The 119,426-nt window shown below is 44.3% G+C and overlaps 3 protein-coding genes across 3 annotated transcripts; 2 read left to right on the forward strand and 1 right to left on the reverse strand.

Moving 5' to 3' along the window:
- The first annotated feature begins 1,627 nt into the window (after window positions 1–1,627).
- Window positions 1,628–77,790, forward strand: ppp2r5d (protein phosphatase 2, regulatory subunit B', delta). The gene is made up of 16 exons (XM_055636252.1): window positions 1,628–1,770; window positions 1,886–1,951; window positions 25,963–26,140; window positions 36,350–36,549; window positions 44,055–44,165; window positions 45,912–46,004; window positions 48,546–48,676; window positions 52,736–52,795; window positions 58,085–58,193; window positions 58,946–58,999; window positions 59,485–59,655; window positions 60,763–60,890; window positions 62,311–62,412; window positions 68,253–68,325; window positions 70,966–71,097; window positions 75,603–77,790. Exons 1-16 carry the CDS (start codon window positions 1,744–1,746, stop codon window positions 75,738–75,740), a joined length of 1,773 nt encoding a protein of 590 aa, XP_055492227.1. The 5' UTR covers window positions 1,628–1,743; the 3' UTR covers window positions 75,741–77,790.
- A 3,999-nt stretch (window positions 77,791–81,789) lies between these two features.
- Window positions 81,790–90,701, reverse strand: mea1 (male-enhanced antigen 1). The gene is made up of 3 exons (XM_055636253.1): window positions 90,363–90,701; window positions 87,808–87,904; window positions 81,790–82,607 (listed from the first exon to the last, which is right to left on the reverse strand). Exons 1-3 carry the CDS (start codon window positions 90,636–90,638, stop codon window positions 82,453–82,455), a joined length of 528 nt encoding a protein of 175 aa, XP_055492228.1. The 5' UTR covers window positions 90,639–90,701; the 3' UTR covers window positions 81,790–82,452.
- Window positions 90,702–92,415: 1,714 nt separating this feature from the next.
- On the forward strand, window positions 92,416–106,844 carry fbxo28 (F-box protein 28). The gene is made up of 5 exons (XM_055636254.1): window positions 92,416–92,634; window positions 95,094–95,203; window positions 96,005–96,143; window positions 100,121–100,316; window positions 101,843–106,844. Exons 1-5 carry the CDS (start codon window positions 92,443–92,445, stop codon window positions 102,274–102,276), a joined length of 1,071 nt encoding a protein of 356 aa, XP_055492229.1. The 5' UTR covers window positions 92,416–92,442; the 3' UTR covers window positions 102,277–106,844.
- Window positions 106,845–119,426: the final 12,582 nt, after the last annotated feature.

Raw genomic sequence — 119,426 nt, forward strand, 5'->3', positions numbered from 1 at the left:
TCTAGATTGACGATGAGAGCAATTGATAGCAGAGCAGTGAGATGAAGATTTAGATCTTCTCTCGGTAGGCGGCGCGGCTCTGGCCAGCAGCGGCCTCTGCAGCCTGTCCGCGTTTTTATTATTTTTGTCTGTGTTTTTATGTAGTGTTTGTTATTTTATGTTGGGGTGTGTGTGTGGGGGTGGGTTTGGGGGGTGGGGTGTGATTGGGGGGGGAAACGTTTTGAGCCTCTCCCGTTCCTGGACTCGACCTGAGCTTTTCTCGTCGGGCCTAATGTCGTCGTTGAGGCCGTAACGAGGAGCCCCGCCTTAACAGGAAGAGACCAAAATGTCAGGTGTCGACTCACCTCACGTCGCGGAGCTGGCCGGGTCCGGAGCTATTGGAGGAGCGCTGCTGCTGCTTGCTGATGTGCTGTTGCTGCTGCTGCTGCTGCTGCTGCTGCTGCCGGAGAGTCGGAGGCTCTCTACAGGTCACTGACGACGGCGCCCACGGCTCCCTGGGGGGAGACCGCTTTTCGGGGCTTCTGGAACCGGCGACTTCTCTCCCGCCCGAGTTGCTAGGGGACGAAGAGCTCCTGGAGCGGGGCCTGACACCGCTGCCCCGCGCGGCTTGGAATGGCCGCGGACTTTGCGAGCGCACACCAGGGGCTCTAACACCAAGACCCGGTGTGCGACCTCGCACCACCCGGCGTGGCTTTAATGGCCGCGGGACAATCGCCATCGCCAGCCGGGGGCTATGACTTTGACTCTGACATCGGGGGGGGGTGGGGGAGAGTGCAGTGGAGAGATACGTTTATTTGGCCTCCATCACAGTTATGTGATGGATGTTTATGTTAAATGTAATTATGTTGTGTCTGGGGTCTATTTGTGTGTTATGTATGGCTGCAGAAACGGCATTTCGTTTGGACCTCCAGGGGTCCAAATGACAAATAAATTGATTCTGATTCTGATTCTGAGATGTAGACGCCATGACGGTAGTCGAGGCTGCCCGATAAAATAGGCGCCAACAATCACGCATGTCATACCAGGTTTGTCTCGCTGGGTGGCGCTCTCTAATCTTTGGTGTGAACCAGACCAGCGCCTGCAGTTCCTTCCCACCCACTCCGCCCGGGGCGGCCCCCAGCCAATGGGACCGCGACACCCACCAACGTCAGCGGCCGGGTCACCCGCTGCCAGCGGCCAATGGGAACCGGAATCTCGCACCGGATGTGACGTTCACACGGGGATTTAGCCAATAGCGTGCCCGGCCTTGCAGCGCCGCCGCCATTTTGGCCAATCGCAGCGGAGGAGAGGTGGCGGGCCTTACTCCGCCAATGGAAGAGCGGCTGGGCGCCGTGCTCGGCCAATGGCAGTGGAGGAGAGGAGCAGAGGGGAGGGCGGGGGAAGAGAGAGGGAGGCGAGACTCTCTGCGTACGTACGTACGTACGTCACTTCGTACCTCAGCCATTGACGGGTACGTATGTACGTACGTGCGTGCGCGCCTCTGCTCTCCCTCAGCTAGTCAAACGCAAAGATCCTAGAGGATCTTTGGTCAAACGTACGCACGTACGTACGTATGTGCTGGCGTGCGTCCATCCCTTCCTTCCTCAGCCGGTACGTGCGCGCAGCCGTCCCTCCGCCAATACGTGAACGTGCGCGCGGCCGGCCCGCAGTGGGCGAGCGAGCGAGCGCGGGCGGCGGGAGGGGGAGCAACGGCCGCGGCGCGAGCGGATCGGGATCGGGATCGGGATCAGGATCAGGATCAGGATGCCGAACAAGAGCAAGAAGGAGAAGGTACCGGCGACCGACCCATTCAATACATCACTCAATTAACCACCGATCAAAAGTGTCAGTCTGATAATAACGCGCGTCTAATGGTTTTTCCCCCTTCTCTCTCTGTGCCCCGCAGGAGCCCAACAAGCCCGGCAAGAGTCCCAAGAGCAGCGGCAAGGATGGCGGGGATAACGCGGAGGAGGTAAAAGGAAGGCGGGCGGGCTGGCTGGTTGCTGCTGTCTCTGGCGCTGGGCGCCCAATGCACTCTCCCTCTCCCCCCCCCTTTGTTTCCTGGCGGCGGCGGCGAGGCCCCGGCCCCAGGCCCGGCGGGTGGACAAGCGGGGACAGGGGACAAGATGGGGCGAGGGTGGGGCGGGCGGGGGAGGGAAGGAAGGGCAGCTCCCTAACCTCTCTTCCCCTGGAGAGAGAGCAACGGCAGCGTTAAAGGTGCACCGGTGGCTTTGACAAAGAACTTCCTCTGCAAAAGGATTTCATATCGAAATCCAGCTCCCAACCTGTGTGTGTGTGTGCACACACGGATTTCTGCAGTGGTTGTGGTGGAGAAGGAGGGGAAGGGGATTAAGGTTCACAGCGTTGTGTTTTGGTTGGATAACATTGACCACCATTCATAATGTTTACAACAACGATGTTTTGCACCTATGGATTGTTCCTTAAAGACGCGAGTAGACGGGGCTTCAGCAGCTCATGGCATACAATTCTTAGACATTTTAAGAATCTATTCGTTAGATTGCTTTGCATTGATATGGATACCCTTTGTACTTTCTTTAAACTATCTGAGCGGGCCCGGGGAAACAGGAGGCAGGGTGTTTTGATTTTGTGTTTAGAACTTTTTTTGCACAAACTCAACAGTAATCGTTGAAGTTCGCAGTCTATAAACTACCTCTGTATAATATGTTCTGCTAATTGCCCTCTAATTATTCGTTAATGTTAATCAGTGAATAGGTGGGATCCAAGGATTTTAATGCTCGATTTTTAATTATCTGATTTGGTTAAAAATCATCACAAAGTCCTAAGTACAGAAAAAAACCCATTTTGGCATCCAATCCCTTCTCTTTCCCCTCCTTCCAATCCACTGTATTTTCTAAAAAGTCAAGTTACTCTGCTTTATCAAAAGCATGGTGAAGTATTTGCTCATGGTCACCAAATTTGTAAGTGCTATTCAAGAAGAATTGGCGCAGAGTCCATTTATATGAATGATTTGGTCATACTGTTTTATTTGTGAATTAAATTTGGACATCACTGCAATGTTAGATTTATCGGATGCTCCTATTCTTGAGAATTTGATGACACTTTGACTTGCCCATCTTGTTAACTTTGTCCCCAAAGTATTGTGACAGGACTTTGTACAATAAAAATAAAAGAGCCGCAAAATATTTCTGTTGGAATGGGGTGTGACCTCAGAGATCAGCTGAAAATTCTGTTTAAGATTCAGAAAATCCAAGTAAGTAATTTGGATTTTAATTGCAGTAGTATTAAGTGGAACAGAATATTTGTAAAAATTGGGAGGTTACAGATTTCTTAATGTGTTCCAAGGAATTCACAATCTGTTAGCACAAGGGAAGAATTTAAGGAATTAATTTGGGTAACAGGAGGCATAATGTGGTTTGGAGGAGCAGCATATGAGGTCGAGTGAGAAGATAGACACAGAAAGCACTGAAGTGTTGTAAAAAGAGTATGGAAGGGTGAAATTAAATGAACAATAGACAATAGGTGCAGGAGTAGGCCATTCGGCCCTTCAAACCAGCACCGCCATTCAATGTGATCATGGCTGATCATCTCCAATCAGTACTCCGTTCCTGCCTTCTCCCCATATCCCCTGACTCTGCTACCTTTATGAGCCCTATCAAGCTCTCTTGAAAGTATCCAGAGAACCGGCCTCCACCGCCCTCACCGAGGCAGAGAATTCCACAGATTCACAATTCTCCTTTCTAAATGGCTTACCCCTTATTCTTAAACTGTGGCCCCTGGTTCTGGACTCCCCCAACATCGGTAACATGTTTTCTGTCTCTAGCGTGTTCAAACCCTAAATGGAAGTTAAGAAAGCCAAAAATGTGCATGTTAAGTGCATGCAAAAAAATGTTAAGAAACCATCTTTTTGAGGGAAAGTGAATTTGAAGGAAAAAAGATTTATTACAAATGAATAAAAACAAGTTTGTGTGGGGTTAGAAGACATGGATATGGTTTAAAATAATTATTTTGTTTCTATTATTCAAAAAGATAATTCATGTTCAAAAAGGGTAAATGTCAAGACCAGGATAATGTCATCTTGGGTTTCAGAAAATGCAATGAAGGTTATAACTATTTTGGTATGCCTCACGACTGGATGACATTAAAAGATGAGCCTAGCAATTAGAGACAGGTTAATGTTTGATGGTGGGCATATCTTTATTATTGGATAAAATTGAAGGATATTTCAGCGTAGGCCATTTGACAGCTCATGCCTGATATGTCTTTGAGATGCCTTTGTCAAAGGTATAGAAATAAAAGTACACTGCCAATTAATTCAGAACTGTCAGAATGGATTTCTTGTATGTTTGATGTAATCTTCCCTAAACTACATATATGTATAGATACACACTGAACTTTTTTTTTCCTCGTTTATCATATTGTTTACTGTACAAAGTTTACATATTTTGTTCTGCTGCAGCAAGTAAGAATTTCATTGTTCTATCTGGAACATATGACAATAAAACACTCTTGACTCTTGTATTGGCTGAGGCAATACGAGAGTCAAGAGTGTTTTATTGTCATATGTTCCAGATAGAACAATGAAATGGGATTTTTTTTAAGGGTCCGCCTATTGAGTGGGTAAGTGCTGAGGATTTGGCTCGAGGAGGCTGAGCAGAGGGTAATGGTAGGTCTATTGTTTTTCTGTGTGATTTTCTTTTTTTTCCTGTTGATCTTGGTGCAGTAGAGATGGCAGGTGGGATAGTGAAATGCTCCTCTTGCAGGATGTAGAAAGTCAGGGAAACGTCCAGTGTCCATGAGGAGTACACCTGCAGAAAGTGCCTTTAGTTGCTGCTGCTTACAGAGTTTGTTATTAACTGGAGCTCCAACCTGATGACTTTGGGCTCATCTGGGAGTGTGAGTGTCATTGCTAGAAGTCATCGTAAGGTGATCATGACTAAGTTACAGCCAGAGAAGAGATGGGCAGTCACCAGAGCTGGGAGGTCAATGGCCATGGGCCTGACTCTGAGGCACAGTGGGATAGGATAAAGTCAGGCAGAGCCATAGTGATAAGAGACTCGGTCTGAAGAAGGGTCTTAACTCCAAACGTCATTTTCTCCAGAGATGCTGTCTGACCCGTTGAGCTACTCCAGCTTTTTGTGTCTATTGTGATAGGAGACTTGTTAGTTAGGGGAACAGATTCAGTGGCAGCAAACAAGACTCGCCAGTGGTGAGTTCCAGCGTTCAGGGTGACTCGGAGGGGTTGCAAAATATTCTCAAGGAGGAGGTAGAGCAGCACAACATCCTTGTGCACGATGGGACAAATTATATGGGTATGGAAAGGGATGAAGTCCTATGGGGTGAATATACGGGAATTAGGCAATCGTTTAAAAAGTAGGGCATTGGGAATTATCTCCAGATTACTTGTGAATGGGAATTTGGAACTCATGAATGTGTGGATTGGGTGTTGGTGCAGGGGGCAGGGTTTCAGTTTTTTTAATTAATTGGGATCTCTTCTGGGGGCTGACGTATCTGTACAAGAGGATGGGGTTGCACCTGAACTGGAGGTTTTTACTATTGTGGGGTGGGGGTGAGAACCAGTGTAGATTGTCAACAAATGGAAGGACGGATGGTAGAGGTTAGGGCTGGTAATTCTCAAAGGACAGATGGGCATAGAGAGGTTATGGAATATGGTCAAACTGATGAGCTCATGTCTGTTCATTTCAACGCAGGGAATATAGTAGATAAAATAGATTAACAAGTACTGGTTGTCTGAAGATGTGAAGGCTTTGGAGAGGGTGCAGAAGAGGTTTATGAGAATGCGTGGTTTAGAGGGTATTAGCTATGACGAGAGGTTTGGCAAAGCTAATGGTTTCCTCTTGAATGTCAGAGGTTGCGGAGACACCTGATGGATGTATATAAAATAATGAGATGCATAGAGAAGTTTAGACAACTCAATGATTAGAGGGCAGAGCGTTAAGGTAAGAAGGGCAAAGTTTGAAAGAGTTGTGCGGGCAGGTTTTTTTTAAAAATATGCTGGAGGATGCCTGGAACCACTGCTGGGTAATCTGATGACTCTGGATACTGTCTCAGTGCATTGCTGCTATTCACGGAATGTGTCTGAGATACTTATCTAAGAGGTATCTACGTGCTTGTGTATAGCTATACTTTTGTACAAAAATGAATTTCATTGTACCTCTGTACATATGAATATAAAGTGCCATTGAATTGTGGGCAGATCCGAGAGTGGTGTTTTTTTTTTTTTTTTTTTTTTTGTTTTTTTTATTAGAAGTTAATACAGCACAAAACAGTACAGTGGCACCTAATTTTAGGTGCCAACTATGTAATACCGTAATCCATTCTATGTACAACCTCTAGTTTTATGTTATAAGAAGGAAGTAAGCAGGACAAGAAAAAGAAAACAATAGAAAGGGGAAAAAGTGGAAAAATAGATGGTAGAGAGTAGAAAAACGTGAAGTGTGTATATAAAAAATAAAAAAAGGAAGAGAGAAAGTGGAAAGTAGAAATAGAAGAGAAGGCCCCTTAAAAGAGAATTTTACAAATCTGTATTCGGAGATGTAGATCTATCCGCGTCATGAACTGAAATCAGCAATCCTTACGGTACCGCTGCATCACATGATTCCAAAAAGTCGATGAAAGGAGACCAACTCCTTAAGAATTGGTCATATTAGAGAGTGGTGTTTTACGAGGCTTTTAGATGGGTACATGGATCTGGGGGGAATTTGATCATGTGCAGGCAGAGATTATGTTTATCTTGGCATCAGGTTCAGCACAGACATTGTGGGCCGAAGTGCCTGTTCCTGAGCTGTACTGTTCAATATTCTTTGAAAGCGCTTGTCATAAACTGCTCTCTGTCCCTGTGCCTCTGGGCTACTCGCTTTGAAAACAGTATATAATATGAAAACAATTAAACTGTCCAGTTTAATACTTGCATTCTTACCATTAGTTTATGAATGTCAGTGGAATAGACAGATGTCATGATGGCGATGACTTGGAGATCATAAAATAATTGACACTGGTAGAAAGTTATATGCTATTGGAAGTTAGCAATGAATGGTCTTGTTGTAATTGGGTCCAGATAAATATGTGGTAACCTATCTGGTTAATGTATATAATGCAAATGAATGAACATTTTTGTTTAGAGTAAAGGTCTTTTCACAATGTGTTCAAAGATAATTCTCCATGTATTTCAGGGATGTGAAGTGCTTTTGAAGATAGCAGGATGGGTAGATTAAAGCTGTTTTCAGTTGTTAGATAAATTACAAAATGGTTGCAGCTTTCAAGGAGGCCATTCAGTCTATTGAGTCACATCTAGCTCTGTAAAAACAAACCAATAAACCTTTGTGTTACCCTGTAAATTCTTTCTTTTGAGCTACTTATCCAGCTCCCTTTCAGAACATTGCAACTGAATTTGCCTCAATTACTTCCCTTGCTGATATATTCCAAACCATATGCTCTACCAAAGAATTATCGTTCTGTATTCTAGTCTTTGACTCTTCTATTTCTCAGAAGAGTTTCTACCTTTCTACTTTGCCCAGAACTTGAATAGTTCTGTTAGATATGCTGGTAATCTCTTCTAGTCCTCGGAGATCGAACAGCTGCTTTTATTTCCCTCAGGACTTGAATCATTTTACTAACATACTTTTAATATCCTCTGGCTTCTCTCTCTTCCTAAAGCGTGGTGTCCAGGATTGAACACAATAATTCAGTTGTGACCAAACCAATGTTTACGATTAGGGGGGGGGGGGTAGCTTAGCCCTTAGCCCTTAGCCCTCAATGGCATTGCAATCACAGTCACCAAGCCCAGCGTCAGAAGATCTTTCAGGTGTGTGTACCCTCAGATTAACTGGACCTGATAGCGTACCTCATCGCGTTCTCAAAATTGTGTGTGGACCAATCGGCTGGAATTGTTCCTGACATCTTCAGCTTCTCGTTAGTGAGATCTGACTTTCGTACCTACTTTAAAGGGGTCAACAAAAGAGCGTTCACTTCGCGGCCCTGTTTCCACCAATCTTTCCACCACCACACACAAGAAGCGACAAGACAGACGCCATGGTATGCAGATGTGGAGAAATTGTTCAGCTCTGGCTTTTAATCTTGTGTGTGGATTTGATAAGAAGAAGAACCTACTTTAAAAAGGCTTCAATAATATGGGTGCCCAAGAGGAGTAAGGTGACATGCCTAGTTGACTACTGTCTGGAGGCTCTTACAATTGCGGTGATGAAGTGCTTTGAGAGATTGTCTATAGCGCATAGCATCTCCTACCTCACCTGAACACACCACATTACCGCCACAATAGATCAACAAGGGGAGATGCAATCATGCAGGCTCTCCATTCTGCATTGGACAGTACTTGGATTACTTGGACAATAAAAACACATATGTTAGGCTGTTGTTCATAGACTTTTGCTTAATGTTCCAACACTGCCACCCCCTTCAAATATGTTACCAAGTTCTGGGAACTGGGTCTCTGCCCATCCATTCGCATCTGTATCCTCTACTTCCTCATCAACAGAACACAATTGGTATGAATTGGCAACAATACTTCATCCATGACCATCTGCATAGGGGCACCTCAAGGGTGTGTGCTCAGTCCTCTGCACTACTCACTGTAGTATGACTGTTGTAAGACACCGTTTTAACTCCATAATTAACTTTGCAGATGACACCACTTTTGTTGGATGAAATATGGATCATAATGTCGAAGTATAGGAGGGAGGACAATTGTCTGATTGAATGTTGTCAGGCCCTTGCTCTCAACTTCAGTGAAACCAATAAACTTTAGAAGGGATGGATCCACAGACCTGTCGCCTTAAATAGGTTGCTGATGGAGAGTGTCAACAACTTCAAGTTCATGGGTGTGCCAATCTCTAAACTCAGCATATTTATGCAAGCATAAAGAAAAATCATCACTGCTTTATTTGGAGATTCAGTTTGTCGACGAATATTCTCTGGGTGTACGTTGAGAACATATTGACTGATTGCATTGCGGCCTGGTTTAGCAACTCGAACACCCAGGAACAAAGGAGATTGCAAAAAGTGAACATTCCCTGGTCCGTCATAGGTATCAAACTCTTCACCATTGAAGGAATCTACAGGAAAGTTTCTCTCAAGAAGACAGATAGCTTCATCAAGGACTCACACTATCCTGGTCACATTCTCATGTCACTGCCATTGGAACGAAGATATAAGGAGTCTGAAAACTAACGTCCAGATACTGGAACAGCTTCTTTCCAACTACCATAGGATATTGAACACTACGAACTCCAAGCTATGGTCTACCTTAGTTGCACTAGGAACTAAGACATTGTTTTGTTTTTGCACTATATGCTTTTCTAATTATTGTACTTTTTTGTTTATTGTAGTATTGTGTATTATATATTGTGTTGTAAAACCTGTTTTGCTCCTGAAAGTAAGAATTTAATTGTTCTGTTTCGATGCATATGAAAATGAACACTCTTGACAACATGTAAGAATTGACATTTGTCTGCATTAAATCTAATCTGCCACTAATTTGCCCATTTCCCATCTATCTGTTTCCTTGACGACTATAACTATCCTCACAATTCACTTTGCCGCAATCTCTTGTGTCAATAACCAGTTTGGTTCTGCCTGTGTTTTATAATAGCATCGATCAGCTGATCTGACTAGATGGGTGTTAATGTCTACATTTTTTATTCTACATTGGAAAGAATGGGTCACAATAAATCATCATGTAAAACTGTTTCATGCTCGTCGACATACAGCGCAAGTTTTCTGGTAAACCAAATTCACCAAGTATATTGTGCTAATTCAATATCCTGTCCTGGGACCCAGCCTTGGTACATGTCAGTAGTATTTGACCTCATTGGTACTGGCACCTCCACCGTTTTATTCTGCATTGAGGCCTGATCGCCTCTGTTTCTGCAGATCTGAGCTAGTGGCTTTGAAGTACTTTAATTTTCATTGTTGTGTCTCTCGCTACTGTTGGTTGGACTGCTGACTTCTTCCTAAAATGGCAAGTTTCAGTGGAGGAAGAGGATTAAGAAGTCATGCTGTCGTCTACAGCTTGTGGAAGAGATTGTGCTGGGCTCTAAATTAGCGGTTGCCCGGTTGCAAATGGCAACCTACAGCCCCGCCGGGCAACCTAAAAGCCGTGCCATTTTGCCAGGCTTGGTAAGCACCCGGGACACCTATCGTTTAATTCTGAGCGGGCCATCTCTCTATCTATCTCTCTCTCTCTCTCTCTCTCTCTCTCTGTCACTCTCCGTATCCGTGTCCGGGTCTCTGCTCTCCGTTCTCTCCTCAACTGCCGGCACGGCAGGCCGCCTTATACATGCACACCTCCACGGCCTGCACATCTTCTTCCTCCACATGCGCACAACCACGGCCAGCACTATAGCGAGGATCTTTGGCCAGCACATCATCGGCCGTGGTTGTGCGCATGTGCCGCCCTGCACATGCGCACTGCCACTGCAACTGGTCGGCGTTGGCCACTTTCTCCTTCCCTTTGCATTGTGGGAGATCTGGCCGCCATTACTGTCCGGTCGCCGCCTCGCTGCGACCGCTGAAAACCAACGCAGAATCACTCGCTGGAGCTGGAGTAACTCTTGCTTCTTGGTTTCCTGGTCCTCTTGGTCAGTGTTTTTAGTTTAATTTAAAGATACAGCGTGGAAACAGGCCCTTCGGCCCACCAAGTCCACTTGTTCTATCCCACACATTAGCGACGTAAGTCAAGAGTGTTTTATTCTCTCACGTCCCAGTCAGAACAATGAAATCCTTACTTGCAGCAGCACAGAATATGTAAACTTAGTACTCTAAACACTGTTATAAACGAGAAAACAAAACAGTATTATATATGAATATATAACTATACATACACACAATTTCCTTCCTGGAATTAATAAAGTTCTATTACATAGTATTGTGTGTGTAGGAAGGAACTGCAGATGCTGGTTTACTGAAGATAGACACAAAAAGCTAGAGTAACTCAACAGGTCAGACAGAATCTCTGGACAAAAGGAAAATATTACGTTTTGGGTTGTGTCTGAAAAAGTTCCTGCAGACCTTTGGACTGTGGAAGGAAACAAGAGCACCCGGAGAAAACCCATATGATCAAAGGGAAAAGGAGCAAACTCCATACAGACAGCACCCATATTCAGGATCAATTCTGGGTCTCTGGCAATTTTAGGAGATGGGAAGATGTGCCCAGTGGTGGTCATTTGTTCCTTGCGCCCACGGAAATCCCCGCTCCCATCCATCCCAACCACGGTGCAAAAATAATGTGCAGGAAGTCTGAAGGAGGATCTTCCATCCAGAGGTACGCGGATGGGAGTGTCGGCCCAGGCCCGCAGCCAGTGCGGAGGGGAGGCGCCGGCCCCAGCTTGACTGCCTGTCCCGCCGGCGGGACAGGTGGGGTTGAGCTGGAGTTGCTACTTCTTTTCCGCGCCACCTGCAGGCCTGTGCCGCCGCTCCCGCCGACCCTGGGCCATCCCCGGACGAGACACACTAGGTAGGACGAGGACGGCCCAGCGGCGGGTGGTTAGGGACGAGACGCAGGTCTGCACCCATGCAGCCGCACGGCCGCCGAGAGTGTTTATCTCGAGCGGCTCATGACCTGTGCGTGCGCAGTCGGAATACCAAATTCGCTTATTGAGCAGAGTGCAACGTGAGTTTGATAGGTTATATATTTCAGCACTGGGAAGATCATTTGGCCTATTGGGTCCATGTTGGCTCCGATCGGAACAGTGCCATCAGTCCCATTTCCACTAATTTCCTCATAGTACTGCAATTTGTGCCGTCTTTAATACTCATTAACTTTTGATTCATTTGCAATTTAATGTACAATAGTCTATTAATCTACCAGCGCATCTGGGATGTGGGAGGAAATTGAAAACCCACATATTCACTGGAAGAATGTGCAAACTCTACACAGTTCTCAAGGCAGGAATAAACCAAGGGTTCTTGTATTTGTGAGGCAGCAGCATTAAATGAATATATGTATATATATTTTTAACCTGCGACACAGAAAATGCTAGAAAAACAGGCAAATCTAGCAACATCTCCGGAAAGAGGAAAAAAATCATAGTTTTGGGTCTGCATCCTTTTATCAGAACAAGAAAAAGATCGCATCGCAAATCACAAAGACAGTGACAGAAGGACGGTGTATTGTTACAGTCAGAATTTGTTTAGATGGCCTTAGAAAAAATGATCAAATGGGATAATAAAAATATGGCAATAAGTAGGAAATGGGGGTGACAGGTGTGGAGAGTTGAAATTGATTAAAGGGGCAGAAAGATCACAAGGAATTCAAGAACTGTTCGAGCTTGCAATGTTTGAAGTGAAATAATTTATTTTGAAACGTTGAATGTGATAAAGCTTAAAGTGGAATTGTGCATTAGGATAGATTTGAAATGGTGATTGCTCTTGCAGAGAGCTCAAGAGCATGGCATGAATTGTGGGTCTTGGATTGCAATAAGAACAGTGACATGAAACACTAGATAGTTTGAACATATAGATTATGATTTGTGGCATTGAGCTTTCCATGTCTGATTTAGATTTTAAGTTGAAATCCACATGGGATTAGGTTTAGGTCAGGTAATATGAATACAATCGAGCCAAATACAAAATATAGGGTGAAGAGAAGAGAAAGATACCTTAAACGCCGCATGCTGTATGTACAGGCAAATATCCTCTTGCGTAAATTTGGTGCGTGTGCAGATGTGGTGAAGATGTCGCTATTTAGAGCATACTGCACACCCCTCTACACTGCGCACCTGTGGTCGAACTATTTAAAGACAAGTATGCAGAGACTAAAGGTGGCATATAACGATGCCATGAGAACACTGCTAAGGCAACCTAGATGGTGTAGTGCCAGTAATATGTTTGTGGCTGCAGGAGTCAGTACTTTAGAAGCTATCCTAAGACACCACATGTATAAATTCATTTGCAGGATAAATGACTCTAAAAATGTGCTTATTGTGACCTTGACAAACATAAGGGTTAGCACTACACTCTACGAATCCCAGTTGTGGAGACACTGGTATCGTTGTCTAGTTGTAGGACATTGATCATCTTTTAATCTGGATTTTTAACTTGAGTATTGTGGGTTTTTGTTAAATATAAGTTATGATGTTTTTATGTGATATACAGGTGCACAACCTTTTATCCGAAAGCCTTGGGACCAGACACTTGTCGGATTTCGGACTTTTTCGGATTTCAGAATGGAAGATTTTTAGCGTAGATTAGGTAGGTAGCGCGGGCGGTTTGAAAAGTCTGGAGCAGCTGCCTCCTCCCCAGAGACCGGGAGAATCATTGCATAAATGTTAGTCAGTTAGTTTGGAGGGATTTTATGTGGTGGTGGTGGTGTAGGGGTGAAGGGGGAAACTTTAATTCTTAGTCCCCTACCTACCTGGTCGGCGACTCCCAACCTCGCGGAGCTGGGGGCTCCGTCCGGCCGCGGGCGGCGCCGGTTGGAGCTCCGACCCCGGCAACTCTACCCCTGGCTGCGAGGCGCTCCAAATCCAGCGCGGCCCGCGGCCGGACGTCCCAGCTCCGCACCAGCGGGGAGCGGGCAATGCCTTACCGGGTCGGCGTGCGGCAAGCTCCGGAGCGCTGTGGCCGCCTTCTTCCAACATTCGCGGAGCGTCGCTGGATTTGGAGCCGCGGAGCTGGGGGCTCCGTCCGGCCGCGGGCGGCGCCGGTTGTAGCTCCGACCCCGGCAACTTTACCCCTGGCTGCGCGGCTCCAAATCCAGCGACGCTCCGCGATGTTTGTGTGTCGGCGGCCACAGCGCTCCGGAGCTTGCCGCACGGCGACCCGGTAAGGCATTGCGCTGCGACGCCGCCGACTCCCGACATTCGCGGAGCTGGGGCGTCCGGCCGCGGGCCGCGCTGGATTTGGAGCGCCTCGCAGCCAGGGGTAGAGTTGCCGGGGTCGGAGCTACAACCGGCGCCACCCGCTGCCCCACCGGCCACAGCGCTGCGGAGCTTACTGCACGGCGACCCGGTAAGGCATTGACCGCTCCCCGCCTCTCTGACCAGGTAGGGGACTAAGAATTAAAGTTTACCCCTTCACCCCCCTTCACATAAAAGCCCTCCAAACTAACTGACTAACATTTAAGCAATGATTTACAGATGTTTAAGCGTCTCCCGGTCTCCGGGGAGGAGGCAGCCGCTACAGTAGTACAGACCTGGGTTGACCGTGGGTCGTTTTGGGTCAGGTTTGGCGCCAAACGCGAGCTTTGGTGCGCAGACGACATCTGGAAAAAATGGCCGGTTTTCGGAGCTTTTCGGTTTCTGGAACACCGGATAAAAGGTTGTGCACCTGTACCATGATTTTATATATATTTATGATATTTGATATGCAATGCATTTTTAATGTAATGTTGCCCCTTGTCTGGACCTTGAGTCCGTAATAAAGTTTATTAATATTATTATACCAAAGTTCAGAATCTGTGTTGTAGCATAACAATTTCAGATAAAAGGTCCAATGTCTGCTTTGAGGTAGTGTGGAGAATTGAGACTGTATCCTAGTTTGTGGAAGAATCGTTAAAATGCCCGTTAACAGAGGTAGCAGCAGTTCCTATGTCTGGTGGTACATGTTTTCAACCTTATGTATAGAGACATATGTCATGGTAACTGGCCCTTCTGCCTAACTTGTCCATTCCAACAAAGATGCCCCATCTACATTAGCCTCAACTGCCTGTGTTTGGCTTATGTCCCTTTATTTAAACCTTTCATATCCATGTACACGTCCAGGCTGTTTTAAGTGATATTGTGCCAGCATCAGCTACCACCTCTGGCAGCTCGTTCCGTATACCTAAAAAGTTGCCCCTCGTGTTCCTGTTAAATATTTTCCCTCATTTTAAACAGATGTGCTCTGTTTCTTGATTTCCCCAACTCTGAGTAAAAGATGCTATGCAGTCACACTACCCCTTCCCCTCATTACTTTGTACATCTCTTATCAGATCACCCCTTGGCTACCTGTGCTCCAATTAATATAGTCCTAACCTACCTAACCTCTCCCTATATTTTGCTCAGCCTTTTAAAGTCCTGGCGGCATCCTCAAATTTCTTCTGCACTGTTTCCAGCTTGATGACATCCTTCCTATAACAGGGTGACTAAAACTGAGCACACTACTCCAAATGCAGCCTCATCAACGTGTTGTACAAATTTATCATAGCACTCCAACTTCTATGCTCAATACCATAACTACTGAAGGCCAATTACCGAAAACCGCCTTCACCACCCTATTTACCTATGATGCCATGTTCAGGGAACTATGTAAACTGATACATCTGAAAATACCTCTGCTCGACCATACTCCCCATGGCCCTGCCATTCACTGAAGATCCTGCCCTGATTTGACTTCCCAAAATTCAACACTACACATTAATCTGCATTAAATGCCATTAGCCATTCCTCAGCCCACTTGTTCTGCTGTAGTTTTTGATGGGAGCAGGGTAAAGATTAATGACCAGGGTGGCAAAGGTCTTTGTTTGTTATCGGCGTCCCCAAGGCAGAGTGAACTGCAGATGGAGTCGATGGTTGAGAGTCTGGCCTGTGTGATGAACTGGACTACATCCCCAACCTCAGTTTCTTGTGATCTTGAGCAGAGGAGTTCCCAAATCAAGCCGTGATGCAACCCAACAGTGTGCTTGCTACTGTGCATACATAGAGGTTTGTAAGAGTTATTGGAAATCTGTTCAATTTCCTTGCTCTCCTGAGGAAGTAGAGGCATTGGTGTCTTGGCTTTTGCTGGAAACGGAGTCAGTGTTTAGACCCAGCTCGAATGAATGAAAGGTCAATGCAGTCCACCCCTGGATAATGCCTGACTTTGAAGCAAATTTGTAGCTGATAGTGTTCCTCTGTACCTACTATGTCATCCAATCGTATTTGATATGGATATTCAGCTGATTGTACTCTATTGAGCTGCTCTCCAGTTTCATTGACTATATTGGTGATGCTTGGGTAGCAGCAATTTTATTTGCTATTTAACAACCCATCCCAAAATGTTTCAGTCGATCTACGTGCTGACGGGGTGTTTCACGTGTGGAAATGGAAAGAGAATTGAAAGTTGCACAGTCATCAATAAGCATTCCTAATTCAAATCATGCGAGAGGGGAGATCCTTGTAAAGCAGCTGAAAATGGTTCTGCATGTGACATATTGTACAGCTAGGATGATTTAATCTTCAGCAACCGCAGGCATTCGCTGTTGTGGAAGAGTAATTGCAACTCGTGGCTCAATTTGACCTTGTTTGTTGAACAACTTTCCATTGATTCTTTGATGCTATATTCCACTAAATGTCTCTTGATGTCAAAGGCAGTTACTTTCAACTGACCCAATTGCTTTCCTCGTGATAGCAATATTTGGTGTCCATTGAGATCCACAAATGTCTATAAATTGCTTGATTTTTAATGTCCTTATCAATTCACTCTTCATTTTCCTGGAGGAGGGGAATTCCTGGTCGAGGATGCGTCTAGTCCTCCAAGCTGCATCTTCGCTCCCTCCTCGTGGCCTACCATCTGGATTTGCGCGGCCTTTCCTGCCCGAGACCGGCCAGAGCTTCAGCTTCAACAGCGACGCAGCACTGAAGTACCATCACGGAGTGGACGATGCCCTACCGGGGTCGCCGTGTTGGAGCTCCAGAGTGCTGGGACTGGCGACTTTGACACCGCGGAGCTGTGGTCTGCGGAGTTTCCAACCGCAGGCGGTGCTAACTCTGACATAGCAGAGCCTGGGATTCTTGCCAGCGTTGAATCTTCACTCAGCTCGGCCTGTGGACTTCGGGAGCCACGGCCTCTGGTAGGAAGCGGCCGATTCGGAGCTCCAAGCCGCTGAGAGTGTTCTTCCGACGCCGGAATTCCATCATTTGGCTAGAGGGCCTAAACATCGGGTTGCCTTGCGGTGACTGCGGAGGCCTCAATAGGCCCCGACCACAGGTGAACATTGAGGCAGATGACTGAACTTTTATTGCTTTCCCTCACAGTGCGAAACGTTGATTCCGCTGTGTGTGGATGTTCATGTTAAATTCTATCGTGTGTTGTCTTTTTATTTGTATGGCTGTGTGGCAACCCAGTGACAATAAATGTAAACTTGAACTTTATTATTTTGATAAGTTTGTATGCTAAACACTTCTATGTTGACAAGGCTATTCTTGACGATCATGCCACAAAAGCAGATAAATTGTCCATGACTTTGACTTGTCCCCAAGAATGGACCTGCACATTCAAAAGCACCCAGTAATTTTAAAATTATCTTTCTCCTTGTGGAATGCAAATTTTAGTTACATTTTATAAGCTTGATTTGTTGTAGTTTCACTGGATATTTTAAGTGTACTCTTGATTGTAGATTTAGCTGCAAGACTTGTTTTGTGATCCCATGAAATTCTTAAAGTGTTTTGTCAAAGTTGTGGCTGGTAATGTTCCCATTTGTCCAGAGAGTTATTGTCTCAGGCTAAGTTGTTAATTTATACAAAGGCAATTCACTATCTTATCTTGAGCACTGGTTACCTTTGGGACAAAGGAAGATACTGGGAGGTAGACGCAAAATGCTGGAGTAACACAGGCAGCATCTCTGGAGAGAAGATGTCAGGGAAGTGGGCGGGACAAGGATAGAATGTAGTCGGAGACAGTAAGACTGCTATTTGAAGTTAGAGAAGTCAATGTTCATACCGCTGGGGTGTAAACTACCCAAGTGAAATATGAGGTGCTGTTCCTCCAATTTGTGCTGGGCCTCACTGTGACAATGGAGTAGGCCCAGGACAGAAAGGTCAGATTGGGAATGGGAGGGGAAGATACTGGGAGGTGGGCTCTTAAGTATCAATCACGGTTGTCCAGAAAGGAGGAAAAGGCTCTAGGTTGTTAGGGGGAGGGGGGGGGGGGGGGGGGGGGGGGGGGGGGGGGGGGGGGGGGGGGGGGGGGGGGAGGGGGGGGGGGGGGGGGGGAGGGGGGGGGGGGGGGGGGGGGGGGGGGGGGGGGGGGGGGGGGGGGGAGGGGGGGGGGGGGGAGGGGGATTGTGGATCAGCATTCTCTTGTTTTATGTAATAACATTTCTTCCCGCTATTCATAGGAGTATTCTAATCTGACAGGCTGGGAATTATTCATGCTATACTCACCAGCAATATTACATAGCTAGTTCTCCTTTGATAAGATATTTTCCATGTTCTAATCTTTTTGAGCTGAACTTTGTCTTTTGGCTATGCTCCACACACACTGGTCCAAAAAATCCACGTGAAAAAATATTTGACAGTCCACACTTATGTACTTTTGAAATTACCTTCATGTGTACGTTTCAAATGCTGGCCCATATTTTGCTATTGTAAAGGCTTTGCAGATTTTTCTGCAGGCAGTCCCAGTTTATAGAGAAATGCGTGAAACAGACCCCGAGGGTGTACTCTGTTTCTATTCTTGAATGGTACTTAGACTTTAGCTCATTGCCTGCAGAATTCATGCAAATAAACACAATCGAATGGTGAAAGTTTTAATTTCTGACTTCTTTCAGGCAAAACACTGAAGTTTAAAAAAAAATCTCTGAAGTGAAGCTAGTTGCACCTGAATGTCATTTGAAAGACGGAGCAAGGTTACTGCCTACAAAAAGTTTGATAATGCAATCATTGTGCTGTGTTTCTTTCAGAGTGGGGAGGGGCAAAATGTTCTCTTAAACTGCACCGAGAAAAGACAGTGAATCATGATTAGCTTCACAATACCCTGGTTCTCTTTCTTTTTCATTGATCAATTCAACTAGAAGTGGGACTGCATTGCTTGAACCAGGGTTTCGGCCCGAAACGTTGCCTATTTCCTTCGCTCCATAGATGCTGCTGCACCCACTGAGTTTCTCCAGCCTTTTTGTGTACCTTCAGTTCATTTCAAGTGATCTAGTTTTCTCTTGAATGCTGATAATAGGTTGCACAGATTAAAAAATGTACTTTTACCTACAGTGAGATTTTTTAAGTCAGTTTATCAAAAAATATTATGATATTCAGGAGGACATTTAGCTCCACAGTTTGCCAGTTGTTTGTAATCTTCTTTACCCCCCTGATTTTCTGTGTAATCTATCCTGTTCATATTCACACCAACACCCTTCTCCCCCACATCGCCAGATTCTGCCATTCACACGGGATTATTTACAGAGGCCAGTTAACTTTCCAATCTTTAGGGCTTCAAGATGTAGGAAATATTTGGAGCAGACACAAAATGCTGGAGTAACTCAGCGGGATGTTTCGGATCGAAACCCTTCAAACTCCAAGATTCTAAATAACTTAAATAACTAACATTTATTTAAAATATAACTATTTTATACAATTTTACAAATTGGTGGTACTTTAATTTTCAAACTGAAGACGGGTCTCAACCCGAAACGCCACCTATTCCTTCTCTGCAGAGATGCTGCCTGTCCCGCTGAGTTACTCCAGCATTTTGTGTCTACCTTTGATTTAAACCAGCATCTGCACTTCTTTCCCACACACTAAGAATTTGGAGCATACTGGTGAATGTGATCACAGGGACACTACAAACTTCACATGGACTGCACGGCAGGTTGGGATTGAAAGCATGACAGCTGTGTGGTAGCTGCTCTTTTGTTGAGCCACAGTGTAGTCAGCCCAATATTCCTTGCATAACCATTGAAATAGAAACATAGAAAATAGGTGCAGGAAGAGGCCATTCGGCCCCTCGAGCCAGCACCGCCATTCATTGTGATCATGGCTGATTGTCCCCTATCAATAACCCGTGCCTGCCTTCTCCCCATATCCCTTGACTCCACTAGCCCCTAGAGCTCTACCTATAGAATATGTGGATTCCTTGAGCTATTTGGCCTTGAAGTCTTTGGTATTCAGAAGAATTTTGTTGAAAATACAAGAAACTGAGAGGGATCAACGAGATGGACGTTGAGGATGTTTTCCCTCATTCATCAATCGTGAACTGCAGGGCTTGATTTCAGAATGGCGGGCCAACCCTTTTGTATCGAAATAGCTTCTCTCAGATGAGCATTTTCTACCCGAGAACTGAAGATTGTTGTTGAAGAATTGAGGCAGGGACTTAAACTACAAGCGAGTTGAAACATCTGGAGAGAGTTCAGCTTGAGGGCCTGTCCAACTTGGCGATTTTTTTCGCCGACTGCCAGCCTCATTGACTGACCTATCATGTCACCGAAAAATACGCAGTGTGACATGGCGTGATGATGCATGACGCGCGGTATTTTTTCAAGTGTCGCAACCATTTATTTGTCGCTTCTGGATTTTGAAATGTTCAAAATCTTTTGGCGACACTGATATGACGCTGGCAAAAGCGCCTGGTGGGACAGGCCCTTAAGTGTAAGACTAAGATTGGATCAGCAGTGACATTTTTCAGTAGTGAGGCATACGTAGGGTAAAAAAGAGACCGTGCTGGTGTTTTCAGTGGGTCAGGCAACATCTCTGGAGAGCATAAGTAGGTGGCGATTCTTCCTTGTGTCTATGCTTATTGTGCAGTCTGGTATGGTCTCACACAAACTAGCTTTCTCGGCCCACTTTGCCCATGCTGACCAGGATGCCTGCCTACGCTAATCCCACTTTCAAGCATTAGTCCCAAATTCCTCTATACCTTTCCTATCCAAGTACCTGTCCAAATGTTTTAAACGTTGTAATTGTATCTGTCTTCACTAGCTCCAATTTTAATCGGGAACCAGACAACCATTTAAAAATTAAACTGGAAATTGACAAGCGGAAGAAACTAGCTGTCTTGGATTTAAGCAGTATAGGTGGGGAAGAAAATCCTGTTTCCATGCAACCTTCTTGCAGTAATTGGACACCATTCTCTCTTTAGTGCAAAGGCTTCTATTAACACTTGTGCGGAGAAGTGGTGAACTGATCCTGACGCTGGATGTACGGAATGTTTACCTTCTCCCTGTGACCGTACTAACGGTAAAAGTTTTACATAAAATTATGTAGATTTGGATTGGATTGAGACCCTTCTTCAGACTTTAGAGCTACAGTTGATGAGCACTAACATGACACAGGTTGCTTAGACCTCAAACATTTTAGCTTGGCTTAGAGATACAGCACAGGAACAGGCCCTTTTTGCCCACTGAGTCCACGCCGATCATTGAGCGGCCGTTCACACTATTTCTGTTATTCCACTGTACACATTTAGGGCCATTTTTACAAGGGCTAATTAACTGACAACCTTGCACATCTTTTTGGATGTGGGAGGAAAGCAGAGCACCTGGACAAAACCCACGTGGTCACAGGGAGAATGTGCAAAATCCACACAGACAGTCACCTGCGATCAGGATTGAACCTGTGTCTCTGGTGCTGTGAGGCAGCAACACTAACAGTTGTGCCACTGCGGCCCTAAAAGGTTTATTACATTTTTGGATTTGCATTTGGGTATCTCTGCCGTGTGGGGCTAAGAATTTTCATTTGTCTGCACTAAGTTAAAAGGCTGCCCAAAGATTGCCTTTGGCTTTACTACATGAGAATGAAGATGGGATCAATTTGGACGTACTACCATCTTTAAATCGCTACAAATTTGTTATAACCTGTTGTTGGCGTCACATGATTTGGAGGAGACAAATGGGCATGCTACGTGATGAGCAAAACATGAAGAAAATAAATGAAATTCATTGTTAATTGCTCGATTGCACCTTTCCACTTCTCTACATGAAATATTTAATGTAATTTGCCATCTGCTTTGCCAACTCGACTCTTCCTGAATCAAGTTTCAACCAAAGTAGAACATTGAGCAGTATTGCAGAGAAATGGGCCCTTTTACCCTCAATGTCTGTACCAAACTTGATGCTAAACTAATCTCCACCTGCGCATGATCCATATGCCTCTATTCCTTGCATACCCATATCCCTATCTAAAATTGTGCATTAATAATTGGCAAAACCTTGCTTATACCTATATATTATCATTCTGTTTTGTTTTCAATTGGGACCATGTCCTTTCTTAACAAAAAGGAAAATAGAAAGGCAATTAGTGAAAATTTGACTGGAAGTTTTTTTGATAGCATTTGAGCCTGTCTCAGTCTCCTGAACCTCAAGAAGATACAGAAAAGGTTTATTGGAATAGCTTCGGAGATGAAAGACGTGTTACAGGGAAGCGTTTGAAAATATGGGCTTTTTCTGATGAGGGTATTTGTGTGGAGGAGGAGTATGTTTCCCCATTGGTGAAAGAATGAAGGACACAGATTTAAGGTGACTTTCAAAATGAATAGCGCTTGAAAGGAAAATGTTGCGTCCACAAGGAAAGGACAAAAATATGCAACAAACTGCATTGTTCTTTTCGAGAACTGACAGATTTGAAAGATCAAACGAGTGCTCATGAACCTGTTGCATTTCATTCTGTGGGAATTTTTCTCAACTTTCAGTGCTATTCAGTGCTCTGCTTAAAGGGTGTTCAAAAGTAATTGAAAAGTCCCAACCCAAACGTCAGAGATGCCCCATGACCTGCTTTCATCTAACAGATCTCATCTGACGACTCACTTTTTTTTCAATAGGCTACCCTCTTACTCCTGTCATGGTGATAGAAGGTCTTCGCACCTGATATATTGTAGTATGTCTTGCATAAATTGGTTTTTCTCCACAGTTGGGTTGGGTGATAACTGACAGAATCCTCTGCCTCTTTCATCATGCATTGATTATTTAAATTCTCCAATTTGTCTGGGGAAATGGGAACAAGATGCTTTTGTGTGGTCATTAGAGCTTTGGATGTCAATTCGTTAACATGACAAAACGACCACCTACTTATGAACAAACATGATTACATACGGCTAATCTTTTTAAAATTGTGCAATAAATTGGGTGATAGCTGTAGTTGTTCTAAGTACTTTGAGAACAAAAGTTGGCATTGAGATGAACAAAATAGAAGCGATTAACAGTTCATGGATGTGGTCCGCATTTTATTTCCTCGTGGATCTGCAGTTTGCTTCATCTTTGATTTGTTTTACAATAGTCGGAGGTTTAGGGATCACAAATTATTTTGTCAACTCGCATTGCATCAACAAACTTCTTGCTGTTGCCAAATTCTTCATCGAAAAAATAGCCAAAGTTTTTTTCCTTAAGATCAGTGCTTGTTCTAATCTTGTCTGCTGACGAGTCCAATTTCTACACAAAGCGATGTTTTACCTGAGAAAGATGGAACAAATGTTTGTAATAGTGCACAATCAAAAATTGACACCAGATCGTCAAAGAGAGGACTTGGGTGACCAAAGATTAGTTTAATTTACACTGCAAGATCTACCAGCTCTGGAGAACACATTTGAATGTGAATATAGGAGATATATAATGAGCAAGTTGGTGGAAAACAAGAACATTAGTGGTATGGATAGTGAGAGCTTTTCTGAGGTTACAGCAGGTTATAGATCAGTTGGAAAGTTGGGTGGAATGATGGCACATGGAATTTTAAACTCACAGCAGCAAGGTAATGTTTTGGGTCGAAACCTGAAGAGACTGCCAATCTAGTTGCAATTTTTTTTCACATCTATTATATTCTTTGGTCTTTTGGTCTCTTTCATCATCAAATCAAAAAACATAACTGCCTGTATAAATGCCACCTGTGCAGCATAATGCTAACGTGATAAACTCAAGTCTTGTGCAACCAGTAGGCGGTACCAGCACAGTGCTAAAGAACTGAGTCAATCATGTGCATTGACAGCTATTGACTGCCTAAGATAACTCTGAACTAATTTTGCAAGCGACGATTAATGTTGTGTGTAAGAAAGAAGTGCAGATGCTGGAGTAACTCAGCGGGTGAGGCAGCATCTCTGGAGAGAAGGAATGGGTGACGTTTCTTCAGACTGATGTCTGGGGAGGGGACTGGACAAAGATAGAATGTAGTCGGAGGAAAGGAGGAATCGCAAAGGGAAGCAGTGAGAGATGATGTTGCTGAACTCTCGTCGGAGAGATGAGGAGAACTTATTTTTGGGGATATGCCAGCAAATTATTTTCCGGTAAGTCCAATATCAGTAGAGAAATAGTTATTGGGAGGGATTCTGAAGGTCTTGAATTTATTAACATTGGGAAAGGTAAGAACTGGTTAGTCAACGTGGCATTTTGCATGGGCAGTCACATCTCGCCAATTGGATTGAGCTTTTTGAAGAGATGACCAATAGTATTGAAGAGGGCAACAGATTATCTCTTCTTGGACCTTAACAATGATTATGTCAAGGCCACGTGAGATTGGTGCGCCCAGAATAGTTAGAACACAGATGAAGGGTGAGTTAGCAAGTTGGTTACAAAATTTGCTTCATGGAAGAAAGTAGATGGTGGTAGTGGAAAGTTGTCTTTCAGATTGGAGGCCTGTGTCCAACGATGTGCCACAGGGATTGGTTCTGGGTTCACTGTTTGTTGCACTTATTAATGATTTGGATGAGAATATAGGTGGGGTGGTTAGTAAGGTTGCAGATGACACCAAAATTATTGGCATAGTGCAGGAGTGTCAAAATCATTTAAACTAATTTTAGGCCACGGGCAAAATGCGACTTTATGGGCGCCGGATCGCGCCACGCACGTGTGAATGCAGTCCGATCTGGCACCAGGGACAGCTGCAGCCCGCTCTAGCATCGGGGAAATCATCCCGCGGGCCGGATCGGACCTCTTCGCGGGCCGCGTGTTTGACACCCCTGGCATAGTGGGACAGTGAGGGGGCGGCCTGTGGCGTCTCTCACGCACACACTCGCACTCACACTCCCTATCACACTCTCGACCACTATCCCCCTCGGCCACTATCCCCCTCCCCCCCACACACACACACACACACAGTTTTATAGTTCTACGGATAATAACTGATGTATTAATTATCTCTATGAAAACAGAGATTTTTGGAATCATATGGTGCAACACAATTGTAAAAACTAACCGTTTCAGGACTGGATGAGGGTTGGTCAAGATTATAAACAATGATCTCCTTACCCTTTTAAAAAAAAATGTTTTAATGTCTTATTCTTTTTTTTTCTTAACTTTCTTCACTCATTCGTTTTTCTTCCTTTTCTTCACACACTATATCTCACGCTTTTCTATCCTTTACTATCTAATTTCTTTTTCTTATTCTAATCTTTCTTTAATATAACAAAAAAAAAAATAAGAAGCTGTACATAAAATGTATTATGAAAATATATATTGGGCACTTTGGGGCCATATGATTGTACTTCTAATAAAATAAAATATTTTAAAAAAAAAAAAACAAAAAAAACAGATCTCGGCAGCACAAAATGTGTAATTCCTCCACTGCATGTTCTTCATAATTGGAAGAAAATTTCATGTCAATGCATCTCACTCCAATGTTTGGTTCACAAGTGAGTTACTTTCCCTTCAAGCCTGTAGTTCCTAGAGTTGGAAGCAATAAAAATCTATAATGAAGACGACACCCTTTTTATTGCTAACAAGATACATATGTACTGACAAGTTTATAATTTCTTGTTCATGTTTAATTGTGCTCAGAACTGAAATATCTGGGCTATTTCAGAGGATAGTTGAGTTGATCACCACTCTGGTGTCACATGTCCAGTGAAGAGGGTGAATATTTTTTCTTAAGTATGTTTGTGAATCAGATGGATTTGTATTTGTTTGCTGATGCATACCACATTGCAGTTATCAATGTTAGACAAAACTCTTTATAAAGTAGAGAAAATCATGGGGAAATCTTTGTAGCGGTCAGTGAGGTTGCTTCAACATGACTGAAACACAAGTCCATCGCTACTAGCAGTTCGAGGTTCAAACGTCCTCTGCAAAAAATTGCTTTGCTTAATTGGATGGGGGTGGGGGAGGGTGGTGGTTGGCAGGTTTGGGGAGGATTTGTGGGGGTTGTGCGTGGTTAACTAAAATTGGAGAATTCTATGTTCGTACAGTTGGGTTGTAAGCTACCCAAGTGGAATATGAGGTGTCATTATTAACGTTTGCGTGTGGCCTTGCTCTTGCTCGGCGCTCGTAAAGCATTCTTTGACATATGCTAGTTGGAAGTGTTCTGATTGGGAGTGAGTGGAAGTTTTTTTTTAACGTTTTTTGGTGTAGTTTGACATGGATGTTTTTGCATTTTGGTATAGGCCCAACAGCAGCCGACTGCAAACAAGAGGCCCAGTAACAGTGCTCCTCCTCAAACTCAACTTAACAAAATCAAGTATTCTGGAGGACCACAGATTGTAAAGAAAGAGAGACGCCAGAGTTCATCCCGCTTCAACCTGGCAAAGAACAGGGAGTTGCAGAAACTGCCAGCACTTAAAGGTAAGTCATGCCCCTATCAAGACATGTTAGGGTAACATTTGTTTTTTCTTTTTCTTCCTGAATGGCAGGTATTCATTTGGCTTGTAATGGCATCCATCAACATTGTTTTTGGAATTCTCTGTCTGAGTTGTGGAGGACAGAGCAGTGGTTGCATTTAAGGAGGAAGTAGATGGATTTTTTAATTGAGGTCCCTGGGGATCAGGTAAAGGGGAAATGATGCCTGGGACATGGGCTATGATTGTGAATGGCAACGTATGCTTATGGGTGGAGAGACCTATTCCTGCTTTGCAATGCTGCTCTCCTCCATTTGTTTGCTGCAATGCTCTTTCTCCCAATTATATCATCTGACCCAATAATTCAGTGCAGAACACTCATTACCAATTGCTTCTGAACGCATTTGCATGTAATCCAATTTGGAAAATTAATGGCTGGATCTCAGTAACACCAGACCGGAACTTCCCATGCAGAGGCTGGATTGTTAAATTATCAAAGCCAGATCTCATTCCAAAAGCAGCTCTTTCAAATGGACCTGATTTGTAATTGTTCTCTGGCCTATTCATAATTTTCCAATTTGACAAAATGGATAATGTAATTGCTTCAATAATTGATTTAAACAGAACATATCAGCTCTGATTAGTAGAAAAATAATCATTGGCATAAAAAAAATATTTGTGACTAATTTCTGTTTTGTGCTATACAAGTAGTAATCTGAGATGTGATGCTAAATCTAAAATTATTCCACATCATAGATGCTAGACAGTTGGGAGTGTATGAAATTACGGATTCCACCTGGCATGGTGTTAGACACGCACCAATTCCTCCTACCTTTAATCACCACCACTCCTCCAAAATAAAAAGCTTTCTAATCATATGGTTTTTTTCCCACTGTGATCTACACTGTCATACAGTGTCTTCCATAATGTTTGGGAGAAAGACCCATCATTTATTTATTTGCTTATGTACTCCACAATTTGACATTTGTAATAGAACAAAAATCACGTGGTTAAAGTGCACATTTTTTTAAAAGGCCGTTTTTATACATTTTGGTTTCACCATGTAGAAATTACAGCAGTTTTCATTTCAAATGGGAGAGAACTTCATCGCATGGATAAAATTATTATATAACAAACCCACGGCTAGAATATTAACTAATAATATATTATCTACGAAATTCCAATTATCAAGGGGCAATAGACAAGGATGTTCATTATCACCACTGTTATTTGCTCTGGTAATTGAACCTTTAGCTGAAAAAATCAGAACACACCCGGATATTTACAGTTATAATACAAAATACTCAAATAACAAAATATCCTTATACGCAGACGATGTACTACTGTATATCACAAAACCCCAAATCAGTATACCAAACATATTAAATCTAATTGAGGACTTTGGATCTTTCTCAGGATACAGAATAAACTGGAACAAAAGTGAAATTACGTCGATAAAACCGAAAGACTCTCTTGAAATTCCCCTTTAAAATAGTCACAGAAAAATTTAAATATTTAGGAATTGAAATCACTAGAAATTATCACGCTATGTTTAATGCCAATTATAGCTCTTTACTTAAGAAACTAAATAACCTAATCAAATTCTGGAAAACGCTCCCGATGTCTTTAATAGGTCGAATAAATTCTATAAAAATGATCTTTTTACCACAAATACTATATTAATTTCAATCAATACCTAAATATCTTCCAAAAAAGTTTTTCAAAAAACTAGACTCGGACATTACAAATTTTATATGGGATTATAAATCCCACAGAATACAAAGAGCACACCTTAGTAAACCAAAAGAGATGGGTGGTCTAGCGCTCCCTAACTTTATGTACTATAATTGGGCAGTAAATATTAAAAATATGATTCACCTGCTGGACAATTCTGCCCAGCAGGTGGACTGGATTGTAATGGAGAGAGAGAACTGCTCCCCGTGTAATACAGGAGCGACTCTCCTCGCACCAATGAATCTGAATAACAAAAATTATAATAAAAATCCAATGATACATAGCACAATTAGAACTTGGAAACAAATGAAACTGAATCTAAAATTAAGAAATTATCTATTTTAATGCCAATAGTCAATAACCCGTCGTTTTAACCTTCAATTATAGATAAATCATTTACACAATGGGAAAGAATGGGAATCAAAATACTCGGACACTCGGAATTAGGAAAATTATTATCATTTCAACAATTACAACTGAAATATAATTTGAAAAATAATCAATATTTTAAATATCTTCAAATCTGTGACTATCTGAAAAAAGACTATCATAACATGCCCCCAGACTTATTGGATGAAGCCACGAAGACAAAGGCTGAATCAGCAAATCTAATATCATACTTATACAACATTACTTTAAATATAGAAATACCTACAACCGATGGTATTAGAAGAGACTGGGAACAAGAACTAGCTATAAAAATTTCAAAAGCGAGCTGGGATAAAGACTTACTATATGTGCATAAATGCTCGATCAACGTATGACATGCTCTAATCCAATATAAAACATTACATAGACTATATTATTCAAAAACTAAAATAAATAAACATTTCCCCAATGTCCCACCCATTTGTGATAAATGTCAGTCACAAGAAGCTACCATAGTGCACTCTTTTGTTTTTTGTATAAAAATCCAAAAATTCTGGAACGAAATATTTGAAATCTTCACAAAATTAATTAAAATAAAACTTGTACCAAAAGCAGAATGGATCATTTTTGGAATATCGGAAGGTAACCCCGAACTAAACGTGTTTCAAAAGAACTTACTTAATTACGGGCTAATAATGGGAAAAAAGCATACTCAAATTATGGAAAAATGCTCCAATACCAACAATAAAAATGTGGATTTCAAACATGTTCGAAACACTACACCTGGAAGAGATGAGACTCCTCCTAGCAGGCAAAACAGGCCACTTCGAAAAGACGTGGTCTACATTTATGGAACTATTACAAGCATAAGGTGCAATAGTAATTTAAAATATAAATGGTACCAGGATCTGGTAATGGGGGGTATAAAATTTAAAAAAAAAAAAAAACACGGTTGGCATATCCTTTTTTTGCGGAGTTTTGTGTTATAATAGAGCGATTGTTTTTCCTTTTTTTTCTTTTCTTTCTAGGGTCTTTCTTTACTTCCTTCTCTAACTTCTTCCCCAAGGGGCTTTCTTCTCCCAACACTTTCCTGCATCTTCACGATTCTTGCTCACTTTCCTTACTTCTTTTATTTCTACCTTTTTTTTAAAGCTCGAAAAACGAAGTGGTACAACAAATGTAATAAGATATATGTGATGTGTATTACTGTAATTTACTGTACTTCTAATGAAAATAAAATATTTTAAAAAAATTAATTACAGCAGTTTATACATAGTTCTCCCCCCCCCCCCCATTTCCAGGCACCATAATGTTTGGGACACATGGCTTCACTGGTGTTTGTAATTGCTCAGGTGTGTTTCATTGCCTTCTTCATGCAGATATAAGAGAACTCTCAGCACCTCGTCTTTCCTCCAGTCTTTCCATCACCATTGGAAACTTTTATTGCTATTTATCAACATGAGGACCAAAGTTGTCCTAATGACGCCATAATGAGACTGAGAAACAAGAATAAAACTGTTCGAGACATCAGCCAAACCTTAGGCCTACCAAAACGAACTGTTTGGAACATCATTAAGAAGAAAGAGAGTTCTGGTGAGCTTACTAATCGCAGGTCAAGGAAGACCGCCACAACTGATAACAGAAGAATACACTCTATAATAAAGAAAAATCCCCAAACACCTGTCCGACAAATCAGAAACACTCTTCAGTAGTCAGGTGTGGATTTGTTAATGACCACTGTCCGCAGAAGACTTAATGAACTGAAATAGAGGCTACACTGCAAGATGAAAACCACTGCAAAAATAGGATGGCCGTGTTACAGTTTTTTCAAGAAGTACTTAAAAGAGCAACCACAGTTCTAGAAAAAGGTCTTGTGGACAGATGAGATGAAGATTAACTTATGTCAGAGTGATGGCAAGAGCAAAGTATGGAGGAGAGAAGGAACTGCCCAAGATCCAAAACATACCACCTCATCTGTGAAACACGGTGGTGGGGGTGTTATGGCCTGGGCATGTATGGCTGCTGAAGGTACCGGCTCACTTATCTTCATTGATGATACAACTGCTGATGGTAGTAGCATAATGAATTCTGAAGTGTATAGACACATCCTATCTGCTCAAGTTCAAACAAATGCCACAACTCATTGGCTGGCGGTTCATTCTACAGCAAAACAATGATCCCAGATATACTGCCAAAGCAACAAAGGAGTTTTTCCAAGCTAAAAAATGGTCAATTCTAGAGTGGCCAAGTCAATCACCCAATTGGAACCCAATTGAGCATGTATTTTATATGCTGAAGAGAAAACTGAAGGGGACTAGCCCCCCAAACAAGTATAAGCTAAAGATGGCTGCAATACAGGCCTGGCAGAGCATCACCAAAGAAGACACCCAGCAATGGTGAGGTCCATGAATCACAGACTTCAAGCAGTCATTGCATGTAAAGGATATGGAACAAAATACTAAATATGACTACTTTCATTTACATGACATTGCTGTGTCCCAAACATTATGGTGCCCTGAAATGGGGGGGACTATGAATAAACACTGCTGTGAAATCAACATGGTGAAACCAAAAGGTATAAAAATGACCTTTATTTAAAATCTGACAATGTGCACTTTAACCACAAGTGATTTTTTTTTTTCTATTACAAATCTCACATTGTGGAGTAGAGGCAAATAAATAAATGATGGGTCTTTGTCCCAAACATTATGGAGGACACTGTATGTTTGCTTAGTGCAAGCAGCCTGGAATTAGTTGGAGTTAAAAGTCACCTTTCAGCCAAGGCACTGAACAGGACTGCTCCAAATGCTTTCCTGCAAGAGACGAGCACTGATTGTTACTGTTTGGTTGTGGCACATCCTTTTTGATCTCCAGGGTATGAAATTCCACTCAAGTTGACTAGTGTCCTTCCTGAGGCTACATTCATGCTTGGGTATCCTTTGAGAGTAGTTGTCATAGACAGGGCTCAAAACTAGCGGTTGCCCAGGTGCCAATGGTGACCTACAGTCCCACCGGGCAACCTAAAAGCCATGCTATTTTGCCCGGCTTGGCAAGCATCGTTTAATTCTGAGCGGGCCCCCTCTCTAGCATTCTCTCTGTCACTCTCCATCTCCGCCCGCCACCCGTATCCGTGTCCAGGTCTCCGGTCTCCACTCTCCGCTCGCTCCTCATCCGCCGGCACGGCCGGCCTGCACATGCGCACTGCCACGGCAACTGGTCAGCGTTGGCCACTTTCTCCCTCCGTTTCTGGCCGCCATTTCTGTCTGGTCGTCGCCTCACCTCGACCGTTGAAATCCAACGCAGAATCACTCCCTGGAACTGGAGTAACTCTTGGTTCTTGGTTTCCTGGTCCTCTAAAAATATTCGAAATGGAAATTAAACTGGAGTGGACGCACTACTACCAAACTCCAAACTCTGAAAAATAAAAACCTATTGTATTTTATTTATTTATTTATTGTGTGTATGTGTATATATATATATATATATATATGTGTGTGTATATGTATAATATATATATAAATATAATATATTTATATAAATATGGTCCATGGGGTATAGACACACTGAACTTTTATCTCCTGGTCTGTATTATGTTTACATATTCTGTTGTGCTGCAGCAAGCATGAATTTCATTGTCCTTTCTGGGACATGACAATAAAACTCTCTTGACTCTTGACTTGGACTAAAGCAAAAAAGGGTTCTTAGGAAAAAAGAGCTACCTTAAATTTAGTTCCGTCTGGTTGGGTACCTATGGTGGGGTGAAGATGGTTTAATTGTGCGGGGGAATTCCATGAAACAGCCAGCATCTCTGGATAGAAGAAATTGGGTGACGTTTCAGGTAGAGACCCTTATTTAGATTTCCTCTGGTTTTAGTATTTTTAGTTTAATTTAAAGATACAGCGTGGAAACAGGCCCTTCGGCCCACCAAGTCCACGCCGACCACCGATCACCCGTACACTAGTTCTATCCCACATATCAGCGACATAAGTCAAGAGTGTTTTATTCTCTCACGTCCCAGTTAGAACAATGAAATCCTTACTTGCAGCAGCACAACAATGTTATAAACGAGAAAACAAAACGGTATATATTTATATATGAATATATAACTATACACATACAATTTCCCTCCTGGGATTAATAAAGTTCTATCGTATAGTATCGCGTGTGTAGGAAGGAACTGCAAATGCTGGTTTAAACTGAAGACAGACACAAAAAGCTGGAGTAACTCAACAGGTCAGACAGAATCTCTGGACAAAAGGAAAATATTACATTTTGGGTTGGGTCTGAAAAAGGTTCCTGCACTCCTTTGGAATGTGGAAGGAAACAAGAGCACCCGGAGAAAACCTATGTGATCAAAGGGAAAAGGAGCAAACTCTATACAGACAGCACCCATAATCAGGATCAATTCCGGGTCTCTGGCAATTTTAGGCAGCAACTTTATGGCCAATGTACTGCCCCATAGTCTTGACCTGAATTAAAACATACAGTAGCTGTAAAGATCAATTAGAGATTTAAGACTGAAAATGGATAATTAAAAAAAAAATTTTTTTAAGTAACCAGTTATCAACATATAATTTTTTGTGTGCTGGAAAATTAAATATAGTGGCACAGCTGGTTGACATTGCTGCCTCACACGCCAGAGATCTGTGTTCGATCCTGTCCTCGGGCACTGTCTGTGTTGAATTTGCACATTCTCCCTGCAAGCGTGTGGGTTTCCTCCCACATCCCAAAAACACATTGGCTTTGTAGGTTAACTTGTCTCTGTAAAATTGCCCCTAATGTGTAGGGAGTGGGTGAGGAAAGTTGGAGAACAGAACTTGTGTGAATGGGTAAACAAAAATGCTGGAGAAATTCAGCGGGTGAGGCAGCATCTATGGAGAGAAGGAAATAGGCGACGTTTCGGGTCATGACCCTTCATCAGACTGATGGGGGGGTGGGGAGGGGGGGATGAAAGGAAGAGGCGGAGACAGTAGGCTGTGGGAGAGCTGGGGAGGGGAAGGAGGGAGAAAGCAAGGACTATCCTACACCCACTAGGGACAATTTTTACATTCCACGTCATGGGAACCATGATGGTGCAGTGAAAATTCATGTAGCTGTGACTGTATATTTAAACGTTACATTTCTTGTTTTGTGGTGATTTCATAGCAAAGAAGCTGAGGAGAGAATTGGTATTTGTATGAATTTAAGGGTCTTGATTTGAATAGGATGGACCTATTTTTGCGGAGGTCTGTAACCAGCAGGAGTGATTTAACCTAGGAGAAGGATTAGAGAAGAGCTGAGAAAAAAATATTTTGCCATAGAGTTTAGGAGGGATTGAGTTGCTGAATCCTGCTAGAAAGGTAGTAGAGGTCTTGATGTATTTTTAAAACAAAAGTTAAATGGCAATTTAAGGAGCCAAAGATGGCAATTTAAGTCTCAAGATGTCGATCAAGAAGTAGGGTTTATTTAAGAAGCTATTCCAGTAAGTCTTGAAAGCCCAAGAGCAAATAGTTGTCTGATTGTAATGCAGATTTACACTAATAGGATTTGCCCGCATTATGCCTATATTTCCCTGCGTCTCTCGAAAGCATGTACCTGTCCCAAAAGCCTTTAGAATAGTGTAATTGCATTTGCCTCAGACACCACCTCTGGCAGCTTGTTCCAGATATTTGCACCCCCGGGGTTAAAAAGCATACCACTCCGATCTACTTTAAACCTCTCTCACATCACCTTAAACCTGTAGCCTTAAGTTAGACTCCATCACTCAAGGTAAAAAAAAAGGCTATCTCTTTGGCCATGATTTCTGGATTTATTTTATTTATTTTTGTAATTTCCTGTACTTCGCACATCTAGGCACAAATGGTTGGTCAGTCCCCCCCCTCCCCTGGTATCCCACCCCCTACCATCATCCTCTAATTGAGAAGTAATTCATTGGGGAAGATTTAAAAAAAATAAAAAATTAAGCTGCAAAAGAAAGTTCAACATTAAACTAATTTGTTAAATGCAAATGATTATTTGTTTGTATGCTTTCCAACACTGCCAAACGTCACCTTCATAACATCCTTGCAAGAAGACATACAGCCTTTCCATTATTGTGTTTGGGTCTATATACGATAGCTCCCTCCCAGCAGCAGTCTGGTGTATTCTTCAGATGCGAGAGCTGCTGTGGCTTAAGTCAATGATCATCACTGCCTTCTCAAGTGCAATTAATGAACTTTAAAATGATGAAGCTTTACCAATTCGGGAGTTGATGTCGACCTCTACATCTCCATCTACTGTCAACATGCTGCCAAGATAGGTAAATCTTGTGGCATTTTCCACAGGTTCCCCATTGATTATCAGTTGATCTATTGGCTGCTGGTCTCCTGTCTAAATAGTCTTAGTCTTCTGGCAGCTGATCTTTAATCCAACCTTTGATGCATTCTCCTCCAGAGCGGTTGTCATCTCTTGAAGGGTGTGTCTCGACTCTGCTAGTAGTGCAATGTCATCGGCAAAATCTAGGTCTGTGAGGCGTCTTCCTGTTCTCCACAGTATTCCAAAGTCAGGTTTGTTCATTGTCTTCCGCATGACATAGTGGATCTTGACAATAAACAGTAAGGGGGATAAAAGGCAACCTTGTCTTAACCCTGTGAATAATTCTGCGTTTCCTGAATCAACCTTGACACAGTAACCGGATACTTCAGGTTTTTGAAGATGTTTATGAAGGCCTCTGGGATGCTAAACACTTTAAGAATTTGCCACAGGATGTCTCTATGTACACTATCAAATGCCATTTTGAAATCAACAAAGTTTATTAGTATTGGCTTCTGAAATTCCAGGCATTGTTCTACCACATTTCGTCACACAAAGATTGTTCGCTGCAGATTGCAAATTGTAAAGCTAGAGGAAGGATGTAGGTGGAGGGGAAGGGATGAAATGAGGGAGAGTACAGTTGGGACACAGGGAAGGGGGGGGATGGGGGAAGAAGGGAGATGGGGGAGTTACTAGTTGATCTGAAATTGGAGAATTCAATGTGCATTCCATAGGGTTGTTAATTACCCAGGTGAAATATGAAGCGCTATTCCGCCAGTTAACGCGTGGCTTCACTCTGGCAATGAAGGAGGCTCAGGACAGAAAGGTCAGCATGAGAATGGGAAGAGGAGTTAAAATAGTTTGAAACCGGGAGATCTAGCCGGCCTTGGTGAACCGAGCGCAAGTGTTCACCGAAACTGCCACCGAGTCTACACTTGATCTCGCTGCTGTAGAGTAGTCAGCCAACAAAAGCTGGTCAAAATCTGGAGATCTTTTGATTTGTGACTCGCCCCAACGCCTCAAAGCCTTTTCACCACCTGCAAGGCACAAGTCACGAATGCAATTAAAGACACTCCACTTGTGTTGGAGGGTTTAACTATAGCAACAGTTGAGTGAAACCGAACAAAAGCAGCCCACATAATTGGACCACATCTATCACCTGAACATTTATTCTTTCCAAGAGTGCACAGTGTGTACCATCTGCACAATGCTCTGCAGGAGCACTTCTCAACTCGACCTGTGACAATGACGTTAAAAGGTAAACGGTCCATGTTATTGCCATCACTTTCAGCTTCCCCTTCAAGAGGAATACCATTCCTGATTGGGAAATACGTTACTGGTCATTCATCTTCACTGAGTCTAAATCATGAAAATCCCACTCCAACAGTTGGGGATGGGAAATAAATGCCAGCCTTGCCAGAAGTGTCCATGCCCTAAAAGAAATAAAATGAGTAAATGGCATGTTTTAACATTACATAATGTAATCATTCTTTTTAATTCATTAACTGAAATTGCGCCCGATCTATCTCTGGCGACAATAGATCTGAAACATGGGTGTTTTTCCCTCTACCGTACCAAATGTTGATAAACACACTTGCTCTGGACGGATGAGTTCAGGACTGGCTGCTCTGATTTATTTTGCATTTTTATTACCATTGTTTTGTACGTTTAAAATTGTTTTAAATGCCTGAGTGAACACCTCTGTAAATTTTGGAGAAAACTATTGTCTATAATGTAATTGCATGTATTTAAACAAGTATTCTTGGGTTTTCTCAAATGCATAGTATAATAAAATGCTCTTGTTAAGTCCAACACTTTTAAAATGTGCTTCTCCATTTTACAGATGCACAGTCTCACGAGAGAGAAGAGCTATTTGTTCAGAAATTACGACAATGCTGTGTTCTCTTTGACTTTGTCTCTGACCCTCTCAGTGACCTCAAATACAAAGAGGTGAAGCGGGCAGGTTTGAATGAGATGGTGGAATACATCACACACAATCGGGATGTCATCACAGAAGCTATTTACCCAGAGGCTGTTATTATGGTATGCTTGCACGAATTTATGTTTTATATACACAGTGGAGAAGCCAGACTAATATTTTTCGGCTGTTCTATTTAATATGTCAGATATTTCCTGAAGCTCAGTTCCGCTAAAGGGGAGAGACTGTATAATTTTGATTGGTGTGGCACTCTCTGATGACTCAAAAGAATCCTGAAAACAATTCCAAAACAGGCCCCCATTTGATCCAATTTGATCACGCTATTTTAACGTAATTCACTTTCCAGAACCCTGCTCGAAGAACTTTTCAAATGTGAGGTTTCTGCCTGTACTACCCTTTCAGGCAGTGAGTTCCAGGCACCTACCATTTTAGGCCATTTCTTTCTATTATATGGTCATGATTTTAGAAATGTAGATAAAATCAAACTGAATTATGGTTACTACCTCAGAAATGCTCTCCATTAATAACTCTTTTCACCTGCCCAGTTTCACTCACTGAAATTAAATTCAGAATTTCTCCTCCTATGTTGGAGGTGCTACATGCAGGCTAAGAGTATTTAGGTATTGTTTACATGAACAATTTTAGTTCCTATTATTGTAATTGAAATGCTTCATTATGACTGTTTTCATGCATTTGAACTTTTAAAAACTTTCATGCAAATTTGCTCTTCAATTTCCTCTCAATGGTACGGAGATGTATAGTACTCAACCTCCAGTGTAATTGCCCTTTTTTTCCCCAAAGCTCCCAGTGATTTGACCTTCATTTGATCCAAATATATAAACTGTTCTCACAGCTGTTACTTTAAAAATTCCCACAAGCTCCCACATTTTTGTTTGTTAATCTCCCTTTCTATCGCTTCTGAAAACCTATAACTAGGCACAGTCTGCATTTCCATAAACTATTTGTCAGTAATTGTTCACATAGACTTTTGTGTGCCTTATTATTGCCTTCAGCTTGTTCTCCAAGTTCTTTAAACTTAATGCATTTAGTCAATTTATTTACTGTATCTTCCAGCCTCTAATGTTCTCCCTTCCACTTCCAGTTGAGACTTGTCATCCTATCTCTATGTCCAACTGGGTTAAAGCCTCCCCAATAGTTCCCCGATAAATCTGTGAGGGAAAATATTGATCCCAGGTCAATTCAGCTGCACCCCATCTGACCTTCGCATTTCCCAACGCTCCCAGAAACTAGACCCTCCACCCCTCACAACTTCAATTACTGTCCTATATTTAGTGGCAAGTGGCATGATAAGTAATCTGGAGATTACCACTGAGACCCTGCTTCATGGTCTCTTTTCCTCATATCTGGATATCAGCCTTATTCTTTCCTCTGCCTGTTGTTGGTACCAGTATGATCTGGCCTCTATATTTTAACCCTCTCCCTTCAGAATATATTACAGCTGTTCAGTGTCATTGTTGACCTGACAACCATTGAGGCATTTTACCACATTAAAATCAATTGCACATTCAAATGCCATCTAATCCCCTGGAACTTTGACATTTCTCCTCCCAGCTCTGTGATAATCATGACTTGGGCTCAAATCCCTGTGAAGACCAATTGCCTATTAATAATTATCCCTACTAATAATTTGAACCAAATGTGAGTCAGAGAGAAGAATTCATATCATATGGGGGGGGGGGGGGGGGGGGGAGTTCCACATTATCTGCTCTTTTTATGTCCTCCAGAAGCCCCCTATGTGCATTGCTTTGAGCAGCAGTGCTGTCACCTCCAGAAATGCGCTGTCTGTGAAACACTCCACTTGGTGAATAGACTGCAGCGACATCAACTATTGCCTCAAGCTCCAAGTTTTGCTCCAGCTGACAGCCTGCTACCCCTCTGACTTTTGAAGATTTAAGTTGTATTCTGAGCTACTCATATAGTGCGGCATGTGAATTCCAGAAATCTTTATTTGCTTTCCACTGAGATGGAAGTAAACCAGCAGTGCAGTAACTCTTGCTTTAGATTTTCATACCTTGGAGGAGCGGCACATTGTTAGGATTGGACTAAATTTTACACAAACAAACATTCTAAGTTAACAAATTATAGCCAAAATAAAGACAAAAATTGCTGGAAGACTCTGCTAGTCAGGTAGCATCTGCAGAAAGAGAAGCAGTGGTCATGTTTAGACTCAAAGACCTGGTCAGACTAGGAAAGAGAAAACAAGTTACTTTGAAGTTACAGAGAGAGTGGGAGCGGAATGAATAGGATAAAATAAATATCTGATACAGTGAAGCTAGGATAGCTGTAGGGATGATATGTAGAAGAGGTGAAAAGGGACAGTTAAAGAGACCAGTTCTGATGTATTCTTCTTCTTTCTTGTCCATCTTCCAATTTATCAAATGTTGATATCGCTGTCATCGTCCGTTTTGAAAAGGATGCTAGCTTCCGGCGGCAATCAGTGGGAGCCATCACTTGTTGCAATAGATGGTGGTAGTAGCAGAATTAGCTCGTGGACACTTCTGCTATGGTGCCTGATGTATTCTGGAAAGACTGGAAACCAGAGATCTATGTTACGATGCCAAAAGATAAAATGGTGTCCTCTGTGCTTGTGTTAGCTTTTTTGGAAAAGTGTAAATGGGATTGAGAGTTATAGTGTGAACAGGATAGAGCATTATGTATGAAAATCAAAAATGCTTCAGATAATAAAAAGAGAAAATGCTGGAAATTCTCAGCAGGTCAGGCCAGGTCCGTGGGAAGAGAATTAGAATTACTATTTCAGATTGAGGGCATTTGTTAGAACTGGGAAGGGAAAAAAATGAAGCTTTTTAAGCTGCAGGGAAGGTGGGAGAGGGATGATGTCTCTCATTAGGGTGGTCATCAGGATAATATTTAAACAAGGATATCTGGTCAATGAGTGAATGGGAGTCGTTAAACATGGAACAGTCCAACAACAGAATAGGCCCATGGGCCCACAATATCCATGCCAGACATGATGCCAAGTTAAATAAATCTCCTCTGCCTGCTTGTGATCCTCATCCGCTTATTCCCTGCATGTCTATGTGCCTATCTAAAAGTCTCTTAAATGCCACTAACGTATCTGCCTCCACACCACCCCTGGCAAACTTTGACCCCCTCACCTAAAGCTATGACCACTTGTCTTTGATATTTCATCCTGGGAGAGAGGTTCTGACCATCGACCCTATCTATGTGTCTTATAATTCTATCTGTCAGTCATGTTCCCCCTCAACTTGTGACGTTCCAGAGAAAATAATCCAAGTTTGTCCAACATCTCATTATAGCTAACACCTGGATTCTGGTAAACCTCATGCACCCTCTCCAAAGCCTCTTCATCCTTCCTTCAATGTGGCGAAACAATCCTCCAAATGCAGCCTAATCAAAGTCCTATAAGGCTGTAATACAACTTCCTGGCTCTCACATTCAATGCCCCGATCGTTGAAAGCAAGCATATTACTCTATGTGTGTCCTTTACCACTCTATCTATTTGTGTTGCCACTCTCAGGAAGCTAGGGACTTGGAACCCTTATCTCTACATTAATGCTGTTCTAGGGACTTTCCATTAACTGTATCTTTTCCCCTTACATTCGACCTCCCAAAGTGCAACACCTCACACTTAATTGAATTAAACATCATCTACCATTTCTGCACCGATTGCTGTAGCTGATCTATATTCCGTTGTATACTTTGACAGGCTTCCTCGCTGTCCGTGACCCCAGCATTCCTGGTGTCATCTGCAAACTTACTAACCAACCCGTGTATGTTTACATCCAAGCAATTTATATACATGACAAACAGCTGTCGTCCCAACGTAGATCCTTGCGGAACTACTGGTCACAGACCTCCAGCCTGAATATTGTCTTTCCACCACAACCCTTTATCTTCTATCAGTAAGCCAGTTCTGAATCCACACGACCAAGTCACTGTTAATCCCGTGCATCTTGAATTTCTGGATCAGCCAACCAAGGGGTACTTTATCAAATGCCTTACTAAAATCCATGTAGACAACATCGACCGCCCTACACTCATTCATCACCTTCATCAACACCTTAAGTAACTCAATCAAGTAAGTAAGACAACCTGCCATGTACAAAGTCATGCTGACTGTTCCTAATTAACCCATTGCCTTCCAAATGGGAATAAATCCTATCCCAGAGAATCCTCTCGAATAGTTTCCCTACAAATGACGTGAGACTTACTGGCCTATAATTCCCTGGATTCTCTCTACTACTTTATTACATACATTAACAACGTTAGTTGCTCTCCAGTCCTCCGGGACCTCACCTGTGGCAAAGGAAGACGCAAAGATAGTCATGAAGATTCCTGCAATCTCATCTTTTGCCCCTCTCAATAACATGGGATAGGTTCCATCAGGTCCTTGGAATTATTCACTTAAAGCTGTTCAAGAGCCCCAATATTTCCTCCTCCTTAACCGCAAGCTATCTTTGCATATTAATATTCTGATCTCGTCCTCCACATGCTTCTCCTTGGTGAAAACAGATGCAAAGTACTCGTTTAGTAAATCACTTACCTCACAAGCACAAATTCCCTCCTTCAAACCTTCTTCCCGGTTACCCTCTTATTTTTAATATAGATATAAAAAGCTTTGGGATTTTCTATAATTCTACTTGCCAGAGCTAACTCGTGGTCCCTTTTGGCCTTTCTAATCACCCACTTGAGTTCTTTCCTCCTTTCTTTATATTCCTCAAAGACCGTGTTTTCTTCCATCCTCTTAAATCTTGCATGTGCTTCTTTTGTCTATTTGACCAAATTTGTAACCTCTCTGGCCATCCAAAGTTCCCTTATTTTACCATCCTTATTGCTCTTGCTTCGTGGAATATGCCAATTTACAACTTTGATCAACTGGCTTTGAAACGACTCTCACATGTCAGATGTGGACCAACCCAATAACAACTGATCCCAGTGTATGCTCCCGAGCTCTTGTTTAATAATATGCCTTGCTCCAATTTAGTACCTCCACGCAAGTTTCAGGTTTCTCCCTATTCAAAACCATCTTAAAACTTATGGAGTTGTGATCACTATTCCCAAAATGCTCTTCCACAGTAACACCAGTCACTTAGTCGGGCTCATTACCCAACACAAGGTCCAGTATGTGTCCCCCTCGGGTTGGATTATTCACGTTCTGTTTCAAAAAACTCTTGTGGATACACCTCATAAATTCTGCCCCAAACAAACCTTTGGTACTGAGCAAGTAAACTGGCCAAGCCTAAATCGCAGTAGGACAACCAATAGGGGCAGACAAATCAAGTTACCTGATGTTGTAGAATTCAATATTAATGGAAGGCTGCAGTGTGTCCAGATGAAACGATGAGATAGCTTGCATTGGACCTCATTGTAACATTCTTCGGAATGTGTTCTCACTTTCTGACTGTTCCCATCCACTCATTGACTAAATAACATTGTTTCCAACGTATTCCCTTGGGTACTCCAATTTTACCCCATCACAGACATCTGCCTCCCTCCACTCTCCAGCTCTCTCAAGCTTATTTCATCTCCTTTCCAGTTCTGTCAAAAAGGTCTTTGACCTGGAATGTTAACTCTGTTTCTCTTTCCACAGATGTGGCCTGACCTGCTGAATATTTCCAGCATTTTATGTTAGAGAATTTGTATGACAAGCAACTTGAAGATTGGGGTCAATCTTGCGCTTTGAACAGGGTATTTTGCAAAGGAAAGGAAGAGTCAGAGATGAACCAGGTGAAAGTTAGAATTGGGTGGAAAATGCAGCAAAAGTAATGAAGCATTTAAATTATGTATGAGTACAGGAAGCAATACCAATATCAATGTACAAAAGGAGACACGTGAGAGGGGGCTGAGAAGGACTGAAATAACAACCCTCTGCTCATGTATCGCAAAGAGAATTAAATAACCTGTTTCATGAGCTTCATTAAGATGTTGTTCAAGGTGAGATTGAACACAAAAAGATGCTGCTGGAGGAGAAAGACTGGTTGGGCCTCTGTTCAAGAAAGATGCAAATGGCCCACAAACCATCCTGCTGTGTGTCAGTGATATATCGATGTCCATGTTGAACATTAGCGATTTGAATAAAGAAACTGCCAAAATGGCAAAATACATCGGGTGTCATAGGTGCTCCCACTGGACAAGGGGAGAAAGAATAGTCAAAGTAGCAAGTAATAAGTTCTGTGGGACATGAGCAGGTTGAAAGAAGAGACCTTCCAAGACTGTCTTTGGGGAGGAGACAGAATTGGTTGGGGATTGAGGCTGCGGGTTGTGGAGGGACGATCTCCAGATGAAATATGCTCTAAGACTTTCCAGATGTTAAGAGGTTACCCCTGTGGGTCCAGGGATTTTTTGAGGTGCCATACAAGTGGTGTTCTGTGAGTAAAAAGTCAGTTCATCACCTGGATGACAGCGTGTTTTGTAACATTGTTGGGCCTAGACTTCACTACGTCCTCCAAATTCAGGGTAAATTCAGGTTAGAAGTCAAGTGGATTGGATAAATTGAGACGGTGCAATTTTGGAAGCAGTGAGTAGATGTGGAGAGTATAAGTGGTGAGAAGGGAGGAATGTATGTGGATCAGAAAAAGAGAGAAAATGTCAATCTGTGGGAAAGATACATGGCCAAAGAAATGGGCACAGAGGTGAGGACAGCAGAAGACAAGTTGAGCATCTTGTTAGCCTTGGAATTTATAGAGATTAGGATGAAGGGGTGTAGGGAGATGACGTGAATGTCTCTGAAGACTTTCAGGATCAGAGAGGGAAAGTTCAGAATGGATACTGGAAACACAGCATGACGTGGGACTGTGGGGAGAGACGGGATCAAAGGAGTAGAAGGGGGAGAAGAGCCCGAGCACTCATTTGTCATCTATACTATTTGCTTGTGGTAACTATTCCTTGCGGGTAACATTCTAACCAATGTCATGGTCAAAATGTTTCTAGTCTAGTCAGCAAGTGAAAACGTCTCTAGAAATTAATTCTTATCTGCTTTTTATCTAGCCTTTATTAATTTTGTTGATCTGTGTATCTTTATTCCCTCAGATCTTTATCCTTTGATCCTACACAGATGCATTTGTTTTATGTGTTCTGGTCCCTAGAATCCTGTTAATTACCTGGCTATTTCAAAAATCACATCCTGTAGAACCAGTAATTTACAATTGTTTTCTATTTTCTCTAACTATCTGTAGGAAGCTATGACCTGTGCCTAAAATGTGTCAGGACTGTTTGAACCTGTGTGATGCTTATTTAAAGTATTGTCCGGTCACCTCACTACTTCCTTTCCTCTCATTTCCCCATCATGTCTCTTGATTTCTGGCTCAGTTGATCCCCAAAAGATAAACAAGAAACCATCCTGGGCCCTTTTACAATGTTATGTTCTGAGATGCCTAGTAATAAATATATAACTTGTTTTGGGATGGGTTATCAAATAATGAGGGGACTTAAAATAGTACGTTTAATGTAAAGCTGATTGTTTGACAAATAAAAAGGTTTCAAAAGTCAGGAAATGTCGGAACTGTTGCCTGTTTGTCTAACCCTGACTGAGTTGTCCACTTGCCGCATTGTTTTATTTTTAGCATGTGCAATTACCTCTTTGACCATAAAATGTTTGCGTCCACAGTTTTCAATAAACCTATTCAGGACATTGCCGCCTTCGTCTAACCCCACTGGGGCAGAATTTGATCCCGAGGAAGATGAACCCACACTTGAAGCTGCTTGGCCACATCTACAGGTAAGGTGCACTACTGGGGAAATTTGTGATGGCCAGAGGTGTTTACTATGGCTTATTTGTGGAGTGCAGTAGGGAGAGGGGGAAGATTCATTGACATAATGCAAGGATGTGAGTGGCAGGATTGCAGAAATTGACAATTTAGAAAATATTCTCTAGTTTTAGGGTGCTAGACGTTACACAGATCCCCTCAACATGTGATTATTTTTTTTTAACATCAATATTCAGCATTGGTCTTAACAGAAAGGTAGATCAGTAGAGGTCATTTCACCTTTGGGATGTAATTGTTCAAGCACAACAGGTTCTGAAAGAACACAAGTCTTTCTGTGGCTAGCCTAACCTAATATGTAGAAATGTTGAAAGATCTAATCATAGAGATTTATAGCATCGAATAACTTTTCCCTGTGACTGTGCCAACCAAATTTTACTTTTATTTACTTTCTAGCTGTGCTCATAAACTTATAGGTTTAGCACTTTAAGTGTTCATCTGGGTAATTTTTAAATGTGGTGACGTCGGGGGGTTGTGTGAGTCATAGGCTCTAATGCTTCATTCTTACTTCGAGGCTGCCCCAATGACCACATTTGAGGGCACAATAAGCCTGCCCAGTGCTTCTGGATTACTTCCTTACTGTACCAGTGTGCTGCAGGGTCAGGATATTTCTGTCCATCGAGTGATCATAAGATCACTAATTCATCTTGGTTTTAAATGATCGGCTGCTTATTTTGCAGCTTTGTCCACTGAAGACGACATATCTACCCTATTAATACCTGTTAGGATCTTATATGTTTAAATAAAGTCGCACTTCATTCTTGTAATCTCCAAAGAATACAGACCAAACTGTCCAGCCTCTCTATAGGACAACTCTCTCATACCAGAAATTAGCCTAATGTCATTTGGGTGGGCTTCCGTATTGCTAGATCCTATTGTAGGTAAGGGATCCAGAAAAGTTGCTTGGTAATTCGCTGTGTGGCCTCATCAGCACCCAGCACAACTTAATAAAACCTACCTATTCTTAAACGATAACCTATTTGCAATACAGACCAACTTGCCATTTGACTTCATAACTACTTATTGGGTTTGCCTGATAACATTTTGTGATTCATGCATAAGAACACCTGGATTCCCCGAGCTTCACTCATTTGGAGTCTTATTAACACCTGCCTTTTGATTCATCCTACTGACATTAAACTAATTTTGTTAGTTTATTTTATCTAATCACTAATCTATTTACATCCCAGTGCAGAATCACAATACCTTTGTCACAACATTCACTTTAGCCAATGAAATTATATAGGGTGTTCATCCCTGGAATTTTGTGTAGAGTATCAACCTCTCTATTTCAAGCAGGATGTTAATATGTTGGAAGCAGTTCACAGAAAGTTTAACAAAGAGAAAGGTTGTCTCGTGCAGAGGAGTTGGCGAGCTCGACATATTCATGGGAATTTAGAAGAGGCGGAACTTTATTGGTCAGAGGGTTGAGAGTTCTTGAATCCTTTCCTCAAAGTGCTGTGAAAGCAGTATCTTTGATTGTTGAGTAAGTTAGTTGAGTAGATAGAAAAGGGAGTTGAGAGTTAAGGTTTCAAGGTGAGTTTAATATGGAGTTGAGGTTACAATTAGGCCAGCTATAATCTTATTAAATTATGTAGCAGGTTCAACGGTCCAACTGCCTTACCTCTGCTTCTCATTGATATTGCTGTATTTAAACCATGGAAAGCTCCGTTTATATTATTTCTTGCTCCTCTTTCCAGCTCGTCTATGAATTTTTCCTGCGATTCCTTGAGTGTGCTGATTTCCAACCAAATGTAGCAAAGAAGTATGTAGACCAGAAGTTTGTCCTGTCGGTGAGTACATCCACTGCCTTGCACAAAGGAGTAAAGCTAGCTTGGTAGCCAAGTGATACATAGCTGGGTGGTAATATGTAATTTCCTGAACCTCTAACGGAGAACGCTTCTCCGTGGATTGTCACCTTGTCGTGGTGGAGAAGCTTGTGTGGACCTGCGATCCTGAGAGCGATGCCGTCTGGAGCTATGCTCCTGGTAGGGCCCCCCTTGACAGTAAGGTCGAGGGGGAGGTCTCTGACAAAGAGTAATCCAACCAAGACCTCAACGGTGGATCAGGCGGAGGACAATGGCTGACGTTAGTGGAACATCACAACGGCTGGGAAGGCAGATGAAGGCTGCAGCAGAAAAGGGTCTCCGGTCGTCTTGGACTCCATGCCACTGGATCCTGACCTAGATCTGTCAAGGACCGTGTGGTGGCTGTCTGTGCACCAGTCTCCCCACATTAAACAAAGTCAAGCACAGATGTCCTCCATATAGGGAACAGCACCCTGGAGACACCCATGGTCAGCCACGACCGAAAGGGGCCTAAGAACCTTTTACAAATAGCATGGTGCTAAGTGGGATAATCTATTGGGTGTTGCGGAGCTATAGACAGACACAATAAGGAAGGATCATACTAGCTATCTAATAACTAGCTGTAATATAAATTCAGAGCATCGAGAATGACATGCTGACCAAATCCAATGAACCAGAAAAGCTCTGCCATTAAAAATAGTGCACTTTAGCAGGTCATTCCAAGTATGGTACATAATTGGGAATAAATGTCAGTGATTGATTATTCATGTTGATTTGCATGTTGGAAAGCATCTGAGCAAGTTACTGTTTCATCCTAGGATCTTGAAACATGTTGGGGCTAAACAATAAGAAATGTTGACCAATTGACTTTAACACTGAGCTTGCACAATAGGCTCTTCAAATATTTTTCTCAAGAAAAACTGGAGGAAGAAATTAAGACTGATACTTGAGTATTTAAATACAATTACATAGGTATGAAGGTTATACTGTTTAAATCCAGTTGGGAAATTATAAGTTCATAAGGCGTAGGAGCGTATTTAGGCCACTCGGCCATCGAATTTGCTCCACCATTCAACCATGGCTGAACCATTTTTTCCCCCTCAACGCCATTCTCCTGCCTTCTCCCCGTAACCTTTGACACTCTTACTAATCAAGAACCTATCAATCTCTGCTTTTTAAATACCCAATGACAGCCTACACTGACATCCATGGCAATGAATTCCACAGATTCAAAAACCCTGTGGCTAAATTAAATTACTTTTGGCAAGAAATGAGGAACAAAAGACGTTTAATGTAGTATTTTATAATTCTGAATTAAGTTGCATTCCATTGAGACATGCGAGCTCCTAGCGAACGGACACGTAAGGAGAAGCATATGTTGTTGTAAACCTGAGTATTGGAAGGATTTAGAATTACGCAGCAAAGGAGGAAACAATGACAGCGTAAAAAATGAGTAAATTAGCAAGACTGAGGGGATCAAGGGTACATTTGGATTTCTTAGAAAGTGAGATAGAAGAAATTGCATTGGAGGAGAAAGTAATTGCTGAGGTTTTGGATGTCTGCCTTCGCAGCAGAGGGCACATGAAGCATTCCAGCTGCAAACAGGAATGTTTTAAAACGGACTGCAACTCTTGGCAAGTCAGGCAGCATCTGTGGATTGAGAAACTGAATGTTTCAGATTGATCAGAAGGGTCTCGACCCGAAACGTCACCCATTCAAACAAGTGACCTGTGTCTGTGGTACAGCCAATCGAGCACTAGGTCACAGCTCCAGTGAGTAGGGTTCCATACTGACCTCCAATGCTATTTTGAAAGTTCTCTCTGTGACTGTGTGGGTTTCTCCCAGGTGCTCTGCTTTCCTTACACATCCTAAAGGTGCGGATTGGTAAATTAATTAACAGCTGCCAATTGCCCCAATTATGTAGGTGAATGGTGAACATTAAGGGTATAAAGGAAATAGAATTGCGTTGATATAATATTATTATAAATGGGTGCTGATACAATTGTATTCATTCATTATTATTGTAAAAGGATGTCTGATGGTTGCTCTATGGTAGGTTGAAGGGCTTGTTTCCGTGTTGTGTGACCTTATGCTATTCTTCCCAAAATTCTGAAAGAACCAGCTGTAGAGACAATGTGTTGGTGGTAAGCAACCAAAATATTCCCGGTTTTAGAGCGGTTCAAATTGATTGCACAGAACATATAATGCTTCAGTTGGTCTGCATTCGGATAGACAGCTCATTGATTGACTATGAACCGCAACATTTTGTACTTGGAGTAAATTAACTTCAAAGCAGAACAAAATAATTTCAGAATGTTCCTCAGGTTTAGAGTTCGATTCAGTGTTCATGTCAAGTGGCTAAAAATCAAGGATAATAAATCAAAATATAATTTTGGAACAAGAATTAAGCAAATGTTGTGTAGATGCTTACGTTACATTTGAAAATACTGAGATATGTCCCAAAGTATGTGTATTGCTCATAGAGTCCAAATCAATCAGGTTTTTTTCTTTGATTTCCCTCAACAGTTACTGGAATTGTTTGATAGCGAAGATCCAAGGGAGAGAGATTTCCTGAAGACAATTCTTCACAGAATCTATGGCAAATTCCTGGGCTTAAGGGCTTACATCCGAAGACAAATCAATAATATCTTTTACAGGTAATTGTATGTGACATTGCTTTCAGGAAGAATGGAGAAGGGCATGTATGGGTAATAATAAATCTACAATGCATTCGATAGTTTTTTATAAATCTAAACTTGAAGAAGTGTCCTGCTGGGCCCCAGTAGGAAGTCACAGATCATAAGACATAGAGCAGAATTAGGCCATTCGGCCCATTGAGTCTCCTCCACCATTCGATCATGGCTGAGCTATTTTTCCTTCACAGGCCCATTTCCCTGCCTTCTCCCCATGACCTTTGACACTTACTAATCAAGAGCCTATCAATCTCCAATTAAAAAATACCCAATGACTTGGCTTCCACAGCCATGTATGGCAATGAGTTCCACAGATTCACCACCTTCTGGCTTAAGAAATGCCTCATCATCTTTACTCTAAAGGTACGCCCTTTTGTTCTGAGGCTGTGCCCTCTGGTCCTAGATTCTCTCACTACTGAAAAAATACTCTCCACATCCACTGCTAGGCCTTTCATTATTTGGTAGGTTTTAATTTTCATCCTTCTGAACTGCAGCGAGTACAGGCCCAGAGCCATCAAAAGCTCCTCATATGCTTCTTCCTCAGATATGGGACCCAAAACTACCCCAAATATTTCAAATGTGGTCTGACCAGTACCGTATAAAGTCTCAGCATTACACCCTTGCATTTATATTCTAGTTCTTTGCCCCCTCTCCCAACCTGTCCAGGACTTTCTGCAGACCTCAACACTACCTGCCCCTCCACCTGTCTTTCTACAGTCCGCAAGCTTGGCCACAAAGCCGTCAATTCCATCATCCAGGTCATTAACATCTAACGTAAAAAAGTAGCGGACCTAACACCGACCCCTGCCGAACATCACTAGTCACTAGCAGCCAACCAAAAAAGGCCCCCATTCTGCCAGTCAACCAATCTTCCATCCATGCTAGTACCTTGTCCCTAATACCATGGGTTCATATCTTGTTTAGCAGGCTCATGTGCAGTACCTTATCAAAGGCCTCTGAAAATCCAAGTAAATAACATCCACCAACTCTCCTATGTCGATCCTGCTATTTACTTCCTTAAAAAATTCCAATAGATTTATCAGGCAAGATCTTCCCTTAACAAAACAATGGTGACTTCAGCCTATTTTACCACATCCTTAATGGACTCTAAAATCCTACCAACCGCTGAAGTCAGGCTATCCGGCATATAATTTCCTTTCTTTTGTCTTGCTCCCTTTTTAAACAGTGAAGTTATATGGTGAAACTGTGATAATATGCTGTTCCATTGTTAGAAGCTCCTGATGTTTCAACATCTGACACACATCCTCTGTCCCTTGAACACACTGGAGCCCACTGGAAATGTATTAGACTACCATATAATATCATTAGGAGATGAATAGGAGAGTATTGGAATAGTGATAGGAATAGCAATTAAAAGCCTGAAATTCCACACTTCAGACTATTAAATCCAAAGGTGCGAGAAAATCAGTTTTGCTGTATTTTAATTTCTAAATGCGTAGTCTGAGAGATTGAGGGAAGCAATTTTGGCATAAATTGCAAATGGGCATCGCAAAATGACTTGTGAAGTTGCAGAATAGTGAAAGGGCATGAGACTGTGATTATTGCATTGCGCTTTCAAGGAACTGACGTGCGTCATTTGGGCTGAATGACTGTTTCTTCTTGTGCTATATGTTTTACTCTCAGCATAAACCTACAAGTGGAAGAGCAGGCCATATAAACTCCAGACATGTGACAATATCACATTTCCTGTTCAACATCTATTTGTTGGAACATGTCCTTCACGCTTGGGAAAGGCTTTTTAATCGATATCAGCTTCAACCAACGTGGCAGTGAATTTCACAGACCAGAGTGCCAATCCACCCAACAAATTATGTAGCAGTATCCATGTAGGGGCTCTCATTTCCCAGCACTAGGTCTGAGGCCAAGGTATTGGTCTTTTGGCACATTTCCAGCATTTGATTTTTAGTTGATTTTTGACACATGTTCCTAAAATTTAAAAACAATTAAAAATTTAATATTTAACTTTTTAAAGGTATTGGTATGTCGTTCCATCACAAAAAAATACTGACACTGAAGTGAGCTGGGTTGGATAAAATAGTAGATTTTTACATGTTTAAAGCTTTCATGACTCAAGATTTTCTACAGATGACTCTAGCAACTTTCTATGCTAGTTTTGTATCTATGCTATAGATCCACTTGTACATAGAGCGAAAACAAAATATTGGAGGAATTCAGTGGGACAGGTAGCATCTGTAGAGGGAATGGGCAGATGACATTTGGAGTCCAAAGAAGGGTCTAGAGTATGTATGGTCCTGACCTGAAATATCTGTCCATTCACTCCACAGATGCTACCTGACTTCTGTGTTCCTCCAAAATTTGCTCAAGATTCCAGCATCTACAGTCTCTTCTTAATCCATTTGTATATATTCTGTAGAAATAGGACATTTCTTGTGAAACACCCACAACCCTCCTGAAACTTGATGCCTAGCCACTTATCCATTTCACTGAAACCTTGCTCAGTCAATCTTTTTGGCAACTCGATGTTTGTCTTCTTCTCAATTCTCTTGCCACTCTCTTCCACCTGATTGAACCCCAGTATATCTGCGTGCATATCTGCTCAGGATTATGAGTGTACTAGGCTGACTGCATTTGCATCACTGGCTACAAGGGTTTTACATTTGCGTTATCGTGATTGTTTAGGGTAACTCTTATCTTTGTGGATTTTTAACGTTAATTTACAAGGTATTTGGTTCAGATTTTATGGCTGAATCAATGCTTGCTGAGCTTCTGTGGAAAACGTTACAATACCTTTCTGCATTAGCTTTGTATGGTTGAAACACTGTTGTCTTGGATGAGATAATATATATCTATATTATATACTTATAAAACTCTCATCTTATCCTCCTCCGGTTTGCGTTGTTTTTAAATTTGCGCAAAAACGGTTCCCGATGGCGCTACGATTTTTTGCCCCCTTACTCGCCATTCTCCTGTGCTGCAAGAACAACAAATTTTGTTCGGTGGAATAGTACAAAAGTTATGAAGGTTTAAAAATCGTATAAAAACCCCTTCTGGCACCCGCTGTCAAACACCGGCGGCGGGGAGTAATCAGCATGCGGGGAGTGAGCAGCGTACGGGGAGTGAGCAGTGTGAGGGCTACTTCTGCGGGGACCAGAAGGACAAGCCTGGGAGCCGCTGAGTGAGACCGAAAGCTGAAGGTGCGGGGTGAGCAGAGTGCGAGCTGCGTCTGGGGCGGCCGACCCTCCCCACACCCCCCCCCCTTCCCCAACACATCCCCTCCCCCCCACACACCCCCTCCCCCATACCCCACACGCCCACTCCCCCAGCGCCCCTCCCACACGCCCCGCGCCTCCCCAACCCCCCCCACGCCTCCCCCATTACCCCCCCCCCCCCCCCCCCCCCCCGGGGAGAGTTTCGCGTGGAGCGTCCTGTACCTGGGGACGAGACACATACACACACACACACACACACACACACACACACACACACACACACACACACACACACACACACACACACACACACACACACACACACACACCCTCTCCCCACCGCATGCTCCCCCCACGCTCTCTTCCCTCCCCTTACCTCCAGCCCCCTGCCCACCCCACTGCCCTCCACCTCTCCCACCGCACAACCGCCTCTCCTCCCACACATGAAGAGGAGGGGGGGGGGGGGGGGTGAGTGCTTGGGGATGAGGGGAAATGAGCTGTGCCTGCGCAGTTAGGGGCTATGGATCAGTGGTGGAATATTGCTATGGGGGAACAGGTTGCATTTGGGGAACAGGTGAGTGATGGAATATTGCGTTGGGGAATGGGTTGCGTTGGGGGACCAGATCACCCGTGTGGGATCCAACGGGTCGCACTTAGTCTAGTTTACATCTAATTGCAATCTCAGACATATTTGAAAAGGAGCATTTTGAAAGACTGCGGGAGTGTAGCATTAAACCAATAGATTTTTCTAAAACGGACTAAGGAACATGCATTGATGGCCCTTCTCCTGTGCCGATATCTGAGTGTTTTTTTTAATATCTTTTTTATTTAGGTTTATTTATGAAACTGAGCACCATAATGGGATTGCAGAACTTCTAGAGATTTTGGGCAGGTAAGTGGTGTTTTGGTCAACTGCCTTATTTGCTTTTCAGAAATGTTGAACTGAAAAAGTTGTTCACTGTAGATTGCAGCAGACTGTGTCTTAAATACCTACAGGTATTGGAAACTACAAGGCCATTCACTAATTTAGGTGCTTGTGACTCCATTGCCATTTGTAAAGACAACTATTTTTTATTCATTACAAAAAAGTTGGATATACTCAGCAGGTGCTGCAGCATTTCTGGAGAGTAATATTGGTATAAATGCAATAAAAATAACATTATTTATCCTCTTCCTTCTCACCATATAACGGCCCAAAAGCTGTTCCTAGGTGCACGTAAACTTCCATGTGCAAGTTGTGATATCCTCTACATTGAAGAAAACCCAAACATAAATTGTGTGACACCTTTGCACCTCAGTTTTATCCTGAAGGATGACTCAGAGCTTCCAACTTGCCTGTTATCTTAATTTTCCATTGCACTCCCAATTTGACCTCTGTCTTTGGTTTCTTATACTGATTCACTGAAGCCCAAAGTAAGCTCAAGGTTGTTTTTCAGCGGGGCGTGTCACAGCATTTACGCCTCAAAGTGAATTAACTTATTTTAAGTAATCAATCCGTTCCAGTTTATGCAAGGAACCTGCAATGCGAACTCAGGTTTTTATCTCCACGGATATTGCCTCACCTGCTGACCATTTCCATCATTATTTTTCATATTTCCCATTCCATTCAGGAATCTTCCAGTTCCAGCAAAGTATTTTTTCCTCTCTGTTCTGCTGCCTGACCTCTTGGACGTTTCACTTATGTCTTAGATGGTGGATACTTTCCATTTCACAACTTTCACAACCTTGAGCTATGGTTAGAGGAGTAGCCATTTCATGAATGGTGCAGTGACATTTCCTCAAGTGTTGTATTGTTAAAGCTGTATTCTTCCAGACAAAGAAAGCATATGTTATTGTACTCGTTTCTCATAGATGTAAAAAAACATTTGAGGATTCACAGTAGAGTAAGAACATAAGAAAAACATGTATGAATCAATTTAATGTTTGGTTTAGTTGACTTCCTGGTCAGCAGTTAACCCCCAGATTTGATGGTTGTATCATAGAACATAGAACAGTACAGCACAAGAACAGGCCCTTCGGCCCACAATATCTGTTGGAACCATGATGCCATGATCGTCAATTATCTTCTTGCACACAACCCATATCCCTCCAGTCTCTGCATATCCACATGCCTATCCAAAGGCTGTTTAAATGCCACCCTGGGCAGAGCATTCCAGGTACATCACCCTCTGGGTAAAAACACTTGCCCTGCTCATCTCCTTTAAACTTTGCAATCTCACTTTAAAGCTATGCCCTCTAGTATTTGATTTTTCTACCCTGGGAAAAAGATACTGACTGTCCACCCTATTTATGCCTCCCATAATTTTATATACTTTTTTATCAGGTCTCCCTGTTAAACCTCCTCTGCACACTTTCCAATGCATCCACATCCTTCCTGTAATGGGGTAACCAAAACTGCATGCAATACTCCAATGTGGCCTAACCAAATCATTGGTGCAATCTGGCTACTCTTTTTGTTCATTTCCTGTTAATTGCATGGCATGAGTTTTAATTATTCATCAGCCCAAATCTGCTGCACACATTGTCTGAGGAACTGATTGAGCAGTTAGATATTAAGAAGACCAGCCCATTTAGGGCAAAGGGAGGGTCATTGATGACAATGCCAAAGGTGACGTGACCATGGAACTCTTCCATTAGCGCCCTATGTGTATGTTTAAGTACACAAGTTATTTTGCATTTGTTTGGAACTCATAACCAACAAGACCAAAGCTTAATGGATATTTACTGTAATTGACTTTCGATATTGGAGCGTCACTTCAAGAGTAGCATGTATTCCCCATCGCGAGAAGCGAGATTAATAGTGATTTTCATGGAATTTCTGTACATGTGTAATAAATCAGTTCAGCAACAGCATTTGTAAGGACCCATAAGTAACCAGGTGCCAGAATCTGCTTGGCTGCCAAGTTAGACTTGAAGTTAATTTTTGCCGAGATCCTGCTGAATAATGCAATTAAATAAAAATGTGAAGTAAATGTATAATGTTTGTGCTATCCTGCCAAGCAGTAAGTGGCAGAGAAGCCAGCATTTTAATTCATATGAGGCCTAAGAAAGGGAACCGATGACTGAAGTTGCGTGTTAATCTGATGATGCGTTCATTATGTATATATGTGGAAAAGTTCAGATCCTGCCCACTACAGATTTGGTGGGAAATGATTGGTGTAGATATTCAAGTAGATTGTTTGGGAGAAGAGAATTTATTTACTCTGCAATGGATTGGGTGCTTAGCCCTTTAATGATAGTGTCATTCCTTTCGCTGCCTTCGTTAAAGTATTTTGCCAGTTGCCTTTAATTGGCCGACAGCAGTCTTCTGGACCCAAGGACTCTTTACTTGAAAAGACACAAAGTGCTGGAGTAATTCAGGCGGCATTTCTGGCAATGTTTTGGGCCGGGACCCTTCTTCAGATTGATTTTGATGGTGCAGAGGGAAGAAAGCTTGAAGGGAGGATGGGCAGGTCAAAGCCTGGCAAGTGATAAGTGGATACAGGTGAAGGGGTGGGGAAGTTTTAGACAGATGGTTGGATAAAGGCCAGAGATGAAAAGACAAAAGCCGAGATAAGGATTAAAGAGTTATGAAGCCAGAGAATGGAATGTAGGTGGAAGGGGTGGGGGAAGGGAGAAATGGGTGTGAGTCCAGGTGGTTTTGTAAACCAGCATCTGCAGTCTGAAGAAGGGTCTCAACCCGAAACGTTGCCTATTTCCTTCGCTCCATAGATGCTGCCTCACCCGCTGAGTTTCTCCATCATTTTTGTCTACCTTCGATTTTCCAGCATCGGCAGTTCCTTCTTAAACATCTGCAGTTCCTTGTTTCTCTAGTTCATTTTTTTCATTGGCTTCTTATAATTTGCTTTGAAGTGACCCTGAGAAGCAGCCCTTTGTCTGTCCCCAACTATTTTCTAAGAACGCTTCCCGAGCTCCTGGTTAGACTTCAGTCCACCGACAGCTAAACTTTGAGCAAAAAACAAAGTGCTGTAGGAACTCAGCGGGCAGGCTGCATCAATGGAGGAAAATTGACTGATGACGTTATGGATCTTGTACAGGTGGATGCAGTAGGGGGGGAGAAAAGACAGGCAGCGGCGAGGAAAACCCTGGCAAGTGACAGGTGGATATGGGTTGTTTCATGTAAACACAATTTGAGGTAAAACGATGGATTAAAATGGCCCTCGTATGTGTTCCAGGCTGTTATGGAAAACAGGGAATGGTAACTGGTGAAATATTTACATCTTTAATGGCCATAGGTTTGATACAAAACCCCTGGAAAACAGTAAATGTGGTCATTTATTCAAGAAGAACAATTTGTTTAATGTCAAGAGTATGGAAATTATTGGGAAAGAATTCCAAGAGACGGGATAAATCTCGATGCGGAAAGGCAAAATTGATCTGTGATAGTCAGCATGAATCCTTTCAGACTATTTGAATTGAATTTATTGAAGAGATAACTGTGTCGATGAGAGTAGTGTGGTTGATGTAGTTTGCAAGGACTTTGGTAAGGCCTTTGACAAGGACCATATGAAAGGTTCATGCGATCCAAGTCAAGTTGAAAAATTGGATGAAAAATTGGCTTGGTAATAAGACAGGTGATGGTGGAGGATTGCTGTTGTGATTGGAGCCCGTGACCAGTAGTTGCTGGGACCCTTGTTGATTATTATATGCATTAACAATTTAAATATATTTGGAGGAAATATGATGATAAAGTTTTCAGCTGACATGAAAATTTGTGGTGTTGTTTGTCGGGAGGAAGACAGACAACAGGATTGATCAGCTGGAAAGGTAGACAGGACAATGGCAGGTGAAATTCAAGTATATTCTCATCAATGACTCGTACAACTATATCTCGTGAAATGTGTCAACCTTTGCACCTAATACCCTTCCCAATGACGGCAAGCTTGCCAAATACCATCTATCCACCCGACGTGACTCTTTCAGTCTCATCAGTACTCCCACATCCCTCTATTCTGCAACATTCTCCAGGGCTCTACGGTAAGCTGTGTAAGTCCTGTCCTGGTTTGACATATCAAAGTGCAAAGTTGAATTTCAAACTAATGATGAGGTGTGAGGCAAGCGGTCTAGCTTATATGGTCATAAGTGATAGGAGCAGAATTAGGCCATTTGGCCCATCAATTGTACTCCGCCATTCAATCATGGCTGATCTATCTCTCCCTCCTAACTCCATTCTTATGCCTGTAACATCTGACACCAAGAATCAAGAATTTATCTATCTCTGCCTTAATATCCATTGACTTGGCCTCCACAGCCTTCTGTGGCAAAGAATTCCACAGATTCACCACCCTCTGTGTGTAGTTCGCATGAACCAATTACCACATTTTGGACGGTACACAAATATGCTGGAAAAACTCAGCGGGTGCAGCAGCTGAGTTTCTCCAGCATTTTTGTGTACCTTTGATTTTCCAGCATCTGCAGTTCCTTCTTAAACACCACATTTTGGACCATGCTTTGGGATCTGGAAAATGTACGAGTCATTTAAAATAGCGATGTATATGGTGTCCTGATGTTGACTTGATTGGCTTCCAGCAAGCATAACTGCCTTTTGGTTTATCATGTCTTCAGCAGTGCACTGAAACTTCAGATTGGATTATGTGCTTAAATACTTTTTTGGAATTGGCAGCAGGTCACTAGTATTTATTTTGGGCATTGTGAATGCTGTTTTCATTGCTGTACGGGTCTGTACTAGGTCCATTTAATGAGAAATACCGAGGTTGGGGTGGGATGATCTCCAGGGGAATTATCCTTTCATCCTCTTGGAAAATGCAGTCCCTTGATATTTATTTTAGGTTCACTGCTGAGCAGAGGTTTAGTAATCTGGGTCATGCTGAGCTGTGCAAATGGGAAAAAGCCCAAGTTTGAACCTGATTGCGATGGTAGATAGAGGAAAAAGGAATTGATGAGAAATCCTATCTCATTTCTTCCTAATGTCCAAAAGCAAAGACAGATTGTGTTAATTATGAATATCCTACTGACGCTTGGCTGGTCTCTAGAGAACAGCTATTGGACAAAGAGGGATAAATTATTGGCAGTCATGAACAAGGGATTAAAAGTTACTAAGCAGAACATTGATGGCAAATTTTAAAATCAATAGCTGGTTATTTGTGAAGCCTATGAAATGTGGATTTATATATGAATTATCAAGGGTTTAATTTCTCTCCTCTCTCATTTTATTCTCCAGTATAATCAATGGGTTTGCATTACCTTTAAAGGAAGAGCATAAAATGTTCCTGATCAGAGTTTTATTGCCGTTGCATAAGGTGAAGAGTCTCAGCGTGTACCACCCACAGGTAAGGAATATTTCACCTGTATATTTGCAGCTATGAGGAACATTACAACATATGCTGTAAGAATGCAACTCCTTGCAAGGGTGAATGGAGAAGAGCTTCACTAATGGAAAGTTTGAGTTTATGCCCATTCATCAGATATCTTAATTTAATGACAGGTCGTTATTTGAAACGTTAAAATGGCTTCTTCAAGTCAAGAGAGTTTATTGTCATGTCCCTGACAGGACAATGAAATTCTTGCTTTGCTTCAACACAACAGAACATAGTAGGCATTGACTACAAAACAGATCAGTGTGTCCATATACCATTATATATGTAAATACATACATGAATAAATAAACTAATAAAGTGCAAATAACAGATTACTTTTATTGTAACATTCCCTCTACCTCATCATCTATGATATTCCCTGCAGCACACATCTTCCGGTCTCTGAGTGAGATCCAGAGAGAAATAACCTAGCATGCGACCTCTCCAGAGATTCACTACATTGTCCCTTGATTACTGCATCTAATAACAAGGCAGGTTCCCGCTAACCTGACAACACGCAGTTCTAGTTCTCCATCCACTGCTCTTGTTTGTCAGATTTCCAGTCTGGAATTAGCAGAAATTTCCTCCAGCTGAATGCTTTAAAAAAAAGTTAGAAGGAAGTGAAAGGGGAATGACTAACAAGTTATGCCATTGGCCATTGATTACAGTAGATCTCACTTGTAAAGGATCAAATGGGCATACTCAATGTCATTTTCTCTCTACAGCTGGCCTATTGTGTGGTGCAGTTCCTTGAGAAAGACAGCAGCCTTACAGAGCCGGTGAGTACCAAGCTGTTGGTATTGCCATTTTCAAGTTGCAATAATCCGGTGTTTTTTTCAAATGATTTTACACTTGGTCCTGATGCAGGGTCTTGACCTGAATCCCTCTGCCTCCATTGATGCTGCTTGATCTGATACATTTCTTCAGCAGCTTGTTTTTTTGCTCCAGATCAAAGCATCCGCAGTCTCTTGTGTCTCTATAAATCGGAGCAATGATTTCTAACCTGGGATAGTCTCTGTTGGCAAATGCCTGATTTAATTGCAAGCATCATTATGGGGTAGTTTTGCTAGCTGTTAATGTTGTTTTGATCAATCGGCTGGCCATAACTGGCTCTTTGAATCTTTGAACTGAATCTCGCTTTGAGACATTCATCTGGCCTGAGCTGCACAGTGCTGAACCACCTGCCGCGCACTTATTTTTAGTTTCCAAACATATTGACCCAAAACTCACGAGATTATTTGTATCTGCTGTGTTTCTGTCCCAGGTGATCGTAGGTTTGCTCAAGTTCTGGCCCAAAACGCACAGTCCAAAGGAAGTGATGTTTCTGAATGAACTGGAAGAAATTCTGGATGTCATTGAGCCGTCAGAGTTTGTGAAAGTAATGGAGCCACTGTTCCGACAGCTCGCAAAATGTGTTTCCAGCCCACACTTTCAGGTAAACCCAGCGTTACCCTGCACTGTCCTTCCCAAGAATAGGGTTGCTTCTTTTTGAACTACTGTTTCTTGTCTGGTAAACAACCTTCCATAACCACCCTTTGACTCTTTTCTCCAAGCCTCTTGAAGCTATTAGGCAAGCTTACTTTGGATTCCATGCAATCTAACACAAACTAGCCTAGCATGATGTGGGGCCTTTGCCTTGCTAAAGTTCACATAGGCAATGCCAACGGCCCTGCCCACTTGGTGACTTCTCCAGGACATAATACCTGGAAGATGTTATACAGGTGTATAAACTTATGAGAGGAATATACTGGGTAGACGCAGAGCCTCTTGCCCAGAGTAGGGGAATTGAGAATCAGAGGACATAGGTTTAAGGTGAACGGGAAAAGATTTAATAAGAACCTGAGGGGTAACTTTTTCGCACAAGGGTGATGGGTGTATGGAACGAGCTGCTAGAGGAAGTAGTTGAGGCAGAGTCAATTGCTATGTTTATAAAACAATTACACAAGTACATGAATAGGACAGGTTTGGAGGGATATGGGTCAAATGCAGGCAGGTGGGGCTAGTGTAAATGGGACATGTTGGTCGGTGTGGGCAAGTCGGGCCGAAGGGCCTGTTTCCCCATTGTACGACTCTAAAGACTCTGATTAATCTGGATAACTCAGCTGACTAAATGTGTAAGAAAAAACTGGAGATGCTGGTTTAAATCGAAGATCTGAAGAAGGATCTCGACCCTGAAACGGCACCCATTCCTTCTCCCCAGAGATGCTGCCTGTCCTGCTGAGTTACTCCAGCATTTTTTGTCTACCTTTAACTCGGCTGACTGATCAGCATGCGCATAAGAGTTTGAATGTTCTCTTGTGTTTGAAATGTTGTTTGATTCCAAGAAGTGACTTAAAGCTGAATGCTTTGTGTGGAATCTTGATCTGATTTATTGGCATTCGACAGCCTGCCTATTTCTCTATCCATCCCTAATGCCTACATTTACATTTAGAAGTCAGAGTAATCCCCCCTTCCCCACCTCTCCACATTGAGCAAACCCAAGAATAAAATATATTTGGTGATGTTCGTTTTAATTGTACTGAATTTGGTTATCCTGTTTTAGGTGGCAGAGCGAGCTCTATATTATTGGAACAATGAATACATCATGAGTTTGATCAGTGATAATGCTGCCAGAATCCTCCCTATAATGTTCCCTGCACTTTACAAGAACTCCAAAAGTCACTGGAACAAGTAAGTCTGCTGTCTTTGACCTGTTCTGCATTTGGTAATTTCAGATAACCAGATTTTCCACTTTGGCAGAACCAATGGTTCTGATGTATGATTATCCACCAATAACGTCAATTCTGTTTGCTCTCGTGCTGATGTGGTTGCATTTCCATGTTGCTTTTTGATTCATCGTTCTCACATTTACTCTATCTGTTAGTTCTAACATTTTTCTTTCTTGTTGTCATTCTCTTTTTCTCTTATTTCACCACTCTCTGTCAAATAAACCTCAATTAACAAACTTCTTACCAAGGTCCTCTATAGTTGAAAGAAGACATTGTTAATCATGTACTCAAATCCTTTGCAACAAAGGCCGATATACCTTTTGCCTTCATAATTATCTTTGCATCCACATAATTAGCATTTAGTGGATTCTGTATAAGGACACTCAAGACCTTTTGAATCAATGTTCTCTAATATCTCACTATTTTTAAATAATACCCAGCATTTCTAATTTTGGTGACCGAGGTAGAGAACCTTCCATGTATCCTTAAGTAATCCATCTTCAATGTTGTTGCTTACTCAGTATTAATCTAATAACATGTGCTTTGAAATTGTTCACAAACTTTGTTTGTGGGGTCTTAGTGAAAGCCTTCTGAAAATACCCTTGAAGCCACTTTGTATCCTTATTACAACTTGCTTTTCCATTTGGTTTTGGGTCCTTAACAAACTTGGAAATGTTACAATAGTCCCTTCTGCCAAATTGTTGATATTGATTGTGAGTAGCTAGGGCCCAAGCACCCATCCTCACAAGTTTCCGACTGTCAATGTGAGTACTCATTTGTTCCTACTCTTTGTTTTCTATCTGTTAGCCAACGCTAATATCTCATGCATCTAACCTTCACTAATCTCCACTGTGGGATCTTATGAAGATTTAAGTACACTTCCACTGCTACTGTTTTTCCCCTTTTATCTACTCTCAGATGCACTTAATGAATCAAACATGATTTCCTTTTCTTAAGATCACGATTGACTATTCAATCATATTATTCAGGTTTTGGTTTCCGTTCTATTTGTGATGTTCCCCAAGTTTTCCCAAATTCCTCTATTTTTCTACAATTTGCAACTTATTTGATTCCTTTGTTTCCCATCCTCTCACCCAAAATCACTTCGGATGGTGATGAATCTGAAACATCTGTACCTCTCTCTTCTGAGGTTGCCTAAGCGGCTCAGCATTTTCTTTTCTAATGTCAGATTTACAGTATCTGTGTATTTATACTTCACTAGAAAGAGCAGGATTTAAGAGTTAAGTGAATGCCTTCCCCATATTAAATGTTATTAATGGATGAACTATTGGTAAAATAGGGATTAATGTAATACATAGAAATGAATTGCACAAAACATGCAGCAGGCTGTCCTAATATTAAAATATCTTATTCCTATTCAGGACAATTCATGGATTGATTTACAATGCACTGAAGCTGTTCATGGAAATGAATCAGAAGCTGTTTGATGATTGCACCCAGCAATATAAGGCAGAGAAACAGAAGTAAGGACATTTCTTTGGATTTAAAGGGCATATTTTGCTGTGGGTACAAGAAAATAGCAGCATGCATAGCCATATAACCCCTCAATCCAATGCTGCACTCAACATGATCATGGCTGATTTACACTGGCCTCCCTTTCTCTCTGGTTGGTATGAGGGATACTAAGTAAGTTGGGGGTTGGGGGAAGTGTAACATAGAAACATAGAAAATAGGTGCAGGAGTAGGCCATTCGGCCCTTCGAGTCTGCACCGCCATTCAATATGATCATGGCTGATCATCCAACTCAGTATCCCGTACCTGCCTTCTCTCCATACCCTCTGATCCCCTTAGCCACAAGGGCCACATCTAACTCCCTCTTAAATATAGCCAATGAACTGGCCTCAACTACCCTCTGTGGCAGAGAGTTCCAGAGATTCATCACTCTCTGTGTGAAAAAAGTTTTTCTCATCTCGGTTTTAAAGGATTTCCCCCTTATCCTTAAGCTGTGACCCCTTGTCCTGGACTTCCCCAACATCGGGAACAATCTTCCTGCATCTAGCCTTTCCAACCCCTTAAGAATTTTGTAAGTTTCTATAAGATCCCCTCTCAATCTCCTAAATTCTAGAGAGTATAAACCAAGTCTATCCAGCCTTTCTTCATAAGACAGTCCTGACATCCCAGGAATCAATCTGGTGAACCTTCTCTGCACTCCCTCTATGGCAATAATGTCCTTCCTCAGATTTGGAGACCAAAACTGTACACAATACTCCAGGTGTGGTCTCACCAAGACCCTGTACAACTGCAGTAGAACCTCCCTGCTCCTATACTGAAATCCTTTTGCTATGAAAGCTAACATACCATTCGCTTTCTTCACTGCCTGCTGCACCTGCATGCCTACTTTCAATGACTGGTGTACCATGACACCCAGGTCTCGCTGCATCTCCCCTTTTCCTAATTGGCCACCATTTAGATATTAGTCTGCCTTCCTGTTCTTGCCACCAAAATGGATAACCTCACATTTATCCACATTATACTGCATCTGCCAAACATTTGCCCACTCACCCAACCTATCCAAGTCACTTTGCAGTCTCCTAGCATCCTCCTCACAGCTAACACTACCCCCCAGCTTAGTGTCATCCGCAAACTTGGAGATATTGCCTTCAATTCCCTCATCCAGATCATTAATATATATTGTAAATAGCTGGGGTCCCAGCACTGAGCCTTGCGATACCCCACTAGTCACTGCCTGCCATTGTGAAAAGGACCCGTTTACTCCTACTCTTTGCTCCCTGTTTGCCAGCCAGTTCTCTATCCACATTCAATACTGAACCCCCAATGCCGTGTGCTTTAAGTTTGTATACTAATCTCTTATGTGGGACCTTGTCGAAAGCCTTCTGGAAGTCTAGATACACCACATCCACTGGTTCTCCCCTATCCACGCTACTAGTTACATCCTCGAAAAATTCTATAAGGTTCGTCAGACATGATTTACCTTTCGTGTAAATCCATGCTGACTTTGTCCAATGATTTCACCACTTTCCAAATGTGCTGCTTTCCCATCTTTAATAACTGACTCTAGCAGTTTCCCCATTACCGATGTTAGACTAACTGGTCTGTAATTCCCCGTTTTCTCTCTCCCTCCCTTCTGAAAAAGTGGGGTTACGTTTGCTACCCGCCAATCCTCAGGAACTACTCCAGAATCTAAAGAGTTTTGAAAGATTATTACTAATGCATCCACTATTTCTGGAGCTACTTCCTTAAGTACTCTGGGATGCAGCCTATCTGGCCCTGGGGGATTTATCGGCCTTTAATCCATTCAATTTACTCAACACCACTTCCCGACTAACCTGGATTTCACTCAATTCCTCCAACTCCTTTGACCTGCGGTCCCCTGCTATTTCCGGCAGATTATTTATGTCTTCCTTAGTGAAGACGGAACCAAAGTAGTTATTCAATTGGTCCGCCATATCCTTGTTCCCCATGATCAACTCACCTGTTTCTGACTGCAAGGGACCTACATTTGTGTTAACTAATCTCTTTCTTCTCACATATCTATAAAAACTTTTGCAGTCAGTTTTTATGTTCTCTGACAGTTTTCTTTCATAATCTATTTTTCCTTTCCTAATTAAGCCCTTTGTCCTCCTCTGCTGGTCTCTGAATTTCTCCCAGTCCTCTGATATGCTGCTTTTTCTGGCTAATTTGTACGCATCATCCTTCGCTTTGATACTATCCCTGATTTCCCTTGTTATCCACGGATGTACTACCTTCCCTGATTTATTCTTTTGCCAAACTGGGATGAACAATTTTTGTTATCCCAATTAAAGGAACCATTGTTTCTGAATTAACAATGTCACTCTCCATCCTAATGAAGAACTCAACCATATTATGGTCACTCTTGCCCAAGGGGGTACGTACAACAAGATTGCTAACTAACCCTTCCTCATTACTCAATACCCAGTCTAAAATAGCCTGCTCTCTCTTTGGTTCCTCTACATGTTGATTTAGATAACTATCCCGCATACATTCCAAGAAATCCTCTTACTCAGCACCCCTGCCAATTTGATTCACCCAATCTATATGTAGATTGAAGTCACCCATTATAACTGTTTTGCCTTTGTCGCACGCATTCTAATTTCCTGTTTGATACCATCTCCAACTTCACTACTACCATTAGGTGGCCTGTACACAACACCCACCAGCGTTTTCTGCCCTTTAGTGTTTCGCAGCTCTACCCATACCGATTCCACATCCTCCAAACTAATGTCCTTCCTTTCCATTGCGTTAATCTCCTCTCTAACCAGCAACGCTACCCCACCTCCTTTTCCTTTCTCTCTATCCCTCGTGAATATTGAATATCCCTGGATGTTCAGCTCCCAACCTTGGTCACCCTGGAGCCATGTCTCCGTGATCCCAACTATATCATAATCATTAATGGCTATCTGCACGTTCAACTCATCCACCTTATTACGAATACTCCTTGCATTGAGACACAAAGCCTTCAGGCTTGTTTTTACAACGCTCTTACCCCTTATACAATTATGTTGAAAAGTGGCCCTTTTTGATTTTTGCCCTGGTTTTGTCTGCCTGCCACTTTTACTTTTTGTACTGGTCCCACCTCCCCCAGAACTGGTTCCAATACCCTAAAAATTTGAATCCCTCCCCCTTGCACCATTTTTCAAGCCACGTATTCATCTGCAATATCCTCCTATTTCTACTCTGACTGGCCCGTGGTACTGGTAGTAATCCAGAGATTATTACCTCTGAGGTCCTACTATCTCCTAGCTCCCTAAATTCATCTTGTAGGACCTCATCCCCTTTTTTACATATATCGTTGGTGCCAATATGCACCACGACAACTGGCTGTTCACCCTTCCCCTCCAGAATGTTCTGCAGCTGTTCAGTGACATCCCTGACCCTTGCACCAGGGAGGCAACATACCATCCTGGAGTCTCGTTTGCGGCCGCAGAAACGCCTATCTATTCCCCTGACAATTGAATCCCCTATTACTATTGCCCTTCCACTCCTCCCCCCCCCCCCCTCATGTGCCGCAGAGCCACCCATGGTGCCATGAACTTGGCTGCTGCTGCATTCCCCTGATGAGCCATCTCCCTCAACAGTATCCAAAATGGTATATCTGTTTAGGAGGGAGATGACCGCAGGGGACTCCTGCACTACCTGCCTACTGCTTTGCTGACTATTGGCCACCCGTTCCCTTTCTGTCCTCTTACCTTTTACCTACGGTGTGACCAACTCACTGTACGTGCTGTCCACGACTTTCTCAGCATCGTGGATGCTCCAGTATGAATCCAGCCGCAGTTCCAATCGTTCAATGCGGTCTGCCAGGAGCTGCAGCTGTACACACTTCCTGCAAACGTAGTCACCAGGGACACCGACCATATCCCTGATCTCCCACATGTTGCAGGCTGAGCAAACCACGGGGCCAATCTCCACTGACATATCTTACTCCCAAATTAACTCTATATTAAATATTAAAAAAACACAAAACTTTATCCTTTAAACTTTACTAATAAATACTGTACACTCGACTCCCAGAATCCTTAACCTGAAGGCAGAAATGTAAAAATGTAAACCTGGTCCTCTTCCATCAATCAGAGGCTTCCACCAGACTCCTTCTCTGGAACGTTGCCGATTTTGGTGTCAGGTCCCTGGGCCTCTGTGAAAGCAAGCCCCACGATGCATTTTATACATACAGCGCAGGTACTCCTCTCCTCGCACCAACGGCTCCCTGGGCCTCTGTGAAAGCAAGCCCCGCGATGTATTTTATACATTTATATATATTTTACACATTTTATATGTAAGATATTGAAAGCCCACTGACATTTAAAGGAAGAGCAGTATGAATGCTAGAAGTAGTTTGCCTATTAGTCATTACCTTGGGGAAAAGGTTTAGCAAGACGGTGGTTGAGGGGCTGTCGAATGAGGTAAATTTTCTGCCTCGTCTCTGACAAAAGTTGTGCTGGTTTTCTGCAATTGCTCATGGTGTGGTATGTATGTCTTCATCGGGCATTTTGATGTGCAACTGGAGCTTCCACAAGAATGTTGAGGTGGGTGAGAGAAGGGGTTGCAAGGTTGAAGAGAGGAAAGGGGTTGTGGAAAGAAGAAAATACGAGATGTGTGGGGTGAGGTAGAGCATGTGGACAAGAATGTGCAAGTCAGTGTGTGGGTGGACAGGGTATTGGTGAGTCTTCCTGTTGCCTGTTGCTAGACTGTCAGAGGTGTATGTTGAGGTCATGTGTGGAGCCTGGTTTCCTATTATCTTGTCATTTTGGATCACAGAAACTGAACCAAGACTTATGAATAAGCTGGTGTATAGCAGCCACCCCACATTAAAATAGTGTAGCAAGGAACTGCAGATTCTGGTTTAAACCGAAGATAGGCACAAAATGCTGGAGTAACACAGCAGCATCTCTGGAGAGAAGGAATGGGTGACATTTTGGGTACAAACCTTTCTTCAGACTAGAGTCAAGGGAAAGGGAAACGAGAGATATAGGGAAACGAGAGATATAGACGGTGATGTAGAGAGATATAGAACAAATGAATTAAAGATATACAAAAAAGTAACAATTATACAGGAAACAGGCCAATGTTAGCTGTTAAACAGCTAACAATAGCCTGTTTCTTTTATCATTCTTAAACAGCTATGTGGAAGGGTAGGGTGTGAAAACAAGACATCAAATGGGACAGAGCTGAAGGAAAATGCAGAATAGATCATTGTTAGCTAGGGGAAGTTGACAACGAAGCACACAAAGATAAAATGTAATCAGGAGGACAGTCAGACTGGTCGAAGAATTAGTATGGGGGAGGGATGGAGAAAGAGGGAAAGCATGGGTTACTTGAAGTTAGAGAAGTCAATATTCATACCGCTGGGTTGTCGGCTGCCCAAGCGAAATATGAGGTGGTGTTCCTGCAATTTGTGTTGCAATAGTTGTTCCTGGGTTATTGCTGCTGATGTACTTGATGTTTCTTTTACACGTTTTTGAATTAATCTTCAGAATGCTGAGTCTTCTCAAACTTAATCGGTCAAACACACAGGAGCATGGAATTGATGGCTTCTAATAATTTTCTCATATGGGTCATATTTTCTCATATCAATCAAAACAGGATAACACTTCCAGTTTTGCAGTTATCAATTTTATAAAACATAAAACAATAGAACACAGGATCAAGCACTGTTGGTGTAAGGTGTTACACTGCAGAGCCCAGAAATGTGGGCAGTGCTTGGTGCAAAGTATCGAGCAATATCAGTTTGAAATCAAACTATTTTCTTTAAGCAACATAGGCTCATGTACCTGGGTCTATGGGGCTACTGAACCTAATTATATTGTTCCTTTTTCTATTGCAGGGAGAAATTCAAACTTAAAGAGCGCGAAGAGATCTGGCAAAAGATTGAACATTTGGCCCAACATAATCCTCAGGTAAAAAGTTGCAATTCTTCCCTTCCCCCTCCATTCCCCCCCTCCCCTCCCACCCAAGTTGTTCAGATAACAAATAATTTGGATCATTGAAGCAGCAGATTAATTCACTGGTGTTACCTCTGTGTTGTTGGGATGTCGTACATAATTGCTCGCCCAGTGAAAGTGTGAGGCAGGAACTAACTGCTCCAATTGATCGAAAGATACAGCATGAAAACAGGCCCTTCGGCACACCGAGTCCATGTAGATCCGCTTTTCTCGTCTACACTGAGTGAGTGATGCAGGTCAATCTCAGCACAAAGATTAAATTCCTTATGTAGCTCCAAGTTGCTCCAGCTTCAGTCACCTTTCTGAGCCACTAGCGGGTCGGCAAAGCATGATCAGTTTCACTTAAAGATACAGAGTGGAAACAGCGAGTTTGTGCCACCCAGTGATCATCCGTACAATAGTTCTATCCTGCACATTGGGGGCGATTTACAGAAGCAATGAACCTACAACTCTGCATGTCTTTGGAATGTGCAAGGAAACTGGAGCACCTGGAGAAAACCCACAATCACAGGAAGAATGTACAAACTGAGCACATACAACACCTGTAGTCAGGATCAAACCTGGGTCTCTGGTGCTGTAAGGCAGCAAATCTATCGTTGTGCTGTGCTGCCCTAATGTCCCAACTTTTTAAACATTTCATTGAAAGTCAAATATTCTGTTAGTAGCTGTGGAATCCAACAAGCAAGGAGCTGCAAGAGAAGATGAGATCAAGGGTCAGCAACAACTACAGTACACAAATGAGAACCAATGTCTAAACTAGACATTGTCTATTTGTGCATTTCTAATGTTCTGTAGCATCTCAATATGTATGTACTTGCCTCAATCAAAATGTATACACTTGTCTTAGAGTATGATTGTACTTGTGTATAGTAAGATGCTGCCTTGTGCTTCCAATCCATTGGATTAGGAGGCATTTTGGAAGCTACATCTTATCTTCATACTGCTTCGAAGCAGCATATTATGATCACAGTGGAGATTGTTGGGTTGCCAGATCTTGAAAGGTAGTGAGGGATACACTACTCAGCCAACAGAAAGTTTGGAAATGCCTTATGTGCAAAGAATGTAGAAATTAGGAATGCTGTTTTGCAAGTGTCAATTGATGTCAGATTAGTTGCTACTTTTAAATCTGCAGTGATCTGCATGTTTCAGAAATGTGGAATTAATGGAGTAGGTGGTATATGTGATCACATTGAAAAGTAAACAGGCTCAATGTTCCTAAGTTACAGGACATATTTCCAATACAACTAGGCTCACACCAACTTATGAATTGCTTAAACATTGACGAGGATGTAGTAGAGAGGCTATCTACATTTAAAATAGATAAACCAGATGTGATGCATGAAGTTTCTCAGGAATATAAAGGCAGAGGCCCTGGTCATAATCTTCCAAATAGTTCTAGGTCTATGAAGAAAGGAAGAGCTAGTGGGACTAGCTGGATTGCTCTTGCATGGAGCTGGTGCAGATTCATTATGCTGGATGTCCTGTATTTTGTTAAATAAACTGTGCTGAAAACAAAACTTAATTTTTTTTACTTCCTATCAAGTGGTGGCAGGTGACGCTTTAAAAAGAGGTATACTAATAACATAGTTCACTTCTAATGAAAAGGCACGGCAGCAGTCCCTCAATTATCTACTGACTTCTTGCACAGCCATGCCTGGGTTGAATTCATTGTTCATCCTGACTTTTATTTGATTATAGGCCTCAGACTCAAATGTAGGGTATGGTGGCCGATTGGGAAAGGGGGAGATGCAGCGAGACCTGGGTGTCATGGTACACCAGTCATTGAAGGTAGGCATGCAGGTGCAGCAGGCAGTAAAGAAAGCGAATGGTATGTTAGCTTTCATTGCAGAAGGATTTGAGTATAGGAGCAGAGAGGTTCTACTGCAGTTGTACAGGGTCTTGGTGAGACCACACCTGGAGTATTGCGTACAGTTTTGGTCTCCAAATCTGAGGAAGGACATTATTGCCATAGAGGGAGTGCAGAGACGGTTCACCAGACTGATTCCTGGGATGTCAGGACTGTCTTATGAAGAAAGACTGGATAGACTTGGTTTATACTCTCTAGAATTTAGAAGATTGAGAGGGGATCTTATAGAAACTTACAAAATTCTTAAGGGGTTGGACAGGCTAGATGCAGGAAGATTGTTCCCGATGTTAGGGAAGTCCAGGACAAGGGGTCACAGCTTAAGGATAAAGGGGAAATCCTTTAAAACTGAGATGAGAAGAACCTTTTTCACGCAGAGAGTGGTGAATCTCTGGAACTCTCTGCCACAGAGGGTAGTTGAGGCCACTTCATTGGCTATATTTAAGAGGGAGTTAGATGTGGCCCTTGTGGCTAAGGGGATCAGGGGGTATGGAGAGAAGGCAGGTACGGGATACTGAGTTGGATGATCAGCCATGATCATATTGAATGGCGGTGCAGGCTCGAAGGGCCGAATGGCCTACTCCTGCACCTAATTTCTATGTTTCTATGTTTCTATACAGGACCATTATGCATTGAGCTCCTACTGCAGAAAGGATGGTTTAATTTTTCTATATAAATAATGCCTATGGTTTTGTTACATCTAATTTAATTTTGGTTTTAATCTCTTTCAGTTTAATACGTATGTTGAGCCCCCAGCTGCCAGCTCTGTGCTCTCCATGGAGACAGAAACTCCCACAGCTGAGGGAGTTTCAGCTGAAGATATCCAACTGCTGAAGAAGGCTGTGGAGACTGAGGCTATCCAGGTAATAACTATGAAGCTATCAGAAGTCTGCAAAAAAAACAATCTGGTTGACAAGTGATCCAAAGGGAAGTAAACTTGCTATCTTTTCATGCCTGTCCAATGCATAACAGACCCACAATCCAGCTCACTGTTATTTAGTTTAGTTTAGTTTTGAGATACAGCGCGGAAACAGGCCCTTCGGCACACCAGGCCCACGTTGACCAGCACTTTAACACTATCCTACACCCACTAGGGACAATTTTTACATTTACCAAGCCAATTAATCTACAAACCTGTACGCCTTTGTAGTGTGGGAGGAAACTGAAGATCTTGGAGAAATGTCACGGGGAGAACGTACAAACTCTGTACAGACAGCACCTGTAGTTGGGATCAAACCCGGGTCTCCATGCTGCATTCGCTGTAAGGCAGCAACTCTACCACTATGCCACCGTGACTTGAGTCATGGTAACTTGAGAGGCGACTTTTTCCAAAAGTGATAGGAATATAGAACGAGGTGTCGGAGGAAATAATTAAGAAAGGTACAATAACATTAAAGACACTTGGACAGGTACATGGATAGGAAAGGTTGAGATGGATTTGGGTCAAACACAGACACATGGGACTAAGCTTGGCTGGGGCATTTTGGTCAGCCTAGACTAAGTTTCTGAAGGTCCTGTGCCCAGGTCACGGGGAGAACGTACAAACTCCGTACAGACAGCACCCGTAGTCAGGATAGAACCCAGGTCTCCGGCGCTGCATTCGATGTAAAGTAGCAACTGTACCGCTTCACCACACGTGACCATGTACTCTTGAAATTGCCTGTCTAGCCTCTTTACGTGCAAATACCAAGAAAATTGGCTTCAGTGACTTAGATTTTTACTGAATTCAGTGAATTGGATGACATGCAAGATCAACCATAATCTTACTGAGTGGTGGAAGAGGCGCAAGTATGACTGCCTCCTGATTGTTACATTCCTTTGAAAGAAGCATAGAATAGAGTTGGGGGAAGTTAATTGCCCACCACTGAGAGTCCTTGATGATACTACTGTCACACTTGGTTATAGCAGGGGAATAAATCAAAACAAGGGATAAACCTACTTAACCGTATCATTATCTGTTTATCTGTCATTGACCACAAGATCGTTTTTGTGGGGACATGGTAGTATTGTCATTATTATATGCATATAAGACATAAGGAAAGGTTGGGCAAACCTAGACCATCAGAGGCTGAGGAGAGACATGATAGGAGTGTTAAAGTTATGAGAGGCATTAGCTAGGGTAGGTAGTCAACAACTTGTTCCAAGGGTGGAAATGCCAAATATTATAATAATAATAATAATAATTATAATAATACTCATTGTCTATTTATTTATTTATATATTAAACACATTTAAAGACAACTCTTGTTGACCAAATTGTTGCACAGACCAGAGCAGGTAGACACAAACAGAGCCAGGGCAAACAGGAGTGGCAAGAGGCGACGACAAGCAGCCAAACACAGCGGCGCGGCCATTGACCTGTTACAGCCACACGAATAAAAAGAACACACCAAAAGATAGAATTTAACATAAACATCCCCACAGCGGAATCAACTTCCCACTGTGAGGGAAGGCAACAAAGTTCAGTCCTCTTCCTCTTCACCCGTGGTCGGGGCCTTTATAGGCCTCCGCATTTGCCGCAACGGTGGCCCGATGTTTCAGGCCCTCTCGCCGGTATGACGGAGCTCCGGCGTCGGAACAGAGAACACTCTCAGCGGCTTGGAATTTCCGAATCAGCAACTTCCTACCGGAGACCGCGGCTCCCAAAGTCCACAGGCCGAGCTGGGCTGAGATTCAACGTTGGCGATCCTCGGCAAATATCCCAGCTCCCCAATGTAATCAGCAGGCCCAACACCAAAATAAATGCAATTCAAACCAGCAATCCCTCCTCGCTCGCTGCCGTGTCTCACCTATTCTGCCCAATGAATCACCTTCCGTACAGATTTCCAGCCACCCAACTGCCTCAGCCCTGCATTGGATTCTGCCCCCTGCCAATTTAGTTTAAACCCACCCTTGTAGCACTGGCAAACCTGCCTGTCAGGATATTGGTTCCCCTCCAATTCAGATGCACCTCACCCCTCCTGTGCATGTCACCTCTCCCAGAAATGGTCCAAAAATCTGAATCCTTGCCTCCTACACCAATACCTCAGCCACATATTTATCTTCCCGTTCCCACCCTCACTAGCACGTGGCACCAAGGGTAATCCAGAAACCACTACCATGGGGGGTCCGGCTTTTTAACCTTTTACTTAACTCCCTAAAATAATGTTGCAGGACCTCATCCCTTTTCCCACCTATGACATTTGTGCCAACTTGCACAATTACTTCTGGCTGCTCTCCCGCCCCCTTGAGAATGTCATGCAGCTGCTGTGTGATGCATGGCACCAAGGAAGCAACACACCATCCTGGAGTCTCGATTTCTGCCACAGAATCTCCTGTATACCCTCCTGCCTCCTACCACTATGGAGCTGCCTGACATTACTCTTCCCCACTGTGCTTCAGAGCCAGGCTTGGCATCACAGCCCCTTTCTGCTACTGACCCCTGACAGGTCATTCCCCCTCTCCCCCTCCCCAAACAGCATACAAAAGGATATAGCTGTTTTGAAGGTGAATGGCCACTGGTGTCACCTGCTCCCATTCCTCTTGATCATTCACCTCTCCTAGTGCCTGAGGCGTGACCACCTTGTTATAACTCCAATCGATGAAGCTCCCATTCCCCGGATGATCAGGAGGTTGTCCAGCTGCAGCTCCAGTTCCCTAATGTAGCCTGTAAAGATGTGCACCTGAACACAACTCTCACAGGAGTAGTCAACAGGGACACTAATAGTTTCTCCAGCTTATAGGAAGGGACTGCAGATGCTGGTTTACGCCGAAGATAGGCACAAAATGCTAGAGTAACTCAACAGGACAGGCAGCAAATCTGGAGAGAAGGAAAGGAATTCCCTAACTTCCCACATCATGCAGTAGGAACATTGCACCATCCTACCTGCCATCACTACTGCACTGAAAAACCAAGAGAAAAAGTAGCAAAACAATCACACTCAAGATGTACCTCTATCTTCTGTCCCCTTCTGTTCAGACTCCTCGCCATAGCCTCTTGAGCCAGCGCTTCACACTTTCCCCTCCGCACAGCACGTTCCCATCCGCACAGCACTGCTCCCAATACGCCACTCCACTATATCTTGCCTTGCTTCTATTTATTGGCTGCTCAATTAGCCAATTTTGATAACTCACGCAACCAACGGCTATCTTTTGAAATTTCCCATTGCTGCTCCAACACTGAAATATACCCACTCAACCAAGCCACCGGCTGCATTTTTTGGTGGTAGAAGCAGATAAGATAATGGAATTTCAGGGGCTTTTAGATAGGCAGGTGAATGGAGGGATATGGAGCAAATACAAATGACTTGATGTTTGGTGCAGTCATCTTGGTCAAATAGCCTGCTCCGTTGCTGTGCCTATATATAAGATAAGTTTCATGATGATAATAAAACAGAAATATGACTATCCAAATTAATATATTGGGGGAATAACTGATTTTTTGGGTGCTTGGAACAGACTGTGGAAAGGTAAAATGTACATTCTTGGCAAACAATAATGGGAAACATTTAAAATTAAATCAAGCAGCATGTAGCAGCAAAATCTATTCCACTAAACAAAAAATCAAATTTGCCATTTTTGAGCCGGTGAATTAAAATATAAGGAACAATTGAACTAAAGGTAAAGGAATAAATAAACTACACAAACCGTGTAGCGTGCATGATTTAGAACAGGCAAACAACAAGTATTTAACGAGGGGATAGAATATTGGCTGTTGCAATAAGTGATAAAACAAGGATATTCAAAACAAAAGCTCATAAAACTCCAAATACTGCTGGATTGCAGTCACTTATTTTAATATAATCTAAGGAAGAGATACCTGGGGCTCTTCCTCCATAACTTGTTAGAGAGAAGGGGTGTTCCAGATGCCTGCGATTAGGTCATGTAATATTTATATGTAAGAGCGGTTCATAAAGCTTAGCTTTGTTGATTAGAAAGGTAAGGGAATCTCTCAGGTGTGAGCAGAAGAACATGTCGAGGTGTAAAGTATAGGAGTTAAACTCAGATTTAAGAAGAGTGGTGCAGTGGTAGAGTTGCTGCTTTACAGCGCTTGCAGCGCCAGAGATCCGGGTTTGGTCCCGACTATGGGTGCGGTCTGTACGGAGTTTGTACGTTCTCCCCGTGACCATGTGGGTTTTCTCCGAGATCTTCGGTTTCATGCTACACTTCAAAGACGTGCAGGTTTGTAGATTAATTGGCTTGGTATAAATGTAAAATTGTCCCTAGTGCGTTCAGGTTAGTGTGCGGGGATCGCTGGTCGGTGTGGACTCCGCACCGCATCTCTAAACTAAACTAAAGGGAAGGCATGATTTGTCGAGCTGAGACGCTGTTGCGGAGGTGATGAATGAAGGACCGCTACTGTTTAACGTTACTGTAACTCTTCCTCCAGATGAAGAAAGATATAAAGAAAGAGAAGATTCTGCTGCGCCGAAAGTCAGACCTGCCCCAGGACGTGTACACTATAAAGGCTCTGGAAGCACACAAGCGGCCTGAGGAGTTCCTCACCTCGAACCAGGAGGCTCTCTGACGGGCAGCACCTGCACACTAGCCCTCACAATCCCCTGGCACCAGGATGTGAGCAGATGCCATCTCTCCTGTAAAGCATAGAATGAACTGTTGATCAGTGTTCATGTCAAGCTGTGTCCTTCCCTTTTGTAACCAGCTTCTCTTATGTTTTTCTTCCTTTGCTGCTGTTTCTTGCCTCGGTCTTAGACAACAACCTTAGCACCCACCTTGGTCTACTTCTGCCCGTTGTTTAAGTGAGTTGGGTGTCTGCAGAGAAAGCAGACTCCAGGCACCTGAAAGCAGTGTGAACCAGCACCTGCAGGTTTCTGAGGTAGTGCCTCACCTGGTACATGTCCCTACCCCTACCCCCCCCCCCCGAGAGGCTCTGCGTGGGACCAAGTGACTCCGTCCGAGCCTCGGCCCTGCCTGTCCCGAGTGTTTCCACCCAGAGCCCCCCCGTCCCGTCCCCAGTGGCTGGTGTTCCTACGCTCCTTGACCGGTTTGCTGGTTACCTCCAAGCATTATTGTGGCCTCAGCTGCAGCCAGTTTTCCCTTACAGGGGAAAGTTATATATCATGGAAAATGGAATCTGCAAAAGAAGCGGCTAGATTGGTCCAGTTGACACTGAGTGCCTGGCAGAACTGTTGTTCCTTGCTTTCTGTTTACTTCTCTGGATTTCCTCTCTCTCTATTGTTATTGTGGTGTAATTCTACAGCTGGACAGAGGCGAGGCTGCCTGGCCATTCAGGAAGGTGAATGGTTTGACCTTCTGATGTGTTAGTCTGGCCCTGCCGAACGCCGCACTCACTGGAATAGTAAGCAGACATTCCCCCAAATACCCAAGGGTGCTGAAGCTGATGGTTTTTGCCCACTAACTAGGCATAGAGGTGCTTTAAAGCTAGTCTGTAGGTCTTGCCCCCCACCAAGCAAGGCAGTTCATCTGTGATCGGCTTGTCTGACCGTTGACTGTTTCACTTGTCAGGGTGACAGTTTCTTGACTCTCGGTGTTGGGTCCATTTCCCTGCCACTTGTGGCTTTCCCTGCTGTGTGTTTAACCCTTTGTGCAATCAACAGCTATATAACATTCAATGAATGATGGATATATAAATATAAGCCTAAATAGCTCAGTGCAGGAGAGTAACGCCCTTCCTGCAGTACTGTCCTGTCATGTACCATCCTCTTAACCATGACTCTTGACCAACACAGAGGGTCTGGTGGGGATCTTTAAATGGAGCAGTCCTGATTACGTAGCTCATGGGTATCATGTCGACTCGCCAGTTTCTACAGGCACTTCTTTACCAACAAAACGAAAGCGGCTTTGGTATTACCTGTTTAGTTTTTCTTCATAGATTCATGTAAAGTATTAAAGTGAGAAAGGCCATTTCAGTAAAGTAACCGTGGAGCAGAAACCGGAAACTTCCTCTTTGTGCGAAATTCCCAAGCAGGTTGTGTTTGAAATTGCAGCTCCTGACCAGAGGGCCAGGTCCCTTGTTGGTCAGGCACACACTGCTCTGTAGTTTCCAGAGCTCGATGCTGTTTATGTGTCAAGCCAATAAAATCCAGCCTGTGTTTTAGCTGCTGAAAATGAATGGGAGTTCTGGGCTCGTGTTTGTGTGGTTGTAGGTGGAGGGGATGTGGAGCGTGTTTCTCAGCAGAATTTGACTCCAAATGGGTATCCACGATTCACTTCCCTCCATTATTTTGTTCATGTGCAGTACCTGACAGTGACTGGCTGATGGTGGGTGGCAGTGGGAACCAACCCCTTCTCCCAGCTTTTCCCAGTTTTGCCAGGTCACTGAATAGCTAGCATACACTTTTCTCATCAGATGTGAAAAGACCTTTCTGCAACCCAAGTAAGCCAACCCCACAAAAAGTGATAGTCTCCCCCCCCTCCCAGTCTCAACTCCAGGAAGATAAATATATTCATCTTTTTGGTGTGGTCTGTGGAACCTGGTGTGCTGCCGAGCCCAACCCAGCAACTCTATCCCTGACTAACTGTGTGTTCATCGCTCATTCATTGTACACAAGGTGTTCACGATGGTGCTGTCTATAAAAAATATTGTTTTGCCAGAACATGTCCATTTTGTCCCCATATTTGTTCAAGACATTGCACTGCTCCTCAGTAACAGACACTCTCGGAAGCAGCTCGAGTCTACGGGTTGTAGCTGGCAGGCCCCCACTGCCTGGAGCGAGTAATTGTGTTTGTGTTGTGATGAGCTGGTTGCAGTGACCATCGAGTGGCAAGCCGACATAATGCCGAGAACTAGCTAACTGTAAAAATTGCTGGCAATTGGATGTGATGTTATATTGAGCCTCAACGCACCACTCGGATCATCCAAGGCACAACTAAGCACAGAGTTCAGTTTCCTGGCCGGCATCGCCATTTTAAACAACTGCCACAAGGGTTCATTCTCATCCCCTGCTCACTGGACCCCGACCTCTGCTTAAAACCCCCTGCTCACTAGACCCTGACCTCTGCTTCCAACCCTCTGCTCACTAGACCCTGACCTCTGCTTCCAACCCTCTGCTCACCCATCCACATCCTTTGAAAAGACCAGAAATGACCTCTAGGTTTGAAGATGCCAATCTAGAAGCGGAGTGGGTGGACAAGATAGGAGAATTTCCTTTAACATTTCTTTTTAGGGCGTATTCATTGCTGGCAAGGCCAGCACTCATTGCCCAACCTTAGCAAGAAAGTAGCCACAGCGGGTACTTACACGAAGATGAGGTTGCAAAATGTCTAGTAAATGTGTACAAGGCAGACTCATTGTGGCAGCTGCAAATGCAAGCAGATACTGTGGCAGGTGTGAGTGCAGGGGGTAGAGAGGTTGCAGGCAGAGATAGTGGGTGCACGCATTGGGAAGACAGTGCGTGTACGGGTAGCAGATGTGAGCTAAGGCAGAAAGGAGCTTGCAGAAATAGTAGGCACAAAGCACTTGGATGAAGAAACCAATAGTGTTTGGATTGAGGGGTACAGATGCTACATTAATGAATGTTGGAGGAAGTCCCATAAAGCTTACCTAAACTTTAGTTTAAACACCCCTGGGTTATTGAACGAATCTGTGGGAAGCTTGAGGTGGGCATTTGAGGTTTCCTTCCTCCCGCACCACCAGGACCGATCCCCAAGGACCCTCTCCCAGCACAGCCGACTTGATATGCATCCAAACCTGAGGAGTGGGACTGGTCTGGGGCGAGATACTGAATAGGAACGGTTTGGGGGAGAGTCACAGGGAGTGGGACAGGTCTGGGGGCTGTCATTGACATGGGGAGTGCAAAGAGTTACTGACCCACGCAGATTGTCAATGAATTCTCCGTACTCATCTTGTCATTATAAAGTTATGGTTTAATTCCTATCCGACGACCGATTGTTCAATGTTTCCCTGTCTACTAGATGTTGTAACACTGCGGGTTGGAAAATAAACCCCCTCGTCACATCCGGTCCCTCTCCAGCCCCATCCCACAATGCAGGCGCCCTCTTATATTATCTTTTGCTTATTTCTTAATCATTCCAAAGTTGGATGTGTGCGCCTGCAACAGTGCAGCTATCTTAGGATGCTCTGCCCAGCGGTGTTGCTGCTGGGAATTGGCAAGTGTGGCCGCTGCCCTTGATGTATGTACCTGATTGTGATACTGCTTGCTCTAGGCCTCTAAAGTATCTCTGTCCCAAGTCCGTTCCTGGTGTAAAATTTGGTTCAAGTGCTCACTTTAAAAGTAAATGTCACTACATTTTAAACACTGGGGATTGGTTTCTACTTGTGTTTCATTTTGAATCTTTAAAAATGTGGGTGGTTGTATTTTGGGAGTGACTTCATCGTCAGAATGGAGGAGAAGGTTCATAGAGTTATACGGCATGAAAACAGGCCCAACTCATCCCAAACTAGCTAAACCCATTTGCCTGTGCTTGGCCCATATCCCTCTAACCTTTTTTATTTTCCCGTAACTGGCCAAATGTCTTTTAAATATTGTAATTTTACCTGGCTGCCCAATTGCCCATACAGTTTATTCCATATACCCATCACCCTTTGTGTAGAGAAAGTTCCCTCTTTAAATCTTTCCCCTCTCACCTTAAACCTGTCCCTTCTAGTTTTAGACGCCCCTATCCTGGGGAAGAAGACTGATCATTCACCTAATCTATGTTTCTGATGATGTATACCTCTATAAGGTTACCTTTCAACCTCCTACACTCTAAAGAAGAGCTTCATCCTCTCCTTATAAATCAAGCCCACTGGAACTGGTATATTCTTGGTGAATCTTAATTGCATCTTTTCTAACAATGTCATATTTCCTATATGTGGGCACACTCCAAGTGTGATCTCACCAACAACTTGTACAACTGCATCATGACGTGCCAGCTCCTGTACTCACTTTCTGACTCATGAAGGCCAAGTTCACCCAACACTACCTTCGCAACCTCCCTACCTGTATCACAACTTTCAGGGAACAATGTATTTGTATACCTCAGTCTCTTTTCAGAATTTTATGGTTAACCAAGTGGATTCTAAACTTCTCTCCACCAATACTGCTGTTCCATGTTTATGGATGCTGTCCTCCCCTGCCCCAGTTAGCCTTTTTTTCCTCCCCAAATCCCACTGCACCATTAGTTTGTACTGCCGCAACACACATTGCACTGTGACTTTTGCTTTCATATCATTCTGGGATCTGCCCTCTCGCTAAGAACTGTTTTCCAGATCTTGGCCACTTTGTATGTCTATCTGGGGGATTTTCTGACACCATTTCAAGTTGAACACTTGGCCTTCCTCTTGAGCTCTTTCCTTCCTGTTTGGTGTGCAAGTTTTGCCTTTTCCACACTACTCACTAACCGGAACAGCAATAGGATTGGCTGATTCTTAGGAATTACTTTGAACATGTCTGCCTACCCACTCAGATAGTTTGACTAACTCATTCTATAAAATTCTGAGCATCAGGTTGATCAGTTGGCAGTGAAACTGACCCCATTACTGAGAGGTATGGATTATAGCAGTCCTTTCTGCTTTAGCTAACTGAAAATGCCATCTGAAGAATCCTCACTGCTGTTACAGCAGAGCTGGTCTCATTAATGTTTCCTGAAGTGATGTGTAGACTAAAGTTACTTAACTGTGGTCCCAGTGAAGTTATTTCCCCTAATCCTAAATAAAATGCTGGAAACGCTCTCATGGAGTGTGGCAGCATCAGTAGGAAGCATTAGTTTATTTGTTTTCACTGATGTTACCTGACCTGCTGGATGTTTTTAGCATTTTCCCTTGGGACTGTACATCATTGTTGAGCTGAAGACAAGTGCTGGGAATTAAAGTGATGTTGTTGTGTATTTAGAATAAATGGTTAGGCTGGAAGTTCCATGGAAGCCTTGCCATTTAAACAAATTTTGCAGTGAACAGCACAAGGGAACTGTTCCCAGGACCAAGGCAGGTATGATCCTGGCATTCGGTTTGTAAGAGGCGAACAGCAGAACAGAGGGCAGAGCTTTTTATTTCAGCACCTGATTTGTTTTTGCAGGAGGAAGGTAGGGCTAACCATCACTTTGAAAATGTAATGAGGAATAGATGCAAAAGCAGTAGTGCACATTTTCTGCCTCTGATTTTGTTGCTCTGGGGTCCTCCAATGACAAGGCTGGAACACTTGCAAGACAAATATTGGACTTTGGTATCATTCTTTCTCACGTGGACCACTGAGAAAAGCTGTATCAGAATCTTCCAGTAATAAAATCTATTAATCATTCATACCTGATTCAGTGAGCTTTGTAAACGAGAACTGCTCAGTGACCTTTAAATGTTGTAAAAGTACTGTTCTGAGCAAGTCTAGAAGTTCTATGTTGGTGTTTACTGGTAGCCTGCTGACCTGCAGTATTATCTCACCCACGAAAGGTGCTGTGAGGTTGGGGTGACCCATGGCACAAGAGCAAGGCCTCACTGCCAGGGCTGGGTCAGCCTCAGCAAGCACTTCACATTAAATGCAGGGAGCTAACTATAAATGCTTTATGTAAACCTACTGGTGTGCTCTCAGGGGATTGCAGGGAGCTAGCCAAAGTGAAATGTCTAACTTTCTCACGAACACTATTAAGCTGCTTACAATTAATTTGTACATATGATGTACTTTATTTTAGGTAGAACATTACACAGTATCAAATTGTCATTTTGTACAGATGTTCATCTATGTACAGAAGAAAAATAAACTGGGTCTCTTAAAGGAGAGGTTTTGTGGAGGTTCTTTACCCATGAAAGTAACATGGTGGGTAGGAGGGGAGAGAGACCCTCGTCAGAAGCTCTCTGTCATGTTCCCGCTGGTTGCTCAGAGTATCTTCACAAACGAAAAGCAGACCTTGCTCAGGACTGTGATTCATCTCTGCTGTGCTCGGCCATGCAAGAGCAGGGTGGGGTAGTGGAAGCCTCCTCTATGTCTCACAGTAGCAGATGGATGAAACTGGATTCCATACCAATGGAAGATGAGCCTGAAGCAAAATCAATTTCTGTTGCTCAGAACCACCCCAGGAGTAGACACAGCATCTTCTGACATCAAGGAATTCCCTGGATCCCAAGCCAGAGAGCTGTGTTTAGGCACACCACTATTCTGCGAGTTTCCACGGTTGAGGGACCAGTGGGCATGAAGGCTCCTCCCAGCCCCACCGCATGCTAGAGGTTCTCTGTACAGAGTTACCAACTCCCCTGGAATGGTTCATTTCTCTGATGGCAGGAAACATGCAAGGGTGGAGAAGGGGGCCGCAGATTGGAGATGGGGGGGTCACTCCTTGGTTGCTACCAATGAGCGCCTGCTTTCTATTGTTTGTTGGACAACAGATTGCCACTGCTCATCAGAGATTTCCTGGGCCCACGCTGGAACCCCAAGGTTGGGAAACCTAATTGCAGCCATGGTCCTCTTCACCAACTCCACGTGTTCTGGAAGAGAAAACAAACTTTAAACCAGAGGAGTGCAGTTAGAGATTGCCCAGAACACCCCTTCTGGAGACACCCAATGCCTTCCCAAAGATGTCACCCAGACTTCACCCCCCCCAGAAATGCTAAGTTTCAGAGAAATAGAATATAACACCTAAATATAGCCCATTATGTAATATTGTGGGTTGCATTGGCCAAGGTAGCTTTGGAAAATAGTTTACCAAAATCAAACATAGAACACTGAAAAGTACAGCACAGAAGCAGGCCCTTCAGCTCACAATTTCTGTGACGAACATGATGGCAAGCTAAACTAATCTCATCTGCCTGCACATGATCCATATCCTTCCATTCCCTGAATATCCATGTGCTAATCTCTAAGCCAAATACCATAATCGTATCTGCCGCTGCCTCCACCACCATCCCTGGCACCGCATTCCAAGCACCCATCACTCTGTAAAGCAAAAACGATCTGCACTTCTAATTTTGCCCATTTAATCTCAAAACTAAGCTTTGACATTTCCACCCTGAGAACATTTTGACCGTCTGCCCTATCTGCGTATTTTATACACTTTACTAGCAGGTCTCCCCTCAACCTCCAGCTTTGCAGAGAAAGCAATCAAAGTTTGCCCAACTTCTCCTTATAGCTAGTACCCTCTAATGCAGACACATTCGGGCAAGCCCCTCAGCACCCTCTCCAAAGCCTCCACATCCTTCCTGTAATGGAGAGACCAGAACTGCATACAGTACTCCAAAGGTGGCCTGACCAAAGTCTTATAAAGCTGCATCAAGATTCCTGATTCTCATAATCAATGCTCCGACCATCGATGGGATACCATACGCCTTCTTTACCATTATCTACTTGTGCCAACAATAGGAAGCAGTTATAATATTCACAAAATTGCTTTCCACTGGACCATCCTGTGGCTGGAAGTGCAGAGGGATTGGATGTCCAGGGTGAAACTGAGGAGTGGGAAGAGACCAGACAGCTAGAGAATTGAGTCAAGATAGGAAATACATTAGGTGGAACAAGAAATAGCCCGTTGATTTTTCATTGAAGAGACTCATCCATTACTCACTCCACTGACCCGAACCTGACTTGTTTCAATCTCACTCCCTCCCTATCAAATCAATTGGGAATATTTAAGGTGGGAATGTTGTGATTCTTTTCTTTTTTTTACTGAAATGGGAGCTCACAACAAATGCCTCCCCTTTAAGCATACGAAAAGGACCTCTCCCTCTGTAACTACCTCTTATCTCCACCAACAGCCTTCTCATCCGCAGGAGATGTCACTCCTGCCAATTCACCTCCTCCATTCCCACAATCGAAGGATCAAAACACTCTTTCCAGGTGAAGATTAAACTTGTTTATTTTAATTTAGTGCTCACAATGTAGTTTCCAAAAGCACGTTGGGTTTGCAGAACTGCTGGTTAGTCAACGAGACTGGTCCCAAGCATCCAGTTACTTGCTAACTTTAATTCTCCATTCTAGTCCTAATGGCTTGTGACTTTGATTTCTTACATTATTCCAAAAAGCCAACAAATAGCATCTCATCTTATGACCATTACATAGCTCTCAGGACTCAATGCTGATTTCAACAATTTCAGATTATTAACCTTTCCCGTTTGTATTGGAACACAGCAGTGCTGATAAATGGTCAAAACACGAAATGTTAATTCTGCACCTCGCTCTGTAGATGTTGCGTGACCTACTCGGTATTTCAGATTTTCAGTGATATATATACCAAAATTTTTTTTTTGCATTTCTCTTTCTTTCATCTTGTTCATCTCATCTCCTTGTCACTGTTTGCATTAGTCTCCTTTGGTTTCCATACATCACACACATTCACTGCTATTTGTGTAGGCAGGAACTGCAGATGCTGGTTTAAACTGACGATAGACACCAAATGCTGGAGTAACTCAGCGGGGCAGGCAACATCACTGGGGAGAAGGAATGGGTGAGGTTTCAGGTCGAGACCCTTCTTCAGACATTGAACATTCTGCCATTTCACCCATTCTTGTTTTGAAAGGGCACGACTGGAAACAACTTTCTTGCAAAAAATAGTACGTATACTGCAAGTCCGAGTTCAAAATACAAAGTAGTGGAGATGCTGTATAATTTGGTTCCAGTACATTTTTGTTTTGATCTCATATGTAGTTTTGCTCTTTAAATTTTGTTTTCCCTTTCAATACTCCTGAGATTCTGCAAAACTCCAAGCAAATTACATTTTAATGGCACAAAACAGTAGATGAGCCTGATATCAGAAATCAACAGAATGTTGGGAACCATCATTAACAACACGGGAGGAGGAAACTTAGAACAACGGTTTGACGGAGTGGACATGATTTAATGTTGTTAGATTTTGCTGGTAACCACTTGTCCACTGATAAACAAGACCAATCACCTCAGCACACCCTTTATATTGATGTCCCCATCACCTAATGACATCTACATTTATGCAATCTCATCACCACCCTCTGAACACTGAAACATTGAAGCTCAAACATTAAATGTGCAACCTTCGACTATCATGGAACTGGCAGCTTGCAATGAGGAGCACAGCGCTCTGAAGTCATGGAAACGGGCCCTTCAGCCTACCTTGTTCATTTTGACCAAGCCGGACATTCTGAACAAGTCCCATTTGCTTGCGGGTGCAGCAGCATCTATGGAGCGAAGGAAAGAGGCAACGTTTCAGGCCAAAACCCTTCTTCAGAAACTTCTTCTGAAGAAGGGTTTCGGCCCGAAACGTTGCCTCTTTCCTTTGCTCCATAGATGCTGCTGCACTCGCTGAGTTTCTCCAGCTTTTTTGTGTACCTTCGATTTTCCAGCATCTGCAGTTCCTTCTTAAACACATCTCATTTGCCTGCATTTGGTCCATATCCCTCTAAACCTTACCTATCCATATATCTGTCCAAAACCGGTCATTATATCTGCTCCTATAGTCTTCTCTGGCAACTTGTTCCAGAAACCGACTAGAAGTTGGGCCGAAGGGCCTGCTTCCACACTGGATGACTGTATGACTCTAACCTGCTTCATTCAACAAAGATCATGGCTGATCCTCAGCCTGAACATCATTTTCTTCCCTTAATTTTAATATCTGAAAAACTATCAATCTGTTTTGAGTACAATTAATGGCTGAGCCTCCAGGGTAGAGAATTCCAACTTCCAAGCACCACTTGAAACTGGATTTTGGCCAATTTCACAACACTTTTGCAGAGGAACGAATGGGGCGTTAATATTAAACACGCTGCACTGAAAAGAGTGAAATGCAATTTTTTGAGCATTTCAACAAAATCTTAAGGATAGAAAGGGGAACTAGAGGATTTAACATATCCAAGGTAGACACAAAATGCTGGAGTAACTCAGTGGGACAGGCAGCAGCTCTGGCGAGTTCTTCAGTCTGAAGAAGGGTCTTGACCCGAAACGTCACCCATTCCTTCCTTTGCTGCCTGTCCCGCTGAGTTACTCCAGCTTTTTGTGTCTACCTTCGATTTAAACCAGCATCTGCAGTTCTTTCCTATACATTCAATGTATCCATATCTGGGACTAATAGTTCATGAAATGAAGGAAGTAAACATGAAGGAGCTGTGAGCAAAAGGGAGGCCAATGGAATGTATTCTTTTATTGCAAGGGAGTTACAAAAATAAGGGAAGCTTTGCCAAGATTGTGCAGGACTCACTTAATGTACACTGCTATTTTTTGTCTCTCCAGGCAAAGGATATACTTATATTGCCCCAGTTCAGCGTATTTCTACAACCACAAGACACAAGTGAAACCACATCTACCGCACTGCAATAAGATTTTGTCCCTTATTTAAGGAAATATATTATTTCAGTGGACACAGGGTTCATCAGAATAATTCTGCATATGCACTTGTCCTACAAGTGGCTTGGGACTATTCTCTTTGGAGTTTAAGAATGAAAGGCTATTTTGTTACAGCATGGAAGATCCTCCAGGAACTCAATATTGAGAGGATGCTTCCACGTGGGAGAGCCCAGAACCAGAATTTGTCCTTTTAGAATGAAATTAGTAAGAATTTCTTCTCTGAAGATTGAGAGTCCTTTGAACTCCTTGCCACAAGAGCTATGGGACCAGTCCTGGGTAGGGTAGATGTAGATTTATTCTCAAAAGAAATGGAGGATTGGTGGAGCTGGCTTGAGAGGCTGATTGGCCTACTCCTCATAGCTTGGAAGAAGGCCATTCAGCCCTGAGCCCATGCTGGGCTTTGTAAGAACAATCCATCTGATCCCACTTTCCTTCGCTATTGCTCCACAAGTTATTTTCTTTCACACATTAGACCAACTGCCCTCTAAACGCCCCCACTAACTCTAGCGGTGCAGTCCAACTCTAACCACCTACTGCGTAAAACTAATTTTACCCCCGTTACTTTTAGTTTGTTTGCCAATTGATCAATTCCACGTCCAACTGGTTCTTGCACCCTCCACCAACAGGAGCGTTCTCTCCTTACAAACTTCATAACATTAAATAACTGTTGTATCTTCCTATGACCCCCCTTTGTTCTCAAGGGCACCCCCTGCTTCTCCAGTTGGTCCAAGTTAGTTTCCCTATCTCTGAAATTATTTCTCATCTCCAGCAAACCTTCTCATATTTCCAAAAACATGGCATACAGAAAAGAGGTCATTACTCGAGTTGTGACTAAACCAGTGTCCATTACTTCCACCAGTGACCTTTACTTCCTTGCTCCTGTACTCATTGCTTGTCGATAAAGACCTAAGGTACATGCTATTTAGCCACTTTTATTATACCTCTTCTTTAGACACGGGAAGACTGCAGATGCTGAAATCTTGAGTAAAGTCTGATGAAAGGCCCCAACCCGAAACATTGTCTGTTTCCTTCCACAGATGCTGTCAGGCCCGCTGAGTTCTCCGGCAGTTTATATTTCCCCCCTTGTTGTTTTGCATCCACCTCTACTCATTGTGCCTGTTGAAATGATTCATTCCTTCTCCTTAATCTCCTCTTGTACATTTGTACCATCCTCTCCCTTCTTGGTGACCTGATCCCTTCTCCCCAACCAACTCCAGCAACTTCCGCCCACTCTCCCTGTTCACTACTTGGCCCCATAACTCTGCCCAAAAGCTCCTACCCCAAACACCTCAGTCATTCTGTGGAAGAATTCCCCCTTTCCCCCCTCTCTCAATTACCTGCCCATGTCCTTCCACGCCACATTCCCTCCCATTCACTTACCTGGGTCCATGGGGATAGAGTGCTGGCTGCCATGTTCTTCAGCATTCTCCTCCTCCTCGCTGTCGACTGGTGCCTCGGGCAAGTAAAGACGCAATTCCTGCAAACGCCACAGACAATGGCTATCAATACCCCCTAATTCCAAGCCCATGTTACCTAGGATGCTTTGTTCAGCAGCCTACTGTCATTTCTCAACCACTCCTTACTCAAGCTGCACTCTTCTGCTCCCTTCAACCCTTAATGGAGCATTTCCTTAAATACATCCACACTATTCACTGGACCGCCACTCCCTGTGTAGCAGGTTTCACATTCTTACCACCCTCTGGATAAAGACTTCCCCAACTGTTCAACATTCTTTCTCCGTTCTCTCCATCAGAACTTTCCTAATTTTGAACTGCCATTAGATCACTCGCCCGCCTTCATTTTTCAAGGGAAGTGAGAATCATTGAGCCACACTGGGACCATGCTAGAACAATCCAGTTCGCCCCTCCCCACTCCGTCTTCAGCTTTGCATGGCACGGAGACTTCCAAAGAACCCAGGGCACTGTGAACAGGCGTTGGTGCAGCCACCTTGCTTGGGACGCTGTGGTTCAGGCAGATTACCAGGAGCAAAGCACTAGAGGGATGCAGCGGTTTAAGCAGCACTTACAGAGAGAAAATGTACAGATGTTTCGGGTAAGGAACCTTCTTCAGACTGATCCCCTGAAAAAGAGAGGAACGACTGGGGCAAAGCCTGGCAAGGGATAGGGAGGAACTACGGATGCTGATTTAAACCATCTAAGTCTTGTCGTCTTTAAATACAGGAGAGGTGTCGGAAGACTGGAGGGTGGCAAATATTGTGCCTCTATTCAAGAAGGGCTGCAGGGAAAATGCTGGGAACTATATGCCAGTGAGCTTCACATCTATAGTTGGAAAGTTACTAGAGAGTATTCTGAGGGATAGGATAGACAGGCATTTAGATGGACAAGGGTTGATTTGGGATAGTCAGCCTGGTTTTGGACATGGGAGGTCGTGTCTCACAAATCTGATTGGCTATACGCACTTAATGGCCTGTGACTGTGTGGTGTGTTTCAGGATTCGGTGCTGGGCCCATTACTACTTGTCATCTATATCAATAATTTGGATGAGAACATACAGGGCAAGATTAGCAAGTTAGCGGATGATACAAAAATGGGTAGTTTTGCAGATAGTGAGGATGGTTGAGAAAAATTGCAGCAGGATCTAGATCGATTGGCCAGGTGGGCTGAGGAATGGTAGATGGAATTTAATACAGAGAAATATGAGGTGTTGTATTTTGGGAAGTCTAACATGGGCAGTACCTACACAGTGAATGGTAGGCCTCTGGAGTGTGTTGCAGAGCAGAGGGATCTAGGAATGCAGGTGCATGGTTCCTTGAAGGTGGAGTCGCAGGTAGATAGGGTAGTCAAAAAGGCTTTTGGCACATTGGCCATCATCAGTCATTAGGTATAGAAGTTGGGAGGTCATGTTGCAATTATATAAGACGTTGGTGAGGCCACATATAGAGTATTGTGTTCAGTTTTGGGCACCATGTTTTAGGAAAGATGTTGTCAAGCTGGAAAGAGTACAGAGAAGATTAAAGAGAATGTTGCCAGGACTAGAGGGTGTGAGTTATAGGGAGAGGTTTAGGCTGGGACTTTATTTTATTTGGAGCGCAGGAGGCTGAGGGTTTTAGAGGTGTATAAAATCATGACAGGAATAGAGTCTCTTGCCCACAGTCAGTGACGTGGACCAGAGGACATAGGTTTAAGGTGAAAAGATTTAATAGGAATCTGAGCGGTACCTTTTTCCACATGAAGAGTGGTGGGTGCGTGGAACAAGCTGTCAGAGCAGGTAGTTGAGGCAGGGACTATCCCAACGTTTAAGAAACAGACAGGTACATGGATAGAACAGATTTGGAGGCATATGGGCCAAACATGGGCAGGTGGGACATGTTGGTCGATGTGGGCAAGTTGGGCCGAAGGACCTGTCCCCACCTGTATCATTCTATGACTCTAACCCCAAGAAGAAGCACAAAAAGCTGGAGTCATTCAGCGGATTAGGCAGCATCTCTGGAGAAAAGGTGACGCTTTGGGTCGAGACCATTTCCTCACACTGATAAAGGGTTTGTACCCAAAATTCACATATTCCTTTTCTCCAGAGATGCTTTCTGTCCCGTTGAGTTACTCCAGCATTTTGTGTCTATCTTCGGTTAAACCAGCATCTGCAGTCCCTTCCTACACACACCTGACAAGTGAGATAGATGGATAAGGATTAAGGGGAGGTGTTTGTCAGGTGGGGTAGGTTTTCACACCTTTCCCTACACGTTAGGGACCAATTTACTGAAGACAATTATTAACCTACACACCTGCACGTCTTTGGAGTGTGCGAGCAACCCCACGGGGAGAGCATGCAAACTCCGTACAGACAGCACCTGTGGTGAGGATTGAACCGGGGTCTGTGTTGCTGCACCACCGGTGCCCGGTGCTGCTGCTGCTACAGCCGGGATGTGCCAAGCGGCGCCCCCTCCCTCCCTCCGTCTCTCCGGCCCCGGGCCCCACCTGCAGCCGCTCCCCGATGTCGTGCTCGGGCCCGGCCGCCGCCTCCTGGCTCAGCGGCAGGTACTGATACCCGGCTGCGGCGGGCACCGCCTCCTCCTCCTCCCCCGGCTCCGGCTCCGGCCCTGGGCCCGGCTCGTCCTCCTCATCCTCGCTGCTCCACTGCGCCGGGCCGGGGCCTAGTCCTGGGCCGGCTGCGACTCCGGGCCCGAGGCCCTGCTCCTCGTCCTCCGCCTCCGGCATCACTCGCTCTGGGCTCATGGTCAGGGCGACGTCCATCCACCACCGGCCACAGGCCCCGCTCACTCACTCGCTCACTCACAGCCAGCGAGTGCTGCCCCCCGGCGGCGGGTGTGAGACGATGCTGCTGCTGCTGCTGCTGCCCAGTGGCATCTTCCTCATCACCTCCCTGCCATGAACATGAGTCAAGAGGGGGGTTGTTTGTGCAGGAAGGAACTGCACACGCTGGTTTAAACCGAAGATCTTTGGTTTAAACCGAAGATAGACACAAAAAGTCGGAGTAACTCAGCAGGACAGGCAGTAGAGGGTTTTGTCAGCTGCACCGGGACTGGAGCATGGGAGGAAGGAAACTGGGGGATTCAGCTTTGCGGACCGAGCGGAGGTGTTCGGCGCTGCGAAACGATCGCCCAACCTCCGCTTGGTCTCACCGATATAGATCACCTGAAGAAGGGTTTCGGCCCGAAACGTTGCCTATTTCCCTCGCTCCATAGATGCTGCTGCACCCGCTGAGTTTCTCCAGCTTTTCTGTGTAACCTTCGATTCTCCAGCATCTGCAGTTCCCTCTTAAACACATGAGTCAAGAGGGGGTTTGTTTGTGAAGGAAGGAACTGCACGCGCTGGTTTAAACCGAAGATCTTTGGTTTAAACCGAAGATAGACACAAAAAGTCGGAGTAACTCAGCAGGACAGGCAGTAGAGGGTTTTGTCAGCTGCACCGGGACTGGAGCATGGAAAATTCTTTCTCGGAGCTGCAACACCCTTTACATATTAAACGCAAACACAACAAATACATTCTCCTGAGGGTGGTGGCTATACGGAATAAGCCGTTAGAGGAAGCAAGGGTGTTTTATTGTCATTTGTCACAGTTAGAAGAATGAAATTCTTACCTGCCGCAGCACAACAGAATGTGTAAATACTATAAACAATGATAAACGAGTGAAAAAAAGTTCAGTGTGTATATATGCACATACTCACAAGTACACACACACACACACACACACACACATATATATATATATATATATTCATTTCACTTGCACTTTATGTGCAGTGCGACGAATAAACCCGTATTGTATTGTATATAATATATGTAATATATATATAATATATATATATGTATGTGTACTTGTGAGTATGTGTGTGTATATATCCATATGCATATATATACAAATTCTCACATATAAATATATATATATATATTAGGTAGTTGAGACAGGTACTGTAAATATTGAGAAGACCTCCATCTGACCTCCCTACCATCGAGGGGTCTATCGCAGTCGCTGCCTCAAAAAGGCTGGCAGTATCATCAAGGACCCACACCATCCTGGCCACACACTCATCTCCCTGGTACCTTCAGGTAGAAGGTACAGGAGGCTGAAGACTGCAACGTCCAGGTTCAGGAATAGCTACTTCCCCACAGCCATCAGGCTATTAAACTCAACTCATACAAAACTCTGAACATTAATAGCCCATTATCTGTTTATTTGCACTTTATCTGTTTATTTATTCATGTGTGTATATATTTATATAATGGTATATGGTATATATAATGGTACATATATTTATATAATAATACAGAAGTGATCTGTTCTGTATTATTTATGCCTACTATGTTCTGTTGTTGTGCTGAAGCAAAGCAAGAATTTAATTGTCCTATCTGGGACACATGACAATAAATTCTCTTGAATCTTGGAGATATGGGATGTTTAGAGCAAAGGGCAGGTGGGACTGGTGTAAATAGGTCATGTTGGTCGCTGCTTTGCGTCAGTTCCTGCGGGCGGCGCGGTGACGCCATGACGCCGCGGCCGGGGCTGGGCGTCAGTTCCGGCGGGTGGCGCTGGGAGATGGCGGCCGAGCGAGATGACGGCGGTGGAGCTGGAGCTGGAGCGGGGCCCAGTGGTGGCGGCGGCGGCGAGACGGGCTCCGGCGGCACCGAGCAGCTGCACCAGGACAACCCGCTGCTCACTCTCCCCATCGTCGCCATCGACACCATCCTCGGGCTGATGGCCTACGACGAGATCAGCGGCCTGCGGATGGTGAGTGAGAGAGCGGCCGGGGCGGGAGCGGGGAGAGGCCGGGGATGGGAGCGGGGAGAGGCCGGGGATGGGAGCGGGAGAGGCCGGGGATGGGAGCGGGGAGAGGCCGGGGAGGGGAGCGGGAGAGGCCGGGGCGGGAGCGGGGAGAGGCCGGGGATGGGAGCGGGAGAGGCCGGGGATGGGGTGGATGGCGGGGCCCAGAGCAGGAGGAGGGGGCCTGGGTGCCGGTGTCAGGGTGGGGTTAAGGTTCCCAAAACTGATCAACATGATGAGAGGAAGATGAGTGAACTTTATTGCCTTCCCTCACGGTGGGAAACGTTGATTCCGCGGTGGGAGTTGTTCATGTTAAACTCTATCGCGTATTGTGTTCGTTTGATTTGTCTGGTAACTCTAACCTCACTGTACCAGTTGGCGCATGTGACAATAAATGTAACTTGAGCTTGTCCATCCTCTGTTCTAAAGTAAAGTGGGAGAGTGGGGAGGATATTGCGGGTCTTTTCGGCCATTGGATAGATTTCTCCCAGGCTGCTCAATGTGATTTACAATACTGTGGTATTTACCTATGGCAATGGTCGTTTATCTGTGTCACAACTTAGGGAGTGTTGTTAAAAGTGAAAGTGTGGTTTCTTGTTTCTTGGTCCTCCAAAATATTCCAAACGGAATTTAAACTGGAGGTGGTGGAGGGAGGACTTAAGCCAGAAAGGGTTTTTGGGAAGAAAGAAGAATAAAGAGTTCATTTGGTTTGTTGAGTCTGAAGTAACTCAATGTACAATCCAGCAGGTCCCACTCGCTGATCCTCACCTGCAGCCCTGCAATTTCTTTCCTTTCAGGTCTTTCTCTCGTTCCTATTTTAAACACCCAGTGTGACAATGGAACATATGAGAAATATCTTTTGTCAGCACCATCTCCCTGTGTCACCTCGTTCTGTAATGTCTGACATAAGTCGTATCTTCCCACTTGCTGGTTTAAAATCCTGCCCGATTGTCACCCAATCTACTCTTTCAAAGTGAATGACCACAACGTCTTCACAATTGAAGTCACTGCAATTTCCGTAAAAGCACCTCTCCATGACCTGATCTCACTAAACAGAAGGTGACATCTCATTTTATTACGATGCATACCACAGAAATACCAGGGCACCTCCAACGGGAGAGTTGATCTACTTATTCTTGGCAATCAATACTGTTCCCATTAACCCTAGAAGGGGCACAATATTAACCAAAGATTGGGCCAGATACACCATTGTCCTGGTTCAAGGGACTGGGTGTTCTTCGTCTCAATTTATGACGCTCAAACACCAATCGCAGTCCTCCCATAACTGTCAATTCCTGATCTCATAAATATTTATCTGTCCCCCATCTTAAATATAATCCAATAATCTAGCCTCCACCATATCTGGAGCAGAAATTCACGACACTCTGAGAAAGGTTTCTATGTCTCTCAGTTTTAAAGAACCAGCCCCATTATAATTATATCCCCTTGCTTGAAAACGGCCACTGGTTGAAGCATCTCAACATCAACCATGTCAAGCCCCCTTGGGATCTTGTAAATTTGAATAAGGTTACCTCTCATGTTTCTAGTGAACACACTTGTATCAAATATTCATCTACCTCCACTATAAATACTTATGAAATAGCTATGAGGCCCAGTTTTAAATGACAACTACAACAAAAGTTGTGGTTATTTGTTTGAGGTTCTCCCGCTATTGAAAGCATCCTAACATCTACTCTGTCAGATTGTATGTTTAAGGTCACTCCCTCAGTCTGCTACTGTCTATTTTTATGTAAGAGGACCAAGACGGTGCATGCTATTCCGGGTGTGGCCTCCCCACCACCCCGTGCGACTATAACAAAGCCCCCTTCCCTATTTTTAAACTCCAATACCTTCACAATGAAGGCCAATATACCATTTGCCACCTTAACTACTTGTTGGGCCAGCCTACTAATTTTAGCCATTTATACATGAGAATTCCCCTGCATGCCTCATATTGACAGTTTTTTCATTTAATAAACTAGAAAACCTGCCTTTTGATTCCTTTTACCAATGACTCACACTTCTCCACCATACACACCATTTGCTCAGTAACTCTATCTACTACTAACAAAATGTACTGTGTCCCATGTCACTGTGACAACCGCCCAGACCCATGAACTCTACCACCATGGAGGTCAAGGGCAACAGATGCAGGGGAGCCCCACCACCTGTGAGATCCCCGCCAAGTCGTGTACCACAATGTTTTGGTAATCAATGGCCAGTCATTCGTGCAACTGCCTTCCCAATGGCAATGGGAGCATCTTCACCGGGTGAACTGCAGTCATTCAAGATAGTGGCTGCCCACCACAGTATTGAAGGCAATTAGCCATGAATGCTATAATAAAGGTTTCTAACTAATTAGCACTGTGTTGGTAATACGGCTGATGGTCTGTGAGGATCTGTCGTTGACTCTATTCTTGCCCCAGGTGTGCAAGCGGATGGATGCAATCTGCCAACGCCTGCTGAACCAGGGGTTCCTGAAGGTTGAGAGGTATCACAGCCTGTGTCAGAAGCAGGTCAAAGCTCAGCTGCCCCGGTGAGTAAGCAGAAGCCTGAGATCCAGCGCCCTCAGATATGGGCTGTGGTCACAGTTTGTTTTGGCAGAGGGCACAGGCGGCCACTAGATTTGATAGAGGTCCATGCAATCCAAACACGCCTCAAGGGACATTTGTCATGTGACCTCTATGTCTCAGAGGACCTTGCAAGTGAGACACAGCTCAGGGCCATTTCATTTCTGTTGTGTGACCTCATCTTCCCAGCAGTTAGGAGCTCGTTAGATTTGTAAAATATATGGACAGGTACATGGATGGGAAAGGTTTCGAAGGATCGGACACGGGCAGCCACGGAAGGTTAATGCTCATCCTCGTGACTCAGTGAATGTAGGCAATTTCTCCAGCAATTTAACGATTGGATTAAATATCAGTATTGTCTGGGAGAAATCAAAGTTCGGAGCTTGTTTACTTTGGAGGGAATCGTGCCATCCCCACTTTGGTGATTCTCCGTCCATCCTGTGTCCTGGAGGGGGGGGGGGGGGGGGGGGGTGGCTGGACAGTGCCCGGGGCGTGAGGTCTGGTTGGATTCCTTGGCGCAGGCTTGGATGTGACAAGGTTACGTCTGAAGAAGGAAACGTTGGCTGTCCATTCCCTCCACGGATGTTGCCTGACCCGTTGAGTTCCTCCAGCCCTGTGTAGTTTTGCTTAAGGTTTCAACAACTGCAGTCTCCTGTGGTTATGGCTGGTCTGGCGTAGCACTGGTTTGATCTGTAAGCTTTGGTGGGCAGGGTGAAAGAGAGCACCAGTCAATGAGCGCGGCGAGGGCTAATTCTTTCTCCTTCCAGGCGCGAGTCGGAGCGCAGGAACCACTCTCTGGCACGCCACGCGGACATCTTGGCGGCCGTGGAGACCAGGCTCTCCCTCCTGAACATGACCTTCATGAAGTACGTCGACACCAATCTCTGCTGCTTCATCCCGGGCAAGGTGTGTTTGTGGACGGTCGCTCTGTGCTGGTCTGCTACCCATCGGGGTGGGAGAAACTGCTGGAATTATCAGATGCAATAACATGCACCTGGCTCTGGAGAAAATGTGTAGAAAAGAGCTGCAGATGCTGGAATCGAAGGAAGACACAAAATGTGGGACAGGCAGCATCTCTGGAGAGACGGAATGTGTGAAGTTTCGGGTCGAGACCCTTCTTCACACTGAAACGTCACCCATTCATTCTCACCAGAGATACTGCCTGTCCCGCTGAGTTACTCCAGCATTTTGCATCTACCTGACTCTGGAGAAACACTGATGGAATTTCTACCCAGCTGGCATAGACTCAATGGGCTGAATGTCTTTTAGTGCTTAATCCTGTTTTATGCTCTTCAAATTTGAACGTAGATGCATAGCCAATAGGTGCAGGAGGAGGCCATTCGGCCTTTCGAGTCAGCACCGCCATTCAATGTGATCATGGCTGATCATCCACAATCGGTACTCCATTCATGCCTTCACCCAATATCCCTTGCTTCTGTTAGCCCCAAGAGCTCTATCTAACTATTTTGAATGCATCCAGTGAATTGGCCTCCATTACCTTCTGAGGCAGAGAATTCCACAAATTCACAACTGGGTGAAAAATTCTTTCCTCAGTTCTAAATGGCCTTATTCTTAAACTGTGTCCCCTGGTTCTCGACATCAAGGTGTCTTGCATCTAGGGTGTCTAATCCCTTAATAATTTTATGTGTTTCTATAAGTTCCCCTCTCATTCTATATTCTAGTGAATATAAGCCTTGTCTCGCAATTCTTTCATCATATGACAGTCCCACCGTCCTGGGAATTGAGCTCGTGAACCTACGCTGCACCCCCTCAATAACAAGAATGTCCTTCCTCAAATTAGAAGACCAAAACTGCACACAATACTCCAGGTGTGGTCTCACCAGGGCCCTGTACAACTGCAGAAGGACCTCTTTGTTCCTATACTCAACTCCTCTCGTTATGAAGGCCAACATGCCATTAGCTTTCCTTGCTGCCTGCTGTATCTGCATGCTTACTTTCAGTGACCGATGTACAAGGTCACCCAGTTTTCGTTGTACTTCCCTTTTCCTAATATGACACCATTCAGATAATAATCTGCCCTCCTGTTTTTGCCACCAAAGTTGATAACCTCACATTTATCCAAATTATAGCATCCTCTTCACAGTTCACACTGCCACCCAGCTTTGTGTCATCTGCAAATTTGCTAATGTTACTTTTTATTCCTTCATCTAAATCATGTATATTGTGAATAGCTGTGGTCCCAGCACCGAGCCTTGCGGCATTCCACTAGTCACTGCCTGCCATTCTGAAAAGTCCCATTAATTCCTACTCTTTGTTTCCTGTCTGCCAACCAGTTCTTTATCCATGTCAATACCCTACCACCAATACCATGTGCTCTAATTTTGCCCACTAATCCCCTGTGGAACCTTATCAAAGGCTTTTTGAAAGTCCAGGTACATGACATCCACTGACTCTCCCTTGTCCATTTTACTTGTTACATCCTCAAAAAATGCCAGAAGATTAGTCAAGCATGATTTCCCCTTCGTAAATCCATGCTGACTTTAATCGATCCTGTTACTGCTATCCAAATGTAGCGCTATTACACCTTTATAATCAACCAGCTTCCCCACCACCAATGTTGGACTAACTGGTCTATAATTCCCTGCTTTCTCTCTCCCTCCTTTCTTAAAAAGTGGAATAACATTAGCTACCCTCCACTCCACAGGAACTGATCTAGAATCTACAGAACGTTAGAAAAAGATCACCAACACGTCCACGATTTCTAAAGCCACCTCCTTGAGTACTCTGGTTTGCAGACCATCAGGCCCTGGGGATTTATCAGCCTTCAATCCCATGTCTACCCAACACAATTTCCTGACTAATGTGAATTTCCTTCAGTTCCTCCGTCACCCTAGGTCCTCTGTCCCCTAGTACATCTGGCAGATTGTTTGTGTATTACTTAGTGAAGACAGAACCAAAGTACCTGTTCAACTCATCTGCCATTTCCTTTCCCCCCCCCATAATACATTCACCTGTTTCTGTCTTCAAGGGACCCACATTTGCCTTAATTAATGTGTTCCTCTTCACATCCTAAAGAAGCTTTTACTATCCTCCTTTATATTCTTGGCTAGCTTACCTTTGTACTTCATATTTTCTCCCCGTGTTGCCTTTTTAGTTACCTTTTGTTGATCTTTAAAAGTTTTCCAATCTTCTGGTTTCCCGCTCATCTTTGCTATGTTATGCGTCTTCTCTTTTATTTTTATATTGTCCTTGACTTCCCTTGTCAGCCACGGTCCCCTCTTATTCCCCATAGAATCTTTCTTCCTCTTTGGAATGAAATGATCCTGCATCTTCTGGATGATTTCCAGAAATACTTACCATGGCTGTTCCACCGTCAGCCCTGCTAGGGTCCCTTTCCAGTCAACTTTGGCTAAATACCTTCCCGGGATTGCTGGACTGCCATATGATTAAATAATGGAGCGACTGGGCTTGTATACACTCGAATTTACAAGGGGATCTTATAGAAACATAAAATTATTAAGGGATTGGACATTCTAGATGCGGGAAACATGTTCTCGATGTTGGGGAAATCTAGAACCAAGGGCCACAGTTTAAGAATAAGGGGTAGCCCATTTAGAACTGAGATGAGGAAATACTTTTTCACACAGAGTTGTGAATCTGTGGAATTCTCTGCCTCAGAAGGCAGTGGAGGCCAATTCACTGGATGCATTCAAAAGAGTTAGATGGGGCGAGCGGAATCAAGGGATATGGGGAGAAAGCAGGAATGGGGTACTGATTGTGGATGATCAGCCATGATAACATTGAATGGCGGTGCTGGCTAGAAGGGATGAATGGCCTACTCCTGTACCTATTGTCTATGTATCCATGCCGCCAACTAAATTACGCATGTGGCCTTGTGATGTGATATCACGTTCGAAGAATTACCCTTCAGTGTTGCTGTTTAGTTTATTATTATCACTGTACTGAGGTACAACGAAAAGCATTTGTTTGTGTGCTATCCAGTCAAAGTAAAGACCACATGATTATGGTCAAGCCACCCACCGTGCACAGAAAGGATAAAGGGTACAACGTTTAGTACACGAAAACTACGTTTTATTACTAATTATTTAATAGTAAAATTATTTTACTATTAAAAATAAAGTGAGAGGTTTATATGCATATTTTTTAACCTCATTTACTGCACCCTGTGTTCCTGATGTTGCCTCCTGTTGAGACTAAGCGTGACCACATATACTTGGTCTTCCAAGGCCAACTGAACCTCTCGTTTGCTAACCACTTTTACTCCCATTCCCATTCCCACACTGACAAATTGGAGGAATAGCTCCTCATATTTTGCGTGGGCAGCTTATAACCCAATGGTATGCGTATTGAATTCTCAAATAATGGGTCCCTTCTATAAACACCCTTCACCCCCCCCTCCCTCCTTGAACTTCCTAAGCCTTCTAAGAAGGTACAGGCGTGGGGTGCGTTTTCACCATAGCTTCGTGGCTGGTCCACAACAAGTTTCTGATGATTTATTCCTAGGAACCAGAAATGTTGATCATCGTTACTTTGGCACCATCAGTGTACACCAGGATGTGTGCACCGCTTTGCTTCCTGAAGTTAATCACAACCACCTTTGTCTTGCTGACATTAATGGAGAGGGTATTGTCTTTGGCCCCAGGTTATGAGGTTCTCAATCTCTGTCCTGTACTCCGTCTCATAGGAAGAATGCAGAAAGATCTGTACTCTGCATTTAGCTCGTGGTGTTCTTCCCCGGTGAGGAGGGGTGAATGGTGTGAGAGTGTTGAGGGATCTCTCTCCATTGTCCAAGCATGAGCATGTGTGGCAGTCTCTGTGTGGATTGCGATCAGTGCTGGGTAGTTGCTTTGTGGCTTCCCCTTACTGTTTTACCCATGCCTTGTGTTGCAATCTGTGTGCAGGTGATCGATGAGATTTACCGGGTTCTGAGATACGTAAATTCTACGCGTTCCCCTCAGCGAGCCCACGAGGTATTGCAGGAGCTACGGGACATCTCATCCATGGCCATGGAATACTTTGATGAAAAGATCGTCCCCATTCTGAAGAAGAAACTGAGCAATTCGGACATGTCGGGTCGCCTCCTGGGAGTGCCACCAGGTATGTCCCAGGCTGCCCGTGGCAAACAGCGCATCCCCCTGGGAGCGAGCACTGCCTGTGTGTAAATTATATAAACACATGTGCTCTATATCCCTACACATGTAAAGCGTGTGCACATGCAAGTGGGTGGATGTCACTAGTTCACTGACAGCGTCCCTCTGGAGCCCCAGCCCAGCAGTGGGACGTAGTTCAGAAGTTACGGGTGCAGAATTAGGCCATTTGGCCCAACAAGTCTACTCTGCTATTCAATCATAGCTGATCTCTCTCAACCCCATTTTTCTGCCTTCTCCCCATAGCCCCTGACACCTGTACTAATCAAGGGTCAGTTTGAAGAAAGGTCTCGACCCGAAATGTCACCCATTCCGTCTCTCCAGAGATGCTGCCTGTCCCGCTGAGTTACTCCAGCATTTTGAGCCTACCTTCGATTTAAACCAGCATCTGCCGTTCCTTCCTACACAAGAATCTTATCAATCTCCATCTTAAAAATATCCGTTGACTTGGGCCCCACACCTGTCCATGGCAAAGAATTTCACAGATTCACCACCCTCTGACTGAAGAAATTCCTCCTCATTTCCTTCTAAAGGAACGTCCTTTTATTCTAAGGCTGTGGCCTCTGGTCCTAGACTCTCCCACTGGTGAAACACCCTCTCCACATCAGGATCCTGTTGGAGAGGGTGTGTGTAGGCCGTATGTGGGACGGACAAAGGCCGAGGGTAGAGGTGGCGATGGGTCCCGTTTTGGTGGTGATTGATGCAGGAGGGGTGGGCAGGTTTGGACTGTTGCCGGGAGTCACAGGGTCCGGCTGCGGCTGCTGACACCCTCCTCCCCCCCCCCCCCCCCCCCCCCCCCCCCCCCCACTCCCCAGCCACACCAGAGCACCAAAGGATGTTGGAGACAGGAGATGGCTTCCCATGCAAAGTGGCCACTCTCGTTACAGCCATCGTCCTCCAACTGGCTCTTGGAGGAGCCCCATCCCACTCGTTCATATTAACGCCCATGATGAGCCCCCAACCGTCTACTTAGTTATACAGCAATGAAACGGGCCCTTTGTCCCACCCTGCCCCTGCTCCCATTTACCCCGATCCAATCTAAACGCTTCTCATCAATATGTCTGTCCATTTGTCTTTTGAAAGAGGTGGTTAAGTAATCTCTGGGATGATACGGGGAGCATGGGGGGGTTGTGGGGGGAAATGAAACGGGAACAGCTGGAGGAAATGCTTCCATTTTAGTGCCAACTCCAGCTGGCAATGGTGGGGTTGGCTGGGTTGTCGGTGGAGAGGTGGTGATGGGTGAGTGATGCACGGAGGGAGGGTGGGGGTTGGCTGGGGTGTCGGTGGAGAGGTGGCGATGGGTGCTGCTTGATGAGTGATGCGTGGAGGGAGGGTGGGGGCTGGTTGGGCCCCAGTGCCGTGGATCCATGGCCCTGGCTGCCTGTTGGGTGACTGAGGGGAGGGGAGCTCTCTGGGCGGTGAGGCAGTGGGGCCATCCCGGCTTTAACATGTTTATTGCCTCTGCCCTGTGCCCAGTTCCTGGACCATCCACGGCCCTGACGGCAGTGCAGCTCTTCTCCAAGCAGAACCCGGCCCGGCAGGAGCTGTGCAAGCTGCAGCAGCAGCTGAAGGCGCAAGGACTGAACGTGACCACCACCCGGCGAGAGGTGTCAGAGATCCGCGTCAAGTACCAGGAGCAGCTGAAGCAGCTGCAGGACCAGGATCAGAAGATCCTGGAGCAGAACCAGATCATCGGTGAGCAGAACGCCCGTCTGGCAGAGCTGGACCGCAAGCTGGGGGAGCACGCCCTCAAGCACCAGCAGAGCGAGCAGAAGATCAAGGACCTGCAGGAGCTGCTGGAGCAGGTGATTGAGACTGGCACAGGAGGCGGGCAGCTGCCCAGTGGACCCAACAAGCGCAAGAAGACTCCTCCCGAGGGCAGTGCCAAGCGCCTTCGGAGCCGGAAGTGAGCCGGCCTTTTGCGGGTGGTCTTCTGTCCTCGCGTCTGTGTGTCAGTCCGTGTTATGCAGGCGCGATGGCTCCAGGTGAGGTGCCTCGTGGCACCACGTGGGTCAGGAAGGTGGGCACGGCACGCTTCATTCACCAGCAGCCCGGGGAACTGGGAGTGGGGGGTGGTTGGGTGTCACTGACTGGGCAGCTAAACACAGTCCTGGGTCACGGGCTCCACCACTGTCCTTCCCGCTGCCCTGGATAACGGAGAACTGAACTCTACCCTTCTCTGCTCCCAATAAATGATTTCAGCCCATCCCCTGGTCCCAGTAACAAGGTCCAATACACCCGTCCCCTGATCCTGGGCAACAAGACTCGGCTAACCGTCCCAGGTGTCGGGTAGTGAAGGGTCATACCTTATTTTAGCCCAGCCCTGGATAATTCCTGCCAATCCCCCTGCAACAGGTAATTAACTATGTCCTTGCCTTGCCCGTCTTGGTTAATGGAGCGTTAACTGTCCTCGTGAGCCAGCTGATGAAGAGTTCGATGCCAGCGTGGGGCTGTCAACACTGCTTCACCTGGTGCAGCTGCAGGGGATGGAGTCGGCGCTGTGGCTGCTGATGTCTGGGGGAAGGTGAAGCGGTGCCCTCAGTGTCTGGGTTCTGTGCTCCCACGTCTGTGTCGTGTAGGGCCCTCAGAGTGCCGTGTGCCCTCTGGCAGGGTCGGCCGGGCTTCCCTGGAACCTCATTGCCACCATTCCCAGTGGGCTGGCGTGTGGTGGTTGTGAGGCATGGGCTTGGTCTGCACTCCTGGCACGGCCTCGGGAATATTAAAGCTGTTGTATCCGGACTTGGGCGCCTGCACTGAGTGTTGGAGGAAGATCGGAACAAGGCCAAAGCCACCTTGTGGACAAACGGGATGTGGACGCACACGGCCAGGTAGATGATGTGAGCCCTGGGCTGACTCTGCCCCTGACGGCTACTTGTCAGATCTGGTGAGAGAACAAACCTGGGGGGCAGCCGTCGTTCCTCTGCCCGACATCAGGCGAGGTCCAGTTACCATCCCAGCCCCCACCCCCTCCACCCCGCTGCTGGAATCTCCCACCTCAGCACAGCCTGGCCTTGTCACTGAACCACTGTGCACGTCTGCTCAGCACACAACCCCACTCCAGTGGCAGAGATTTGATTCTGTTCTGCGTGGAATCCCTTTGATTCCAGCTGTTGTTGCTGCCTGGGTTGGTAAGTGAAGTGAAGTACACCCTGCCCATCTAATGTGCTGAAACAGCCCATTTCCCCATAGCCCACTTTGAGAGGGGTCAGAATTAACCTGCGCTATAATTTGAACCAAGTTCACATGTTGTGTGCCTTTGCTTTGACCTTTGTCCACAGTCCCACCAACATTCAGGGATTTGAGGTGTGCCCGGTTGCACCTCAAAGCCCTAGACATCATAGTCATGTCCCAAACTTGTACATTGTTCCCCTGTCAAGCTACCACTGAACTGCACCAATGTTATGCAGGGAATGTGAGCCTTGATGTTGAGGTTTGGAGAAGTTCTACTTGATGTCTGGAAGGTCCTGAGGCCAAGTCCACGCTCACTTATGCTGACGTTCTCATGCTGTGCTGTAGCACAGTTACCAATACCCAACCTCCAGGCACCCAAGGATCAGACTTGGGGATCAGCTTTTGGTGGGGCTTGGGGCATTCTAGATATCATAGACTTTGGTGGTCTGAGATGATGGTAGGGGTGTTAGGGTCCTTTCCTGGAATGAGTTGACTCCTCAGTACATCCGATTCCTAGGGAGGCTATGCCACTGAGTGTTGGCTTCTTCTGTCCTGATATCTGGGCACCAAATAGCCATTGCTGGTGCCTGAGAAAATGTCCCAAAGAATGGAATTAGCTGGAAAGAGGGAGGGTGTTTCATAAAAGGATCCTGATGTTGACACCTTGGTGTCTTTACAACTTTGTAAGAAGGGAAGTTCTTCACGTTAAACTTCAAAAAGGAAAATACCTTGTGTGGGATCTGCTGATTCAAGTGAAATGCAGGGAAGGGCTATTTAAGGTGAGACTTCACTTGCTGACTGTTATATCGTGCAGCAATGTTTAATTGTTCATTGGCTTTTGTGAACTGAAAAATAAGTTATTTTTTAAACAAAAGTAGCCCACCGTTTCTTGCCATTTACACCCAAACTATTGGTGGCGTGGCCCTCTGGGCTACTCTGCCACCTATTTGTGTCGCCTATAGCTAAGCTGTGAACGGTGATTTCAGCCAGCCTTTGGAAGGTGATCAGTGACTCCCAGCTGGAGTTGGACCCTGTTGGCTTTGTCCTGGAAGAGGTGACTTCCATGCACGCCTCCCATGGGATTCTGACACTGCTATGTCTCTAGGATCAAAGAGCAACAATGTGCAGCCAGAATTTGATGTCTCATTGCCGATGTAATGCCTCAATTAGATGCCTCCCTTCCCTCCCCTCGGCAGGAGTCTGCTAAGGTGTCTACGCTCCTTGGCAGATGGCTAGGAGCCAGTGTTCAGCCCCAGAGGTGGGTCTGCTGTTGCCAGGGCTATGAATGCTGCTGCTGTGAGTTGTCACCGGCAAAAGATTCACAGGAGTCTGTGGGAATGGTATGACCTTTACACGGCCATTTGGTGTCTAACGTACTTAGTTACACTCGGTAACATGCTAACAGAGACATCTGTGTCTCTGAGATACACCACCACTCTGTAGCTCCATCTCCAAGTCCAGTTCTCCTTGCACCCAAACATCAATTGATCTATTCTGGGACTGAGTGTCCACAGGAAGTGCGGAGAGTTCTCAAAGCTTGGTCCACTCGTACCAATGATCCTTCCCTCGAGGCTGTTCCAACAAACGAGAGTTTCCATCTGCCCTAATCAACGGTGCTGAGCAATTGACACAAGCATTACACGGCTGAGGTGATGTAACCCCAACTGTGTCCTATGCTGCAGCCAAGACAGTTCTGCACAATGTACTTAAATTCAAACAGTCTCTGCACGTCTTGTGATTCAGAGCAGCTCTGCCGGCTGCGAGTAATACAACACAATGGGGGGGGGGGGGGGGGGAATTACACTGGAACATCTGCTGGGAGTGATTCGCAGGTCACCGTTGCAAGACAAGCAGAGCATCAATCCGGGGAAAAGCGATGGGTCTGCCTCATTGCAGGCAATATCAGACCCATGGGTAAGATATCCTGGATAACCAGTGGTGGTCAACTGTAAGGAGTACACACTAGGTTCTGGTAGAGATGAAAGGCAATTGGGCGTTGCTTGGCTATAAAGGGTGGCACTGATGGGTCATCGTCATACAGCATGGGCACAGGACCCTCAGAACCATAGCCCATGCTGACCAAAATGCCCCATCCAAGCTTTGTCCCATTTGTCTGTGTTTGACCCATTTCCATCTCAACCTTCCCTATCCCCGTACCTGTCCAATATCTAATGTTATTGCATCTTTCTTAACTATTTCCTCTAGCACCTTGTTCTATATTCCTATCACCTTTTGGAAAAAGTAGCCTCTCAAGTTACCTTTAAATCTTTCTCCTTTCACCTTAAACTTATGCCCTCTAGTTCTTGATTTCCCCACCCTGGGGGAAATAACTGCCCACCTTTCTCATAGCAGGGTAACCAGGCTGAATGCATTACTCCGAGTGTAACCTCACCAAGGGATGGTATAACTTCAACATAATGTCCTGATTCTACACACAATTCCCTGACTGATGAAGCCAAAAGCCTTTATTGCATATCGACCTGTGACACTGCTTTCAGGGATCTATGTTCTTGTACTCCTCAGTCCCTCTCTACAATACAACCCAGGGCCCTTCTGTTCCTATTAGAGGGTGTGCTTGAGTGGGAGCCAGCATGGAGTTGAACAGCCGAATGCAGTCAGAGAAAGATGGACAGAAATGTAATCAATCTGTCTACTTAACAGTGCATATCTGAATATTGGGAGTGTGGTAAATGAGTTGAGAGTACAGGGGCATGAAATGCGATATTAAAGCTAGTGGCAATTCCCAGTTGCAAGATGTTTAGTTGGAAGGGGTGGCAATGTTGGACATAGGAACAGTCATGATGGGAGGGGATATGTTGGAAGGGACATCAAATGAGGCTGTTTGTGTTGAGCCAAAGAACAAAGCAGTCAGGCTGGGGAGGCGCAAGTAGCCAGCACTTGGGTAAGACCAGTTATTCAACTGGGAGGTGATACAGGAGAACATCTACTTGAAGGAAGGCATGAAAGGAGATACAGGGGTTTTCAGGTTAATATGTCCCCACAAAGTACATGGGGAGGGCAGGTAAATCCAGAGCCTCCTTTATAGTAATAATCAGCAAACGGGGAAGACATACAGCACGGAAGCAGGCCCTTCAGCCCAGTTTGCCCATGCCAACCAAGGTGCCCATCCACTCTAGTCTCACCTGCCTACGGTTGGCCCATAATCTAAACCTTTCCTATCCATGAACATATCAATGTTTTTTAAATGTTGTTTCTAGTTTCTATCTCTGGCAGCTCATTCCATATACCCACCACCCTCTGTGGAAAGGTTGCCCCTCAGATTCCTATTAAAATTTTCTCCTATCACCTTAAACCTGTGTCCTCCAGTTCTTGATTCTACCCTATATATTCCCCATGATCCAATACACCTTCAGTGCCCTCCATAATGTTTGGGACAAAGACCCGTCATTTATTTATTTGCCTCTGTACTCCACATTATGAGATTTGTAATAGAAAAAAATCACATGTGGTTAAAGTGCACCTTGTCTGATTTTAATAAAGGCCATTTTTATACATTTTGGTTTCACCATGTAGAACTTACAGCGGTGTTTATACATAGTTCCCCCATTTCAGGGCACCATAATGTTTGGGACACAGCAATGTCATGTGAATGAAAGTAGTCATGTTTAGTATTTTGTTGCATATCCTTTGCATGCAATGACTGCTTGAAGTCTGCGATTCATGGACATCACCAGTTGCTGGGTGTCTTCTCTGGTGATGCTCTGCCAGGCCTGTACTGCAGCCATCTTTAGCTTATGCTTGTTTAGGTGGCTAGTCCCCTTCAGTTTTCTCTTCCACATATAAAAGGCGGGTCAATTGGGTTCAGATCGAGTGATTGACTTGGCCACTCATGAATTGACCATTTTTTACCTTTGAAAAACTTCTTTGTTGCTTTAGCAGTATGTTTGGGATCATTGTCTTGCTGTAGAATGAACCGCTGGCCAATGAGTTTTGAGGCATTTTTTTGAACTTGAGCAGATGGGATGTGTCTATACACTTCAGAATTCATTATGCTACTACTATCAGCAGTTGAATCATCAATGAAGATAAGTGAGCCAGTACCTTCAGCAGCCATACATGCCCAGGCCATAACACCCCCACCACTGTGTTTCACAGAGGAGGTGGCATGCTTTGGATCTTGGGCAGTTCCTTCTCTCCTCCATACTTTGCTCTTGCCGTCACTGATATAATTTAATCTCATCTGTCCGCAAGACCTTTTTCCAGAACTTCTTTGGAAACTAACCTTAAGTACTTTTAAGTGCTTCTTTGGAAACTAACCTGGCTATCCTAATTTTGCAGCTAACCAGTGGTTTGCATCTTGCAGTGTGGCCTCTGTATTTCTGTTCATAAAGTCTTCTGCGGACAGTGGTCATTGATAAATCCACACCTCTCCTGAAGAGTGTTTCTGATCTGTCGCACAGGTGTTTGGGGATTTTTCTTTATTATAGAGAGAATTCTTCTGTCATCAGCTGTGGAGGTCTTACTTGGCCTGCCAGTCCCTTTGCGATTAGTAAGCTCACCAGTGTTCTCTTTCTTCTTAATGATGTTCCAAACAGTTGATTTTGGCAAGCCTAAGGTTTGGCTGATGTCTCTTAACAGTTTTATTCTTGTTTCTCAATCTCATAATGGCTTCTTTGACTTTCATTGGCACAACTTTGGTCCTCGTGTTTTGAAACAGCAATAAAAGTTTGTAAATGTGATGGAAAGACCTGATGAAAGACTAGGTGCTGAGAGCTCTCTTATACCTGCATTAAGGAGGCAATTAAACACACCTGAGCAATTACAAACACCTGTGAAGCCATGTGTCCCAAACATTATGGTGCCCTGAAACGCTGCTGTAATTTCTACATGGTGAAACCAAAATGTACAAAAATACCCTTTAATAAAATCTGACAATGTGCACTTTATCCACATGTGATTTTTTCCATTACAAATCTCAAATCGTGGAGTGCAGAGGCAAATAAATAAATTATTGTTCTTTGTCCAAAACATTATGGAGGGTACTGTGTGTAAGATCACCTCTTCTTCCTATGCTCCAAGGAATATAGTACCCAGTCAGTCTCGTACAGCTGTAACATAACATCCCAACTGCTATGCTCAAAACCCTGACTGATTAAGTCCTTAACCACCTTATCTGCCTGTGACACCGATTGTACCACCACTCCTGTAAGTATCATCTGCAAACATACTAATTGTGCCTAGTACGTTCTCATCCAAATCATTGATATAAATCACTAACAATATGCCCATCGCTAGTCACAGGCCTCCAGTCTGAAAATATTCTTCCACCTTCATCCTGTTTCTTTCAATGAAGCCAATTTCTTAACCATGTAATCTGACCTTCCAGAGCTGCCTACCACGCGGAACCTAGTCAAAGTCCTTGCTGAAATCCATATAGACAACATTTTTTTAATTACACCTTCAAAAATATCAGATTCCTGCGACATGATCTCCCACATACAAAACTGCCGACTATCCCTAATCAGCCCCAGTCTCTAAATGTATGTACAGATGCTCCCTGATCTACGATGCTTCGACTTACGATCAGCAAACGCTCGGCAGCAGCAGTGACCCGCATGTCACTGGGTCACGTGATCACAATGTGTTAAACGTGTTTTCGACTTGTGACATTTTAGATTTATGATGGGTTTATTGGAATGTAACCCCATTGTAGATCAAGGAGCAGCTGTACTGTATATCCTATCCGTCAGCATACTCTAGTAACTTCAAGCACCATCGTTAGACTCACTGGTCTATAGTTCTCATGCTTTTCCTTGCAGTCCTTAAACAGAGGCGCAACATTTGCCACCCTCCAGTCTCTGGCACATCACCCACATTTAATGATGGCTGATATCAAGGGCACCTGCAATTTTCTTCTCTTGTGATACGATAGAACTTTATTTATCCCAGGAGAGAAATGTATCTGTCAACAGTCATAAAACACAAAATGCATGGAAGTAAAGCAACGAGTGGAAAGGATTGGGGATGTGCAAAGATTTGGGGGGGGGGGGGGGGGAATCAGTCTACCCCACGACAGAAGGGGGTGGAGTTGTACAGTTTGATAGCCACAGGGAAGAAGGATCTCCTGTGGGGTTCTGTACTGCATCTTGGTGGAACCAGTCTGTTGCTGAAGGTATTTAGGTTAACTAGTGTGTCATGGAAGGGGTTGAATTGTATGATCCAACATGCTCTGCAGTTTGAGAAGCATCTTCCCCCTCCAAGACCACCTCTCATGAATCCAACACCCCCAGGAAGGAGCAGATCATCTTGATGAGTTTGATTATCCTATTGGCGACCGATACCTTTGGCCTGCTGCCCCAGCACATTACAGTGAAGAAGATGGCACTGGCTACCAGCGATTGGTAGAACATCTGCAGCAGCTTACTGCAGACATTGAAGGAGCGGAGACTTCTCAAAAAGTACAGTCGGCTATGTCCCTTGTACAGGGTCTCAGCATTCCTGGACCAGTCCAGTTTACTGTTCGGGTATACTCCTGGTATACTTCACATCCGCACCATTGATGGAGACAGGGGACAGGGGTGTTCCTCTCCTTCTAAAGTTCACCGGTAGCTCCATAGTCTTGTCGGTGTTGAGCTGCAGGGGATTCTGCCCACACCACTCGACAAAGTCGTTGACGACACCTCTGTATTCAGCTGTATTGCAGAGACATCTGAAAACTTCTGCAGTTCCCACAGTGTCCTCAGATATATTCTGATCAGGCCCGGGAGGTTTGTCTACCTTCAAAGGTTTTGGGACATTCAGTGCTTCCTCAACTGTAATACTGACCGCCCTCAAGACACTTCCATTGACTGCCCCAAGTTCCCCTCGTCCTCATGCCTTTCATCATGGTAAAAACAAAGGAACAACTCATTGTGATCCTTCTCCTGCAAATCCATACAGAGATGACTGCTCTGATTCTTAAGGGGACTTATTCTCTCTCTGGTTCCTCCTTTTCCTTTAATGTACTTTAAAAAATAAAATCTCCAGATTATCTTTAATATTATCTGCCGGAACTACCTCCTGTCCCCCTTTTGCCTTCCTGATTTCCTACTCCAGCATGCTCCTCAGTTGCCAAAACTCCTCCAGCTGCCACTTCCTACCCCATGCCTCCTTATTCTTGACCAGAGCCTCAATATATCTCGTCATCCAAACTTCCTTACACCCATCTGCCATGTCCTTCACTCCAACAGAAACATGCATGCCCTGGACGCTTGTCAGCATTATTTTAAAATAATCCAACTTTCTGGACATTCCTTATCCTGCAAAACCTGCTCCAATCAACTTGAGAGAGTTCCTGTCTAATACCATCAAAGTTGTCCTTGTCCCAACTTACAATTTTAACTCTCTGGTCTGCCCTGTCTTTATTCATAACTACCTTAAACTTAATAGAACAGTGATCGCTACAGCCATTTGCCGCTCAATTTCCAAAGACTAGATCAAGCAGTGCCCTGGGCCTCGACATCGCCTGAGGAAATTTTCCTCAACACATTTGACAAATTCCGCCCCATCTAAACCTTTTGCACTATGATATTCCAGTCAATATTGGGAATGTTAAAATCCCCTATTATGACAACGTTATTACTCCTGCAGCTGCCTGTTCTCCCAACAAGGTGGTCATTCCTTTTTAATTCCACAGCAGGAGCTACAGCGATGAGACCAGGAACCAACTCTAGGACACTTCCTACTTCTCCTTGGACCATGACCCATAGATGAACACCAGGCCATAATCTCAAACACCATTTCTGATTTAACCACTTCCAGCTGTCTGCCTTCCACATCCTCCAACCTTATCGTTCCCCAGCCCCACATGGCCCATTCCTCTTCTCCCCAAAATCCATAAACAGTACTGCTCTGGCAGACCCATTGTTTGGTCCTGCTCCTGACCCACTGAATTCATTTCCACATACCTCGACTCCATCCTATTCACCCCTGGTCCAATCCCTCCTGACCTATGTTCAAGACTCCTCACACGCCCTTCATCTCTTCAATAACTTCAATTTTCCAATCCCCAACTTCCTATGAATCCTCACTTTGGATGTTCAAGTCACTCTACACCTCCATCCCCCACCAGGAAGGTCTTAAAGCCCTCCGTTTCTTCCTTGACTACAGAACCAGCCAATTTTCCTCTACTAACACTTTCCCCCTAGCAGAGCTGGTCCTTACTCTGAACAACTTTTCCTTCAACGCCTCCCACTTCCTCCAAGTCCATGGCGTTTGTCCCCAACTATGCTTAACTCTTTGTAGGGTAAGTTGAACGACCCTTGTTCCAAGCGTACACTGGCCCTATCCCCACTCTATCACTGCTACATTAATCACTTGTGATTGAGGCAGTGCAGCGTAGGTTCACGAGATTGATCCCTGGGATGGCGGGACTGTCATATGAGGAAAGATTGAAAAGAATAGGCTTGTATTCACTGGAGTTTAGAAGTATAAAATTATAAAAGGACTGGACAAGCTAGATGCAGGAAAAATGTTCCCAATGTTGGGCAAGTCCAGAACCAGGGGCCGTGGAGGCCAAATCACTGGATGGATTTAAGAGAGAGTTAGATAGAGCTCTAGGGGCTAGTGGAGTCAAGGGATATGGGGAGAAGGCAGGCACGGGTTATTGATAGGGGATGATCAGCCATGATCACAATGAATGGTGGTGCTGGCTCGAAGGGCCGAATGGCCTCCTGCACCTATTTTCTATGTTTCTATGACTGCACCAGGGCTACCACCTGCACCCATGCAGAACTCATGGACTTCATTAACTTCACTATAATTTCCATCCTGCACTCAGATTGACGGACCATCTCCGATATCTCCCTTCCATTTCTTGATCCCACTGCCTCCATCACAGGAGATAGACTATCGACTGACATCTATCATAAACCTTCTGACTCCCACAGCAATCTAGATTACACTTCTTCCCGCCCTGTCTTCTGCAAAGACTCTATTCCCTACTTCCAATTCCTCCGTCTATGCCGCATCTACGCCCAAGATGAGGTGCACCAAGGCTAAGTCCTCACCTTTCACCTGATCAGCTGTCGCATACAGCACATATTCCTCCGACATTTTCGCCACCTCCAATGGGATCGCACCAGTAGCCACGTTCCTTCTCTCCAGATGAGCCATTAGTAGGTAGTGACCATAACATGGTCAGATTTAATCTACAGGTACACAAAAATGCTAGAGGAACTCAGCGGGTGCAGCAGCATCTGTGGAGCGAAGGAAATAGGTAACGTTTCGGGCCGAAACCCTTTGAACGTTGCCTATTTCCTTCGCTCCATAGATGCTGCTGCACCTGCTGAGTTCCTCCAGCATTTTTGTGTACCTTCGATTTTCCAGCATCTGCAGTTCCTTCTTGAACAGGTTTAATCTACAATTGGAGAGGGAGAAGGGTAGATCGGAGGTGTCAGTGTTACAGTTCAATAAAGGGGACTATGGGGCCATAAAGGAGGAGCTGGCCAAAGTTGACTGGAAAGATGCACTAGCAGGGATGACAGTGGAACAAAAATGGCAGGTATTTCTAGGAATAATACAGGTGCAGGATCAGTTCATTCCTAGGAGGAAGAAAGATTGCAACCAGCGCGGCCTGAGGACTTCGGGTGCCGCGGTCTCCGGGGAGGAAGCGGCCGCTCCAGACATTCCAAGCCGCTGAGGAATGTTTCACCCGAAGCTGGAGTTCCATCTACCCGGCAAGAGGGCCTGAAAACATCGGACTGGCTGCGGAGGCCACAAATGGGCCCGGACCTCGGGTGTTTCACAGAGGAAGAGGACTTAACTTTCTGGTGCCTTTCCCCACAGTGGAAAATTTTGATTCTGTTGTGGGGGAACGTTTGTTTTGAATTCTATAATGTGTTGTGTCATTTTTCTTTTTATTACATTTTTCTATGGATGTACGGAAACTTAATTATTTCTTCTATGTAAAGCACTTTGGTTTCAAAGCAAGTTGATTTAAACGTGCTATATAAATAAAATGTACTTACTTACTAAGGGGAGTAAGGGGCGACCGTGGCTGACAAGGGACGTCAGGAACACTATAAAAATTAAAGCAAAGAAGTACAACGTAGCAAAGATGAGCGGGAAGCAAGAGGATCGGGTAATGTTTAAAGAGCAACAGAAGATAACTAAAAAGACAATACGGGAAGAAAAGATGAGGTACGAAGGTAAGCTAGCCAAGAATATAAAGGAGAGGTAGGAAAAGCTTCTTTAGGTATGTGAAGAGGAAAAAAATTAGTTAAGACCAAAGTTGGACCCTTGAAGACCGAACAAGGTGAATTTATTATGGGGAACAACGAAATGGCAGATGAGTTGAACAGGTACTTTGGATCCGTCTTCACTAAGGAGGACACAACAATCTTCCTGATATAGTAGTGGCCAGAGGATCTGGGGTGACGGAGGAACTAAAGTAAATCCACATTAGGCAGGAAATGGTGTTGGGTAGACTGATGGGACTGATGGCTGATAAATCCCCAGGGCCTGATGGTCTGCATCAAAGGGTACTTCAGGAAGTGGCTCTAGAAATCGTGGATGCATTGGTGATAATATTCCAATGTTCTATAGACTCGGGATCAGTTCCTGTGGATTGGAGGGTAGCTAATGTTATCCCACTTTTTAAGAAAGGCGGGAGAGAGAAAACAGGGAATTATAGACCAGTTAGCCTGACATCGGTGATGGGGAAGATGCTGGAGTCAATTATAAAAGATGAAATAGTGGCACATTTGGATCGCAGTAGTAGTATCGGTCCAAGTCAGCATGGATTTACGAAGGGGAAATCATGCTTGACTAATCTTCTGGAATTTTTTGAAGATGTAACTAGGAAAATGGACATGGGAGAGCCAGTGGATGTAGTGTATCTGGACTTTCAGAAAGCATTTGATAAGGTCCAACATAGGAGATTAATGGGCAAAAGTAGGGCACATGGTATTGGGGATAGAGTGCTGACATGGATAGAGAAGTGGTTGGCAGACAGGAAACAAAGAGTAGGGATTAACGGGTTCCTTTCAGAATGGCAGACAGTGACTAGTGGGGTACCACAAGGCTCGGTGCTGGGACCGCAGCTATTTACAATATACATCAATGATTTGGATGAAGGGATTCAGTAACATAAGCAAATTTGCAGATGACACAAAGCTGAATGGCAGTGTGAACTGTGAGGAGGATGCTATGAGAATGCAGGGTGACTTGGACAGGTTGGGTGAGTGGGCAGATGCATGGTAGATGAAGTGTAATGTGGATAAATGTGAGGTTACCCATTTTGGTATAAAAAACAGGAAGGCAGATCACTATCTGAATGGCATCAAGTTGGGGAAAAGGGGGAGTACAACAGGATCTAGGGTCCTTGTTCATCAGTCTATGAAAGTAAGCATGCAGGTGCAGCAGGCAGTGAAGAAAGCGAATGGCATGTTCATCTTTATAACAAGAGTGGTCGAGTATAGGAGCAAAGAGGTCCTTCTGCAGTTGTACAGAGCCCTAGTGAGACCACACCTGGAGTATTGTGTGCAGTTTTGGTCCCGTAATTTGAGGAATGATATTCTTGCTATTGAGGGAGTACAGCGTAGGTTTACAAGGTTAATTCCCGGGATGGCGGGACTGTCATATGCTGAGAGAATGGTGCGGCTGGGCTTGTACACTCTGTAGTTTAGAAGGATGAGAGGCTATCTTATTAAACATATAAGATTGTTAAGGGTTTGGACATGCTAGAGGCAGGAAACAAGTTCCCGATGTTGGGGGAGTCCAGAACCAGGGGCCACAGTTTAAGAATAAGGGGTAAGCCATTTAGAACGGAGACGTGGAAACACTTTTTCTCACAGAGAGTTGTGAATCTGTGGAATTCTCTGCCTCAGAGGGTGGTGGAGGCCGGTTCTCTGGATGCTTTCAAGAGAGAGCTAGATAGGGCTCTTAAAGATAGCGGAGTCAGGGGATATGGGGAGGAGTCAGGAACGGGGTACTGATTGGGGATGATCAGCCATGATCACATTGAATGGCGGTGCTGGCTCGAAGGGCCGAATGGCCTCCTCCTGCACCTATTGTCTATTATCTATTGTCAGATATGCTGCCTGTCCTACTGAGTTACTCCAGCATTTTGTGTTTATCTTTGGTCCAGATATCTGAATCCCCTGCACAAACACCACAGCGATAAATGCGCCTTCTTGTTCGTACCCTCGCTGGCACGTGGCTCTAGAAGTAATCCCGAGATGACAACCCCAAAGGTTCTGCTTTATAGCCAATTACATAACTCCCTATAATCATTTTGCAGAACCTCATCCCTTTTCCCACCTTTGTCATTTGTGGCAACATGCACAATGACTTCTGGCTGCTCCCCATCCCCCTTGAGGTTGTTATGCAGCTGCTCTGTCTCCCTTTTGCCCAAAGATCCTATAAGATCTTTGCTTTTCCCCACCCTTCCTCTGGTCAGTTCCCAGGCTTTTTGCCAACACATTCAGACCATGCACATTGAACTTTATTGTGCCATTAGCCTATTATGGATTGGGAATTGGGGGTTTGGAGATCACAGAGAGAGCAGACCAGGAGATAGAAGGCAGCTAACCAGGAGTTCATGGAGTAGGGAGTCTAGAGCAAAGGTGTTGAAAGGAATCATTCAGCAAGTCAGGCAGCATCTGTGGAAAAAGTATCAAATCAAAAAATGTGATCAGTTGCAATAACGGATCTTTGAGCTGAAACTTTAACTCTGCTTCAGTGTCCACTGGTGCTGTGTGATCTGCAGCATGTTTCCAGCAGTGTTTAAGGTCAGGCTGCACCTGTATAAAACAACTCCGTCTCAGAGTGTTGCATTCTGATTGCCACAGGAAAGGACGCAAAAGCATTAGACAGGATCCTGAAAAAGTCTGTGAGTGGTTCCTGGCATGAGGCGTTGCAGTCAGAGATTGCAGGGGCCTGGACTGATGCAGAGACAGCGAACAGCCAGCAGTGACCCAGGACGCTCCTGACCTCGGGTACTGCCCGTGTGGAGTTTGCACATTGCCCCTGTAATTTCAGGGCTGCCAACTCTCACGCTTTGAGCGTGAGACTCACGCCCTCAAGCAAACTCTCACGCCCTCACGCTCATCAGACATTTCTCACGCTCAGTGGTGAGAAATTTTGTGATCAACGAAAATTTCAAAACTCGGATAAACTGCATGGCCCGCGGGTGTTGGAGAGCCGGGGCTGCGGGAGGGATGGAAGCAGGACCGGCGGTGACTGGTGAGTTTGCGGCGCTGTCGAGTGTTTGCGGCGCTGCGAGTCGCTCGCTGCAGCTCTGGCCATGGAGCGCTCCGGACAGTGCAAGTGTCCCGGGCCGCAAAGCCGTCGGAAGCACCGCTGCCTCTGCCGCGAGAGTCTCTGTGCCGAAGGGACAGACTCTCAAAGGGAGGTGGAGAGAGAGAATGAGGGGAAGGAGCCACGGGGAGACAGTGGGGAGAGAGAGAGAGGGGGTGAGAGGAGAGAGGAGAGAGAGAAGAGGGAAAGGGGGGAGAGAGAGGGGTGAGAGGGAAGAAAGAGGGAAGAGAGAGGGGGTGGAGAGGGAGGAGAGAATGGGAGAGAGCGAGGGGGATGAGAGAGGGAAAAAGATAGAGAGATGGGGGGCAAAGAGAAAGGAGATAGAGACAGAGGAGAAAGAGAGAGGGGGGGAGAGCCAGGGGGAGAGAGAGAGAGACAGGTAGAGAGAGAGAGGGGGGGAGAGAGAGAGACAGAGAGAGAGAGAGAGTGAGAGAGACAGAGAGAGAGAGAGAGAGAGAGAGGAGAGGGAGAAAGAGAGAGAGAGGGGGGAAGAGAGGGAGGGAGAGAGAAGAGGGGGGAGGGAGAGGGAGAGAGAGGCAGAGAGAGAGAGGGGGGAAGAGGAGAGGAAAGAGAGAGGGGGGAGAGTTAGGGGAAAGAGAAGGGAGAGGGGGCGGAGAGAGGAGAGAGGGGTCGAGCGAGAGAGGGGGAGAGTGAGGTGGGAGGGGAGAGAGGGGGAGAGAGAGAGCGGGAGGGAGAGAGGGGAGAGAGAGGGGAGAGGGGAAGAGGAGAGAGAGCGGGAGAAAAAGGGGGAAGAGAGGTGGAGTAAGAAGAGAGAGGGAAGGGGAGAGAGTGAGAGGGGTGAGACAGGGGAGGGAGGAGAGGGGGGTTGAGAGGAGAGAGAGCGGAAGAGGGGAGAGAGAGAGGGATGAGAGTGAGGTGGGAGGGAGAGAGAGGGAGGGAGAGAGGGAGAGAGAGAGGGGAGAGAGAGAGGGGGATTGAGAGGCAGGGCTGCCAACTCCCATGCATTGAGCGTGAGAATCACGCATTTCACCAAATTCTCACGCTGATCACAAATTTCTCTCGCTCTGTTGTGAGAAATTCTGTGATCAACGAAAATTTCAAAACTCACATCAACTGCATGGGCCGCGGGTGTTGGAAGCAGAAGCAGCGGCAGGGACAGATGCGGACGGGGAGCGGGGCTGGCGAGTGTTTGCTGGGCTGGCGAGTCGCTCACTGCAGCTCCGGCCATGGAGCAGCCTCAGTGCAAGAGTCCCGGGCCGTCGGAGGCGTCGAAGTGTTGCGCCGCTGCCGTGAGAGTCTCTGTGCCGAATTCGCCCAGGTGACCGGCATGGATCAGGCTGCGGCTCGGAGCATCCTGGAGGACAACCAGTGGCTGCTGGAAGTAAGTACCAAGCACAGGGTAGATACGGTGGAAGAAAGTGGACTTCAAATGGGGGCGGTTGGAGAAAGCATCCTGCTTGCCTGCTAGATTTTCACTTACTGTAACTGCAGGAAAAATGTTCCCAATACTGGGGGCGTTCAGAACCATGGGTCACAGTTTAAGAAGGGGGGTGGGGGGGGGGGGGGGGGGGGGGGGGGGGGGGGGGGGGGGGGGGGGGGGGGGGGGGGGGGGGGCAGTTAGGACTGAGATGAGGACAAACTTTCTTCACGCAGAGAGTTGTGAATCTGTGGAATTCTCTGCCACAGAAGGCATTGCAGGCCAATTCACTGGATGTTTTCAAGAGAGTTACATTTAGTTCTTGGGGCTAACAACATCAAGGGATATGGAGAAAAAACAGGAAAGAGGTACTGATTTTAGATGAATAGCATGATCATATTGAATGGCAGTGCTGACTCGAAGGGCCGATGGCCTATTACTCCACCTATTTTCTATGTTTGAGTATATGGCAATAAAGCTTAATCACTTGATTTTGAAGCATTCATGCATGGTGGAGGTATAATGTAGTCATAGAGTGATACAGTGTGAAAACAGGCCTTTCGGTGCAACTTGCCGACACCCGCCAACATGTCCCAGCTACGCCACCTGCTTTTGGTCCATACCTCCAAACCTGTCCTATCCATGTATCAGTCTAACTTTTTCTTAAATGTTGGGATGGTCCTTGCCTCAACTACCTCCTCTGGCAGCTTGTTCCATACACCCATCACCCTTTGTGTGGATAAAGTTACCCCTTAAAAAGTTACCTTTTAAAAATACTTCATACAGAAAACATTGAAATCATACTTCTACAGTGCACTAAAACATGATTTTAATACATCAAATTTCAAATGGTTCCTACCCTGGGAGGGGGGACACCCTTCTTCCACGCCCTGTCCCCACTCGGTTGCTCCACTCCCTCACCGGGTACCCCCAAGGCCAGTGATCAGTGATCGCACAGCCTCCCCCCTTTCAAAAACGCTCCAATCCAATTTAAAGCATATATATTGCATTCAAGTGTAAGTTAAAAGATTTGCTACAGTATGCACCATATTGCACAATTTCAAGCTGAAAAATGTAAATGTTCCGTACCAATGATGATATATGATATGCCATTTATTGTCACTATACATGTACAGTGAAACTGAAAGCTGCAATGGGAGAGAGACCATAATTTACCTTCTCTTTGATCCAAATTATGTATATAGACAAAGATAAAATTCTCCTGTTAAAGCTAATGGAGACGTAGATTGC

Source organism: Leucoraja erinacea, chromosome 5 (assembly GCF_028641065.1).
Source record: "Leucoraja erinacea ecotype New England chromosome 5, Leri_hhj_1, whole genome shotgun sequence".
Lineage (NCBI taxonomy): Eukaryota > Metazoa > Chordata > Chondrichthyes > Rajiformes > Rajidae > Leucoraja > Leucoraja erinaceus.

Coding starts and splice junctions, on each gene's coding strand:
- ppp2r5d (XM_055636252.1), top strand. CDS start 1,744: ATGCCGAACAAGAGCAAGAAGGAGAAG. Junction 26,141..36,349: donor GAAACTGCCAGCACTTAAAG/GTAAGTCATGCC, acceptor TCCATTTTACAG/ATGCACAGTCTCACGAGAGA. Junction 58,194..58,945: donor TCAGCGTGTACCACCCACAG/GTAAGGAATATT, acceptor TTCTCTCTACAG/CTGGCCTATTGTGTGGTGCA.
- fbxo28 (XM_055636254.1), top strand. CDS start 92,443: ATGGCGGCCGAGCGAGATGACGGCGGTGGAGCTGGAGCTGGAGCGGGG. Junction 95,204..96,004: donor GTCAAAGCTCAGCTGCCCCG/GTGAGTAAGCAG, acceptor TTCTCCTTCCAG/GCGCGAGTCGGAGCGCAGGA. Junction 96,144..100,120: donor GCTGCTTCATCCCGGGCAAG/GTGTGTTTGTGG, acceptor ATCTGTGTGCAG/GTGATCGATGAGATTTACCG.
- mea1 (XM_055636253.1), bottom strand. CDS start 90,638: ATGGACGTCGCCCTGACCATGAGCCCAGAGCGAGTGATGCCGGAGGCG. Junction 87,905..90,362: donor ACATCGGGGAGCGGCTGCAG/GTGGGGCCCGGG, acceptor TGGCGTTTGCAG/GAATTGCGTCTTTACTTGCC. Junction 82,608..87,807: donor CTCTATCCCCATGGACCCAG/GTAAGTGAATGG, acceptor TTTCTCTTCCAG/AACACGTGGAGTTGGTGAAG.